General features: G+C 51.3%; 7 protein-coding genes and 1 long non-coding RNA gene across 25 annotated transcripts; 2 read left to right on the forward strand and 6 right to left on the reverse strand.

Moving 5' to 3' along the window:
• The first annotated feature begins 493 nt into the window (after positions 1-493).
• Positions 494-20,539, forward strand: ZNF558 (zinc finger protein 558). 8 transcript variants are annotated; one of them, XM_036032068.1, is made up of 9 exons: positions 494-895; positions 1,671-1,765; positions 5,073-5,153; positions 8,023-8,137; positions 8,613-8,701; positions 9,201-9,327; positions 14,772-14,867; positions 15,358-15,440; positions 15,946-20,539. In XM_036032068.1, exons 4-9 carry the CDS (start codon positions 8,110-8,112, stop codon positions 16,726-16,728), a joined length of 1,206 nt encoding a protein of 401 aa, XP_035887961.1. In that variant the 5' UTR covers positions 494-895; positions 1,671-1,765; positions 5,073-5,153; positions 8,023-8,109; the 3' UTR covers positions 16,729-20,539. The 8 variants fall into 8 exon arrangements, with proteins under 8 accessions (XP_035887961.1, XP_035887960.1, XP_035887962.1 ...); XM_036032067.1 differs by lacking the exon at positions 5,073-5,153; XM_036032069.1 differs by lacking the exon at positions 5,073-5,153 and having other exon boundaries at positions 494-822.
• A 12,662-nt stretch (positions 20,540-33,201) lies between these two features.
• PLPP2 (phospholipid phosphatase 2) lies at positions 33,202-42,765 on the reverse strand. 4 transcript variants are annotated; one of them, XR_004904638.1, is made up of 7 exons: positions 42,456-42,589; positions 39,537-39,688; positions 39,076-39,353; positions 36,923-36,980; positions 36,500-36,676; positions 33,798-36,237; positions 33,202-33,767 (listed from the first exon to the last, which is right to left on the reverse strand). XR_004904638.1 is itself a non-coding variant. In XM_036032072.1 (6 exons), exons 2-6 carry the CDS (start codon positions 39,570-39,572, stop codon positions 36,091-36,093), a joined length of 696 nt encoding a protein of 231 aa, XP_035887965.1. In that variant the 5' UTR covers positions 39,573-39,688; positions 42,456-42,589; the 3' UTR covers positions 33,202-36,090. The 4 variants fall into 4 exon arrangements, 3 of the variants coding, with proteins under 3 accessions (XP_035887965.1, XP_028375552.1, XP_035887966.1); XM_036032072.1 differs by having other exon boundaries at positions 33,202-36,237; XM_028519751.2 differs by having other exon boundaries at positions 33,202-36,237; positions 42,415-42,570.
• A 17-nt stretch (positions 42,766-42,782) lies between these two features.
• Positions 42,783-46,961, forward strand: LOC118501976. The gene is made up of 2 exons (XR_004904639.1): positions 42,783-45,054; positions 46,529-46,961. It is a non-coding gene; the product is annotated as an uncharacterized LOC118501976 (long non-coding RNA).
• A 765-nt stretch (positions 46,962-47,726) lies between these two features.
• Positions 47,727-77,942, reverse strand: MIER2 (MIER family member 2). 8 transcript variants are annotated; one of them, XM_036032076.1, is made up of 15 exons: positions 77,398-77,563; positions 67,292-67,382; positions 65,493-65,635; positions 61,243-61,368; positions 60,464-60,587; positions 59,838-59,971; positions 59,408-59,477; positions 53,638-53,789; positions 52,848-52,929; positions 52,669-52,763; positions 50,770-50,894; positions 50,522-50,649; positions 49,152-49,593; positions 48,953-48,985; positions 47,727-48,756 (listed from the first exon to the last, which is right to left on the reverse strand). In XM_036032076.1, exons 1-14 carry the CDS (start codon positions 77,524-77,526, stop codon positions 48,982-48,984), a joined length of 1,845 nt encoding a protein of 614 aa, XP_035887969.1. In that variant the 5' UTR covers positions 77,527-77,563; the 3' UTR covers positions 47,727-48,756; positions 48,953-48,981. The 8 variants fall into 8 exon arrangements, with proteins under 8 accessions (XP_035887969.1, XP_028376323.1, XP_035887973.1 ...); XM_028520522.1 differs by lacking the exons at positions 48,953-48,985; positions 77,398-77,563 and adding an exon at positions 77,880-77,942 and having other exon boundaries at positions 59,880-59,971; XM_036032080.1 differs by lacking the exons at positions 48,953-48,985; positions 77,398-77,563 and adding an exon at positions 77,880-77,942 and having other exon boundaries at positions 47,727-48,775; positions 59,880-59,971.
• A 1,345-nt stretch (positions 77,943-79,287) lies between these two features.
• Positions 79,288-91,745, reverse strand: THEG (theg spermatid protein). Its single transcript, XM_036034464.1, is given in 10 exon segments — positions 79,288-79,424; positions 79,459-79,605; positions 83,239-83,398; positions 84,297-84,414; positions 87,056-87,125; positions 89,392-89,453; positions 89,851-89,922; positions 90,168-90,345; positions 90,629-90,738; positions 91,438-91,745. Coding segments are annotated over 10 exon segments (1,362 nt in total).
• A 14,341-nt stretch (positions 91,746-106,086) lies between these two features.
• On the reverse strand, positions 106,087-109,772 carry C2CD4C (C2 calcium dependent domain containing 4C). The gene is made up of 2 exons (XM_028520964.2): positions 109,561-109,772; positions 106,087-108,992 (listed from the first exon to the last, which is right to left on the reverse strand). The coding sequence occupies exon 2, from the start codon at positions 108,943-108,945 to the stop codon at positions 107,686-107,688; it is 1,260 nt and encodes a 419-aa protein (XP_028376765.1). The 5' UTR covers positions 108,946-108,992; positions 109,561-109,772; the 3' UTR covers positions 106,087-107,685.
• A 4,314-nt stretch (positions 109,773-114,086) lies between these two features.
• SHC2 (SHC adaptor protein 2) lies at positions 114,087-128,179 on the reverse strand. The gene is made up of 13 exons (XM_036032081.1): positions 127,387-128,179; positions 124,796-124,866; positions 124,277-124,337; positions 123,998-124,117; positions 123,586-123,639; positions 123,404-123,455; positions 123,187-123,313; positions 121,613-121,775; positions 120,955-121,012; positions 120,319-120,462; positions 118,681-118,988; positions 116,603-116,736; positions 114,087-115,042 (listed from the first exon to the last, which is right to left on the reverse strand). The coding sequence occupies exons 1-12, from the start codon at positions 127,858-127,860 to the stop codon at positions 116,608-116,610; spliced, it is 1,761 nt and encodes a 586-aa protein (XP_035887974.1). The 5' UTR covers positions 127,861-128,179; the 3' UTR covers positions 114,087-115,042; positions 116,603-116,607.
• A 1,836-nt stretch (positions 128,180-130,015) lies between these two features.
• Positions 130,016-135,774, reverse strand: ODF3L2 (outer dense fiber of sperm tails 3 like 2). Its single transcript, XM_036032082.1, has 4 exons — positions 135,132-135,774; positions 134,263-134,370; positions 132,175-132,288; positions 130,016-131,056 (listed from the first exon to the last, which is right to left on the reverse strand). Exons 1-4 carry the CDS (start codon positions 135,256-135,258, stop codon positions 130,572-130,574), a joined length of 834 nt encoding a protein of 277 aa, XP_035887975.1. The 5' UTR covers positions 135,259-135,774; the 3' UTR covers positions 130,016-130,571.
• Between the last annotated feature and the right edge of the window lie 3,690 nt (positions 135,775-139,464).

Below are 139,464 nucleotides of genomic sequence, written 5' to 3' on the forward strand. Positions count from 1 at the left end.
TGTAGAGAAACGTGAATATATGGTCCGCATATATTTCTTTTTACAAAGAAATTAAGAATAAAACTCCGCACAAAAATTTAAAATCATAAACATGAGCTTGTCATCCTATTAGGCTTTGTGAGGCTGTGTGAACGTGGTGGAAAAAGTGAGGAAAGATTTGTGGTTACCCTTCCTGTTACCTGTACAGTCTAGGGATCCTGGTAAAGCCCCACCATCAGCCTCGCCCCTAGAGCTGATTTTTTTTCCCACTGTCCAGCCCGCCTACTGTATTCCAGCCCCGTCCCCGCCTCATCCCCATCTCTGGAATTGGTCTTTCCCACCGTTCGTACCTTCTACTCCAGCCTCGCCCCCAGGTCTGGTACCCACCCGCAATCTTAACCTCAAATCTGGTTCCGCGCCCAAAACCAGGTCCGCTGAGCCTGGTACCGCCTACATCCTGGTCCCCTCTACGGTACTGCGGGCAGAAAGGGTCTCCACCCACGACCACGCCCCCTGGACCTGGTGCCACCCACAGCCTGGTCCCTGCCCACCTGGCACTCCGAGAACTGGCCTTAGCCCACGACCGTGCGGTCTGTGTCTGGGGTCGCCAGAGCCTAGCTAGCCCCGGACGCCAGAAACTAGCGTCCGCTCACGAACCGCCCATGGGTCTCCTCCCGTCCCCGCTCTCTCCGATCACCGCCTCCGCCCCTAGACCCCGGCATTCTCGCTCTCCGCGGTGGCCAGCCCATGACCGGAAACTTCCGTGTGGAGCCGCCAGCCCGAGACCGGAAGTAGAAGCCCAGGGAGGCGCCGTGGACGCAGTCGTGGGTGGCTGGCTGCGCGGTACGTGTTCGGTCTTCTCTGGGTGGGACGCGTTCACGTGGTGCGTGTGGCTGCAGTGCGAGGGGCGGACTAGGTGAGCCGCGGGTAGTCCGGGGCGGTGCAGGGAGGGGCATGGGGTTAGGGCACCTCCATCGCGGCCCGGGGATTCTCCGCCCCTCCCGGGACCCAGTTTCCTCCTCTGGGCTGGTCCTTCTGGTCGGCCGGAAGCTGCTGTTACCTCCTTGCTCTGGATGGCGCTGTCGCTCCTGGAGAGCTTCCCCCCGACCATCATCACCCTCACTGGGTGTAATTCTGGCCCCCCAGGGGACTTTTAGCGGTGTCTAGTGGCATTGTTTGGGTTATTACAAATGGCTGGGGCGGGGGGGTCCGCTATTGGCATCTAGAGGGTGGAGGCCAGGGCTGCTGCTCAGTGACCACCAGTGCTCAGCCATCACAACAGTTAGTTATCCAGCCCCAAATGTCAGTAGGGCCGAGGCTGGGAAACCCTGCCCGAGGGCCTTGAAATCTCTGAGTCCCTGAATGAACTGTGAGAATTCCTTACAAGTCAGCTGAGTCACTTACAGGGGCCGCCAAGTGACAAGCCATATTTAAAGTGTCTGGAGTCACCAACAACTAACCATCCGGCCAAATGAGTTAAGCAAGCCAACTGCACACAGCACGAACCCGCTTTCTCCCACTCGGGGAGCAGATGGCTGGATGGGATCCGGAAAATCCAGTCACAGCCAACAATTACACGTTAATCAGTAAATACGGAAAAGAAAAATGAATGGGAATGCTTTTCCATTCAACAACCGAATTATGCCCTATAAAAGGACTCGAGAGCAATCTGCTGTTTCTTTGCGCCCCAGACAAAACAAGCATCGCCAGAGCTCAGGTCTGAGTTGAAACCAGCCTTGATCAAGGCCCACCTTTCCTCACTGGTGGAAGATTTCTCTGTGAGCAGGTGAGGGCTGTGTGAAACTTGAGACAACAGGTTCCAGCTGCCTCCGCTGTGCAGAAAACAGGTACTGGGCTCTCCCAAGCTCAGATTATAAACCCAGAGAGCCACTAACAGTGAGAGAATCTTAAGAAAAATGATTTATGTTTGGTGGATTATATTCAAGGAAACAGTAAGGTGTGTGTGACTGTGTGTGTATAAATCAGTAAATACAGTTATATGCAAAAAGTATGTATATATGTACTTATATATAGATAAGTACACACTAAAAACATAAATAAAATGTATAACTTTAGAAATGTGTATTTACTCACATTGCATAAGACTAAAAATGTTAGGATATATTGTATAAGTATAAATATTTAATTTTACCTGTATATGAAGGATGATAGGTCATCCAACTCAAGACCAGCAGGACTACTTAGCAGCATTCCTCAGGCCTATTGAATTTGACTTCTAAAGCTCTATAAATCCTCCACAAACATTCAAAATATGGGCACATTGGGAAAAAAATGATCTGAGCGTATATCAGTAACAGAAATTTATGGGGGGTTTTATTGAATGTATTGGGGTGACACTGGTTAATGAAATTATACAGGTTTCAGGTGCACAGTTCTACAACACAACATCTGTACATTGTATTGTGTGCTCACACCCTGAGTCAAGTCTGATCCATTACAATTTACCCCTCCTTTACCCTCCTCCCCCTCCCTCTTCCCCCTCCCTCCACCCCACAAACATGCCACTGTTGTCCATGCCCATGAGTTCTTCCTCTCTTTTATTGATCTCTCCCCTCCATCCAGCCCCATCCCCATAACAGACCTCTACACTAACTAGCAACCAGATGTATTTTGAGCAGGTGCATTTTTTTTTTCTTAATGAGATTTGAAATCATTTGGAGGATCAAGCAACAACTTACAGATTGAAGGACACCAGTTTCCAAGGACTGACCTCCACAATTACCTTCTAATGGAAATTAACTTTGTTTCTTAAAACTGTCCTGAAATAACAGTCTGGTGATTCATATTGCAGAGATGCATGTTAAGTAATTTTATATTCAATGGTTGGGCTTTACTAATATTGTGTGTGAGTGCACTCCCACGCATGCCTTCTCCATCAGCTTTCCTGTAGCATTCATTCTTGAGGGGAATATTTGCTTGTTATGCAGTGGATAGTATGACCAGCCATCCATCCTTATTTATTCGGTGCTGAGGGATTTGCCAGGGTACAGGACAGTCAGTGTTCAAACCAGTGCAGTCAAAGGCAAACTAGGACAGTTCATTATCTCCATGGGCCAGACCCTAGGCCAGATGCATGGGGAGAACCAAACGGACCTTGTCTTCCTCCATGGAGTTTGCATTCTAAATAATCAATCACACAACTGATGTGGGAGCTTGGCACAGAGGACTCAACCTCAAGGAATAGGGAAGACAGCCATCTTGAGAAGGACTGATATTTAGCTTGAGAGCTGAGGTTGGGACTGGGTTTAGCTGGTCCTAGGACTAGACTGGAGTGAAGGTGTGGGGGTACCTTCGAGAGAGTGCTGAGAACTGACTGAGAGCAATGCTGAAAGTGCACCTGGTCTGGTGCGCTCCCTGAACTGGGGAGACAGGATGGCTGGAGTCAAGACAGCGACATGGGGAAGGCACATGAGCCAAGCTGATCAGCTGGGCAGGCAGGACCAGACCAGGCATTGCCCTGGACTCTGTTCCAGGGCCCGTGAGCAGGCACCAAAGAGGCCGTGTGATTTTGGCTCTTGCACACAGGTTAAAATGGAATTCAGGGTTAAGACTAAGGACTTAAGAGGGAGGATAGGAGGTGTTAGGAAGAAGTTTAAAATTAAGATGGTTGTTCCCTAGCCCTGGATAACGGCTGTGGAGGAGGAAAGAAGTAGGGAAAAAGAGACCTTGGAGTTTAGAACTAAGAGAACGTAATGAATGCATGCATTTGTCAGAAGGCACAGGACACCCACTATGCTCCTAGTGCCCATCCACCTGAACCTGCAGGCCTCGCCCTCACCCAGGTCTATGTTTTCACCCTGTTCTGCCACTCACATGCCCCTCCTCCGCATCCTAAAGAAAACCATGCCTGAGAATGTCTACAGCTTCTCTGTCCACCATGGTGGCCACTGGCCACATGTAGCCATTGCAATTAAACCAATGAAAAATACTATTAAAAATTCATTTTCTCAGTCCCAGTGGCCACATTTCAAGTGCTCAGTAGCCTCCTGTGGCTAGTGGCTGCCATATTGAACACAGCAGAATTACAGAACATTTCTGTCATTACTGAAGGTTCTGTGGGGCACCAGTAGTATTGGGTAGCCCTTTCTCTGTTGTGACCCTCCCAGCACCAACATATCCAAGAGGGGACAGAAGTCTCTGAATCTGTAAACCAAACAGAGTCCCCTTCTGTCCTCATGTGAGACTTTAGCTGCCAAAACACCTTGAAGGGGTACTTGGGGTCTGAAAGTCCCAGGCACCTTGTCAGCCTCCTTTTCTCGTGGGGCTCTGTGAGCTGGCTGGATCCTGTCTCTTCCCTCTCCTCAGCTCAGTGACTGTGATGAGTCCTAACTGCAAACAGGGTCCCTGGTGGGGAGAAAGGAGCCATCCTCCACCTGCAGCAGGTAGGGAAATTCTGCCACAGCTGTGTGGGTCTGCTGGACTGGCACCGAGGCTCAGGGAGGGTTTGATGTGAGAAGCTGTATTAGTTTGCTATAGCTGCTGTAACAAATTATCATAAACTTTGTGGCTTAAAGCATTGCAGGCTTATTTTCCTGCGGTTCTGGGGTTCGGAAGTCCTAAATGGGTTGGCAGGGCTGCATTGCCTCTGGAGTCTAGGGGAGAATCCGTTCCCTTGCCTTGTCCTTCCTGTAGAGCCTCCTGCACTCATTCCTTGTCTCAGTGCCCCTCTTTTCAAATTCAGAGCTAGCAGCAGAACATTTCCCACCTCTCTCTCACCCTCTGAACTCTGCATTCATCATCACATCTCTTTTGCTGACCCTGACCCTCCTGCCACCCTTTTATTGGGGCCTTGTGATAACACTGGGCCCACCTGGATAATCCAGGATCATCTCCCCACCTCAGTATCTTTACCTTAATCACATCTGCAAAACTCTTTGCCGGGTAAGGTAGCACAGCCACAGCTTCTGAGCTGAATGCAGTGTCTTTGAAGTGGGAGCGTTATCTGGGGTCACAAGAGCCCAGGAGGCAGCGACTCCCTACAACTCTTTTGCACCTGGCCACACTCACTTATGGGTCTAGTGTTCCCCTCACACCTGCACACACTCACACCCCCTATCGCTTTCATCTTTTAGGTATCGGGAGGACACACACAGAGACCTCAAGAAGCTAACTTTATGGAATTACATTTTATTCTGTGACTACAGGGAGAGGAGGTAGGTGTTCCCTTCTCATAAAAAGGAAATATTCTGAATATGCCACTTGGTACCTTGATTTTTTCTTCACTTAAATTTATTGGACCTAAGACTCTATCAATACCTAAAAAGCATATTTTTCTTTGCTTTGGCTGCTTGTTTCTTCATGATGTGGGTATCCCATAGTTTATTGAGCTGACTCCCTATTGGTGACCATTTGTGTTGTTTCTAACCCTTTGATGTTGTCAATAAGGCCACAGTGAATACTCTCACTGTTTTGGACTGATCTCAGTCTATTAATAACTGACATGACTACACCAGCCCTTGTGGGTTTGATTATGATTGCAAGATGCCTTTCACCAGTAACCATCAGGAAACTGAAAAGATACAGGTTCATTGCTTACAAGACCTGGAAAGCACAGCTCGGGCCCCACAGGGAGGTCACAGGTAGAGAGAGCATGGGTCTGGGGTTCCGCTTTTATGGGTGTATAGGGTAGGGGCCTAAGGTTTCATGGCTTCCCTCTTTATTGGTGAATTTAAAACATAAAAACAGGAATTTAAAGTGCAGGAAGAGAAAACACACAGGCAGCCCAAAGGGTCAGTATTGAAATCCACCACAGTCTCTAAAATAGGAGGCTCGTGGTGTGGAGGCGGTCTGGACTCTTTCTCTAGTCCTGAGGCTGCCGGCTGTGTTTATGAGAGGTAGCTGTGTTTGAACCAGAGGCCTCTTTGAAAGGCCGTTGCCCAGGCAATCAGAGCTTAAGTCGGGTACTCACATTGCATGAAAGGAAAAATCAACAGATGTCAGGGCTCACCTGTTCGACTGACAGTGAAAAAGTAACTGTCTTTTGCATTTTGCTTGACATTGACAAATACCTGCCACATGAGTTGTACCCCAGCAGGGTATGAGAGTGCACTTCCATGCAGCTTTGCCAGTAAAAGAAGTGGCCCACCATGTCTGTGCTGATCCAACTGGTAAGAACTGGTATCAGTGTAGTTGCAGTCTGCATCCCTGAAGAAGATTATTGGCATTTCTACCAATGGAATTGGTAGTGGTGGGAACAAACTGTACTTTGTTGAGGAGTGAGTGGGACATGAAGAAATGGGACAGAGTGGAAATACTGGCTGTGGTGGGTGGGCAAGGCTGGGCAGTAACTGGAAAGACAACGACCATTAGGGTGGACTTACGTCACTACTGAGAATACTGCATTAGGTTTGAATGATGTGCAGTTGAGTTCAGTAGAGTGGGGGAGCTTCAAGGGGAGGGTAAACGAGAGACCATCAGTAGCGTACAGCTGCTGAAGGCAGGTGGCGTGGGACCCAGAACAAAGCTGTGGAATCTGGCCTTACAGAGAAGGGAAGACAGCTCCTGGTTTGTAACAGAAGACATGGAGGATGCCCTGTTCAGATTGTCATTTTGGTGGCAAGACAAGAAGGTAGATTCCTCTCGTGATGATCACTCTGAGAAGTAGGGTGCAGGGTCAGCCATCTGCTGAAAGTGAGGGTGTATTCCTTATCTGCTGCTGCTAACCTTAGTCGCTTAAAACAACAAACATTTCCTGTCTCTTACAGTTTTTGTTATTCAGGAATTCATCTTAGCTTCGAGGTTCTGGCTCAGGCACTTTTGTGATTTCTTAGCCAGATACCAGCTGGGACTGCAGTCATCTGAAGGCTGCACTGGTGCTGAAGGATTCACTTCCCACATGGCGCACTCACGTGCCAGCATCTCGTGCTGGCTGTCAGAGAGGGGCATGAGCTCCTCTCCAAGTAGCTGTCTCCACAGCACTGCTTGAGTGTCCTTGCAACATGGCTTCCCCAGAGCAAGCAGTGCCAGAGACCCAGGTGGAAGCTGCAGTGTCTATTATGACCCAACCTTGGAAGTCACCTCCACAGTATTTTATTTGTCACGCAGCTCAGCCCTAATGAAATGCAGGTGTGAATATTAGGAGGCTTGAATCATTGTCCATCTAGGAAGCTGATTACTATAAGGGGAAAAGGTGAGGATGTATGAAATTTAAAGAGATTAGAGAAGGTGTGATGTGTAGGAAGCTCCATCAACTTATAGGAGTGATTGTCCTACAGGATTGAGGGCCCTTTCCATGTTGCTGACCATGTTTATCTAGAGGTCACAGTAGCTCAGGTCTCCTGCAGGCTGGTCTGCCCCAGTGCTGCCACAGAGCAGCAGGTGACTGCAGTCACCTGGTTGGAGTGCTGCTAGAGCACTGGGAAGGGCGGGTGAGGGGTAAGGACATTTGTGGAAATGAGGGACATTGTAATCCAAGCTGGATACACAGGAAATGAGGAGAGAAAGCAACTGGTAAGTAGTAAGAAAGTAGGATAGTAGGTGGACTGTTCTTTATGTGGTAGAAGAGCACATGTGGGGAGAAAAAAAGACCGAACAGAGGAGAAATTTAGGAGGTTTTGTTCAAAGAGAGGGGACTTTCTGAACTGTTGTCCTGGACAGCGGGACAGTGTTGGGTGGAGACTAAGCCTGAGGCGGTGCCCGTGGAAGCGTGCGGCTCAGGTGGAGTGAGGCCTGACACCATCAGGATGAGGTGGGGCCGCAGTGTCGCGTGAATAGGGATTGAGGTTGGGAGCGTGATTGTGACCACCACGTGGATGGGAAGAACATGCCCTGAGACTTAGTAAGGCTGAGGTGTAAAATGGGATGGAGCAGTAATAGTACGTTGATCGTACCATGGTGGACAGAAGACCAGTTTTGCCCTCACATGGCTCTGGTTCTGTCATCTGCTAGGCCAAATAAAGGCCCAATAACAAAGACCCTGCATTTTGCAGGAGGACATGATGGGCAGGCTAAGCGAGAGTCGTCCTTGGTAATCCTGAGAGGGAGAGAGGCTATGAATCTTCATTATTTTCTCATTTATTCCAGAGAGCACTGTGGGAGTCCGCAGAGGAGCGCCCTGGTTCTCCCACTGCCCTGTGGTTCGGGAAAATTTACCATCTGAATCACAGGATCATGGCCATGGTTCTGTTCCCCACGTGTGGTAAGCTGTGGGGTCGTGGAGGCTCTCAGAGTCCAGGTGTTAAAAGCCCCTGTACCACAGAGCGGGGAGGGGGAGGGGGCTGAGCAGATGAGGCGGGAGTGGAGCCCAGAGGTCACTGGTACCTAATTTGGTTTTGGTATTTGGGACTTCAGTGGTGTGAGTGTCTGGGGAGATGTCACCTGTATAGTAAATGTGCCGGAGCTTTTGAATTTTACCTCTAATTCTTTTTACCAACTTGACAAAATAATGATGATATCCCTTGGATTTCCAGTTTCCTCATCTGTGAAATGGGAACAGTCTCTCCCTCAGTGCACTCTGACCCTTGAGCCCTGTGTTCTGACCCTGATGAGACAGGGCCCTGCACTGGTTTCTTAATGAAAGGGCAGGTGTGTTGGGGGATGTTCGCTCTCAAGGAGGAGGGGAGTTTGTGAGTGCCGGGTCCTTGTGACTCACCCGTGACTCATTTCTTCTCCAGTTCAGTCTCCCCTGTGCCCAGTGTCTCCTCAGAAAGGCTGCACAGAGGAGGGAGGGTTTGTTCATGGCTTCCTGACAGGCTGGTTACCGGTGAGTCAGGTTTTCCTTTTTCCAAATCATTCCTTTTTTTGGCCAAAAGCTGAACTTGTCACCTTCAGTGACCTGGAGCCTCACAGCCAGACCAGGTCTGAGGGGCTGCCCGAACAAGGTCAGCAGATGTCAGTACTTACTGCATTGCAAAGTTTCCTGCAGGGTCACTGTCTACATCACGTTCTGCTGATAGTTCTTAAGGGGATGCTAAGGAAAGACATGACTGCTTCCTAAACTCAAGCAATTGATGGTGGCCATTAGGAAATCATTTATACACTTACCAAGTATTTCCTGATTTCTGCAATGTCCCAGGCCTATGCTCAACCTTTGACGTTGAGGGCTGAACCCAGAAGCAAATGAGAGTGGAGCCCAGAACTCGGATGTACAAAGTACACCTGCTTTGGACTCCCTGCCACCACTCTGGTCACCCTTGGCCCTTTTCCTATGTGGCCTCATGGGGTGGTCCTCGGCTAGGCCTTAATGGTTTTGTTGGTTGTAGGACATGGTGACCTTTGAGGACGTGTGTGTAGAGTTTACCCAGGAAGAGTGGGCACTGCTGGACCCTTCTCAAAAAACACTGTACAAAGATGTGATGCTGGAGAACTGCAGGAACCTGGCGTCACTTGGTAAGCCCGACATCATTCCTGCACTTATTTACTGACTCTGGTAACAAGTCTTTCCTTCTTTTTCTTTTTCAAATTGAAGTAACGTTCATATAACATAAAATTTACTGTCTTAACCACTTCAGAGTATACAACTCAGTGGTTTTGGTATGTTCAGAGTGTTGTGCAACCATCAGTTTCAGAACCTTATTACCATTAAGTCGTCAATTCCCATTACATTCCCTGCTCCCTCCCAGTGGCTGGCAACCACTCCTTTGCTTCTGTCTCTGAATTTGCCTATTTAGAACAGTTCATATTATTGGATCATAAAATATGTGATCTTTTGTGTCTGACTTATTTCAGGCAGTATAATATATAAAGGTTTAGCTGTGTTATGGAATGTATTTCAGTTCTTTATTCCTTTTTACACTGAATATTTCCTTTTATGAATATATCACTTTTTGCTTACCCATTCAATGGTTGATAGACATTTGGGTTTGTTTCTACATCCAGACTGTTATAAATAATGCTGCTATGCATTTTCGTATACAAGTTTTACCTAACCCTGTACTTCTAGTTCTCTTGGGTATTTATTTAGGAATGGGATGCTGGGATCCATGTATTACCACGTTTAGCTTTTTAAGAAATGGCCAACTGTTTTGCCCAGCATCTTCGCCATTGTATGCAGGAGGGTTCAGGTTCCTCTGCAGCTTCCCCAACATTTGTTTTTTGAGTATAGCCATTCTTGTGGGTATAAGTGGTATCTCATTGTTTTGATTTGCATTTTCGTCATGACTAATGACCTTGAGCATTTTTCTGTGTACTTGTTGACTATTTGTATATCTTCTTTGGAGAAATGTCTGTTGAAGTCCTTTGTCAATTTTTTAATTCGGTGGTTTATCTTTTTGTTCCTGGGTTATAAAAGTTAATTATATATTCTGACTATACCTTTATTCAAAATATGATTCAGAAATAATTTCTTCCATTCTGTGGTGTCTTTCCATTTTCCTAATTTGTTAAATTTAAGTGCAGTTGGTATACAGTATTATGTTGGTTGTATTAATTTCAGGTGTACAACATAATGATTCAACATTTCTATAGCTTGCAGTGTGATCACCCCTCTAATTCTAGTAATCATCTGTCACCATGCAAACCTATCACAACATTATTGACTATGTTGCCCTTTTTTACCCAGCCCCCACTCCCTCCATTCTGGTAACCATCCCTTTGGTCTGTTTCTGTGAGTCTATTTTTGTTTTGTTTGTTCCTTTGTTTTGTTTTTTAGATTCCACATATAAGTGTAACCGTACAATATTTCTCTTTCTCTGCCTGATTTATTTAATATAGCATAATACCTCCTAGATCCACCCATGTTGTCACAAATGGCAAGGTTTCACTCTTTTTATTGCTGCATAACATTCCATTGTACATATGTACTTCATCTTCATTATTCATTCATTTATTGATGTATACCTAGGTTGCTTCCATATCTTGGCTATTGTAAATAATGCTGTAATAAACATAAGGGTGCATATATCTGTTCAAATTCATGTTTTTGTTTTCTTTGGCTAAATACCCAGAAGTGGAATTTCTGGGTTTTATGGTATATCATATTTAGTTTTTTGAGGAATCTCCATACTGTTGTCCATAGGAGCTACATCAGTTTGCAGTCCCACCAAGTGCACAAGGTTCCCTTTTATCCACATCCTCGCCAGCACTTGTTGATTTATTGATGATAGCCATTCTGACAGGTATGCCCTGATGTCTTATTGTGGTTTTAATTTGCATTTCTCTGATGATTCGTGACGTTGAGCATCTTTTCATATGTCTATTGGCCATTTGTATGTCCTAGGAGGAGAAGTGCCTATTTAGGTCCTTTGCCCATTTTTTAATTGGATTGTTTGGCCTTTTTGGTGTTGGGTTGTATGAGTTGTTTATGCATTTTGGGTACTAACCCCTCACCACATGTATCATTGACAAAGACATTCTCCCATTTGTTGGGTTGTGTATTCATCAGTTGATAGTTTCCTCTGCTGTGCAAACATTTTTTAGTTTGACATAGTCCTACTTATTTATTTTTCTTTTGTTTCCTTTTCCTGAGGAGATATATCAGAAAAAAAAATATTGCTATGAGAAATGTCTAAGATTTTACTGCCTATGTTTTCTCCTAAAATTTTTATGGTTTCATGGCTTCCATGTAAATCTTCAGTCCATTTTTTGAGTTTATCATTGTGTATAGTGTAAGAAGGTGGTCTAGTCTCATTTTTTTGCATGTATTTGTCCACTTTTCTCAACACCATTTATTGAATACACTGTCTTAACCCCATTGTATGTTTTTGTCTCCTTTGCCAAATATTAATTGACGATATAGGTGTTGACTTATTTCTGGGCTCTCTATTCTATTCCATTGATCTGTGTATCTGTTTTTATGCCAATACCATGCTGTTTTGACTACTATATAGCCTTGTAGTATAGTTTGATATCAGGTATCATGGTACCTTTAACTTTTTTCTTCTTTCTCAAGATTGCTGTGGCTATTTGAGGTCTTTCATGGTTCCATATACATTATTGGATTATTTGTTGTAGTTCTGTGAAATATGCCATTGGTATTTTGATAGGAATTATGTTTGATCTATGGATTGCTTTAGGTAACATAGACATTTTAACTATTCTTTCTATCCATGAGAACGGTGTATGCTTCCATTTATTTATATCTTCTTCAATTTCTCTCTTTAGTGTCTTACAGTTTTCTTGGCACAGGTCTTTTGCCTCCTCAGTTAAATTTATTCCTAAGTATTGTTTTGTGGTGCAATTGTAAATGAGACTGTTTTCTTAGTTTCCCTTTCTGATTGTCCGTTATTGGAGTATAAAAGTGCAACTGATTTCTGGATATTTATTTTGTATACTGCCACTTCAGTGAATTCATTTATCAGTTCTAGTGGTTTTTTTGATGGAATCTTTAGAGTTCTGTATATACAGTATTATGTCACTTTCAAATGATGACAGCTTTACTTCTTCCTTTACAATTTGCATGCCTTTTATTTCTTCTTATATGATTGCTATGTCTAGGACTTCCGGTACTATGTTAAATAAGGGTGGTTAAAGTGGACGTCCCTTTGTACATGGTTTCCTTTGGGTCTTTAACCATATTTAAAGTAATTTAAATTTTTTACCTAGTAAATTTAATATTTAGGTTTCCTCAGGGACTATTTCTAATTTTTTTCCTATAACGGGCCATACATTTGTATCTTTGCCTGCCTCATAATTTCATTTGCCCCAAACTGGACATTTGGAATAGTATAATATGGCAATTCTGGAATAATATTTTTCCATTCCCCAGAGTTTGTTGTTGTTGCTTGTTGTAGTTGATGTTGTATGTATGTTTAGTGATGTTTGTGAACTAATTTATAATGTCTGAATTTGTTGTGCATGGCCACAGAAGGCTCTGCTATGTTAAGAGATCTCCTTGAATGCCTGGAACAAAAACAAACAAGCGAACAAACAAAAAACTAGTCTCTGCAGATGGGCTCTGAATATATAAAAGGCGTTTCCACTCTGCCATAGCCTTCCCATCCTGCTTATGTAGAGCCTAAAGGTCAGCCAGAGTTGAAGACATGGTGTCTTTTCAGGTCTTTTCATGCCTTTTCAGGTTTTTTCTGAGCATGTGCCCAAACTTGGGAATGCATGACGCTATTATATTAAAATTGTCGCTGTAAAAAAAAGCCCAAAACCTATACAAAAATTTTATAAGAGTTCATTTAAGCAAAACTAAAGACAGTTGCCAGGAATCAAGACCTCAAATGCTCCAGAGAATGCCAGTTTTGTGGTTTCTTTTATGTATTTGAAATTAGGGAGGGAACACAAGGAAGATTACAGAAAGGTGTGAAAAAGCAAGGTGTGGAACAAATTACAGGATAGTTAAGATTGTGTTCTCTTGAGGATGGTTGTGCCTTCGAGGGGTATTACTTCTGGCATTTCAAAAGTGTGTGAACATATATGCCTAAGACCAATGGACAGGACTTGCTTTAAAAAACCTTTCCCTAAAGAAATTATGTTATGTGACTAACTACCATGACCTGCCCAGTTAGGAATTTATGATTTATTACAGCACCCCTTTTTTTTCCACAATATGAATGAGCTTTTCAAAAATTCCCCAGAATATGTTATTCCACACTTTTCCTTCCAAGTTTCTGGTCAGTCATTTGTTTTCTTCTGCTGTTTTCCCTTGCCTCAGGTGGTGGTGGTTGATAGATTTGCCTCTAAATGTGTTTAGTGCATACCTGCTGGGTAGCCAGCTCAGCCCTTGTCCAGCTTGGGATTGAATCAATGAAATCAAGCCCTTTGAGCTAGACCTTCAGAAAGGTCAAAACTATCACAGTTCCTTGAGGTAATGGTCCATTCTGCTCCTTCCAGCACTAGGATGTGGCATGTTGTCTTCAAGGTCACAGCCAAAGGAGGGAATACAGGGTGGATCAAGGATCAGTTAAAATGTCATTTGTTGTGTTTTTTTTTTCCCTTGATTAAGCATTCTCCTGGTTGTGGTAATCTTTTGATAAGTTTCCAGAGTTCTAATAAAGTTTATTCTGATAGTTTTTGCCAGTTTATTCACAGTTTTTGTGCAGGATGGGCTTTTAGAGTTTAATATTCCTCATTTTCGATGTCATTACTTCTCACAAGTCTTTCTTAAGCACTTCTGTGTTCCTGGGTCTGTGCTTGGTTTAGGAGTATGGTGATGAATGAGACAGACGTGTTCTCTACCCTTGCAGAGCTTTCTGACTGATGTCTCCACTCTGAACTGAATGTGTCTGTTTCCTACCCTGTTTTTATATCTCCATGGTTAAAGCTTTTAGAGCTTCTGAAGTGTGCACTTAAACTTTGTCAGAGGCTTTGGGACTAAATTGACCCTTGAATAACATAGGTTTGAACTGGGTGGGTCCATTTATATGTGGATTTTTTCAATAAATATACAGATGGCCCTTCATATTCCAGGCTTTGTATCTGAAGATTCAGCCAACCACAGATCAAAAGAAGTTTTCAATTCTTGGGTTGGGAATTTGTGAATGTAGAAGGCCAACTGTATGCGTTGTTCCATGCCATTTTATATAAAGGACTTGAGCATCTGTGGATTTTCATATCACAGGGTATCCTTGACCCAGCCCCCATGGATACCAAGGGACAACTAAAGTTTTAGGGGAGTCAAATTAAGTGTAGATTTTTCACTATGCAGGTGGTCAGCGCCACTAAACCCTCATCCCAGGGTCAACAGTATTTATGCCGTCATCTAGATGTGAGTGAAGATGCTTGTATTTTTGTTCCTTGAGAGTCATAATATTCAAAAGAATTTAGGTATAATTAGTCACTGTTCCAAAAGTCACTCTTGGTCATCTCTAGAATTGTTGGCTTCAGTTTCATGGAGTTGCTTGTCACCTACACAGTCCCCCTTCAACATGTCTTTTCTCCATGATTAGGGTATCATGTTGATAAACTCAACCTAATCTCGCCATTGGAGCAAGAAGACAAGGTGATGGCAGAGGGGAGAGGAGTTCTCCCTGACATTTGTCCAGGTGAGCACCACATGGATATGAGCTCTTGTGAGGAATAGCTGTGGCCAGTGATTGGGGATGTGGGATTATTATAGTAAGAAATATCAGAGAACATTAGAAAATGTCTTTTTTTTCCTGATGTAGATGGCCAAGAACATTTGGTTTTAACTTTCTTTTTTCCCTTTTAAACTTCTGTTCAATATCTCATACTTTAGTTTGTACTCAGAGGTTAAAAAAAAAAGACATCTCCTTTTTAAAATATAAGTCTCATATGAGCTTTTTGTCCTATTTCTTTATGCTTTGCATCCTTGATAATTCCTTCTTTTGTAAATCTCTGATAAATCTTAATCCTTCTAGAATCCTTTTTTAAAACCTGCAGTTTTCATACTCATATCCCTCTCACTGCAAACCTCCTCAAAAACCCTAATCCCTCTGAGTCTAGCTTCATTCATGTATGTACTTTACTGTTTCTTTTCTCTATCAATTTAAATTCCTTTTTAATCTGTTTCAGATTTGGAGACTATACTTAAAGCCAAATGGTTAACTCCTAAGAAGCATGTTTTTAGAAAAAAACGTTCTAGTGGTGTAAAAGCGGTAAGACTAACATGTGTGATTCTTGGATTTTCACAATAGGAGAATTCTAAAAGTTAGAAAAAACAAAAAATAAAAAGGAGAGTCATTAAAAGGAAGTATCATTTACACAAGAGAAAATAGTGTCTCTGGAGTGATGCTGTGAAAAAATGGTGAATTCAGAGAAAATTATGTTAGTTCCAAACTTTTTTCACTGAGTTTCCACAAGTAAATAATTTCCTTAAATGTGACTAAGATTTTTAAATGTGTCTCTGATACTGTCTGTTGAATCATAAAGTGGTCTTAAATTAGTAAAAATGCTCTGTGAGCATGGTAAGGACTTGAGGCAAAGCATGTATTGTTTTGAATTTCTAAGAGTTCACACCAGGCAGAAGTCATGTACAAGCACTAAAACAGTGAAAACATCAGTGATAATAATGTAATAAATTGCTAGGAGAGAGAATTTATGACAAAACCAAATATGAAAAATATTACAAATTATAGTTTTCATTCATCTCTTTATCAACAGGAAAGAAATCATGTTGGAGTGAAACTCAATGAATGTAATCAGTGTTTTAAAGTTTTCAGCACAAAATCTAACCTTACTCAGCACAAGAGAATTCATACAGGAGAAAAACCCTATGACTGTAACCAATGTGGAAAATCCTTCAGCAGTAGATCATATCTTACTATTCATAAGAGAATACATAATGGGGAGAAACCCTATGAATGCAATGACTGCGGGAAAGCCTTCAATGATCCCTCATCCCTCAGACTGCATGTAAGAATTCATACTGGAGAAAAACCTTACGAATGTAACCAGTGTTTTCATGTTTTCCGTACCAGCTGTAACCTCAAAAGCCACAAGAGAATTCATACAAGAGAGAATCATCATGAGTGTAATCAGTGTGGAAAGGCCTTCAGCACGAGGTCCTCCCTTACTGGGCACAACAGTATTCATACAGGGGAGAAACCTTACGAGTGCCACGATTGTGGGAAGACCTTTAGGAAGAGCTCCTATCTGACACAGCATATGAGAACTCATACTGGAGAAAAACCCTATATGTGCGCTCAGTGTGGCAAATCCTTCAGCAGTAGCTTTTCCCTCACTGTGCACAGAAGAATTCATACTGGGGAGAAACCCTATGAGTGCAGTAACTGTGGGAAAGCTTTTAATAATCTCTCAGCTGTTAAGAAACATGTGAGAACTCACACTGGAGAAAAACCCTATGAATGTAATCATTGTGGAAAATCTTTCACCACTAACTCTTACCTTTCTGTGCATAAGAAAATACATAATAGGTGGATTTGAATACAATAACTGAGGAAGCATTCATTGATTTCTTGTCCCTCAGACGACTTGTGGTAACTCATCCTAGGTGTATGAGTTACCTGTTGCTGCATAACAAATGTCCCTGTAAAACATAGTGGCTTCTAACAACAGACATTTATTATCTCTCAATTTCTGTAGGTCACAAGTTCATAAATGGCTTAACTTTGTAGTTCTGGCACAGGATCTGTTATGAGGGCTCAGTCAAGATTGTCAGCAGGAGCTACAGTTAATCTGCATTTTCACTACTGAGGAGCTTGTTTCCAGAATGGCTCACTCACATGCCTGGAAAGTTAGTGCTGGATGTTGGCAGGGAACTTTCATTTCCTCACCATCTAGGCATCTCCACAGGGTCTAAGTATTTTTATAAGATAGCAGCAGGTTCCCTCCAGAGCATTGGTCTAAGGGAGAGCTAGTGCTGAAGCCATGTTGTCTTTTATGGCTGACCTGTGGAAGGACGTAGTATTACTTCCGTATTGTGTTGGACATACAGACCAGTCCTGATACACTGTGGAAGGAGACTAACAGGAATGTATACCAGGAGAGAGATCATTGGGAACCATCTGAGAAGCTTGCCATGAAATCAATGGAGAAAGGCCTTCAGCCTTTCAGTCTGTTTGATGTGAAGGATTATTCAGAAACTCTCATGTTAATTCACTCTGGAGAAAAAACTCATGAGTGCAGTCTTTGTGGTAAGCTTTCAGCTCAAAATCACCTTAATGGGCACAAAACGTGTGCTGGGGAGAAACCTGAGGAATGTGATAGCTATAGGAAGGCTTTCAGTGATACCGCTACAGAGTCACATGACAATTCACACTAAGGGTAAAACTTTACAAGTATCAGAATGCAGAAAACTTGAGGAGCACTCATCCCTTAGGACACACATAAGAAATCACTGCAGCAAAACACTCATATAAAGGATGTGAAACCCTACAGCACAAGCATTCACATTACTGAGCAAAAGGTGAGATATTCTGAATGCAATGGGAAAGCCTTGATGTTCTCTCAATTTTTGAGAAATGTGAGGATTTATTCTGGAGAGAAAGACTGACTAAATGTTATCAGTACTGGAAAGTCTTCCATTTTTCCCATTCTTAGAAAACAACTCACTGCAAAGAAACCTATGAATATAAAGATTGAGGGAATGCCTTTAATAATAGCTTCTACATTAGAAAAAAACATGAAATTCTCCCTGGATGCAAAACCTGTCAGCGTATTAATTTTGGAAGATCTTTCTGTGATTCCAGTCTTTGTTGACCTGTGAGAACTCACACTGGAGGGAGACACTAGGAATGCAGTCAGTGCAACGATGCCTCAGCCTCACTGCTTCACCGAGCAGCCACAAAATAACTTCACTGGGAATGGAAAACATCAACCTTCTGAGTGTGGTATTGTCTTTAACAGTGTCTAATCCTTAGGTTGGTCCGTTAGCTCATGAATTTTCAGTTGTTTTGTTTTAGTATAAACATTTATGTCTATAGCTATGTCATAAACCTGAAGTTATGTTCCATAGTTTGGTATCTAACATGTTTATCATCATTTACACTTTTAAAATAGCAGCATGCTACAAATGTATTTCTGAATATCTGCTGAGTTATTTAGTTTATCATAATGAAACATTATATGGACTATACGCTTTTAATGTAACTGCATTTTTGTCAACTAAGTGGACTTTGTGATGTCGATTCATTTTTATCTTTATATCCTAGTATGGCAGTTACTTTTAGCTTCTTCCCCAATGCGCATTCTCCCCTACTTACTCACTTAAAGAAAAAAAACATTTTGTTCAAGTTCTCAAACAATATTGAAAATACTCAATATGTAAAGCTTCCCTAAAGCTCAGAGGTGTGTGGACCTGCCGTGCTGGCTATAAGAAGTAGGCAGAAGTCACTGGGGGTCCCCTAACTGCTTGTTCACCTTTCTTATATTCTATGCATCTTAACTAAGTTTTCCCTTGAAAGTGGGCTCAAGACCTGGAATTGGAAGAGCTATGTTTTGATTATGATGACAAAAAAAAATAATTTTAAAAAGTCACAATGATATGGGCTCCCCAGAAGCTTCCTTGCCTGTGTCAACTCTGAATGACTTATTCCTAGGCTTCATATGTGATTAAAAGTAACCTCAGAGACTGGAGCCAAAGTGATTTGGGGGGTTTGTTTTTGAGGAGGTGTTGTGCTAATGTCCAGCTGAATTCAACATCTAACTGGTAAAGCTATTATTGGTCAAATTTTATAAATGTGCCATGTTTGTTTGAAAACATTATGCATTCTATAAATTTTAAATACAGATTATATATACACCCATTAACTCACATTCATTGTTTTTTGATACAGTATACACATTCAGAGTATTTTTGCTCAAACTTGTTAATATTTAATGATAGATGTGTGTTCAGATCTTTCACTTTGGTTATAAATTAACATTCAGTTTTGTAATTCTGTCATTTTTATTTATATATTTTGATGTACTATAACTAAGCAACAGGATTAATTATTTTCTTGTGAATTGTTTCCTTTTATCATAGGGACTATATTTTTATAGCCAGGTATTTCAATACATTAATAAATGATCAAGCGTTTAAATAGCACTTTCCATATACTAGATACTCTCCTGAATGCCTTATGAATGTCGACTTACTGAGTATTCAATATAAGCTTCCAAAAGTATGTACCATTAATATCCCCCTTTTACATATGAGAAAACTGGTATGGGACACTTACATTACTTGCCCGAGTGCAGTGGCTAGTAAGCGGTAGAGCCCAGGTTTGAACCCACACAGTCTGTGCAGTTAACCACTGGCCTCTTTATTGAATGTATTCTATACGCCAAACTGTTAGAGGCACTGGTATCTGTAACAATGAATGAAATCCAAGTTTTGCCATTGAAATACACCCCAGTGGGAGAAAGACGGGTTATAGAAAAGTTGAGAACATATAATAACATTGTTACTATAAGTGTTATATGAGAAACTGAAGTACTGTAAGATAGTTAAGGGAGTTTTGGATCTTGCTATTTTATAGAGAATTAGAAAGGAAAGCTTCTTAGTTAAGGGGCCCTTGAACAGAGATTTTAATGAGTTGGGACAGTGAGTCATGTGAATTTGTGTGGCAAGAGCGGTGTTGATATGGAAAGGCCAACCACATGGAGGCCAGTGCGAACAGGGCAGGACAAGTGGGGGACGTTCAGAGACCAGTAGGAGGTAATGTGGTCAGACTTGGTGGATTCTTGTCTCACTGGGTTTTATGGGTCATTGTTAGGACTTTTCCTTACACTTTCAGTGAGTTGGCATATCAGTCAGAGTCCCAGCAGGAAACAAATGTCTGAGCAGAGTGTTCGTAAAGGGTCTGTTCATACTGTTGTGGATAGGGTAGAGGAGAACCACAAAAGGTGAGTGGTACGCAGTAGTTGGTAAGGGCAGGGCTCTGTTAATACCCCTAAACCTGAAGGGGCAAGGGGAGGGGACAATTTATTGAAATCTGGAGATGAGAGAGGTGCATACCGGGAGCTAAGAGGAAGTCAGGAATAGTACCCAGCCCCAATTCTGCAAGAAATAGCCAGAGCAAGACTTCATTTTCTTTCATTTTTTGATTTAATGCCTAAGCTCTCCATTGACCAAACCCAACCAGAAACTATAAGGTAAGAAAGCCCACGGATGTGGTTTATCTCGACTAACCCTGGGTACAGAAGATAGAGAAGGGGATCCTCTGGGGCTAATGGAAAATGTCCAGAAATGTTTATTCCTCTTGCTTCTTGGAATCTACTCATGTGAATCACCTGAGTGGGAATTTTAGACCCCTGCCCAGAAATTCCATCAGCTATTGTACTGTCCTGAGTGCTGCCAAAGTATTGCTGTTCCTACCTGCAGTCTACAGTGGTTGCCGCCTCCTTCACGTATGATGGGCCATGGGGCTTTTGGGAAGAAAGCATACAATATTAATATAAATACATAAATATATATAAATAAAGTTAACCACCAAATAGATATATATAATATAAATATATATAATTATAATATGTATGTAAATAAAATTAACCACCCTGGCCAGCGTGGCTAAGTTGGAGTGTCGTCTCATGGCCAAAGACTTGTGGGTTCATACCCAGTTGACTTGCATGCCTGGGTTGCAGGTTTGATTCCTGATGTGGGTATGTATGATCCCCAGCCCTGGCACAAACGATCCCCAGTCCAATGCCCATTCTGGGCGAGTATCCTTGGGTGAGGATAAAAATAAATAATTAACCTAAAGATCCTGGCTTCCAGAGGGGGACACTTCCACAAGCAGACAGATTGAGAGCCCCTGAACATTATGACTGCTGTGAGACAAGCACAGAAGGAAAGGAGTCACCAAGGCTTCTGCCACGGTGACTTAGCCCTGCCACCTGGAGGATGTGGGACTTATGTTAGACATTGAAGACAGACGAAACATCTGGCACTCTGGCAGTCCGCTGGGATAGCTCTTGATATCTTTCCCAAATTTGGATGATAAGCAAGTGTAGCAGCTGTGCCCTGAGACGGACAGGGTGACCAGGTGTTTTTGGATCATCCCTCCTAGTAAGCCACCTAGAGCAGCTGAGGTGCATCTGAAGTGGATAGCAGAGGACTGTGATGAGAGGTATCATTTGCAGCCCTGAGAAAAGTTGCTGTCAAGAGCTGTCAGTCTGTCCCAGTGATCCTCCTCTTGCAAGCTTCTCTGGGCAACCAGAGCAACCATAACGCGGTGTTCACTTATGTTAAAAAGCACGTGCATCTGAGCAAAGTAAGTGGTGGATCAAAATGGAGGAGGTGGTATATTTCTCAGATTCTTTTTTTCAGGACTAAGTCATTTACTGCCCCAGCTGCCAGAAGTGTTGGCTGCTGATAGCTCATGCTGCCATCCTCTGTGACTTCCCTGGGCCAAGGAAAGTGCCACACCTAAGATTGCAGCCCTTCCAGTGACTGGTTACAAAGGTCCAGTTCCTTTGCATCGACCTGAGACACTTCTGGAAAACCACCCCAGCTCTAGAGCTCCCTATGGAATCAAGTAAACTCTGTTTAACTTACTACAGTTCAGTCACTTACTCTTCCCAATCCTGGTTCCTCCTTTAGAGATACTCCTCAATAAAGTCCCTTAAGCAAAAATCTCCCCCAGACCAAAACTCGCACTATCAAGTAATGAATCCCATTCTGATGAGGATCCCGCAGAGACAAGGGGCACACGAAATGAGTGGGGAGGGGAGGCTGCCAGGCCAGGTGCAGAAGCAGCAACAGAAGGCAGCTACATTTTTAGCTAATTGTTCATTTTTCCCACTTATCCCCATGGGCCTTCTTTCCTCCTGTCTTACGTTAGAAACAAAAAATGTGTACCAAAAGCCTCAGGTATCTAGTGTGAGTGTGATCAAATTGATACTACCCTAAAATAACACAGTTGATAGGCTTCCTTTGTATCTTTTAGGAGAACACAGACTTATCACTAGGTGAAGGACACGAGTTGATGTCAAGAAGCTGAAGGGAGTAGACAGTGTTGAATGTCCTCTGTTCTTCCAGATCCACTCTTTGCCACTTTGCTCTGTGACTGAGAGGTTAGCCTGGGCGGCCTGCTTTAACAGGCCCATTGCCCTAGTGCTGCTATTTAAGTTGGTTAGTGGGTAGCCCAGGTGGGAGATTGGAGGGATGGAGCAGAGTGTGCTGTCCTTGCCCTGCAGCAGAACTGGAGTCCGGAAGCTACCCTCGGCCTCTTCTCAGCCCCTGGGGTGCAGTTATTTCTGTCTGTTGTGTCCTCAGATTTCAGTAATAGGTCCTTCGCCTCACCTGTTCTTCCTTGCACTTCTTCCAGTCACCAAATGCACAGCATTCCTATTTGTCTTTCCGACTCCCTGGTCCCAGCAACATGTGTCGTTCTGATTCAGTACACGTCAGTGCACTGAGAGTACAATGAGAAGTCCTCGCCATTTCCCAGAAGGCCCCACACAGTCAGGGTCTGCTGCACTGCTGACCTGGAATTCCAGCTCTCCTGTGTTCTTCCTCCACTGCACTCGCACCGGTCTCACTATAGTCCCATTACCCCAGCGCCACTCGGCATCAGGGTCCCTGTCCTGCCCAGGCTGATACTCTCCCCCCCGGCCCACAAAGCCACCAGGATCGCTCTCACAGCTCCCTTAAGTCTCTGCTCAAATGTCCTCTGAGCTGAGAGGCTTTCCCACCTTAATACATGAATGTCCCCAGTTCCCACATTTCTTGCCACGTTTATGGGGAATCATTTTCTCAATGGCACTTACTATATGATCAACTCTCTTTATTGTTTGACTAGTAGTCCCCGTCCCAAAGCACAAGGATGTGAACACCATGAGGGCAAGCACCGTCCGATCCGTCGCTGTGGACCTGCTGCTGCACACCGTGCCTGGCGCAGAGGCAGCACCTGTGGCACAGGGGTTGAGTGTTCATCTGGAGGGAGACTAGACTTTACCAGTCATCTCAGGCAAGTAACAAACTTTATGCCCAAGTTTCTTCATCTGTAAAATAGGCACAGTGAAAGTGCCTACTTCCTAGACTAGTATTGAGAGTCTAGTAAGTTAATCTGTGTAAAGCACTTATGAGACTTCCTGGTACATAGGAACATATTTCATCTTTTATCATGAATTACATAAATTTATTGTAGGATTATACCAAGAAATATAAAATACAAAGGAGTAAATATTGTATGATTCTATTTGTATGAACATCAAGGACAGGAAAAAAGTAATCTGTGATAGGCCCTGACTGGTGTGGCTCAGTTGGTTGGGCATCATCCCTCAAAGCAAAGGTCTCCTGTTCGATTCCTGGTCAGGGCACATGCCTGGGTTGTGGGTCTGGTTCCTGGTCGGGGTGCATTTAAGGGGCAACCAATCAATGTTTCTCTCTCACATCAGTGCTTTTCTCTCTCTGTCTCCCTTCCCCTCTCTCTAGAAATAAATAAAATCTTTTTTTTAAGTGATCTGTGATAGGAAAAAGAAAAATGAGAACAATGGTTCCAGCTGAGCCCAGGCTGGGGGAAGAAGTGAGGCAGGAGCAGCACTGGAGGAACTCTGTGGGGCGAGGAGAATGCTCTGTACTTTGAAAGGAGTGTAGGTCACATATGTGCGTGCATCAGAATATGCTAAGATCTGTACATTGAGCTGTGTGTACATTCTACTTCAGTTTAAATCAGACCCATTTTGATAAGGAAGCCAGAGACCAAAAGCCATTTATTTATTATATGATTCTGTTATATGATGTTCTGGAAAAGGCTAAAACTTCAGGAAGGATAACAAATTAGTGGCTTCCAGGGGTGAGGAGTGAGGGGGGGCCACTACAATGCAGAGCGGCAGCATGAAGGAATCTGGGGTGAAGGAATTGTGCATCGTGACTGTGTTGATGTTCACGTGTGTGTGTGTCACATTTGATTGTGACTGTGTTGATGGATATATAACCCTGTGCATTTGTCAAAACCTACAGAATTATACACCACAGAGTGGATATTAACGCAGGCTACACAACAGTGCGCCAGGCAGTGGAGGGAATGCAAAATGGAACACAAACCACAACAAACAAACCTAACCGTGTTACAAGTGAGTGACATAACCACGATGAGGGGGTGAGAAGGAAACCAAATTTACTTTAGAAAACTATACTTTGGCAAGATACTATAAGGCTGTATACAAAGAGAACTGTCCCAAAATCCTGTACTCTAGTTCAAAAATGTGTTTCTCATAATTGGCATGAGTTAACAACTCTGAAACGACAGGCATAGTGGGGTTCAGCAACTCAGTAAATACAACGTAGGTCATGAGCCAGTTTTTCACGGTCAGAGAAAAACATGACACACTAGGGGAGAAGGCCAGAACAAACGCTGTGGTGTTGGATGGACTCAGAGGTGTTGGGATACATTCATGCTTTTTGACAGACAGACTAGAGGACAGGTAGGTAGATCAATGGAGGTGTGTGAGTGAACAGGGCAATACACATTTTATATCTCCAAGGCCGGTCAGCTCCAAAAGCCTGGAAGTAATGAGAATACCTATCGTTCGTCCAGATCATGGTTTCTGATAAAATACCATCTGCAGAAACAACCAAACCAAACCAGGGCTCTTTGGAGAAAGAAGAGATTTCAGGTCTGGCACAGGGCAACTACAGTGTGAGCCTGAACTATCTCTGAAGGATCTTCTAATGGAAAATAAATATTTACCAAAAATAAGCCCCGAAAATCTGCCTAAAATTTTCCCTTAGGTTCTTGAATAACCTAAGCTGTGCATTTTCAGGGAAGAACTCTAGGAAGCATAGAAGTGGTCATGCACTCCAGGGCTTGCGGCTTGGTTGTTAGACTCATCTAGAGTGGGGTCACTTTGACAGGACGAAGCAAAACCTGGGCCCCCATCACAGCCCTAGAAATGTCACACCTAAGAGTAAGCGTCATGCAGGAAGAGTAAGGACCGCGTCTTGAAGTCTCTACAAAACAAATAGAGCCTTCCTCATGGAGAAAAGCCTAGCCTTGATGTCTCAAGGTGATCCGTCTGTACTATCACTGCGTGCCATGTAACAAAACCTGACCTGCAGCGTAAAGCAGCAGTTTTCAACCTGTGTGCCCCAAGAACGTTTAAACGCACAATACCTGACTGCTTAGTCAGGGGCACTGACCCCTTTTCCCTTAGATTGTCAAATTAAAAAAATAACAGCCAACACAGCAGTAGCCATCCAGTGTGAATGAATGAAATTTATACCTATTTTTTGTCAGTTTGGCAAAAAGTATAATTTTGTTGTTGTGCTACAGAATTGTAGTAATTAGTTTATGTGTGCTGTGAGAAGGAAAAGGTTGAAGATTGCTGGAGTAAAGTAACATAGTTAAGAGCCTCTACAAAGTGTTGTTCACAGGCTCCAGCACTCGAGAAAAGAGGGCTGGTAATGCAAAGCAGCAGGAAAATGTTCTTGATTATTAATGTGAAAGTCAACAGAAGCAGAACCAGAGGAAATCCAGATACTGGACTTAGCCGACAGGGCCTCAGAATAACTGAATAAACCCTGGTTGGTGTGGCTCAGTGGATTGAGTGCCAGCCTGTGAGCCAAAGGGTTGCCGGTTCAATTCCCAGTCAGGGCACGTGCCTGGGTTGCAGGCCAGGTCCCCAGGAAGGAGCACATGAGAGGCAACCACACACTGATGTTTCTCTCCCTCTCCCTCCCTGCCCCTCTCTAAAAATAAAGAAATAAAATCTTAAAAAGTAACTGAATAATATGTTATGGAAAATGAAGAAGACAAATTGTAGAAAATGAAAGATAAACTGAAAATCTTCACAGCAACCAAAGTAAAAGGATACATTGCTTTTAAACAAGTAAGATGAAAACTTTAAAAAAAAAAAAAAACCTGTGGAAATTAGAAGACAATGAATGACATCTGACTTCTAAAGGGGTGAATGAAATAAAAAACAACCACCTGAAATTCTATGACCTAAGAAAAATAGTCTTCAAAAATAAAAGCAAAGTTCTTTTCCAGTGCTTTTCTTTTAAGCTGAAAAAAATTAGCAGAGCTGCCGCTTGAGAAACACTAGACAGAGTTCCTGAGGTGAAGGAGAATGATACCATGTCCAGACACAATTTAGGAATGAGGATCAGCACGAAGTAAAATGTCAGTCACTATAAATAAAAACGGACCATATAGAACAGCCCTGTGTAGTTTTACAACTTCCATGTAAGTCGAAACTCTTTCCAAATAAAATACTTTTAGAAACACCCCAAAACCAGAGAGGATGGAAGTCACTACAAGGGCTTCCCCAGCCTCCCCCCAAGACAAGAGATCCCGGGAGCCCCAGCAAGTTGTGCTGGCACTCTGACCCCGCAGTAGGGCTGGCCGAAGGCCTGGCAAGGGACCGGCAGTCCCCTCAGTGTCAGAGAGCAGCTGTCATCCCAGACACAAGTGATGGGTCCGAGTGAGCAAGACCTCCATCCTGACACTAAAAATGGTGGAAATTAGTGTCGACAATAAAAATAAAGTTTAGAAAAATAAAAAGGGAAAATAATATTTAAAAACGATGGAATTTCCAGCAAGCAACCCCAGTCACTTCTGATTATGGAAATGACAGCAGCCGCAGGAGTGACACCCTCAGCTGCTTCTCGATGCTAGAACATGAGCCCCAGCCCAGTGACCCGCCTAGTAGAAGGGCAGACACAGAAAGGGACACTTTTAATCCCCCCAACACTAGTTGAAAGGAGCTATACAGAGGTCCCGCTAGTCCCCCTGACTAGCAATAAGTGGAACCCCATGCAATTACCACCCCCCACCCAGTCTTCTCCCCAAATTTGAGATAATAGGACTGCCCACAAGGATCCCTGCCCTGACACCACATCACTTGAAAAGTGGGAGCCCCAGGCAGGCAGTGGCCCTCCAGTTCCTCAGCACCAGAGACAACAGGAACCCCAGTCTCATACCCCCCCCACCTTCCCCCAACAGCATGAGGGCTCCATCACATGATGGAAGCTTCCAAGTGATCCCCCACATTCCTCCACTACTCAAGAAGACGAATACACCAAAAGTAATTTGCAAACCCCTATATACTGAAAGAAGCCGGCAAATGCTACAACATTCTCACCCAATGCAATTCTCAACTGGCTCCCATGACTAGAGGAGAGTCCAGGTGACCCTGGTGGCCCCCGTGTTCCTGGCAGACCCCTGGAGGGGATCCTGGTGATGCTGGTGGATTCAAGTTTCCCTGAAGAACGCTGGTGTTCCTTGTAGATTTTGGTGACCCTGGTGGGTCCAAGGGTCCCTGGTGTAACCTGGTGTCATTGGTGATACCTCCTGTCCCTCATGTACCCCATGTGCTGGTGGATTCAATGTCCCTGGAAGACACAAGTGTCCCTGGTAGACCCCAGTGTCCCTGACGATCCAAGTGTCCCTGGAATGCCCAGTTTTACTAAAGGATCATTGTGCTCCTGGTAGGTGCTGGTGTCCCTGGTGGGTCCCTGCATCTCTAGTGAATCCCCATGTCCATGGAGGGCCCTGGTGTCCCCGGGTAGTCCTCAGTGTATCTGGTGGGACCATCTGTCCCTGTTAGATCCAGGCGTCCCTGGCTGATCCTGATTTTCCAGGTATATTTAAATGTCCCTGGAGGCTACCAGTGTCACTGGTAGATCCAGGTGTTTGGGGAAGCCTGGTGGCCTTGGAAGACCCTAGTGTCCCTAAATAATACAAGTGTTCCTGGAGGGTTACTGTATCTCTTGGGGACCCTGGTGTCCCTTTTGGATACCAGGGTCTCTGGTGTTTCCAAATGCCCCTGGTGGGTCCCATTGTTCCCAGTGAATACAGACCCCAGGAGAACCCCAGTGTCCCTGGGGGATCCCAATTCCTCTGGTGGGTTAAGTGTCCCTGGAAGACCTCAATGTCCCTGGATAATGCATGTGTCCCTGGGTTTTCCCCATTGTCCGTGGAGGATCAGAGTGTCCCTTGTAAATCCTGGTGTCCCTGGTGGATCCGGGTGTCCCAGTAGAACCGCAGTGTCCCCAGTGGGTCACAGTGCCCCTGTTGGGTTCTGTGTCTTTTGTGCATCAAACTATCTATGGTGGAGCCCAGCATCTCTGGTTGACACTGTTGTCACTGATATATTCAGGTGTGTTCAGTGGATCCCAGTGTCATGGGTAGGTTATGGTGTTTCTGATGGACCCCAGTGTCCCTAGAGGACCACAGCAAGTTGTCGGACCCTCTTGTCCCTCATATATCCAAGTGTCCCTGGAGCACCAGGGTGATTCTGGTGAACCCTAGATTCCCTCATGGTCTCCAGTGCCCTTGTGGCCCTTGGTGTACCTGGTGATCCAGGTGTCCCTAGAACACTCTAGTGTCCCTAGTGGACCCCAGTGTCTCTCTTGAATCAAACTGTCCCTGGAAGACTCTATCCCTCACAGCATGGTGGCCCTGGATGATCCCAATGTCCCTGGAGAAACCTAATGTCCCTTGTGGATTATCATGTCCCTTGTTTATCCCAGTGTCTCTGGAAAACACTGACGTCCCTGGTGGATCCAAGTGTTACCCGAGAACCCCAGTGTCCCCGTAGCACCTCAATGTCCGTGGAGGAACGTGCGTTCCCTGGCACATTTTGGTGTCTCTGGTGAACCACAGTGTACTTTGAGGAACTGCCGCACGTGGTGTGGAGCCAACCCACTTTGCATATCTCTTCCTCCCACGTCTTGACCGGTTGTTCTTTATGTCCTTAGTTATAAAGACCGGTTGTTCTTTATGTCCTTAGTTATAGCACATAACTGCTTGGCTGGATTTCTGGTGCATCTAAGTGATGGATCCCAGTGTCCCAAGTGGGTCCCAGTAGCCTTCACAACCCTTTGAACCTGGAAGACCCTGTGTCCCTAGAGGATCCATATATGCTTGGAGGATCTCAATTTCCCTAAAGGACCCCAGGTTCTTTGGGATGGATCTAATGGATCCTGGTATCCCTTGAGGGTCTTGGTATCTGTGGTAGAATTAACTTTTCCTGGTGTATCCCGGTGTCTGGTATACCCAGGTGTTCTGGAAGGACACTGTGAAGGTTTACAAAGGTTATATCCTCTTGCTGGTAAGCAGTGCTCCATTCAGGCTAGTGTAGATTTAGATTTTGCCATGTTGGGGAAGGGCTCAGGAAAGATGGCACCTGCCTGGTGGCTGTGTGGGAAGACGGCTCAACTCAGGGACAACGGTGGCTGTCCCTCCAGCCCTCATCCTGAAGCCTGTTTCAGAGTCTGTTTCTCCCTGTATGTCTCTGGCACCCCCTGAGCTGCTGTCCTTTCCCTGGAGCCCAGGGTAAGTGCTTGGGAGTGAGTGTGTCTTCTGGGGTCACCTGGGTTTCCAACAACCTCTGTCTCACCTGCGTGAATGGAGTCCCTGCTGATCTTCACAGCCGGATGTTGGGGGAGTTCTTCTTCCTGGAACCGGTGCTCCAGGCTGGTGAGCACAGTGTGGGACCGGGGCCCCCGCTCCTCGGAGGGAGCTCTGCGGCTGAGGTACCCCAGTTCTCAACTGCTGCACGTGGTGTGGAGCCAACCCACTTTGCATATCTCTTCCTCCCACGTCTTGACCGGTTGTTCTTTATGTCCTTAGTTATAGCACATAACTGCTTGGCTGGTCCTTAGATGGTCCTCCAGGCTGGTTGTTTTATAATTCAGTCGCAACTTTGATGTGGTCATGCGAGAAGACGACCACAGCATTTACCTCCTCTGCCACCTTCACTGGAACCCCTACTCCTCATTAGCGATTGAGCATCTTCTCCTGCATCTGGCGGCCATCTGTAGGTCCTCTCTGGAGAAATGTCCATCCCAATATTCTGCCCATTTTTACATCAGATTGGTTAGGTGTTTTTTGATGTTGAGCTATATGAGTTCTTTATGTATTTTTGACATTAAACCCTTATAGAATATATCATTTGCAAATATATTCTTGGTTTAGTAGATGGCCTTTTTTTAAAACCCTTAGTATTTTTTTAAAGAATTTTATTTATTTTTTAGACAGAGGGGAAGGGAGGGAGACAGAGAGTGAAACAATGTGTGGTTGCCTCTTGAGTGTCCCCCACTGGGGACCTGACATGCAACCCAGGCATGTGCTCTGACTGGGAATCCAACTAGCGACCCTTTGGTTTGCAGGCCAGCGTTCAATCCACTGAGCCACACCAGCCAGGAATAAATGGCCTTTTTGTTTTGTTGATGGTTTCCCTCAAGGTGCACAAGCTTTTTAGTTTGATATAATCTCATTTGCTTATTTTTGCTTTTTTTTGTCTTTGCCCAGGAAGACATATCCAAAAAATAAATATTGCTAAGACCAATGTCAAAGAATTTTTGCCTCTGTTTAAATCTTTAATTCTTTAACCCATTTTGCTTATATTTTGTATATGATATAACAAAATGGTCTGATTTCTTTTTTTTTTTTTTGCATATATTTAACCAACAAGGTTTTTCCAACCTGTTATTGAAACAACTTTCTTTACACTATTGGATTTTCTTACCTCCTGTGTCATAGATTAATTGACTATATAAGCATGGGGTTTTTTTCTCTTCTCTTTATTCTGTTCCATTGATATACATGTCTGTTTTTATTCCAGTAGAATGCTGTGTTGATTACTATAGCCGTGTAATATAGTTTGATGTCAGGGAGTGTGATGCCTCCAACTTTGTTCTTTCTGAAGATTGCTTTGGCTATTCAGGGATTTTTGTGATTCATATAAATTTTTGGATTATTTGTTCTAGTTCTGTGGAAAAATGTCTTTGGTGTTTAATAGGTATTTCATTGAATCTGTGGACTGCTTTGGGAATTTTAATTGTTAATTCTTTCTACCCAAAAGCATGGTGTATCCTTTCATTTGTCTTCATTTCATATCCTCAATGTCTTATCATTCCTAAGTACCTGTATGTTACCTCATTGATTACATTTATTTCGAGGTATTTTATTCTTTTAAACAAATTTTTAAGATTTTACTTATTTTTAGAGAGAGGGAAGGGAGGAAGGGAACAAATGTGTGATTGCCTCTCATGCAACCCCCACCGGGGACCTGGCCCACAACCCAGGCATGTGCCCTGACTGGGAATCAAACCAGTGAATGTTTTGGTTCACAGGCCGGCACTCAACCCACTGAGCCATACCAGCCAGGGCTATTTTATTCTTTTGATGCACTTGTAAATGGAATTGTTTTAGTTTTTTTTTTCTGAGTTTATTTGTATATTAAATTGCAACTGATTCCTGAATATTAATTTTGTATTTTTACTTTACTGAATTTATTTACCAGTTACACTAGTTTTTGGTGAACTCTTTAGGGATATATATATATGTGTATATGTGTGTGTGTGTGTGTGTGTGTATATAATGTCGTCTGCAAATAAGTTTTATTTTTCCCATTCCAATTTGAATGCCTTTTCTTTTTCTCATGATTGCTGTGGCTTGGACTTCCATTATTATGGTAAATAAAAGTGGTTTATCACGTTAATTGATTTGCAGGTATTGAACCTACCTTGCATTCTAAGAAGAATCCCACTTGATCATGGTGTATGATCTTTTTAATGTATTGATAAATTTGGTTTGCTATTTATTAAAGATTTTTGCATCTATGTTCAGCAGGGATATTGGCCTATATTTTCTTCTTCTTCTTTTTTTTTTTTTTGGTAGTGTCTTTGTCTGGTTTTTCTATCAGAGTAATGCCAACTTTGCTTGGGTATTCTTAAGTGACTAAGCAACCTTGTGGGTCTGCCTGAGGAGGAATTTCCGGTGGGGTACGAAGCAGCTCTGTGGAGGCACCCACCAGCTAGCTCACCTGGAGACACACACACACACAGTGGCTGGTTTCCCCCACCCCCAGACGTTGACTACAGATCTCAAATACAGACAGGAAACCATGCCTCTGAGGCCAACGAGTCCCATGAAGAATCAGTCTCCCATTAACACTAAGATGGCCAAAATGAGGGTCTTTTGATACTTCTAGTTTTTGTGTGCACAATTAGAAAGAGCTGGCTATACAATTTGGCAGTATAAATAGAAAATATATTTAATTAGCCTCTTGAAGTTTCAAAGAGAATTTAAATAACTGGATCAACCTACAATGTTGTTTAGATATCAACCCAATTTCTGAGGTATTATAAATGGCAGCCTGTATTTTAAAAGAGAGGAGGTCATTTGGAACTTGACTTGTCAAGAACATAAATTATAAAAGGTTTTCCAAACAAAATTTGGATCCAACTGTTCCCTTTGTGTCTGTTTATATATGTATGTTGTCAGTGCAATAATTTTCTACCTCCAGATATTGCTAAAATTAATTTAAAGGCAAGCACTTGTAAGCATTAAGTATTCTAAAATATAGAAATTAACACAAATGCTTTTTCAAGTTTAAATGATCTAAAATTAATCTCTAGTAAATAAAAGTTGGTTTAAATTTTTGGTTTAAGTAGAACAGGTAATGAATGTCTTTTAAGTCATTGATATTAAATATAAATGTACATTTTACCCAGGTTTTACAAAAATAAGCCCATGTTAATCACTGACTTTGATGTCTCTGGAATGTTCCTAGAAGTTATGAAATGTCTTAAGTATATTTGCCAGTAAGAAACCTGCTTCTAGAGGTTATAAAATATCCAATATAAAGAATGCAACTGCTTCTTAGTTTGCATTAGAAATTGAGGTTTTTAGGGTTAAAGTATCAATATATGTAGAAATAAGTTTGCAGTATTCCAGAAGGACCTCTGGAACCTCTCAAAAGATGTCTTTTATGTTGCACTTTATGGGGAGCACTGTAAAGTAAGTGATGGAGCACTTTGGGGACACTGTGTGGGCAACGACTTAGGCAGCCAGGACTGGGAAACCCAAGACAGCTGCCTGGTTCTTCCAAGGATCCCTGGCTCACCAAACCTCAGTTTTTGCATTCCTTCCTGCATCACAGTGCATTTAAGTTGCCCTAAATCAGATGAAGGAACTTATGAGCTGAGATTATTGAAAGAAGACATCTTATACCATTGGCAAGGGTTGATAGAGTTGCTTTAAGAAAATGCCAAGTTGGTAATTAATCACTTCCTTTCACAAAATGCTCCCGGGAGACAAGGACTTTAGGTACTGGTTTTTGGAAAGGAAACCAGACTCTCCAACCTCATCGGACGGGACCTTATCAGATGTCTCACTGCAACTGAACACCTACCCTGGTCTCTGGCACTCCAGGAGGCACATCAGACTTTTTCAGGAGAGATGCCCCCGACGTCAGAGGCAGACAGCTGTACCTATGGACCAGTGCTGAACTCAAAATCAGTTTTGTCTGATTGTCTTTACCAGTGAAGCCAGGCCAAGTCCTAATCTCAAAACCAATCCTAACCCAAAGATATAATTTCATTCTTAAACTTAATTTAGCACTAATCTTAACATCAAACCTAACCTTAACCCTGTACCTAACCCTAAACCTAATCATAACCATAATCCTAAAATTTATACCAGCTGTAACACTGTTGTAACCTTCTATATGCCTAGTGTATGACCTCAAACCTAACTCTAACCATAAACCCAACCTAAATACTAATCTTAAATGCTATACCTAACCTCAACCCAAACCCTAAACCTTTAGTTAACCTCAACCCTAAACTTAACCTTAAGCCTAAACCTAAGGGTCTCCCTCTGCACCTGGAAGAGATTGACAATCTCAAGGCTCATCACCGAAGGCCTTGACTTAAAACCTACTAGTGCCTTTGTCTGCTGTTTTGCTGGATAATTGGCCTTAACTGGCTTCCCCCTCCCCCAACATCTTCATTTTGTTTTTGGCTCAAGATGATCCCTAAGGTGATGACTTGGGCTATTACAGGGAGCTACTCAGTTCCCCCTCTCATGTTTCTGTACGAGATATGCATGTTATTAAACTTGTTTTCCTCCCGTTCATCTGTCTTGATTACAGGGGAGCCTTGGCCAAAACCCTAGAAGAATACAGGGGAATCATTTTCCTCCCCTGCACGAGCAATGGAGCCCAAGTCAGCAGCAGAAAGGAATGCACCGTCGACCTGTGGGAGCGAAACAGGCCCTGCCTAGTCACCTCCCAGGGAAATCTGAGCACACATGCCTATCTATGAAGGTCATGGTGGGCGGTTAGGCCTCAGGCACACAAGTTTTTTATTTTTATTATTTCTTAATCCTTACCTGAGGATATATTTACTGATTTGAGAAAGGGAAAAACCAGCCACTGAGGCATGTGCCCTGACCAGGAATTGAACCTGCAACCTTTTGTTGTACAGGACAATGCTCCAGCCAACTGAGCCACCCAGCCAGGGCACACGTTTTTAATAAGAGGTTTTCATCTTTGCCTGAAGCAAGCCCTGCCCATTGTTTTTGTGCACCCAGGTTAATACACTAAATACACCTTTGAAATAAGCATAACTGCCCTCGGCAGAGCATGTAATCGTGTTAACTCTCCTGTAATCCAACCCCTGCCTTGCTCTCTCTCACCCTTCACTTCATCTTCCTTACATTCCCTCTTCATTCCAAATGCAGAAGAGAAGCTGCAAAACGGCTGTTCCCAGGTACACTCGAGATCTTAAGTAAACAAACCCACACGAGGCCGTGGATGAATCTTACTGGTATAGTTAGTGCTAAGTAAAAGAATCCTGTACAAAGAGGCTACATACCGTATGGCCTCATTTTCGGCCTTCTGGAAAAGGCAGAAGAACTAGAGACGGTGAATCACGGTGCGGGCTGAAGTGCTGTTCCGCAGGGTACTTGAGGGCCAGCATCCGCTGTTGTGCATTTGTGAAACCCAGTTAGTTCTTCACAGCCCAAGGGGCAAATCATAATCCATTCATATTGTTATTTAGGATGTGAGAATATCACAGAATGGAATACAGAACGTGTCAAAGAATGTGACTATATTAGAAATGCGTAGAAAAAACCTCACTGTAGGTGGTAGAGGCTAAAGTTACTGACCTGTGTGACGGGAAACGAGCAAAATCTCAGACTAAATCAACGTGTACTGTGCGTACACTGCGGGCTCTATTTTATAAAGTTATTTCCCTCGAGGGTCATGTACAGCTCTGAAACCACTGGACAAAATCCGGAGCGGAGCAACGAATGAAATCCGCGGCTGGTGGGAGGAGCCAGGTTTCCCAGCTGTGGGAGGGGCAGGGTACAGAGGAAGAGCACCGGGGCAGGTCCCAGGGCCCGACAGACCGCCGAGCTGGAGACAGTGGCATAAGTCCTTCTTTAGCTGAATGTGGACACAGCTCCCCATAGAAACCTTTAACTAGGCGTGCACACAGAGGCTGGAACACACGCTACATTTCCCTGCCTGGTCAGCTGAGCACACTGAGCCCACATGATGTTAAGTTTTTAATACCATTCTGTAGTAAAAGGAACCAGAGCCCTTTGAAGAAACGGCCAATTAAAGGCGTGGCTGTTACTTTCATTTGGCTTGTTGGCTTCACCAACTACTCCAACACCTGAGCTCAGCTGAGCGTCCGACCAGGGAAGGTCACCCCTTTGCTGTCCTCAGAATGGCCAGAAGAACAGAGAGGTGCTGATAACATTCTTCGAGCAAATGCCCTATTTTACTAAGAATCCACATATACATTTTACAAGACAGTATTTATCTAGATCTCTTGATCCCTTCCCTAACCCAACAAAAGAAGGGGTACGGAGGGAGCTCTATTTATAATGGAGGGCATAAGGGCCCCCAGCCAAAGGGCTGCCCTGGCCAATCCCAGACCCCTTGTCCAATGCAAAGGAGGTTGGCTTCATAGAACCCCTCTGTGAACCAACCCGTGGCACCTGGAGCCTGTCCAGACCATCCCAGGTGAGGGCCCTGCCAGGGACCTACCGACCCACACACAGCCTGAGGCCCAGCTGCAGGCACGCATGGGCCCAGCCTGGGCGGCTTCCAGCCTCAGGAGTTGGAGGCTGGGTACCCATAGTGGTTGCGGTCAGCCTCGCCCAGGGTCAGTGTCAGAGACAGGCTGGGCTTCCGTTCCAGCTCCTCTTCCAGGCAGCGCTGTGGGGGCCGGGTTTTGAAGAAGTCAGAGATGTAGCGAACCTGGGTGAGGAAAGGAGGCAAAAGCTGGCTGGGCAGCAGTAGGGATGGGACCCAGGTGGGGGTGGGGAATGGGAACCCTGGGAAGGAGGTGGGGGGTGAGGGGTGGTAGAACCCAAGAGGGGGTGGGCATCGTGGGAGGGGGCATTGAGAAAAGCAGAACCTAGGATGGGAACACTGGGTTCTTAGGGGGGAAACAGGAGTAGGGAGGACTAGGGACCTGGAAAAGGAAGAAAGAAAGGGTAAGAGGGTCCCAGGAGCTCACAGTGAGGCCGGCCACCAGGGCGCCCTGCAGGAGGCCCACGAGAACATCACTCCAGTGGTGCTTGTGGTCAGACACACGGGTGTAGCCCACATAGAGGGCGAAGGCCACCAGGAAGAACTGCACTGTGGGCCGCAGCAGCCGCGCCCACTTCCAGCAGAGCCGCGCCTGCACATAGAGCTGAGGGCCAGAGGGCGGCCATGAGCCCAGGAGCCTGCCAGGTTCCCCCCACGGCCAATGCACAGCCGGTAGCTCTGAGGCCGACAGCACAGAACCAAGAGACCTACGGCCTCTAGCTTTTATGGACAAACCACAGAGTCTGACCAATCACCACCTCCACCCACCCAGCTTTACAGATGCAGAAACTGAGGCCTGGAGAAGGGGCCACGGTTTCACACCAAGCGAGGAACAGAAAAACCAACTCACCGCCAAGAACATCATGCAGTACATCCCAAAGGAGGAGTGTCCGGAGTAGAAAGACAGTCTAAGGAAGGAGAGGGCAGAAGCATCAGGAGGGCTGCGCAGAGGACAGAGCCCCGGAGCCCAGACCAGGTGGCTCACTCAGCCTCTCTACCTTCACCACCCCCGGTCCCCAGTCCCCTTCCGCTGAGCTTCCCATAACCTGAGGGAGAATTTCACATGGAAACATGGCTGGTGTTAGACATAAGGAGAGCCCCAAAAGGAGAGGACAGAGAGAAGGGGACAGGTGTGAAGGAGAAACTAACACATTCCCAGAGAAAGAAAGATCCAGATAACTCGACGCATGTACACCTGCCCTACGTGAAATGCTGACGGGCGTCTCTCAGGAGAAATGAAGGATACGGGACAGAAACTCCAATTCACACAAAGACATAAAAAACACCAGTGAAGGTGGTCACAAAATATAAACGTCAGTATCAATGTACTTTTGGTTTATAGTTCCTGTTTTTCCTGTACGGTTAAAAAGAAACAACTGCACGTATGCGAACAGTGTAAACTAGACTCCCTGCGCGGACCATTTATTCCCCAGCGAACACAACTGTCAGTGAATTCACCGCACAGTGCACCTGGAACCAGTACACAGTCACTGCAGGGCAACTTAAAGAACTGCGTCCGACAGTAAATAGAAATCTACGCTGATAGCACACGATGTATAAAGATACAATGTATGCTAATAACCTCAAAGGGGGTGTGCGATATAGTATATACACATGTATACATACGGTGATATACCACTATATATCTGCAAACATTCTGCATAAGAAATACCTATTTAACAGAAAAGAAGGAAGTAATGGAGAAACGTAAAAACAATGTAAAACAAAAAATATATATATGTGAATAACAAATTATAGAAGTCTTTCCTTATCAGCAATCACATTAATGTGAATGTATTAAATTCTCTAAAAGGCAGAGATCAGAGAATGAATTTTTTAAATATTCAATTTTATGATGTACCTAACAGACTCACTTTAGATTCTAAGACACAAATAGGTTGAAAGTACAAAAATGAAAAAAAAATCCATGCAAACAGTAATCAAAAGTCAGCCGGAGTGGCTATGCTATACTACTATCGGGCAAAACAGACATCAAGACAAAAAAATATGTTAGGAGAGCCCTGGCTGGTGTGGCTCAGTGGCTTGAGCGCTAGCCTGAAAACCACAGGGTGACCAGTTCAATTCTCAGTCAGAACACATGTGAGGCAGCCACATGTTGATGTTTCTCTCCCTCTCTTCCTCCCTTCCCCTCTAAAAATAAATAAGTAAAATCTTTTTTTAAAATGTTAGGAGAAAGAAAGGACATTCATTACATAGTGATAAAAAGGTCAATCAGTCAAGAAGATACGATCACAAAGATATATGCACCTAACAACAGAACCCCAATACATGAAGCAAAAATTAACAGAAGCTACAGTATGGGTGACCTTTAAGACATTAAAGAAGTCAAGCAAGAAAGGCCACAGAGCATATGATTCCATGTATATGAAATGTCCAAAACAGGTACATCCATAGGGACAGAAAGTGGGTTAGTGGTGGCGAGGGCTGGGCGGGGGGAAGAGCGCTGGTGGACAGGGAGTTCCTTTCTGGTGTGATGAACATGTTCTGGGATAAGGCTGTGGAGGGGGCTGCATGGCATCGTGAGTGTGCTAAAAATTAATGAATTGTCTGCATTAAAATGGTTCATTAGTGAATTTATGCTACGTGAATTTTATTTCAAGTTTTTAAAAAGAAAAATAAGGAAGTCAATTAAGTGAAAAGTGTATCAGTAGAGATGGTGAGAGGGCGGAAGAAAAGCATGAGAGCGGGGCGCGAAATTCAGGGGAGGTGGGACCCCCTCCTCACATGACTGCTCTGTTCCAGGGCCTGACACCCCCAGCCCCACCTTGCCGCCATCTGTGGGACCCAGGGCCACAGGCACTGCCCAGCCAACTCCCACCCTGTCCTCTGCCAATTGAGGTACCTCTCTACCCTTCTCCACCTGGCAATTCATTCATCAATATTTAGCTTCTCCAGCCCCCACTTTCCCCCAGGAGTGGGAGTGTCTATGGCTTAGGATCCCCCAGGATCCCCCAGAGTGAGGGCTGCTAATCCAACACCCACCTGGACTCGGTAACATTGGCAGGGCTTCCCCTGCACACTTTCTCCACCTGCACATAGACGGAGCAGTTCACGCGGCTCCAATCCGGGTCACACACTGCCAGGAAGTTGGGCCGCAGCCGGCCGATCATGTACTTGGCCAGGTCTGTCAGGGACTGGCTCACTGCAGCCCCGAACAGGAATGTCCCCAGGACCTTGTAGACAGCAGCCACATAGTTGTTGAAGTCGGAGCGGGAATAGAGGCGGTCCGTGTATACCAAGTAGGCCTCTCCAGCTGAGACCTGCAAAGTGATCAGCCAAGAAGCTTCAGGGCGATGCTGGAGCAGCACAGGTAGGGTCTCCACTGGGCACCGGCTTCCCTGAGGCCACTGGGAAACTGGGAACACCGAAGGGGGCCTCTTCCCCGCAAATACCACCCAGGGCAGATCCCTGACCCCCAGCCCTACAGGCCCCTCCTGCCTTACAAGGATGACGGTGGCGGTGATGGTGACCCCGGCCATGAGCCCATGGGTGATGGTGTCTGGACGGTAGGGGTACCGGATGGAGTCATCACCACAGTAGAACCCTCGCTTGTACGGGGCGTTCACGAGCGTCAGTATGGTGAAAGGCAAAGCGGCTGGGGGAGGGGGTGAGGAGCCATGTAACTGCAAGTTTCTTCCAGGCCATACAGACCAGCCTTCCTCTGGAGCTTGCACACCTGCCTCAGTTTCCCCCAACACCCACCATTAAAACCCTCTCGGGGTTCCCCACCACCCTCAGATGAACACCGAAGTCCCCGCCAGGCCCGCTGTCTCACCCCCACCCCACATCTCCTACCCTCTCCCCTCACTCACTCCCCCCCCCCTTCTGCACCTTGAACAAACCCAGAAAGCACCCACTCCAGGACCTGTGAGTGTGTTCTCTCTACCCAAAACACCTTTACCTCCCCCCCAGCCTCAGCTTCACTCCCCCGACTGTGCCACCCAAGTAATCCCTCTCCTAGAAGGAGGTTTCAACTCTTCCTGTCTCTTATCCGTGTAACTCTATAATCACTGATACTGGATTGGATCCCCTCCTCCACTACTTGTGAGCACCTGGAGGGCACTGAGGTGCTCAGGGCTGAGCCCCAGGAGCTTAGATGGCATTAATAAGCATCTGTTAAAAGAGAGGGCTTCCTGTTTTTAAGCTGAAATGTTTGCATTCTCATTTGGCCCTGAGCTGGCCACACGGTGACCCAGGCAGACCAGACCGGGGAGCTCAGTGTGAAGAAGACACATTCAGAAGCCAAATTAAGAAAGGTTAAGTCACCCAGGCACTGGGGCCCTGCTGAACCAAAACCCTTCCCCCCGCCCCCCCCACAGAGGACTCCCAGCTCAATGAGGTAAGTGCAGAGACAAACTCCAGCAGGATGTCCTTTGCCCCAGGCACAGCAGGTGACAAGAGTAAAAGAGGGCGTGGCTTTTCTGTGGCCTGAATGCCAGAGGAGGGGGACAGTGCAGCCAACTCCTTTGAAAGCCAAATTCAAGGGCCCCAGGGACCCTTTACTGATGGTGTTGGGCACCTTCAGATGCTGAGTCTGGGGAAAGACTTAGTGAAGAAAACAGGTTGGCCTCAGGCAGTGGGGAGGAGTTAGAATAAAGAACAAGTGAATGAAGACTGGAGTGGGGGCGGGGCCGCTGCAGCATTAACAGGGACAGTAGAGTAGGCCACAGAGAAGGTGACCTAGAAGGGATGAGGAAGTCCAGGGGAGATCTGGGGAAGAGTGCCAGGCACCCGGGCCAGCCAGTGCAAAGGTCTGGAGGTGTGACGGAGTCTGGGCAGTAGGAGCACTGGGAAGAAGAGCTGGGTTGGGGGGTGGAGGGCATCATAAGAATGGGGATCTTGCTGGGAGTGAGACAGCAGGCATGGGAGGATTGGAAGCAGAGGAATGGAGCATGTGTTCACAGGATCCCTCCTGCTGCTGTGAGTGAGGGCTGGGGTGGAGGCAGAGAGACCGAAAAGGAGACCCCCAAAGCTGTGTGTGCATGAGTGGGGGTCAGGGCTAGAAGGTGCTGGGAAGTCAAGTCATGCGGGATGCCTGGAAGGGGAGGTCAGCCTCCCTACTCCTGTCCCCGTCCCTTCCACTGGAGCCGCAGGCACCCCAGCCTCAGCGGGCTTTCCTGGGATTTGGGAAGGAGAACTCAAGGCATTGAAGTCAAGGCCTCACATCATCCCTCAGGGTCCTTGTCACCATTTAAAACCGAGCTGTTGTGTTGAATCTTCTAGAACAGGGAGTGTGATTTGCTTGAGCCACCAACTCCTGGCACACAGCCAGCCAGCAGCAACATACAACTTAATCTCGGTTCTGCCTCCCCGGTGACCTCTCTAGGATGAAACGGGATTATTAACAGCTCACCCCTCACAGGCTGTTTGGAGGAAAAGGTCCAGTTATTTGCATGTTGCTTAGAGTCTAGCATACGATAAATACCACACAAATATTTAAATAAATAAAAACACGGATGCTCAGAATATGGTGCCCAGGGGTCTTCTTCCTGCAACCACCTAGCCCATCCTATTAGGGGTCTTATCTGGGACATGGGAGGAGGGCCTGGCCTCTGCCAACGCTCAGCACAGAACCCTCCATCCCTCAGTCTCTCAGGCCCCTCCGCGCTGGTCTGCTCTGAAGGACAAGAACCAGATGGGGGGCGGGGGAATTTTTGCTGGAGGGGCCCCTCCCCCTGCCCGGGCTAGAATTCCGAGGCCATCGCCCTCACAGCCCCAGAGCAAACACTCAGCCATTGTTCCTGGGACCCTGGGAGAGGGGAGGGGAGGGGCCTCGGGCTGCCCCCTCTTCCAACCTGGCCCAAAAAGTCGCCCAACAGGTTTAGTCGCGCCGCCCGGCAGTCCGCGGTTCACCCGCAGCCTGGGGCCCACCTTTCCCTAGGTGTTTACCCGCTTGCGCGAGTTCAAATCCCACCGACCAGCTGTGCGCCCCAGGCCAGGCCTCAGCTCTCCCCAAACCCACTCGGAAAGCCGACCCTGGGCCCGGGGCGTGAAGGTCCTCCCGGCGGGGACCGCACTGCAGCCCCTGCCCCGGCCCGCCCTGCCTCGGCCGCCGCCCGTGTGAATCACGGCCCCGGCAGGGCGCGGCGGGAAAGGGGGACGCGGCAGGAGTGGGGACGCCCGCGGCCCTGGCGGCGACTTCCTGCTGCCCCGGGCGTGGGTGCCAACTCGGGCGCCGTTTATGACCCACTCCTGAACCCGGCACGAGTGGGGTAAACTGAGGCTAGAGGGGCGCACGCCCGGGAAGGTGCGCCGAGGGTCCTCCCCTGGGACACCTGAGAAGGGCCCTCCCCCACCATCCCGGCTTCCCGCGGCTCTTACCGACCAGCACGCAGAGCATGTCGAGCAGCACGAAGACCCACCTCCGCTCCATGCCGCCTCCGCCCCGGGCAGCGCCCGCGACCCCCGACGCCCGTCCAAGCGCGTCCCGTCGCGTCCAGGCCCGGCCACAGAGTCACATGGCCGCCAAGCCAGGCCTAACGAAGGAGGGGAGGGGAGCGACGGGAGGGGCGGGGCAGCCCCAGGGGAGGGGGCGGACTCTGCCCCCGCCCCGCCCGCGGCGCGCAGGAAGAAGCCTGGTAGCGAGTGCGAGCGAGTGGCGGCTGGGGACTCGGGGAGTGGAGGAGGGGGTGGGGTCTCCGAGCTGGTAGGGATCATCAGCGCCCAGTCCCCCCACCCCCACTACCAGGCCTGGAGGCCACAGCTCAGGGACAGTGAGTCCTGGGTCACCCAGAGCGTCTGTGCCTCGGCGAATGCCCCGGTCTCACGGATCCCGCCGGCAGAGTCGGGGGCATGGGGTAGGGAGAGGTGACAAGGAAAGAACGAGTGAGTGAGGGGTGAATGGGCAGCCCCAGCAGAACTGCGGCGTGTAGAGGAGTTCGGGCTGCGCAGGCCACTCTCTGAGTCTAGGTCTCCCCACTGGAGACTGGTATTCATGCCGTGTGTATCTCAATATTCTGAATCAGTAAATGTCTAAAAGTTGACGGAACGGTTACTGAGGCTTAACTGCAGAGGTTTTTATGAGGTCCTGCCTGCCCTGGCAGCTTAGAAGATCGGATTCCTCAACACTCACCCTGGAGGCTGTGCCCGGCACTGTTGCTATGTGGCATTTATTGTCTCCGTTGGACAGCTGACGAGCCAAGAGGTAGGAACTAGCTCAACACCTGGAAATGGTTAAGAGTTTGGTTCTGTGCCCTGCACCCAGATCCCAGGGAGCCCTGAGCTGGGAGGCCCCTGGGGGTCAAGAGCACCCAAGCCTGGGAAACTGAGGCAGGGAGAGTTACATCCATTTTCAGTGTCCACACACCCACACTGGATCCTTTTGGCTGGAACCCCCTGAGAGGCTTTGGGGAGTGTGACCACCTCCTGGAGAGCCTGCCTTGATCTGGCCAAAACACTTGACAGGCCAGAGGTTCTGTCACCCTCAAGGTCACACAATGGGAAGGGGGCTGGGATTGGAACCCAGGTGGTATGGCTCCAAGGTCCTATGCCCCTGACCTCCAAACCACATTCACCACCCCATCACCTTCAATGATCTGGCAGAGGGTGTTCTGGGCCCTTTTCACACCTGAAGGGAGCCAGGTTCACAGACAGCCCCTGGCCCAAAGTCAGGCAGCTGGGACTTGAACTCAGAGCCCCCTCGACCCTGCTTCCTGGAAGGATGAACAGACTTCTGCATCGTGGCCACTGTCCAGAAGGCTAGGTTGGGGGGCCAAATGTCTCTGGGTCAAGTCCCCTGCGCACCGGTCAACTTCCTGAAGCAGGCTGAGACACTCCTCCACTACCCCCACACACACTCACAGAACTCAGCCCATCCCCAGGGCATGACAAGGTCCTGCTTGGAAACTTCTGCACTGCATTTTCCATCTGTGGTGTGGCAGAGACAGTGTGGGAAGTATGTCACCAGCAACCAACCCCCCCTTTGCAACCGCACTCCCCGAAAAGTTTAAGTCGCCCCCAGACTTCCTCTAAGGCAGCCCGGATTATCAGATGTAATTGCCCGGAGGGTATTCCTAGCGTTTGGATAGAGGTGCCGTGGCAGGGTCATTTCAGGCTCAGCTGGTTCCAGCGCGTACTCCTCTCCTCCTACCGTGACCCCGCCCTGCGTTTGCTCGGGCTCTGCTTATTGGCTACTCCTGCTGCCACTCACAGGGGGGGTGGGCCCCAGGGAAAGGACGCCGGAGGCTCTAATTCCTGTCGTTCATTCATTCATTCATGGAACAGAAACTGAATTAGGCGTGTTGTGAGAATTACCTGACAAAATACTGAAGCCTGGCAAAAAATGTTACACAAATGTTAGCTGGTACCATTATTATTACCGCAGTTTTTCTTAAAAACTTTAATCTCACTTTAATGGGGTGACTGACTACTGCACTCTGGGTGTTGACAGCCCAACACTTTCAGGTAATGTAGAGATTCAGCACTGCATTGGATCAAGAAAATTCAAGGTTCTTTACTGAATACCTACTGTGTGCTGCGAGGATGGGGGTAAGCTGCGGGTGGGGCACCTACCCAAGCAGGGCATGCTGGTGGAGACAACCTGGGTGGGTGCTGCAAGGTCAGACCCAGGCAAGCCTCCAGGGCAAGGCTCCTGCAGGCAGAGGCCTTGGGTGGGAGAGTGTAGCCTGATCCATTGAGCCACGAGAGTGGCTGGACAGAGGGCATGAGGCTGGAGCTGCTGTGCCTATTGGCCCCTCCCCACTGACCTCAATCTCATCCTATTCTTAAAATATCCAGGCAGGGTCAGGATTAAAATACAGGAATTAGGATTAGTGTTAGGATTGGGGTCAGGGCTTCTATACTTGCTAGCTGGGGTCTCCCACACTTCAAGTTTTCACACCTGGTCCTTCACAGAGAAACTGAACCAGCGAGGCCTGCTCAGGGGACAGAGCCTGGGCTGGGAGCCAGGGCTGGATGGCTTCTCCCTCACCTGCAGATGGCAGAGCTGGAAGGAGACTGAAAGTACTGGGCCTTACCCGTCTACCCTAGAGATCCCACCAACTCTGTGGCGCCTCACCACTCCCAGGCAAGTGACATTCTGGGCTCAGGTTATCAGTTCTCATGACTCCACTGTCTCGGCAGAACCTGAGAGATTCCAGGTTTGCTTCCAAAAGGAATATTGCGAAGAAAAAAGCTTGCCAGGTTGGCGGGTTGCCTGGCACACAGTGGGTGCCATCTGAGGGCAGCCAATACTCCCACCTTTCTATACTTCTCTCGGGGCTCAGAAAGACCACACTGGGAGCTGTCTCACAGACGGAGGGCTTTACCTCTGGGTGGCCGAGAAGAGGTCCAGAAGGAGGAGAGAGAAGGGGGTAGCAGCAGACACATCTGAAGAAATGATAGCCAAGATGCCCTGACACCAATGCAAGGCCACCCTCAAGCCCAAGAAGCTCCATGTGGAAATCTACACCTTGCACATCACACTCAGTTGCTGGTGTCCAGACAGAAAGGAAATCACAGAGAAAAAGGAGAGGCCTCATCTAGGAAAACACAAGAATGACCGATTTCTCATTAGAAACCAGGAGTCTAATGGAACATCTTAAAATGCTGATCCCGCCCTGACCAGTGGGGCTCAGTTGTTTGGGCATTGTTCCACAGGGTAAGTGGCCATCGGTTCAATTCCCAGTCAGGGAACAGGCCTGGGTTGCGGGCCAGGTCCTCAGTTGAGGCACGTGAGAGAGGCAACCACACATTGATGTTTTTCTCCCTTTCTTCCTCCCTCCCTCTAAAAATAAATAAAACCTTAAAATGCTGATCCTAGCTCCCTGGCTGGCGTAGCTCAGTGGATTGAGCTCGGGCTGGGAACCAAAGTGTCCCAGGTTTGATTCCCAGCCAGGATACATTCCTGGGTTGCAGGCCAGAACCCTCAGCAACCGCACATTGAATCTCTCTCTCTCTCTCTCTCTCTCTCTCTCTCTCTCTCTCTGTCTCCCCCTCCCTCCCTTCCCTCTCTAAAAATAATAAAATCTTTAAAAAAAAGGATTAAAAAAATAATAAATAAATAAAAAATGCTGATCCTGCCCAAAAAAGGAAAAAGTGTTTCAAAAATAAAGGAGGAATCCTCAAGGATCTCCTTGGTCAGGGAGAGGGAGTGAAGAACATTTGTGAGAAGAAATGAGGGCCCATCTCTGAAGGTACCACCACACGCCTGTCAGAACAGGCAACACCCAAAGCAAGCATGACATACAGTGCCGGTGAGGACGGGAGCCGAGGGGACCCTCCGCTACCACCAGTGGGAATCCCAACGGTGCAGCTCTTTGGAAGACAGTTTGGTGGTTTCTGACGAAACTAAAAACTCTTACTGTAAGATTCAGCTCCTGGGTATTTACCCAAATGAGCTGAGAACTTGTGTCCAAACAAAAACCTGCGTAAGTGTTCACAGCAGCTTCATCTGTAAGTGCCCAAACCTGAAAGCAGCCGAGAATTCCTCCGGCAGGTGAGTCCATCTGGTGGAATGCTGCTCAGCGATACAAAGAATGAGCAGTGGGGCCACGAGATGTGGAGGGGCCTTAGGTGCACATCACCAAGTGAAGGGAGCCCACCTGGAAAGGCTACGCGCCAAATGGTTCAAAACCAGGGAGAAAAACCGTTATACTACACACCTGAAACTAATACAGTGAACGTGAACTGACAAACTAAATTTTAAAAACCAGGGAGAAAGGCACAAATCTTAGCAGTCTGAGTAAACACACACAGATAAGGACAATGGCAGCTTTCTTGGAAGCAGAGCAAACCAGAATGCAGTAGAGCAAGAGCTCTAAAAATGCTTCAGGAAAATAAAAATAGACTAGAAACTCCCGGAGAAGTCATTGTACAGTCCCTGGCATCCCACCCCCAAGGGCCCCGGCTCCCAGTGCTGGCACACCAGCTCTGAAGGACTAAGCCCCAAATTCCAGGAGACACCTGACTTCCCCACACACCTGGGCACAACCAGCCCGACCCACCTGCCCTTGGCCTCCACTCCCTGGGCCCAGGCCCCTCCCTTCCAGGCGTGCCCTGTGCCCCTGTCCAGCCTGTCCGCACAACCACTAAAGGAGCTTTGAAAATTTCACATCTTGGCCCAGCCCCTGCTCACTCCCTGAAGGGCTTCAGGACTAAACCTGCTGGCTTGCCCACCTAGCCCCTCTGCTACTTCCCCTCCCGCCCTCCACCTCTTTCCTGGGACTCAGGCCCCTGCCTTCCTCTGTGTTGGCGGTAACCTTGGCCTGACTCACACGGCCCTCACTGAAACAGGGTGATTCACCTTCAGGTTCCATATTAAATGTTCCCTCCATTTAACTCACCACCTCCCTCCTATCGGCAACTATGTGACTGGGGTGACCTGTGGTTTCCCTGAACCTCCTCGCATCCTGCCCAATCCACTACAAGGCTTCAAATCAAGTTTAATTAATAAATCAAATCAGGCCTGGCTGGTGTGGCTCAGTGGATTAAGCACCAGCCTGTGAACCAAAGGGTCACTAGTTCGATTCCCAGTCAGGGCACAAGCCTGGGTTGCAAGCCAGGTCCCCGGTGTGGGGCGCATGAGAGGCAACCGCACACTGATGTTTTTCTCTCCCACTCTTTCTCCCTCCCTTCCCCTCTCTCTAAAAATAAATGAATAAAATCTTTAAAATCAATCAATCAATCAAATCAAATCAAGGGTTTCAAATCAAGTTTAATAAATAAAACAGCAAGGGGTTCAAGGCAGTTGTCACTTCACAGTGTGGTCCTTGTTGGGGTGACAGGAAAGGCTGAGTCCAACTCTGCAGAGGGGCTCAAGCCAAAACTCTCCTGGTGACACCCAGGGCCTAGGGAGAGCTGCCCTGTCCCCCTGAGGACCCCACTCCAATTTGTAAACAGAAACATAAATAAAACAAGGGTGGTGGGTGAAGAGAAGGACCAGGACCCCAAACCATCTTGCTGGGGAGCTTCAACAGAAACACGACCTGCACGGTCAGGAGAACAGGCTGGAACCCGGCCCCTCGGCATTGCAGGCAACAGGGGGGATGTCAGCCACCTGTCTCTTGGAACCCATGCCCGCACAAGGCTGCTGAGAGGCCCTGGGGCGGATAGAGAGAGGAGGCAGATGGGCATAAAGTGCGGCTTTTCCTGAAGTGGACAGAGTGGGTGAGGTCAAGGGAGGGGCGGGGCCAACGTCGAGGTATATGGCTCTGTGCCCCGTGGGGTTTGGCACCGAGTAGCAGCTGCCCACCGACCCCCGGGCTGGGGCAGCCCATGGCCCTGCTAGGTGCGGGGAGACAGAGCCAAGCAGAGTGCTGGGGGCTCCCTGGGTGGAGACTGCTGGTGGGGGGAGGGCATCACCCTGCCCTGTCTCCCCCTGACAGGCAGGGATGCCTTTCCTGGCCTCCGCTGGCTAGAGGGGACCTGGCCCTCTGCACCCAGCTGCCCAACGGGTCCCACGGTGAGTGGCAGCCTAGAGCCAGGCGGTGGTGCCCAGCCCTGAGGGTGCCGGTCTGCGTGTGGGGAGGGGCAGGGCTGGTAGCCCTGCCACTGCTCACCCCAGTCCTTGAAGTGTTCTGAAGCAGAGAAGGCGTTACCCGAGGCCCACGAGGAAAAGGGTCGGGAAGACTGACGGGCAGAGGCAGGCCCCACAGTGGCCTCAAGTCCAGTCTAGGCCACGCACGCCCGCCTGTGGCCAGGAATCAACAGGTCATCACGTTACAGCTGCAGTGAGGGGAGAGACCGAGAGAGAGACCAAGAGAGGGTCAGACCGGTCCCATGGGCCGCATGGCTCGAGCACTGAGGGCCGAACACGTGGCCCCCAGCCGCGCCCCCCCAGCAGACCGTGTTTTCACGTGAGCCTGGGAGGGCTGCTGGTTGGGGTGGGGTGAGAGGAGACTCGCACTGGCCCCACTGGTACCTTTTTGGATTTTGAACCATATGAATGTATTACCTAGTCAAAAAATAAATAAGCCAAATTAAAAGTAGAAAATAAAACTAGAGAAACAAACAGAGCCTTCTCCACAGGGCCGTGCCACCCACAGGCCCTCAAGCCAGACCCCTCCCGCCCTCCTCAGTTCAGCCCGAGGCTGGGGCCCCAGGGTGGGGGCTGCACTCACTGTGACAGGGGCTCCGAGTGCAGCCCAGGGCCCGGGCACGCTGGGTGGGCAGCCAGGAAAGGATTCACGTCCCCAATGCCAATGAGTCCAAACTCAGTGACCGACAAGGCCACCTGTGCAGGGGCCACAGCCTCCTCAGGCTCTCCGTCCATATCCACGTGGCTGGAGACCAGGGGCAGCTCTTCAGGGAGGGCCTCAGGGAGGGCCGTGGGCAGGGCCAAGTCCACAGGCAGTCTCGAGCTGGCACCGGGCTCTGGAGCCGCTGCAGCGGAGGGGCAGAAGGCTGGCTCGTCCAGGGCCGGGGGCTGCTGGGGCAGGGGCACGGTGGGGGAAGTGTCCAGCTGTTGGAACAGACAGGGCCCCGGCTCCGAGGACGGGAGGCCGTTGGAGCCCTCCTCAGGCTCACCAAGACTGCCAGCCATGCTGTCCACACTCAGTGGCTCTGCAGGAGAGAGAACACAGCTGCGGCCAGGCCCCCAGCGACACCTGGTGCCCAGCCCTCCCCTCCCAGGACACACAACAAGGCGCACTCGCTTAAAGCCACACTTGTGCCTGGACACCGCAACCTATGCAGGCTCTGGCCAAATCTGTCAGGGATGGCAAAGCTTACAGACCCCTCTTCACAAATGTTTTCACACCAATGCAGAAAATGCACATGAACACAAGGAAACTACTTATACTCAACTGTGCAACCAGTCTAAGGCTCTGCCTCAAAAGGCTGTGACTCCTGCTTCTCAGGACAGAACACCCCAGATTCAAAATGACAAAATGATGCTTAAGTGCACTGCACAGTCGGGGCAAGCGTGGGACCTCTGGGGCTCTGCACACAGGGGCACGGCAGGCAACTAACTTCGGACGGTTAGCTGTGGGTGTCCTTCTAGGCAAACCGCAAAGCCAACCACATTCTGGAACTGGGGGTAATATAAACCAGAGTCCCGCCGACCTAGAGAACGAAGAACCTTGTCCTTCCTTCTGTGGTCACCTTCAGAAACTGAAATCACGAACCAGGCCTGCTTTGCTCTGGCGTGGCCCTGGGCTGGGTCACCGGGAGGGCTCAGGCACTCCCAGTTCTCCCGCATGGTGGCTGGGGCTAAGCAGTCACCATCGGGGCCCAGAAAGAAGCCCCCTGACCTGGGGCCAAAAGGGGGCCCCCAGACACCTGGCACCCAGAGAGGAGCCCCTACTTTGGGCTGCAGGGCACACACGGTTCCCTCCACGTGGAAAGCCCCTATGGCATCTCGTGTGTGTGACACCTCATGGGGTGGAGTGACAGTGGCTCCCAAACACCTGCTCCTTAGTATCCACTGGCACAGGTCAGGGTGCTAGTTACGAGGGGGCCCCCAAGGGTAGGGCCTACTCTACATTCTTACCCATGTGCATCCGTGCCACGGGGTCCTGCTCAGGGCCTAGGCTGTCAGCAGCAGGGGGCAGGGGTGGTGAGGAGCGAGGACGGGCGAGGCCATCAGGGTCACTGCTATCTAGGTCCTGGTCTGTGTCCCTGAGAAAAGAGGGTGACATGGAGGGCTGCAGGAAGACAGGCACCTCAGGTAGGAGGTGCTCCCTGGGACTCCCGGTACTCCCCTGCCCCCGGGGCCTGCTGGAAGCTCGTTGCACGTACGTGGTTCCCGATGGGCCATACTTCCTCCGTCCCAGCCGTGTCTGCTGGGAAAAGTAGTCGTAGCGCTCTGACTTCTTCCACAGGTAGTAGTACTCCACACACTCGCCCACAGACCTCGTACGCACCTGAGGGGCAGCGCGGTGTTATCTGGGCCCCACATGCCCAGCCACCTCCACTTCCCAGGATAGTGGCAACAGGTCACGGCAACTGTGGCTCTCAAAGACCCTGCCCGTACCCCCCATGTACTCTGCATCCACCTCCAGCCTCCATCTAAGGCCCACAGGCCACTTCCATGTCTAGGGTTCATCCCTTTGACCTAAACATGATGGCACCCCAATCTCAGAGAGACCCCCCACCTGCTGGCAATGGGACCCCCATTCTTCTTCACTCTGGGTCCACGTGTCCAGTGCCCACCGCCCTCACTCCAGACCTCTCCAGGCTCCCAAGGACTGCAGTGTCCACCTCATTCCCCGTTCATGCCAGGCCCAGCAGAGGGGAATGAGCAGTGCTGACACCAGGCACAGAGCCCCCACTCAGAGAGCGAGGACTGCAACCTGGCTAAGGCTGCTTTCCCCGGGGAACATCATTAGCACCCCAAGGGGGAGCCATTCCTGAGCACAGGAGATGCCATCACGAACCCCAGACTCAGATCGCACACACAAGCGCCCCCAAAATAAGGGCAACACAGTGTGAACAAAGGTCCAGCATGGGCCTAGATGCCCCCAGCAACACCTCTTGGGGCATCTTCATTTGGAGAAGCCCCCACAGCAAGGCCGCAGCTGCGCTGCAGCTACAGCATGTGAGGACCACTGCTGCTCCCCAGGATGAGGGACAGACACCAGAGCCCTGTGAGGCTGGGGAACCAGGGGGACAGGCCCAGCAAACACAAGCTGTCTCCTCTTCCCAGTGACCCCTTCTGCATCAGGGGTCCGACTGGGAATGAAGGGCAGCGTGTGGAAGACAACAAACGAAGTTCTGCTCACAGAAGCAGCCTCGGCTGCAGTGGAAACGTGGCGAACAGCGTGCCGCATCAGGCCAGCAGGAGCTGATCCACCTGGAGGAGCTCGTGCTGCCTGGAACAACACTGGGAAGGTCAGCTGAGCACAGGCCTGTCCCTATGGCGGCCCAGCAGAGGCATCTCATTGAGTCCAACCTCCAAAGAGAGGACAGAGGCCCCAAACGTGAGTTAGGTTTCACCAGGCCCTGCTTTTCCACATGCTGTGTTACCATGAGTAGCTGGAAGGGGCAAGGGCTGCTTCCCCAGATGGGCAGAAAAAGCACTGGGAGAAGGGGGGAGGCAGGGGAGGTGTGATGAGAAAGACAAAGGGAAGTTTGGGCTCTGAGACGGAGTCATGGAGCACATCCAGCCAGACGTCCGGGGAGAGTGACCGAGGTCTAGGAAAGACAGGGGACTCAGGTCCAGGGGAAGAAAGATGGACTCAAGCCTAGGGCAGGGCAGGGACCTGGCACCAGCAGCCCCTCCGGTCATGAGCAATTGCCACAGGTGGCAGGGGAGATCTATTTCCTCAATTTGATCAACCTAGGAGACCCTTGACCCCCATGGCTATGGGCTGAGGGTGGATGGTGAATACAGGCACGACTCCTACAATTCACCTTTAGGCCAACTGTTTCCCATGTTGGAGCCTTCTTTGGGGGAAGAAAGTGGCCTGGCACAGGAGGCCAGAGTAAGACAACAGGCACGTGAGGGTAAAAGGCAGAAAACAGAGCTTTAGCTCTAGGCTCGGAGGAGCCACAGGAACCTGGTGAGGGGAGCTGTGACCTCATGCTGTGGGGTATAGGGTGCCATGTGCTCAGGCTCCTAAGACCTTCCCAGCTGCAAGGAGGCCATGGTGCAGCCCAGTGGAGGGGGCGGGGGGAGCGCGAGCGCCGTGTCCTCACCTTGTTGGCCTGGATCAGGTGGAAGTTCTTCCCGTGCACGCGGAAGCCGTGCTCGAAGTTCCTGCACTCCTCCTCACTCCAAGCACAGAGCCCGTCTGCAGACAGGAGAAGCCAGCCGCATCAGCAGTGCCCAGACCAGGACAGCCAGCAAGGGTGGGGCGGGCCGGTGGGGAGCTCACCTCGGATCACCTTCACATTGAACCGTAGTCTCCGCAGAGCCTCCTCCACATTAAAACTGCATTTCACCAGCTCATACAGCGCCTGGGGGAGCAAAAGCCTCTTCCCACCTACTCACCAGCAGCAACAGCAGGATTCACTTCACTCTCAGGGCAGGGAGATGGGGGGCATGTACCTCACCATCAGTCGGGGGGTACGGGTGGTGTTTAACCCTGCCATCGGGGCAGGGATATGGAGCCAGTCACACCGCCATCAGGACAAGGGTATTGGGGGTGTTTGCCCGGCCATCAGAGAGGGGATGTGGGGGCATCATACCGCCATCGGGGTACGGATGTGGGGAGTATTTACAACACCGCTGTTCACACCACCATCGGGGTGGGGACATCAGAGGCATTTACCCCATCTCGGTGGGACTGTCGGGGGCGTCTGCGTCACTGTCGGGGCAGGGCTATCGAGAGCATTCACACCATCGGAGTGAGGACAGCAGGGGGCGTTTACCTCACCATCGGGGTGGAGACATGGGAGGCATGTTCGCCGCCTTCGAGACAGGGATATGGGGGTGTTCACAGGACCGCAGGGGTGTGAACACGAGTGTGTTCACACCACCATCAGGATGGGACATCAGGGTGCACTTACTCCACCGTCAGGGCTGGGATGTGAGGGTGCTCCTGCCACCATCGGGGCAGGGATATAGGGGTGTTCGCACCACCACGGGGGGTGAGATGGGGGGTTGTGTACACCACCACCAGAGTAGGGATTTGGGGGTATCGCACCACCCAGCACACTGCCTACCTGCTCGCTATCTTTCACTGCTTCTCCCTCCGGGAGCTGAGACCCAGCCATCTCGTGCCATCTCCGCTTGATTGCCCGGTACAAGAACTCCTCCACCTCCCTCTCAGGGAGGATGTTGGGGTCCCACAGCAGCTGGTCTTCGTTCTCATAGACTGTTCAGAAGGGCGGCCAGCGTCAGCTGTGGGCACATGGCCCACACCCACACCTCGAAGAGCACATGCTCCCACCCACAGGCACCCACCAGGCTGGCCACCACAGCACCTCCAAAGAACAGCTACCACCTGGAGGAGGTGGCAACTGGCCTGGCTGAGGAAAGAGGGACTTCTGAACATGGCCTTTGGGGAGGGAGTTGTGTGCAATGAGTTCAGGGAGGATGAACCAGTTTGCACAGTTTACAAGCCTTGAAAAAAAGTCCTGAGGAAGCAGAGCGAAGAGCCTGGACCTGTTACCAGCAGTGAGACCTGGGTCCCAGTGGTCTGGCTTAGGCCACAGTCACTCTAACCAGAGCACTGCGCCAGCCACATACAAATGTACTTTGCTCAGGGAAGGGGAGTCCTGCCCCACAGCTGCAGGGGACGGCAGCCTCCAGCCGGGGAGGCACGTGATGAGGAAGAGACTGAAGGGAGCCTCAGGGCCAGGTCCGGGAAGCCCCCAGAGCCAGAACCTCTTAATTATCGCGGGAAGAGGCACAAGGACTGAAAAGCAAACAATACAAACAAACAACCCAATGCAATGGCCAGAAAGAGAAAAACACACTTGGGAAAACAGCTCCTACACTGGAATCCTTCTGGCTGGAAAACTGCATGGGAACAAACAACTCTTGGGTTGGTGCCAAAAACCATAGGGGCAGTGGCCTCGCCTGGTGCGAAAGCCCCTGTGGGCCTGGAGCTACCCCTCCACACTGATGCAAGTCCAGCCTGGACCAGAGTGGCCAGCCTGAGAGGACAAGAGGCCCCTCTCTGGGGAAAAACATCATCCCATAACCTTAACCTTCCATCTACCGAGTGTGTGAATGTGACAGAAAAACTGTGGAACAACAGAAGTAAATCCACTAATGGCTAAAAATCAGAATTAACAGACAGGACTTCAAAGAATCACATGAATTTTCCAGGACTGGAAAATACAAATTGTGAATTTATGAACCCACTGAACAACCCTATAGCAGCCTGGACACAGAGAAGACATGATTAGTAAAATAAAAAAGAATTCAATAAAAATCAAAGAGAAGGAACCAAACTGAATTTAGCGAGAACACAGGGGAGGCAGAAAACAGTCACGTGTGTAACTGAGAGACAGAAGAAACGAACGAAAAATGGGCAGGAGGAAATCTGACGAGACAACAGCCAGGAAGTCTCCAAACTGACACATGGTACAAAACTACACACCCAAGAAACTCGGGACAGACACAACGAAAACCTGGGCAAATCTGGGCAAAATGCTAGAAGACAAAAGAAAAATGTAATCAGCCTGCAGGGAAACAGTGAACAAGAATTTCAACAGAAACAGTAAGACAGACATCTGACTTTTTTGCAGAAACAACACAACAGATGCCAAAGACAATGGAATGAAATGGTTTACATGTAAGAAGAAAACAGCTGGCAAATCTAGAATCCAGACCCATAAAAATACTCTTCAAAAGTGAAATCAGGGTTAGGACTTTCCAGGCAACCAAAAGCTGAAAGAATTCATCAACATCACCAGACACTGTAAAGAGCAAGTTCTTCAGGCAGAAGGAAGCGATCCTAAATGGAAGCTGGAGGGAGGGGCAGCACCGTCCAGGCGGCTGTGCCTGAACTGGGGACCGTCCGCCCACAGCACAGCACCGCCACCGTGGCACCCGCAGACCCTGCGGCCCAGGAGGCAGCAGCAGCGCGGTGGACAGGAGGTGCGGAGACTAGGACGCGCTTATCTAAAGCGGTGATTTCCAACCTTTTTCATCTCTCAGCACACACAAACTAATTACCAAAATTCTGTGGCACACCAAAAAACGTATTTCTTTGTCAATCTGACAAAAAAAATAGGTATAATCTTGATTCACTCACACTAGATGGCTATTATTGTGTTGGCTGTCTTTTTTACAATCCTCACTTGAGAATATGTATTTATTGATTTTAAAGAGAGAAAAAGGGAGAGAGAAAGAGAAAAACATCAATGTGAGAGAGAAACATCAATCGATTGCTTCCCATACGCACCCAGCCCTGGGGTCAAACACAACACGTATAAGCCCTGACCGGAGATCAAGCCCGTACACGTTCGGTGCACGGCACAACATTCCAACCAACTGAGCCACCCAGCCAGGACAACTGTCATTTTTTCACTTGACAATCTAAGGGAAAAGAGGTCAGTGTCCCTGATTAACCAGTCAGGTACTGCATGCTGTAAAACTCCTTGTGGCACATGGGTGGAACTGAAAATCACTGATCTAAACTAGGATAATCACTGAGAAGGTAATATGAAAATTAAAACTTATCTCAAAGAGGAGGAAAAAATAGAATAAAACTACTTAATTAATCAAAAAGAAGACAAGCTCTGGCCAGCATGGCTCAGTTGGTTGGAGCATCGTTCCATAAAATGAAAGGTCATGGGTTCGGTCCCCATTTGGGACGCACATAAGAAACCACCAATGGATATTTCTCCCTCACACCAGTATTTCCCTCTCTTTCTCCTTCCTGTCCCCTCTCTCTAACCTCAACCAGTATGTCGCTGGGTGAGGATAAAAAAAATGTCTTAAGTAGACAAGAGAAAACAAAGGAAAAAAGAATGCATGAAACAAGGAGAAAACAAAACATGGTGACCTATCCCAACTATTTTCACAATTACAAGAAAAACAGCCCAAAATGGAACGGGGCTACGTACTCTCTATTAAAAGGCAAAGGAGTATGAGACTGGATAAAAAGTCAGGTAGAAAAATACACTATTTACAGAAAACACAACCTGAAATATGAAAACACAGAAAGCAGCATTTACAAAATACACTAAACACTGGTCATAAAACAAGGCTAATTTCAAAGGACTAAAACCACAGAGTATGTTCTCTGGAATTCAACTAGAAATCAGTAACAGTTAGGATAACAAGGAACTCCCCAACACCTGGAAATTAAACAGAATGCTTCTAAGTCAGAGAAGTTATCACAATGTGAACGAAAGAATGCCAAACCAAAATGAAATAAACTAGGAGGAAAGAAATGAAGATAAAAGTAAAAATCAATTAAATAGCAATCAGACAACAGACAAAAATCAGTAAGCCAAAAGTTAGTTCCTTATAAAGGGTAATAAAAGTAACAAACCCCTAACAAGACTGATCAATGAGGACTAAAAAGGAGAAAATGCAAAACATCAATATCGGGACTCAAAGTGGGACATCACTCAAAGATCACTCTAATATCTAGACCCTACAGATATTAGGAATTAAGGGACATTATGATCTTTTTTACAATAAAGTTAGCAACTTATTAATGTGATAAACACCTCAAAAATGCAACTTAAAACTCTATTATTAAATATACTGAATTTATAATTAAAAATCTTCCAAAAACATGAAGCCAAAGTAAACCCCAGGCCCAGAGAGCTTCACTGAGGAACTCTTCCAAACATGTAAACAAGAAACGGTAACAATCTCACACAAATTCTCCCAGATGTTAGTAAAAGGCACTTGCCATACATGACCCCAAAGCAACACACATGACCCCAAAGCCTGGCAAGGACAAACACAAAGTAGACATGACAGGCAGGGTCATGGCAACAAACAAGGTAATCTACAAGCTTACATGGATGTGCTGTGATACTTCAAGGCTGGAGGCCCTGCACCCGACCAGACGCTGTGAAAGCAGAAGCCCAGAAACAGTGCACGCACCACCAGGGGCGGGCTTGCCACACAGGCACCACCTCGCTTCAGTGGAGGAAGGATGCCTTTTCAGTATGTGGTGCCAGAGCAAGTGAACACACGCGGGGCAAAAACGGACCCACACCCCAACCCCCAACCACAATACAAAAACCAAATTAAGTCACACCACAGCCTTAAATGAAATAGGGAAAACAAAGGAGTTTATCTCCAGACCTGTAGGCTCCTTCGACAGCCTCCACAGTGGGTTAAAATGCAGACCGGTAAGCTGGACTTCGGGAGGAAGTGGGTAGTGCATGGTGCCCACACAGGACTTGTATCCAGAACACAGGTAGAACCCCACAAGTAAGAAAGACCACCCAATTTAAAAATGGGGAGCCCTGACTGGGTGGCTCAGTTGACTGGAGCATCATCATCCTGTACACCAAAAGGTTGTGAGTTCAATTCCCCGTCAGGGCACATACCTAGGTTATGGACTCTGTCCCCCGTCAGGGTGTGTACAGGAGGTAACTGCCTGATGTTTCTCTCTCACATCAGCACCTGTCTGTCTCTCTCCTTCTAAAAGCCATGAAAAAATGTCCTCCGGTGAGGATGGGGGGTGGGGCATTGAGCAGGCACTTCACAAGAGACAGCTGAGTAGAGATATCCGCCAGTAGACATATTATTACTCATCAGAGAAATGCAAATAAAAGCCACCATGAGACACCACTCAACCCAATCGAAGGGCTAAAATCAGTCAGACAGACCATATCCAGTGTTGCTGAGGATACAGAGCACTGGGGCCCTGCATGCTGCTGGCAGGACCCCCTAAGCAATACCCACAGACCTAACATAGGCCACCAGATGCCTCCCAGCCATCTATCCACTAAGACACACCTGAGGACGTGCATAACCACAATTGCAAACGACCGCAATATTGCCCAATAGAAGGGATGACCAATGTAGCAATAGCACATTCATACAGGGAACGTGACACCACAGTATACAAGATGCACCCGCCACACGGGGGATCTAATCTCACAGTGTGACATGAGTGAGAGGCCAACTCCCACCCCTACAGTACCAAAGAGCTGCTCCATGCAGGGCTGACTTGGGGGAGAGGACAGAAGGACAGACCTCACGGCTGGGCTCCAGACCAAGACTGGTACAGGCTCCAGCCCCTCTGGGGGTGTAGCTAAGGTGTGTGCACAGATGCCTCTCTCTGAGAGAGGGTTCCAGGACTGTCCCTTGGGACCCAGCCCAGCTAGGACTTTCCTATGTCTTACCCTTTGTCCAAACTGCTCACAACAGAACAACTACATCCCATCACACCCATGTCCTAGCCTCTGGCCCTAGGAGGCCTTACTCTTTACTCAGGGTCCCTGTCTTCCTTGTCTGCCCTGCCCCACCCCCAATCCGGCTGCAGAGTCATCTGGGAAAAGCCTCCTGGGCCAAGAGCGCCAGCCCAGGGCCTGCGCAAGTTTTCGGGCAACAAAAACAAGACTCAGTAGGCACATGACTTCATACTGTTTTCTTCACCTCTAAATGGAGGCAACAATTCCTATCTCAAAGAACAGGGGCCAGTACACATGGTAGGGGGTCAGCACACAAATCAAGTCCAGGTCAGGGAGTACCCTGAAGGACGGAGCATGGAGAACGTAAGGAAGAGGTCTGTGGGCTAAGCAGAGAAGAACATGAATGCCCAGAGGACAGGTACAGTGCCCTGGGCAAGAGGCAAGTCTCCCTGCTTCCTCCCACCCACAGAGTGCCCTGCAAACCTGCTGCCCATAGCTGGTGCAGGGTGGCACCCGACACAGGCTGGGTCCCTCAGATTCCCTTGAGGATCTGGGAAGTGGCTCTGGCTGGATGTGCAACAAGTTCCTTCTTGGCTGGAGTGGAGTTTTCATATCTTCTCCCCCCTGTCCCCACCATGATCCAGGCCCCACTTACTCTTCTCACCAAGGCGGTTCAAGTGCAGGTTGCTGAGGTCAGCTTGGAACTGAGGCCCAACCATGATCTCCTGCAAACGCAAAGGCCCAGGAAAGTCAGGGCAAATGTGAGGCCCAGCCATGCCCCAGAGCCCAGAGCGGCGTCAATCTGTGCAATCTTCCTGCAGGTACCAAGTCCTATGGTCTGAGAATGGGAGACAGAAACCTGGGGCTATGTGGGCATGTGAGTAACTGCATGTCTCCACCTACTTGCCTGTCTGTTCAGTCTAGCCAGTCATGTGACAAGGGGGCGAGGCCTGAGGACCTGGTGTCCTGATGGCTAGCCCTGAACACCAGGACAGGGCCTTGGGGCCACATCCCTGGGTCAGCCGATGCCGCAGCAGCGCAGGCTCGAGGTCCTGACACCACAGTCAAGTCCCAGTGGAGCCCACCTCTCGGATGCCACGCACTTGTCTCTGCAGAGAGACACGCACCTTCTTACACTTGTTGGAAGGAAGAGGGTCCTCCTCATTGTCAGACGAGGTGGAAGAGCCCAGCTCCTTGTCTGTGCCAGTCAGGAAGTGGGCTTTGGGAAAAGGGGAGCAGGTAAGACACATCTGTGGCACTGGGTGGCCCCCCAGGCTAGTGGATCCCAGGGTCTTCACTGCTGCAGCCCCCTCTACACCCACGTGACCACCCCCCACCCCCTACTATGCCACTCCTGACAAGAAGCGTGTCCTAGGCCCTGGCCAGATGATAGGTTTGCAATGGACAAAGGAGAGGAAACGTGCTGATCATGGGCCCTGGGGCCCCAACCACCTCACGCTGCCAGGACACTCCCCATATCTGATGGCTGCGGGAACCAACACATTCCCTCCTCGTGTAAGCCAAAGCCACTCAGTCTCAGCTCACAGGCCAGAGAGACAGGAGCCCCAAAGAGGCTCAGATGGAGAACAGGACACCCCTGAGGCATTAATGCCTGAGTTCTTTGCCTCCCAAACAGCCCAGGGCCCCTCCGTCTGCATCATTAGAGCCTTGCTCAACCCAGCCCAAGCCGAGGAGCAGGCAGAACACCTACGTCCATTCTGGCTAGGGAAAAGGTCGGAGGTCTCGTGGGAGGTCACGGAGGGGGTGAGGTCATCAGCAGAGGATTGTGTCTCTTCTTCTTCTTCCCCTGAAAGCAAATCCTTCGCTATTTGTTCCTTTTAACAAAAAGTAAAGAACATTTTTGCAGTCTGTTTGACAAGCTTAAGATAACACTAACAATAACAGTGACACTAACTTGATGGACCTCCCTCTGGGAGCTGCAAGGGCTCCAGTTCTTCCCACTTTGCAGATGAGGAGACCACGCACCAGAGCAGGGCAGCCAGGGCGCCAGCATGGATACGTGTAGTCCCCGAGCCCACACCCCTGCAGCCTGGAAAGCGACATCACCTATACCTGGCTGGGGACAGTCAGAGCCCCCAGTCACTGCTCTCTCTTCTTTTGCATTTGGTTTTCAACTTTGGCAATAAAGCCCTCCTCCTGGCACTACCCCTGACCCAGGCAGGACCCCAGGGGTCAGGACCTCCCTGGTTCTCCTCCTTCCCAGCCGTGTTTCTCCAGGACAGGTTCCACTCTGCCCCTCCTTCGGCCAGTAGTCAGGTCTCTCTGTCTCAGCCCCTCCCCGTGGCCATGCTAATGCTGGGTGGGTGGCCACAGCCGGCTACATCAGCTATGACTCAGGAACAAGAGAGTAGGGCCCTCTATGAAGTTGTCCAGGTCTTACACTTACTGAAAGCACATCTGCTTCTCCAAGGCCTTCATGCCTGTCCTCCCTAAATCCTCCCACCACTTCCAGGGACAGACCCCTCTCACCTTGTCCAGAGTCATGTCCGGGAGGTTGGTTGTGGCATCGCTGCCCTCACTGTCCCGCTCTGAGATGGGGTCTGATGTCTCATAGCCATAGAGGGCCAGCAGCTCGTCAAGGGGCATGTCACTGCTCTGAGAGGGGACAGGGCTCTGTCAGGAGGGACTGTTTTAGGGGTTCTGTTCCCCCCTCCTTCTGTCTGAGCCCCATCTGCCACCACAACCAGGGCCAGTTTGTCACATTCACAGCAACTCACCCCAGCCTGACCCCAAGCCCAGTCCTTGACCCAATGACTCCCTTATGAGCCCCAGGAGAGGCACAGATGAGATACCAGAGCCCAGAGAGGTCAGGTATGTGCCCAGAGTCTCCAGCCTTGAGGGGTGGAGCCAGGACTGGCTCTCAGGCCACGCTGCACTGCCCAGAATAGCTTCCCTGCTCAAACTGGTACAGGCTTGATTCCAGGAAAGCAAGGATGGTGTGCTATCTGGAAATCTACCACAACTCATGACATCACTATATCAGGAGAGCAAAGACCCATGACCGGATAAATGTGGAAAAAGGCATCTGGTAAAATCCAGTGCCCACCTGATTTCACAAAGCCCTTAGTTCACTGAATAAAGAGAGGGTGCTCTGTCGTTGTAGCAGAGGTGCTGTGAACAGAAAGGCAGGACTGGGAACACCAGAGCTGCTCACATTGTTTTGACACTTCGAACCCATCCAACAGACCAGAAATGGAAATAAGGTATTTCATTACTGGGAAGGATGAGACAGAAACTACCACTGCCTTCCTCTGCAACACTGCTTTCAAATCACTGTTTCTCACCCTCCTGTGAGCCTCCGCTCCTCTGAGACCAGTGCCTTCTGACCATACTCTGTCGTAACCCCAGGGTCACCTTCATCCTCTAGCCTCTTAAGCACTCTCTCAGGAGCCGGCATCTGCCACCCCTCCCCCAACTCCTGCCCTCATGCGGGGACTTCCATTGCTGTAGAAGACTGAACAGCCTCCTCCCAGCCCTTCCTCTCAAGGGGCATCCTCCCTCCTCCCAACCAAGTTCTCACAGGACACAGGACTGAAAACATTCATTTTGTCCATCACGGTTTCTAATCATGCATTTGTTGGAGGGGTTCACACAGTGGCCCAAAGATGCCCGGGTTCCCTGGGACCTTCACAACACTGATGCCATATAGTCTTCCACAACACTGGCACTTGCACTAATGGAGCAGTCAGTGGTCCATGGACAGCGCCCTCTGTTGGAGGCAGGAGCACAAAGTGCGTGAGTCCCCAATGCACATTCCTTGCAGACACACTGTTTGGGGTTTTTTTTTAGATTTTATTTATTTATTTTTAGAGAGGGGAAGGGAGGGAGAAAGAGAGGGAGCGATACATCAGTGTGTGGCTGCCTTTCATGCGCCCTCCACTGGGGAGCTGGCCTGAAACCCAGGCATGTGCCCCAATGGGGAATCCAACAGGCGACCCTTTGGTTCACAGGCCGGCACTCAATCCCCTGAGCCACACCAGGCAGGGCCAACACTCAGTTTTAAAAAAATGCCTGTTTCACTTAAGAATATCCTGCATAAGATGATGGATTTTAACTTACATCCTGTGCAGATGTCATTTTAATTTTCTGTGTGAGGAAATGGGAAGCATGTAGGAAGTGCTAGCCACATCCCAAAGTGAGGTGGTGACTGTGAAGAAGCGCACTGGTAACTGTGAAGTTGTGAGGTGAGCAAGCCACCTCGGTCACGCAGCACCATCTTTACTTAAATAAAATGGCGGGCAACCCTGGCCAAGTGGCTCAGCTGATGCGAGTGTTGTCCCCATATGCCAAAGTTGCAGGTTCGATCCCTAGTCAGGGCACACACCAAAAACAACCAATGAATGAATGACTAAGTGGAACAGCAAAAATCGACATTTCCCTCTCTCCTGCTGCCCCACCTGAAATGAATCAATACATTTTTTTTAAAAATGATGGGCAGAAAACCAGTGTCAGCAGGTAACCAGGCAGACATTGTCTCAGACATGAAATAAGTGGCTGGTTACTTTCAAAGACATGACTGACTGTGGTTGCTGTGAGGGTAAAACAAGCTTTTAAGCAAACAATTCTAATTTGGGGAAACAGGAATCTGACAATGTGAACTTGCTAAGATTTCACAGCCTCTGGTAAGGTAACACAAAATGGATGGCTTGCTGCTTTACATAGGATATTACAGTTTTTTTTCTTGTTTTTTAAAGAAAATACAGACCTAAGTATTAATTAGCTGATTTATGTTTGAGAGTTTTAAGAAGTTATAAATTCATGTTGAACTTTCTTACATTGCTTTTTTTTTTTAAGATTTTATTTATTTATTTTTAGAGAGGGAAGGGAGAGAGATAGAGAGAGAGAGAAACATCAATGTGCAGTTGCTGGGGGTCATGGCCTGCAACCCAGGCATGTACCCTGACTGGGAATCGAACCTGGGGCACTTTGGTTCCCAGCCCACGCTCAATCCACTGAGCTACACCAGCCAGGGCGCTTTTTCTTTTTTGAAGACATTTGTTTTGGTCATAAGACCAAATTGGCACCAAGTGATCCATCACACAGAGCTAAACAAATGCCCTGTGGTTAGTCCCTAAAATCAATCAATCAATCAATTAATCCCAATACTTAAAAGGCATCTGGTAAGATCAGGGTTGATGTTGTCTGTTATAGACTAAATGTTTATATGCCCCTCCAAATTCATATGGTGGGTCCCTAATCCCCAACCTGACTGCCTGTATTTGGAAATGGGCGTTTAATGGGTTATGAGGGTAGAGACCCGATCTCTGATTCGATAAGGCAGCTCTCTCCCCTCCATGTAAAGACCCCATAAAAAGGCAGCATCTGCACACCAGGAAGGGAGCTCTCCACAAACAGTCCTAAAAGACCTTGATCTGGGACTTCCGGCCTCCAGAACTGTGACAAAATAAATGCCTGGTGGGTAAGTGCCCCCAGTCTATGAGATTGACAAATGTGTGTTTTTAGATTTTATATTGTGAACTCTGTCAACATGTGGAAGATCTACATGTTGGGGAACCAGGGTTTTTGAGAACATGTCACCAGTGTAGAGGTGACAAGCTCACACCTGGGTTAAGATCCACACCAAGTTCAAGACCATTAGACTGCAATGTAACCAAGTACAGGAAGCTCACTAGATGTGGCTAAAGAACCCACTCTGCAATCACCCTTTATAAAATGACTAGTTGCTGAATTTTGGTCTAGAATGAAAGAATAATAGCAACTCTCTGAAAAGGTTGTTAAATACGCCACCCTTTTTTCCACAATAGATCTGTATGAGGCCAGATTCACACTTCAATCAGAAGAACACATTACAATGCCAGCTAGATTCTCTTAGCTGTTCCTGTATTCAGAGATTTACAAAACTGTAAAACTACTCCACTCTTGCCCTGACCTGGGTGTGGTTCAGTTGGTTGGGCGCTGTCCTACAAAGTGAAAGGTCGCCAGTTTGATCCCCAGTCAGGGCACAGGCAACCAATTGATGCTTCTTTCCCTCTCGTTTCTTTCCCTCTCTTTCTCCCACCCTTCCCTTCTCTCTAAAGATTAAAAAAAAAAAAAAAAAAAAAAACCCTATTCCACTCTTCTCTAATTTTTTTGTTTTGTTTTAGAAGTTATTTTTTTCATTTTCATAAAATTTCCAGCCCCAGCTGGTGTGGCTCAGTGGATTGAGTGCTGGCCTGTGAACCAAAGCGTTGCCAGTTCGATTCCCAGTCAGGGTACATGCCTCCCAGTTGCAGGCCAGGTCCCCAGTTGGGGGCATGAAAGAGGCAGCCGGTCACTGTTTCTCTTGTACATCATGTTTCTCTCCCTCTCTTTCTACCTCCTTTCCTCTCTAAAAATAAATAAATAAAATCCTTTAAAATATCTATTATTTCCATTAATAATTAACTTACTGTATATACACTGCATCAATAAAGCTGCTTGAAATCCTCAATAACTTTTAGGAGGATAAGGGGGTTCTGAGGCCAAAAGTCTGAGAATGGTAAGTCTAGCCACTGTTCTGGTCTGCAGCCCTAGAGCCCCTTGAAGGCAAGTCCGGGTCTGACCTCTCCCCGTGACCTCAGCTCCTAGCAGAGGACCTGCAGCTTTGCGAGCAGATGTGCAAGCAGAACTTACTGTAGAATCTGAGCAGCCTGCAGACCAATTTAACTGAAAAAGAAACCGTGAGCTTGCCCAGCAGGGCTCCACCCACATGGAGTGAAGGGCTCAGCTCAGCCAAGTACCTGGGAGATGAAGTCCTTGTCCAGCTCCTCCTCAGGTGGCTCTGGACGTCTCGAGGTCCCTTCACACTCCTCCCGGATGCCGTAGTTCTGTGACAGGATCTCTGCGAGGTTGAACTGCTGGTCTGCAGAGCCCATGGACACACCTACGGAGGGGACACCAGCTGGGTGAGCTCCTCACCCCACCCATCCCCCTCACTGCACTGCGACTGAACACAGCTAGGGTAGAGAAAGGAACAGTGGCCCAACTGCCACCAGGGACAGAGCCCACAGCATGTAGCCACGTGTGCATGTGCATACATGAAAGGCCATGTGTGTGCGTGTATGTGTGTGCATATGTGTGGGGGTGGCCACATATGGGTGTGTGTGCGTGTGCACAGAACTATACATATACGCATGTGTGTGCATGCAGCTGTGTTGTTTATGTAATGTGCATACATACATGCATGCATGCACGTGCACAGCGGTGTGTGCTTACATACACTTTTTCACCTAAATTAAGTGTGCAGCTGTGTGTATATTATGAGGCTGTGTGTGTGTGAGGCTGTATGTCAGTACACGCTGGTGGTCAGCAATGTCAGTCTACTGTGTGAGAACTCCCAATAGAAGGATTCCTGACAGAAGAGCACACCTGGCTAACTGCACACGAATTCTGGGCATTTTAGGGATGTGTTTTCCTGGGGGACTGTTTGGTCTCCCTGACCACAGACGCCTACACAGAAGGGTCTGGAGAGACAGCAAGTGGACAAGGAAGAGATGAGCCCCAGGTGAGTCTGTGTGATCACAGCACTGGGACTCAATGGAGCTGGCTACACACCTGGTCCCCAGTACCTGCATGGTTTGAGCAAGGTCCTTGGCTCCAGAAACACAGGGGTGATGCTGTACACCCACCTCCATAAGTGACTGCAGGCACAGTGCAGGGAGTAGGCCAAGGAACAGCACACAGTAGGCCCAACAAATGCCAGTCCCTTCTTCTCCCTCAGCAGGGCCACGGCAGTGTCCCATGCACAGCCCAATGGGTAGTAAATGTTACCAGATTGGGGGTTTTTCCAAAAGAGCCAGGAGAGAGCTCACTGCTCTCTCCATGACTGGTCTTTGTAAGTTGAAAACTTTTTAAAGATTTTACTTATTTTTAGAGAGAAGGGAAGGGAGGGAGAAAGAGGGGGACAGAAACACCGATGTGAGAGAGAAACATCGATCAGTTGCCTCTCACATGCACCATGGCTGGGGACCAGGCCTACAACCCAGGCATGTGCCCCAACCAGGAATCAAAATGGCAACCTTTTGCTTTGTAGAATGATGCCCAACCAAATGAGCCATGCCAGCCAAGGCAGTAAGTTGAATTTTAAAAGAAACAAACAAACAAAAAATAGCTCAGTCTCAATCAACCCAAGCTAAGAAGCCATGAAGGAGAAGGCTGGCCCTCCACGTGGGTCCAAAGCACCTCAGCAGCAGGAGGAACTGCAGAGGCCAAGTGGAAAGAGGCAAGTGACCAGCTCAGGGAAGGTGCAGGCACCTAGGAAGGGTGCCCACATAGCACCCATTCCACCTCCACAGCCCCCATTTTTCCTTCAGCCTCAGCACAGACACCAGCAGGAACCCCAGCCTCACCCCCGGCCAAGGCACTCCGGTCCTCCCCTGGAACAAGGAACAAGGCCCTGACCACTCTGTCTACACGCCTGTCCCTGGACTCGGAGGCCCGCATGCCATCTCTGTCTCACCAGGCAGAGCAAGGTTCTATCTCTTACAACTGCAGTGGCCCTGACAGCTCTGGGCAGGAGGGAGGTAGGGCAAGGAGGCACCTGCTGTTGTCGGCAATCCAGGCTCCCCGGTGCACAGGCTATGAGTGAGGCAGGAGACCACTTGAGGGCTCTGCCTCTCCAGTGAGGAGGCCTGCAAAGGAGGAGAAGCAGGGTTAGGTCAGCCAGCCCAGAACCCACCGAGAGCAAGCACAGTCAGAGCCTGGTTCCCCAGGTGGCTTCAGGAATTAGACTCATCTAAACTCCAGGGATGATGCACGTGAGCTGTCTCCAAGGTTTGAGGAGGGAGCACCAGACATGCAGTGGCTAGAAAAGTTACTCCCCTGCTCCTAGGTCAAGCACCCAGAGGATGCACAGATGCAGGTTTACACATCAGCTCCAACAACCTTGGAACCTCAATGTCCTCATCTCCAAGTGGAAAAACAACACCCACAGGGACTGTGACAAGCCTGGCACAGCCAGGAGCCGATGGCAATTATTACCCACCCAGGACACAGGGACCAGGTAACCCGGGCCCACACACAGCCCTGCTCCACACACCCAACAGGTGTTCACTAACAGCCATGCCCAACACGACAGCCCATTTCACTAGGGTCCCAGCCTTCAAAAGACAAAATAGCCACTTTAGAGAAATCTGGTAAGTCCTCCAAAAGTAAATATAGAGTCATCAAATAAGCCAGCATTTCATCTACTCCTAGGTACATACCCAGGAGAACTACAAATATACATCCACACTAAACACACATGTGCACAGCAGCAGGATTCACAAAGGCCAAAAGGTGAAACCACCAAGGAGTCCTTCAGCAGACGGCTGAATAAATAAGAGGTTGCCCATTCTCACACTGGAATATTACTCAGCCATGAAAAGAAGTGAACACTGACATGTGGATAAACCTTGAAAACCATGACTGTCCAACACAGCCCTGGAAGTTCTAGTCAGGGTAAGAAAATGGAATAAAAGGAATCCAAAATGCAAAGGAAAAAGTGAAACTATTCTTTTTTGCAGATGAAGTAATCTTTGCACAAACGATACTAAAAAATCTCCTAAAAAAAATACTGGAATTAGCCTTGGCCAGTGTGGTTCAGTTGGTTGGAGTGTCAGCCAGTAACCATACAGGTTGCAGGTTCAATTCCTGCTCTCTCTCCTAGAATGGTCCTCATAAGTTAAAAATTTTTAAAGGTTTTATTTACTTATTTTTAGAGAGAAGGGAAGGGAGGGAGGAAGGGGGAGAGAAACATTGATGTGAGAGAGAAAAACATCGATCAGTTGCCTCTCATATGCACAACTGGGAATCAGGAGTACAACCCAGGCATGTACCCCAACCAGGAATCAAAATGGCAACCTTTTGCTTTGCAGAATGATGCCCAACCAAATGAGCCATGTGGGGTTCAATTTCTGGTCTGGGCACATGTGATCACTGGTATGAGTCATACAATCCCCAGTCCACATGTACGCATGGGAGGCAACCAATCAATGCTTCTCTCTCACATCGATGTTTCTCTTTCCCTTCCTCTCTCTCTAAATAGCAATAAAAAAATGTCTTCAGGTAAGGGGGAAAATATATATATATGTATATATACATATCTGAACTCATAAGTGAGTTCAGCCAGGTAGCAGAATACAAAGTCAACATATAAAAATCAACTTTATTCCCATATACTAGCAATTAACAACCCCCACACCCCCAAAATTAAGAGAACAATTACAGAGGAATGAAGATGGAAGCAAAGGTAAACATGCCTCACCTCCTTGCACAACTATAGCAAAAATTACTACCAGACTACAAAACAAGTATCACCCACAAACGTCAGAAAATCAAGCTGTGTGGAGGTCCGACAACCAAGGATTTAAAGAAGCCACATTCCTCCAGGCACAGAGGGGCAGAGAGGTGCAGAGAGGCACGGAGAGGTGCAGAGACCGAACAGGCAGTACCACATACATGTGTGGTATGTAAATACCAGCAGGGATACCTCGGGAGTGAGAGACCCCAGCCTCAGAGCAGATCACTCAGCCCAGGGTTCCAGCGCCAAAAAGATAAGTCCCCATAACTTCTGGCTGTAAAAACCAGTGGGGATAGAGGCAGCAGAAAAAACTGCAAGATTCTTAAGAGATTCCTCTTAAAGGGCCCACAGTGGACTTAAGACTCACACAGATCCACCCCTCTGGGATTCAGCACCAGGGCACCAGGATGCAGCTGGTAGGGCACCAGTGGCACATGGGGAGAAAGTGAAGAGACTGGCAAGGCAAGTGCTGGGAGATAGCTTCCCCCCAGGCAAAACTCCAGAGACTAGGCAGCAGCACTGTCCCCTCTGCAGGCCCTCCCCCACACAGAGCCACAGAAAGGTGACATGGGTGGCCTCACCCTGGCAATTACCTAAGGTATGGCTCTGCCCCATAGAACTTACAGGTGTGCTCTTCTACAATAGGCCATGCTACTAAGACAGAGAGTCAAAGCAGCTCTACCTAATACACAGAAAACAAATACAGGGAGGCTGCCAAAATGAGGAGGCAAAGAAGCGTGGCCCAAATGAAAGAAGAGATCAAAACTCCAGAAAATGAGCCCTGGCTGGTGTGGATCAACGGACTACATGGTAGCCTGCAAACCGAAAGGGCTGCCCGTTCAATTGGCAGTCAGGGCACATGCCTGGGTTGCAGGCCAGGTATCCAGCGGGGGGTGCACAAGAGGCAACCACACACTGATGTTTCTCTCCCACTCTTTCTCCCTTCCTTCCCCCTCTCTAAAAATGAATAAATACTTTTTTAAAGAAAAACAAAAAAAAACCCTCCAGAAAACAAACTAAATGAAGTAGAGACAAACAACCTATCAGATGCAGAGTTCAAAACACTGGTTATCAGGATGCTCCAGGAATTCATTGGGTACTTCAACAGCACAAAAAAAGACCCAGGCAGAAATAAAGATTACATTAAGTGAAATTTTAAAAAGCTACAGGTAGGGGATGAAGCTCAGAATCAAATTAATGATTTGGAACACAAGGAAGAAGCAGCATTCAAAAAGAAAAAAGAATTTTAAAAAAATTAGTAGAGGCTAAGGAGTCTCTGTGACATCTCCAAATGTGCCAACATCTGAATCATAGGGGTGCCAGAAGGAGAAGGGGAAGAATAAGAAACTGAAAACTTATTTGAAAAAATAATGAAAGAAAACTTCCCTAATTTTGTGAAGGAAATAGCCACATGAGTCCAGGAAGCACAGAGAGTCCCAAACAAGATGAACCCAAAGAAGCCCACACCAAGACACATCATAATTAAAATGCCAAAGGTTAAAGATAAACAGAATCTTAAAAGCAGCAAGAGAAAAGCAGATAGTTACCTACAAAGAAGTTCCCATAAGACTGTCAGCTGATTTCTTAAAAGAAACTTTTCAGGCTAGAAGGGACTGGCAAGAAGTATTCAAAGTGATGAAAAGCAAGGACCTACAACCTAGATTATTCTATCCAGCAAAGCTATCATTTAGAATTGAAGACACATAAAGTGCTTCCCAGACAAGTAAACTAAAGGAGTTCATCACCACCAAGCCATTATATGAAATGCTAAAGGAAATTATTTAAGAAAAAGATCCAAATGATGAACATTAAAATGGCAATAAAATCACAACTATCAATAACTGAATCTGAATAACAAACTAAATAAACAAGCAGAATAGGAACAGAATCATAGATATGGAGATCATTTGGAGGGTTATCAGTGGGTAGGGGGAGGAGGGAGAAAAGGGGGAAATGTGCAGGGATTAAGAAGCACAGATGGGTGCGTACAAAATAGACAGGGGAATGTTAAGAACAGCATAGGAAATGGAGTAGCCAAAGAACTTATATGCATAACCCATGGACATGAACTAAGGAGGGTACTGCTGGAGGAAATGGGGGTCCTGGGCAGAAAGGAGGAAAGGAGGAAAAACTAGGATAACTGTAATAGCATAATCAATAAAACATATTCTTTTAAAAAAATAAAACCAAATCCATTTATAATAGCATCAAAAAGAATAAAATACTCAGGAATAAATTTAGCAAAAGAAGTTCAAAACTTATATTCTAAAAGGTGTAAAACAGGATAAAAATAATTAATTAAAAAAATAACAAGTGCAAAACATGTTGAAAGGAATTAAAGACCTAAATAAGTGGAAAGACATCCTACATTCATGGCTTAGAAGAATTAATACTGTTAAGATGTTAATACTCTTCAGCTCAGGAGTATTAACATCAGTGCAGTGCCTATCAGAATCTCAGCTGGCTTCTATGCACACACTGACAAACAGATTCCAAAGACATCAATATGAAAACTCAAGGGGCCCAGAACAGCCAAAATAATCTTGAACGAGAACACTTCCTGGTTTCAAAAATCACTACAAAGCTACAGTAATCAAAACAGTGTGGTACTGGCATAAGGCTAGGCATTTAAATCAAAGAAATAGAATTGGAAATCCAAAAATAAGCCCACACATTTACAATCAATTGAATTTTGGCAAAGGTGAGGAAAAAAATTCAATGGGGAATAAATAGTCTTTTCAACAATGATGCTAGGACAACTGGATATTCACATGAAAAAAAATAAAGTTGAATATCTATCTCATGCCATATACAAAAATTAACTTAAAAATTATCAAAGACCTTAAGTATAAGAGCTAAAGCTATAAAACTTAGAAGGAAATTAGGGATAAACCTTTGTTACACTGGACTAGGTGATGGCTTCTGAGATGAGACACCAAAAGAAAAACCAGACAAACTGGACTTCGTCAAAATAAAAAAGAACAACATCAAGAAAGTGAAAAGACAACTCACAGAATGGGAAAAGATATTTTCAAATCATATAGCAGAAAAAGGGCTTGCACCTAGAATATATAAAGAATTCTTACAATGCATTAATAATAAGATAACCTAATTTCAAAACAGGCAAAGGATCTAAACAGACGTTTTTCCAGAGATGCACGAATGGCCAGCCAATAAGCACATGAAAAAATGCTCAACATCAAGTGAAATCTAATCAAAAACACAAACAACAGTTTGTAAGCACAGAACGACTATGACCAAAAAGACCTAACAAGTGTGTCAGGACGAACACGGACGACCCAGATGGGAATGTAAGACGGCGCAGCCACTTTGGGATGGAGCAGTTCCTCCAAAAGTTAGCGCAGCATTACCATGTGACCTGGGAATTTCACTCCTAGGTATACACTGAAGGGGTTCAGAGTACGCCACCCCAAAATACACCACTGTGGTAAGAATTATTTTAAGCTGAAGGTAACTGAGAAAACCCGACACAGGTTGAGCTCTCTGTCCCTATTTGCCTGAAAGCAAAGCATAAACTCCTGTGAGGGTGCCCCCAAACCCGGAAGGAAGCCCCCTTTATCACTGGAGGCAAGAAGGCACCAAGACTCTGTGCACACACAGACCTTACTAACTCACCCAGTCTTTCACCAATTTCCCCATGTTTACCTTCCCACAATTTGATGCCCTTAGGAACTTGGTCCCTTTCCTTTGTCACTCCTCTAAGATTTATTGTTCTTTTGTTTCAGATGCTACTTAAGGCCAAATCCTCACCACCCAGCTACTCTTCACCTAGTTACCCCTGCCTTTCATTATTCTAAATCACAGGGCCGCAGCAGAGAACCTAGGAGAGCAGAGGGAGAAAGATAGGCTCCTCCTTCCCTGTGATCTCCAGGAGAAAAGAAAATGCACATCTACACTGAAACTTGCACAGGAGTGTTCACAGCAGGATTGTTCACAACAGCCAAAAGTGAAAAGAACCCTAATGTCCATCAGCTGATGGACAAACTAAAACAAACCAATAAAATATTACTCAGCCATGAAAGAGAACAAGGCACTGACACTCGCCCCAACGTGGATGGACTTTGAACACGTGATGGTCAGTGAGAGAAGCCAGATGCAAAAGGCCACAAAATGCCTCATTCCATTTATGTGAAATGCTCAGAACAGGGAAATCCACAGAGACAGACAATGGGTTCAAAGGTGCCGAGGAATGGGGAAGGAGGACAGGGAGTGGCAACCAATGGGGTTTCTTTAGGGGTAATGAAAATATTCTAAAATTGACTGGTAACAATTGCACAACTCTGTGAGTACAAGTATAGGTACTGGAACTGTACACATTAAAACAAATGCATCATATACCAGTAAAGCACTTTGCAAAAAAAAAAAAATAATAAAATATTTACCAAAATAAAGTTTAAAAATTTAGGAAAAAAAGTTTAGCAAGAACTTCCATGCTGATTTCCTCACGGGGTCCTCAAGAAAATGTCAAGAGGTTGTGTAATCATTCTCTTCATAAGAGAAAGAGGGAATCAAAGCTCAGAGAAGTCAAGTCACTTACCCAAACTCACACAGCAAGTAAGGGGTACAACTAGAAACTCACACTCAGGCTCTGTGACTCAAAAACCCTTTACAGATTCACAGGGGCAGGGCCTCTCACCTGGTGCTCTGGCTCGAGTCTGTGGCCTACCAGAAGCAGCCTCACCAGGTGGCCATCAGCCTGCAGGCCACCCTGCAGGGCCAGCCCCCTAAGTGTCCTCTGAAACCACCACAGCCCTCCCTAGAACACACCTAACTGCTCAGGTACACAAGCCTCCCTGGGCTCCCCTCCCACCTTGGCCAGGACTGGCTTTCTGTGTCCTGCCACCAAGAGCCTTGATTGGGGGAGGAAACCAGAAGAGGACAGAGTATGGATGGCTCTTTTCCCAGAAACAGTGAGGGAGAACAGCTCTATCCCAAGGCTACCTTAAGTGCACGGCCCCCAGGAAGTGGCTGAGGAGAACTTGGCCCATGTCTGACTTGGGAGCTCCCATCTGACATGGGAGCTCAGGCAGGGGAGCAGTGACAGCAGCTGGAGTGACAGTGGAGCAACAAGGAGGCAGCCTCTCCCAGGAGGCACTGAGCAGCATGCTCCCAAGAGGCTTCAGGGGCCTTGGATCCCCAAGGTCATTTCCAAGTGACTCCAAGTTCCTCAAAACTTACCAAGGAATACAGACTTCATGGATTTCTTCCTTCTCCCTGCCCTGATTTCCAGTTCAAGCCCACCCTCAAGGGTGGGATTCCCACAGGCTGTATCCCCTAGTTGACAAGAGTCCAAGTGCCAGCAGTCCCTGCTCCATTTGTCAAGATGGAAAAAAGAGAATGGGGAGCTGGTTAAGAGAATTCTGGGTAAAAACAGTGAGGGGAGGAAAACAAGGAAGACAGCATTGTAGAGACCTGATCCCAAACAAAAGTGGGCCGCAGGACCTGGTGTCCAGACCAGGTCTTTTACGCACAAAGGAGGTATGAGCTTATCAGCAGGAAGACTGCCCCGTCCAGTCTCACCAGGAGGAGAAGGGCCTTGATCTCTCAGGAACAGAATAACCCTTCTTCCAGGGCTGCATCTAATTGTTACCTTACCCCCCTCCAGGTTTAACCCCAGTGACACTCCAGGGACACTGTGGCAGATCCAGTTCTCCAAGATGGTGCATCCATATGCTCTTCTCCATGTGACACTGATATGCCTGCCCCCCTTCAAGAGGTAGGGCTCTTCCACCCTGCCTGTCCATCTGGCTGGGCCTGTAACTTGGGTGGGAGGGATTCTATGTGACTTATAGACTAAACCATAAAACGCAATTCAGATTCCAGCTGGGATCTTCTGAGACAGTCACTGTTATATCCAGCTGCCATGTTGTGAGGAAGCCCAAGCCACACAGACAAGCCACATTCAGGTGCCCCAGCCAGCAGCTAGCACCAGCAGCCACACCTGAGCAAGGAAGCTTTCCTCCAGCCCCGGCTGCAACCTAATTGCAACTGCATGACTGACCCTGAGTGAAAACTGCCTGGCTGAGCTCAGTCAACCCTCAGAACTATGAAAGACAAAAATAAACTAATTGTTGTTTTAAAAAACTGAGTTTCCAGGTGACACTGGAACACCCTTCGCCCACTCCAGTGGAGGTGGTCAGTCCCACTGGGCTGCTCCAGCACTGCACTACTCCATTTGACCAGCGTGTACTGAGTGCTTCCCCTGGGCCAGATGAGGCAGTAGGCACTGCGTGCAGAGCAGTCAATCCAGAAACAGGTTCCTCCCATCTCCACCCACAAGTCACCAGTCCAGCTGGTGACACAGGTCTCAAACAAGTGGATATGTACAGGGCTGAGGGAGAGAACGGGGCGGGGGGGGGGAACCTGTACAAATGGGCTTGGGAAAAACCCTTGAGGGCTTCTCTAGGCAGGGAGTACTGGAACAGCACGTGGCACTGAGTCCCTCCAGGATACAGAGCACAAAGAAAAGGAAGGAGCCCAGGGGGCTGGTGAGGTGACAGGCAGATGTGTGGGGGGCCACACCAACAGTCAAAGAGATCGCAGGGAGGAGGTGCACCACACCCAAGGACAAGAGCCACTGAGGGCTGTAAGCACAAGGCAGAGCCCATGCACGTCGGTATCGGTGAGGAAAATACTATAAAGCACCCCCTCTCCTCTCACAGTACTGACCTGGTGCTGATGGCTACTCTGGTGATGACAAAAAACAGTCAACTAATCCTCATCAACCACTTATGCTAGGTAACAAATCACTGTTTTCGTTGGGCAGACAGCTGGTTACCAGTGATTTTGCCAGGTTCCATTTCTCTCTGCAAAGCCCTGAACCCAGATCTCATGTGACCTCTTGCTCCCATCTCTTCCCATTTCAGAGATGGGAGCAAGAGGTCACAGAGCCTTGTGGCTCTGAGACATTCAGCAACCTGCCCGAAGTCACACAAAACTAGAGGGTCCAGAGCCACAAGTCTCCTGGGCAGAGGCTGGCCATGGCTCATTATATGTGACATTTGCACACCTGTTGGTCCTTTACTGACAAACAGCTGCTAAAGGCCCTTTAGTTTACTGTTGGATTCCTACTCACGGCCAGACCCTCAGGGCCTCGCACGGAGCCAGGCACACAGGGGACCTCGCATGAAGACTTTCTCAAGAAACCAACTCAAATTCACTCAAAAGGGCACCACCCCAAACTGTCAGTAGGGGTAACAGGAGCACCCAGGACAAATGGCTGCTGTGCGGTTCCAGAGGCTCAGCATTGGGCAAGGCAAAGTCAGCAGCAATCAAGGGAGGCTGGCTAGGGAGTCTGGCCCTTCCATCTACAATACATAACTACCTTCCAGGCCAATAGTGCTGCCCAAACAACACCTGGTGCCCAGGAAGAACACCACACACGACCCTGGGCCATCAGGAGACCTGGCTTCTGCCTCCAACCTATAAGGCCAGCCACTGCCCCCATGATGCCTCAGTTTCCCTAAATGCTCTGTTAAAAAAAAGAGAGAGAGACAGAGTTAACTCTCTAAGAACCCTCTGGATCCAGGCACCCAGCAAAAGGTCAGGCCCAAATTGGCTGGTGAGTTCTAGTTTTGCACCCAGATGCCCACACCCTCTTTGGCACAAATGCAGAGCCTGTTGCTACCTCTGAGAAAGCCACTGGTGGGAGAGAATGGCCAGTCCTGCCCTCCACAACACCTACCCAGGTCCTGCTAAGGGAAAGACTCAACGTGAAGCCAAGACCAGGCCAAGACTCGCCCTCACTGGGTGAGTACCTTCTGCCCTGGTGGCCTCAGTGGCACCACCGACCCATTTGATGAGGACCACTTGCAGAATCTATGGACTGGTTTCACGGTGGTCTTAGGTCCTGCGTCCCCAGACTGAATCCTCATGCAATAAGCGTCACATATACTGAGCCCCTAGCAGATGCACTACCTCATTTCACCCTCACTAGAGCCCTAGAAGGTGAGAGCAGGTCCTACTCAATATTCCAAAGTCAAGAAACCCCAAAAGTGAAAGTTTTTCATCCCAGGTTTGACCTGACAAGAAGCTATTAAGCGTCTTTCTTTACTCCAGATGGTCCTAGAGTTTGATCAAGCATCACAGTTCCAAACCCCACAATTACTCAAATCGAAAAAACTTTGAATCCCAAAATATATCAGGCCTCACGGATATCGGGTAAGGGGTCTTAGGCCTGCTTTACCGACAGAAGAGAAGAGTCTCCAAGAAGTAACTTCGAGGCCCCGGTTAAGGCTAGTGGAACTCTGCCTACCCTGAGGAAACCCCAATGCACCCCACACCTCGTGCCGAGTTCAAATCCCGCCCGGCATCTGGCGGGAGGGCTAATCTGCGGTGCCCGGCACCTGAAGGCTAGAGAGCGGGATGCGGCGCTGGGTCCCACGCTGGATCTGGGCGGTGTGAGCGCGCGGCGCTGCGACCAGAGGACCAGAGAGCGCTCTGCAAAGTTGGTCAAGGATGAGGAGGGGCAGCATGAGCACCGCCGGGCTGGTGACTGGCGAGGAGCCACCGGAGCGCCCCTAACCCAGCGTCTGCCCGCCCCCTGGCCCCTCCCCACTCCGCGGCCCCCGCCAAGCCCCCGCCCCCGCACATGCGCACTGTAGCCCGCGATGTGGCAGCCGGGGAGCCGGGGGGGCCAGGGCCGGGGGCGGCCGCCGACGGAACCCCGCGCCCCTCAGGTTCCCACGGGCGCGGCTTTCCGGGCACTGCCTCGGATTCTCGGGGCGGAGGAGTCTCGTTCCCAGAGCCCTGACGTGGCCGAGGCCGGGCGGCGGGTAACGCGGGTGCGCGGGGGTGGGGGGCCGGCTCCCCCAGCCCGCTCACTCACCTCCGCCATGGCCGTGTGTGTGCGCGGGAGGCGGTGGCCGCGCCGGGATCCCCGGATGCGAGGCCGCGGGCTCATTGGCTGCGGAGCCCTGAAAGGCGGGGCCTGTGGAGGGCGTGGCCTTTGAGGGCGGGGCGCGGGCGGGGCATAGTAGGTGCGCCGACTGGGATGCGCGGGATGAGTGAGGGGGCGGGGCGGGCTCGAGAAGCAAGGGTTCGAGGGTCTTCGCAGGACCATGGCCTTGGTCTTGGTCTTAGCTTGGGAGATGAAGGATGCTGCTAATAAAAATACTGATTCTTGATAACCACACCTGGGTAGGGAACTTTTGTCCCATTTCCTCCTTCCAATAGGTTGGCTAAATGTTATTAGTACCCCGGTATTAACTGATAAGGAAACTAAAGCCTGGAATGAATGGCCACCCAATGCATAAGTGGTAGAGCCAGGACTGAAGTCTGGGCAGCGTGGTTCTTGAACTTTAGTTTTGCACTAGTAGTGATCCATCCAGTGTGCCAAAGTACCAACTGGGATGCTTGCGCGATGCAACTTACAAGCTTCGAGCAGCGTGGTGACCCTGTACCAAGGAGCCAGAGTGCTGTCTGGGTGACTGGAGAGGTTAATTCAAACCCCCCAGCGTTTGGCTCTGAGTTCATTAAATATTTATGGACCACTTGCACATTGTAAGCAGGTGGTGGGTGCTGGGGGAGAGTTTGAACAGGACAGTCCTAACGGGTTCGCTACATTTTAAATTTCAGACTGACAAGTGTGAGCTTCAGAGAAGAGGTTTATAGAGAGCAAGTAAGGAAGCTAGGAGACAGTAAGCAGGCACAGATACCCAGCAGGACTCAAGTAGTAGCAGGGAACAGAGAAGTGGAGAGAGCTGGGAAGGTAGCACTCACAAAATCCCTGATGGAGTGAAGGGGGGGAGGGTGTGAAGGCCAGCTCCCACACTTGCACAATGAGTGGATGGTGGTTCCTACTGAGACTGGGACAAATGGAATTGGGGAGGTGGGGGACTCAAGAACCCCATTCTTTTTCCAGCTGTCAGCCAGCAGAATACTGCTGGGGTCATGGTGACAAGGTGCTCCTCTTAGACCAGCAGGAGGGAAAGGAGGCCACAGAGTTGGAGAGGGGGGCTGGTTTAATTGTGGAGATCACACTGAGTCTGCGGTCTTTGTGGGCACCCAGCATATAGTTAGATAAACAAGTCTGGACCTAAGACATTCTGGGGGGAAATTGTGAGGTTGTGGGAGGCTGAAGTGTGACATCAGAGAAACTCAAGACAGTGGAGGAAAGTGATTTGGGAAATAAAGGGCTGTACAAATCACAGGTGGATATGAACATAAATATTATTATTTTCTTCCTATAATCCTTTGGCCTTCCAGCTTGCCCTCCCTCCTACAGGCCAAAATTCTTAGAGCCAGCCACACACAAGGTTAGATGCACTTGGGTGTTTACTGGGAACGGGGCCTTGGAGGCCAGGCCTGGGTCACTCAAACTTTCTTGGTGATGCTTTTGGGGGTGGCAAGCTCATACAAGCGAGGGGATGCCCGAGCAGCCAGGGAAGCCGGGGAAATGTAATAGGGGTCGTAGCCCTCGTTGAGGTCCTTGCGCACTTTGGGCTTGGCCAGGGAGATGATCCGGGGACTGGCCACCGCCTTCTTGGTGACTTCCAGCACCTCCCAGCGTGGATTTCGGTCAGGAATACACTTCTCTGACTGGACCTTGGGCACTAGAGAGAGCAGGAGAGAGTGACAGCATAAGGCACCAGAGCCTTAGACATGCAGCCACTCCCCTTACAGAGATCAACCTGCTAGGTCAAAGTTCCCAAGTTCAGTGGCCTCTCTGTTAACAAAGGAATAAAAAAAAACATGTCCCATCCACACACTGGAATATTACTGAGCTATAAAAAGGAGTGAAGCAATGACAAAGGTCACGATATAGATGAACCTTGAACACATGAAGCTCAATGAGAGGAGCCAGACACAAAAGGCCACAGTGTGTGATTCCATTCATGTGAAACACCCAGAACAGGCAAATCCATAAAGGCAGGAAGTGGGTTAGTGGGTGCCAGGGACTGGTAGCAAGATGGCTGGTAGCAAGATGACCACTGCCAGTGGTCGTTAGGTTTCTCTTTGTGGTGACGAAAGTGTTCTAAAATCCATTGTGATGATGGGTACACAACTCTGTGAGTATACTAAAAAGCAATGAATGTACACTTTATTTTTTAGGGGAGTATAATGAATTGTACATTTCTCTTAAAGGGTGAATTGTAAAAAAATAAAAAAACAAAAAAAAAGTAAGATAGTGAATTGTAAAGAAAAAAAGTACTTCAAATGCCCACATCCCAGACAGGGAGACTCAGAGGGCTGGCCAAAGTGTCCTTGTGGCTAGGGTTAGGTGGGGGTTCAGCAGGCCCTTTCACACTCTCCTCCCTGCTCTGATGTCATGATGGCGAGAAGGGGTGAGCAATGGCTGTGGGAAGCATCTCCCCTTGGCGGGCCCTGCAGGCCTGCTGAGTGGACCCAAGGGCAGCTCCCTGGATGTACAGGCACTTGCAGGACTCAGCCTTCCACTGAGTTCTTCTGGGCTCCTGCCCTCACTGTCCAACACGACTGTAGCCTCAGCCAGGCCCTCTCAGAAGTGCTGGAGATGGGGCTCCTACCAGCCGCATGTGAGAGCACCTGATATGGGCTGGAGTTCTCTTCTACTTAATTTTAATGAAATCAATTTATTTAGATCAACTGATTGATTGGTTCTAATTTCACTGAAGCAGCCATACATGGCCTGTGGCTGCTGTCAGGGACAGACAGACCTTAGGAGCAGAGACCCGTGGCTCAGCCAGGCTCCCTCCTTGCCACCACTCTGCCACCCCTTCCTTTACAGCGAGCTGCAGTGCGTGGCTTAGGGACTGGAAGGGAGGGGGGATCACCTCTGATCACTGCCTTAGGCTTCGTTGTCTGGGAGCCTCAGGATCCTCAGCTTTGAGGGGTGCTGCAGCCTCCTTTCTAAACCCCTTTGTTTAGAGCCTCTGTGCAAATGGAAAAGGCCACCCCAGCCCTCTTCTCAGGAGACAGGCCGTGGCTCAGGGGAGAGGCCCTTGATGACAGAGACTGTGGTCCCTTCCTCCAGGCGGGCACAAGCCCACACAGGCCCACTGCTGGACAAGGCCATAGAGCCTATTCCAGAGATTTGCCAGGCAGATGGCCATTCCTTCCAAAAGGGAAGAGGGCCTCAGTGGTCCCCTGGGGGGCTGGGAAGACCCTGCCCAGAACTCAGCCTTCTCTGAACTCTTCTGTGAGAATTCTGGAACATTTCCACCATTGTAATAAGTCTGGGCTTTTAAACTCTGTTGACTGAGTCCACAGCAACACAGCACACATGTGGACACGCAGAGAAACATGGACTCACACCCTCCTACACAGTTCATGCTCTTCATGTGTCATCATTTCATTTTTTAAAATGATGGTCACACCCATTAGCAGGTAGGAGTTTGCTGTTTGAAAAGCACACCCTGACACCATTCTTATAAACACACGAACGTGTATTTATAGGTACATCTGAGACATGGACGCACATATACACAAGTGTGTCTGCACAAATGTGTGTATGTTTACGTCCCAGGTACGTGTGAGAGAGAAACAGAATGGTCTAATGCAGCAGTGCATATGTGCGCATATGTTTTCATTCATTTAACCAATCATCTAATAAGTATTAAGGAAATGGATACGTGAATAAATTAAACAAACAAAAGATCCTGTAAACACAGTTAAAAGAAAAGAGATGGACTGCGGAGAAGTTATTTTGCAATGTTCTCAACAAAGGATTAGTGATCATCTTATATATATAAAAAAAATTGCTCCAGCCCGGGACTGAGCACCAGCCTGCGAACCAAAGGGTCACCGGTTCAGTTCCCGTTGGGGGCCCATGCCTAGGTTGTGGGCCAGGTCCTCAATGGGGGACGCTCAAGAGGCAACCACACACTGATATTTCTCTTTCTCCCTCCCTTCCCCTCTCTAAAAAAATAAGTAAAATCTTTTTTTTAGTGCTCCAAATAAATAACCAAAAACACAGAAAGTAGGAAACTGGGAAAATGATAGAGCAGAGTAAACCAGAACGGCCAGTTACGCTCTCTGGTGGCTATGGTTACTCTCTCCAGCAGCTGTGTGCCAGGAGCGGGGACACACAGGATCTCCAAAGCCTCCGACATCACAGGCCTCGCATATAACAGACCACGAAGGATAAATAGACACATAAACATATGGTAAGCACATATGTTCGAACTCGACAGGCGCTACAGACAAAGAGCACAGAGAGCAACCCAGGTACACACGGGTGTCCAGAGGCGGGCACAGCTCGTGGGTTAAGTGGGAAACTCAGGCCCTGCCAAGAGGACAGATTGGAGCACCACCATACAGGAGGCAGAGGAGTGAGCCTGCAGGTGTCTGTGGTCAGGGTTCCAGGAAGCAGGAGTGGACCCAGGTCAGGGAGGCAAAGGGGCAGAGGGGTGCAGATCCCAAGGGCCCATGAGCCTCACAGAGTGAGATGGGGGCCCTGGGAGAGTCATGAGCAGGGAAGGGTGGCACCCAACTTAAATTCAGCAAGACCTCTGTGGCTGTCACATGGGAAATGGACAAGGGTGGCACCAGGGACAAGGGTGGAGGCAACTGCTCTGGCCCAGGAGCAGATGAGCTTGGATGAGCACGAGTTCCTGATATGCTCAGAAGGCCAAGCCCACAGGAGTTCTCAGGGCACTGGACGTGGGGCGTGACGGGAGGGGGCTAGCAGGGAGAGCACTTGGAAGGTGCACACTCACAGGCATATGCGGCTGCATGCATTCATGGCTCTACATGTAACCCTGTGTTACACCCAGAATGCAACACGCCGAACTGCGTTATCTTTGGGTGGGATCCTTTGCTCTTTTAGGCTCTCCCGCATTTTCCCAGTTCCCCACAGTTAGTGCATCACTGTTGTCATGAGGGGACCAGGAATTTCATTTGTTTTAAAGGACAGAGAAGAATCAGGCCAATGCCAGTTCCAAGCTGCCCTTCACCTCAGCTTGGCTCCCTTGTCCCTGGCCCTGTCCCACAACTATCTCTTCTGCACCCACTTGTCCTTCTGGTAGACCCACTCCAACAGTACTCAGCTGCATGGCCACAGTCCCCTCTAACTTCTGCCTCTTTTCCCCCAGGAACCTGCACAGTAGGACTTGTCCACAGTAATCTGACAGCTGGTCTGCAGCTAAGGGAGGAGATGAAGGAAGAGGGAAGCATATATCTGGCAGAAGTGAGCCTAAAGTCCATGTCTTCTGACTGCTCCCCTCCCTGCCTCTGTCCAGTGGGGACAAACATGAGGACCTACTTACTGGCCAAGTAAAGGAGCCGGTTATAGTCTGACACACGCGGCTTGGGCTTTGGCACAGGGTCCCATTCGTCCAGCAGGGTGGCTGGAGCCCTGGGCTTTGCCAACTGGAGGATCCTCGAACTGGGGGTGGCAACCTGGGCTGCCCTGGACACTTGGGACACCTGGAAACAGAATGAGCGGGGAAAGAGTAAAACAGCCCATGATTCCTCAGAGTCCCTGGATCAAAGAGACCTCATAAGCATCACCAACAGACAGATGAGTGAATGGAAAGAAGTTAGTTTGCAATGTGTTCAGCAAAAGGCTTGGTAGCTATCACATGTAAAGAGCACCTCTAAATCAATGACCCAAAAATCTATAGGGGGCTAGGCTAATCATACAGGACAGTAAACCTAAATGGTCAACAATCCTCTCTGTTGACCAGGGAGACATAAATTAAAACAACAAAATATCACTGCAGGCAAACGAATGTGGCAAAAATTAAAGAGTCTGACAGTGTCAAGCCCTGGGGGTGGGGGTAGAGACATCCTCATGCATGGCTGATGGTAGAGTAAATGAGTACAAGCACTTTGGAGAGCAGTTTGTCCATCTCAGGTGAGGCTGAGCACATGCACACGTGATGACCGCCATACAGAGAAATGCTAGGGGAGGGGCATGGGGGTTTGATCGTACTCGTGCGCACTGCAGCTGGAGACAACCTAGTGTCCCTCAGGAGGGACTGGGAAAGCTAACTGCGGTGTATTCATGGGACAGAATGAGACCCCGCAGTTAAAGTGTTGCTTCTATATAAATCAGCATGAAATGCTCTAGAAAACAAATATTGAGAGGGAAAACAAGAATTAAGATGCCACATATATATGTTAAAAATACGAAGGCTGTGGTTTATGGGTCCATGTACATGATAAAGTATAAAATGAAACTAACACAGCTGGTCAAAGTCACACACCTATTGCTCTGGAGTCTGTTCCTGCTTGTCCGTCCAAGGCCCCTGATCCCAGCCCACTGACTGGGGTCAGTGCCCTGACCGTTGAGGCAAGGGTCTCAGGAGTGTGAAGCACCTACCTCCGACATGTTTATGCTCCAAATGTTATTCCGGATCCTCGGGGTGGCCAGTTCTATCAGGCGACTAGATGATCGGTAGTCCAAGGTAGACCGAGGAATGGGATGCATGGGGGTAATCCTAGGGGACATCCACATTTGAGACACTAGTTCAGCCAAAGGGGGACATGTCTGCACATTTCTGGGTATGTCATCTCTTTCTCAGCTCCTCTCTGATTCTTGGGAGAAGGGAGAACCTGGGAAAGTGGAGGGTTTGGAAGACACCTCCAAGAAGGGATTCATAAAAGAATCCCTAACAGGAGTCCCTGTGTGTTCTCAAAACCAGGCAACACTGTCCCGAGGTCATCCATCCCCTCAGGGCTTTCTCCCCACACCCTGTCACCAGGGCATGGGTTCAGATGTGAACATGAGGGATAATAGTTTGTGTCTAGCAGCTGTCACAGAAAGCTGGGACAGTGGACTTCCTCTGGGTTTGCTGAGCCCACGCCTCCTAAAATCAGGTCTCAGCTAGGCCTCTGCTCCAGAAATAAAGCTGTGTCTCCTAGATCTAAGGCAAACTTCTCATATTATCACATCTCCAAGGTCGGGATGCAGCTTAGACTTGCTGCCCGCTGGACATCAGAAGATCCGCAGTCTCCTGGTCTGTGTGTGGATGTAGCTGTTCTCACCGAAGTAACCTCGGTCAAGCTACGTGCGTTCTTGGCTTTAGAGATGTTAGGTCTAATTGCAGTGTAAATTGCCTTCAGATTACACTATGATTCAGCATTAAAGCGAAAAGTTATTTTCACAAAACAGGCTAAAAAACAGTGTGTGGAACATGCCAGCATCTCTGAATCAAAAAATGATTCAGACATCCGGTCAAGGTGATGGCATCAGTAAAAGTGGGACTCGCCTCCTCCCACAGCATCATTAAAATTACAACTAAATGACAGAAACACCATCATTCAGAACCACCTGAAATCTGCTGAATGGAAGTCCTACAACGAGGGAATTAAAGGAGCCAAACTGAGATTGGTAGGAGGGGCAGAGACGAGGAACAGGCTGGCCCCACACCCACTTGTGGCAGATAAAAATTGGGAAGGATATCTTGGCTGCAGAGGTCCCTCCTGAGTAGTAAAAGGTCCCAGCTCCACCCCAAGTCCCCCAGCCATGGGTTCCAATGCCAGGAAGAGAAATTCCCATAACTTCTGGCTGCAGAAACCAGCAGGGATTGAGATTGAGAGAGATGGAGGGCTTCCAGAGTCTCGGGAATTCCTCTTAAAGGGCCCATGCACGGACTTACTGAGACTCACTCCCTTCTGAGCTCCTGCTCTGGGGCAGCAGCTTGAAGGACACCAGAGACATACGGGGAGGACCTGAATTGTCTGGCATCAGGATGAGAACAAAGAGAAGGGCAGCTTTCTCCCAGACAGAGGTGCTGGCAGAGGTCATTGTTCCTTTCATGAGCCCTCTTCGCACAGAACCAGCAGGTGGCACCTTATCTGAGATTCTACCAACCTGGCTCACACTATTTGCCCCATGCTGGTGATTCCTTGAGACCCCACCCAACCCAACTTGTGGGCCCACCCAAGCTGTTTCCAGTGGACTTTTCATGCAAATGACCTATCTTGGTTCCTGCTTCAGATTTTCCTAAAATCTCTCAAACAACCAGCATCTGGCTTCAGCGAGCCCCATACCTCACCCTAAGCATCCCCAGGCCTGACACTAGCAGCAGCCAGCCTTGGTTCACAGCTTGGCCTCACCTAGGCACCTTCAAGCCCAGCACAAGCAGCAGCCATCTGCAAAACACAGATGGTGACTGACTTGGCCCAGAGCACCCAGTGGGTAGTGTCAGACCACACTGAAGGACCACTGCCCAACATTGTTCACAAGTGGGCCCCTGCACAGTAAGTCCTCGTGGTGGCCAGAAACTGACAGGCCGGGGGATGAATTCCTCCCATAGATGTGCCAACAGCAATCAAGGCACCATGACAAGAGGAGGGAGACACAGCCCATATGGGGCAGAGGGCGCACCTCCAGGGCCCAGTTTAGTAACCAGAGAGGCTGTGCCGCTGGCCCCTACAGGACACCTATGACATTAGGCCATGCATCAAGATAAGTAATTAAAAGTTATGTCCAAATAATGCTAAAGATCACTTTTCCTTTTTATTGAATTTATTGGGATAACACTGGTTAACAAAATTCTACAGGTTTCAGGTGCACAATTCTATAACACATCATCTGTACTGTATGGTGTGTTCACACCCCAAGCCTTTGTCCATCACCATTTATCCCCCCACTTATCCCCCACTCCTCCTGGCAATCACCACACTGTTGTCCGTGTCCATGAGTTTTCTCTCTATTTTTTCTTTTTTGTTCAGGCCCTCCACACTCCAACCAACCCCTTTCACCATGTGACAAGCATGAAAGTTCTAATTAATAACAAAGAATTAATTCATTAGTTGTACATAAACTAACAATCTCTTACAATTACTAGCTTTCAGAGTCAACAAAACCCACGAAGGTGATAAGTGACGTTACTCAGCACTTTCTCCAGCAGGCACTGTGCTAAGTATCTTTTGTGTGTTCTCCACGGCCATCTGTTCTGCAGGTGGAGAACAAAGACCCGAGGGTCAAGGGCCTGTCTGCAGGCATCCAGCATGGACTTGGGTTATCTAGTCCCAGGAGCTGAACACTCCCCTTGCTGTACCCTTTCAATTAAAGGGAAAGGTTTTCTGCCAAACTCTGTCCTCAGCGTGCTCACCCAACCCTCCCCTCCTCACCTTTCGTTGCTGTAATAATCCAAGCAGAACCTTCTAGGTTGAGCCAGCTCCTCCAATCGGCGGGACACTGCTACACAAATGGGAAACAGCCCCAACTTGAAACACATCCACCCCTGTTGGGAACCATGCTGCCTGGTTTCAGAAGCTGTAATCCCCCCATGGCTAAGGCTGAGTGACAGACCTTGGGACCCTAAGCCACTGAGGAGATGAAGCTTATGTCCCTGGCAGGAGCACCACCTCTTCCCACTTTACTCCACCCTGCCTGGTCCCCAGTGCATGATCAGTTAGCCATTGATGGGTAAGATTTCTCAAGGGAGGGACAACCTAAGACAGACATGGCCACGAGGGGTCCCTCACAGAAGGACTTGGAGGGCTATAGAAAAAGGGGGTGATGGGCCCTTGCCCCTCGGCTTTGACATAGCCTGAGTCCTCTTTCTGTCTGCAAGAAGTCTCCTAATCACTTGGCTGCCTTACTTCCCCTGCCTGACTTAAGCCTGAAACAATGTCGAAGGTGAGTGCAGCCCTGTGCTGGAAAGAGCAGGTTCCCTGGGGTGATCAGGCCTAAGAAAGTAATACATAAAATCCCATGAAACCTGCTTTGCTAATACCCTCAGTTTAAATGATAAGGGTCCAAGCCTGAAATGAGTTTGTTTCCCCAAAATTTTATGGCCCTTTAGCTATCTGACCCTGACTCTAAATAAGCCCTCATAGTTCTTTGAATGTTATATATTATTTGATCATTACTGCCTGACAATGATTGATGGGCTTAATCTGAGAATGTGGGTCTTTAGAGCCACTGGTTGCTTACTGATTACAATAATGCTCTGTGTACTTTGATGCATTTGCAAATTATTTTCCCAGGGTCATGTGAGAGACCAGCAAGTAGCAAGCTTTGTGGGATCTATAGCAGTCCTAACTAAAAACAAGGGGGGAAATATAGGAGACCCTACTGCATGGCGTGGGCCCAGCTCCCACTCAGAAAGGTCAGTGGAAAGCGAGGTCCAGCACACAGGCGTCACATCCATGGATAGGTTCTCCCATGAGGAATCAGGCCTGCATTGTACCTAGACTGCTATGAGATTTGTTTTTGCTAAAACTCCCTCACCCTGAATTGAGGCAGCAAACATTTACCGCATATCTTTAAAGTAACTTCCTAAAAACTATGCTACACCTCCCAAGGATGAGTATAACCAGTTCAACCACTTTTCCCTTTGTATTTGCAAATATCCTGCTTCTGTGATGTAATTAGCAACATCCTCTGCTTTGTTTTCTGTAAAAGGTAACCACCTAAAGCGAACCTGTGCATAGTAAATGAGGACCATCTTCAATGTAATGTGCCCAGAAAAGCAATAAAAGCTTGTCAAGGCAAGGGTCAGCTCACTCTCCTCTTGAGAGAGTGGCTGTGCCGTCCCTTTTCCTCCACGGGACTCGGTAGTCCGTGTGAATTTGTCTCATCTCAGCCACAATGTTGCAATGTCCGAATCACACCCCCAGGAGTTTTCTTCCTACTGAATTCAGCTTTCCCTGGGCTAGAGCAACAGGCATGATGTGAGGAACTATGGGCCCAGACAGCTCAGCACCAGACACTTTGCACAGGAGTGACCTTTGCTGTCCCTGCTCTGGAAACAACAGCCCCAGAGGCCTGAAGTCCCTTACTCAAGCTCATAGGATGGGAGCGACGGGGCTGGAACAGGAGCTCAGGCCCATCGGTTCCTGGACAGGCTCCCATAACCCCCCAGGTTGGGAAAGTGGATTTCGGTCTGAGGTTTGTTCAGGCCTAGGGTTTCCAGGGCCTTAGTGTTCACTGCATCCTTTACTTCTCCACAGTAATAATGTTTCTTGAAGTGTTTTATTTGAAGGAGTCCAGTACTCTCAAAAAGGGTAGAAACCATTGTGAGAGTGAAGAAAGAAGACTTTGTAGAGTTAATACTAACCCCCTTTTGACTGTGGTGCAAACTGGGATTTCCCCTGGAGGATTTGCCCCATGCCCCTCACCCCTAGGACCAGCTGCCAGCTGGCTCTGGCTCTTCCAGGGGTACAGTCCAGAGATGAGCCCCCTGAACATGGTGAGGGACAGACACTCCTGGGAGACAGAAAAAGGGGAGGAGCCACAAGGACTCTCAGGGGCGTTAGGGCCAGGGGAGTCCCTGAGGTCTCCCCATTCGGAGCAGGGCACTGGTTGGGTGAGGTGGGGATAACCCGGCACCAGGAGGCCAGGAGCAGCATATCAGACAGACTGGCCAGGTGCCATGGCTGGGACAAGGGCCACCTCTGGCCAACCCCTGAGCCAAGCAGCCACTAACACAGAGTGGAGGTGGAGGATGGGCTCAACCTACCAGGCATCGTGACAGTGAGAGTAGTGTCTTCCAGAAACTTCTCTGTCCAGTACACGGATGGCCTGGAAGGCACCCAGGCGTGGCTCAGGGTGAGGGAAGCCTGGGCAGAGGCTTCCTGCGCCCCTCTCTGAAACAGAACTCAGGGCACCCCATAAACACAGACACATGCGCAAACAGAAAGACAGTGAAGCAGAGGCAGGGCAGCAGGAGGAAGACGGGGTAGAGTGGCCAGCGGGAAGGAAGCAGAGAACGAGGAGGCTCAAGAGAGGAGCAGGTCGGAGAGGGGCACGGGGAGACAATTGGAGAGTCGTGGGGAAATGCAGATTATTTTGAGTGAGGCTGATGTGCAGAGAAGTGGGAAGCTGGGAAAGAAGGCGTAACTAAGGAAAGGGTCCTGGGGCCTGGATGTTCCCCCCAACATGGGCAGGAGACAGTGAGAGGAGACGCCCTGGGACTTACCAGTAGACACAGAACTGCAAGGTCCTCATGCATGGGGAGATCCAGGCATAGCCCTTACAGCAGCACCCCATCCTGCGGTGAGACAGCCCAGCCCCTGCCTTGCTCTGCAGCTCCCATGTGCTCAAATGCCTCTCTCTCCTGGGCCAGCACCCAGAGGCCACCACCGGCCACTGCATCCCCCCCAAGTCCCCACTGTTGGCACCCTGGCTTTTCACCCCAAGTTTACTATGCACATAAATAGATGGGACCCCCAGGGGCTGCTCTCCTCTTTGCGGACCCCCATCCCTGCCTCCAGCAAGACTGCCCAAACCCCTCACCTGTCTTTCAGAACTTGCCAGTTGGTCTTGGGTTTTGCCAATTCAAAAAGTCTCCTCCTCTTCTTCCTCCTTCTTACCATAGAGGTGCCAGGGAACCTCTGGGTGATGGATAGCCGGCTTTGGGAAGAGTTGAGTGGTAAGGCTGGATTTGCTGGTTTTTCTGCACCCCCTGAATCTCCTCACCCTACAAAGTGGCCTCTCTGGGGCCGAATTCTGGCTTCAAAAGGTGTGGACTGCAATCTTCACTCCATCAGCAGCCAGATGTGTGACTCTGGCCGGGTGGCCCTGCCCCCTCCTCTGCGAGAGGGAATAGAGACCTGCCCCCACCTCACAGGATGGTCGCAGTAATTACACAAGAGGTTTTCTCATCTCATGTGTATCCAGGCCCGCAAGCAGGACTGAACTACAGAGAGGCCCCAGGCAGCCGTCAGACTACGGGAGGGACAGGGCCTTCTCCTCACTCCCTGCAGCCATGAACTCACACGTCCTCCCTGGGCCCCTGTCCCCGCCCTGCACCATTTCCTCCACAACACCGCCCGACATGTCACAGGCCATGCCAGCAGATGTCCACCTGCAGCGTGGGAGACGCCGCTCACAAAGGGGGCTGCTGAAGGAGGGGGGCAGCGGCCAGCTCCTGCTGACCCACTGGGCCCCTTCCTGCCTGGACAGTCACGGCCCAGAAGAGCCAGGAACGTGGCCCAGGGGAGGAGGGAGGGAGGGACGCACACGCTGAATCTGCCAGGGGATACCTGGCTGTTTCCAGGGTGCCACTCATTTCCAAAAATCACTCCCACAAAGGCTCAATTCACCAACTTTCAGTCCACCCGGAGCATGCTCTCCCAGCCAGCTTAAACATTTCTGCAATTTGAGGTAGTTGGAATACTTGCAGCTTCTGAGCTGGTGATTTTCCCCATTTCTCTTTCTCTCTAAGTGAGGACCACCCTTCCTGACCTCTCGACTCTGGCATCTGAACTTTTTCCCACTCCAAAATTCTCGCTTTTATAGGGTTTTCCACTATAATCCACTTGCAACCTGGACATGTTTGAAGACTTGGCCTCAGAGGCCAGTGAGGCGCCACCTGACCCATCTGACACCCTCACCCTAGAATGACTACCTGGACCCCGGGGAGACCCGTGCCAGCAGCAACAACACCAAGGCTACAGGAGCATGGGGTGGGCATGGGGATACTACTCTCTCCCCAGTGTGTGGGCCCCACCCCAGCCTGTGTGGGCCCCACCCCAGCCTGTGTAAGCCCCACCCCCATGCCTACCTCATCTCAGGTACATCATCCTCCTCGACTTCCTTCAGAATAGTCTTCAATTCTGGAGGGGCCTCTCCTGGGTCCTGGGCATCCAGGAATTCTTCCTCGGACACCTCCTCAGGGGGAATTTCCTCTTCTTGGTCTTCAGACCCCAGCTCCCCATTATTTAAGTCCTGGTCTATGGGATCCTTGGACCCTAGGGTCTCATATCCCACACTCTGGAGGTTCAGGGCGTCGTCATATCCCTCCCCTTCTGACTTGCCCTCAGTCTCCGAGGTACGGCGTCTGTCCACCAAACTTTGCCGATGGTCCCCCATGAATGAGGCCCTTCCCCAGCCTCTCAGCCTTGCTCCCAACACACCCAGTGAGTCTGTGGTCACCGAGCAACAGGAGAATGGCCCACCCACATTCTCAGCATCCACATTCCACTCTACAGGTGCCCATCACCTGGATACAGTGGAAGCTCCGCTCTCGGCCCCTCCACGAGGTCCTGTGGGGCCGGTTCGCTCCTGCAGCCCCTCATTTGTCCTCTCCTGTCACTCTGCCCTCCCGGTCCATGAACATGCCAGGTGTGTTCCCCTCTGCAGGGCCTTTGAACTTGCTGGTCCTTCCGCCTGAACCCTTTGCCCACACACATCCCAGGCCAGCTCCTGCTCAGGAAGGCAGCTGAGATCCTGGGTCTCTCTGCACCCCAACATCTTGTTTGACTCCTCTGTGGCATTCAGTAGCAGCTAAAATGACGTTGTTGACTTACCTGTTTTCTACTCTGCTTTGTAGAAAGTCACCTCTCCAGACCAGGGCCTGAGACCGTCCCACTCTGCATGTCCTGGCACCCAGAACGGCAGCCACCCACAGAAGGCTCCCAGGAAGAACTGTTGAATGAACCGTCAAGTTAGGAGCAGCGCTCAGAGCTAGAGCAGACCCGACTTCCTCCTTCATTGCATCTTAGTAAGAGGCCCCTTCTGTGCTCAGATCAATGAGGCAATGCTGGTTGGTGGTCCTAGGTCACCAGGGTTTCTGTCACTTTCTCAGGACTGACTGATGTAGGGAGACCTGAGGGGGAAACCACAAGGACACAAAAGGAAGAAGCCTGTCTCTTCTTGTTTTGTTTTGAGACTGTCTGTAATGTCTGGAGCTCAGGCAACTATATCATGACCATGATACCTGCTAGTCTGAGGATGACAAGCTGAAGATGGGTCTTTGGTGGCATTGCCAAACTTGTGAACTTGGCAACCCTGGAGATTTCTCTGGGGGGGGGGGGGGCTTCCCAGACAATGAGGGAAGAGGCCACTCCAGTGTTCCAGCCTCAGCAGATACCACATTCAGCGAGAGCTAGCTTGCTGAGCCCAGCCCAGGATGCAGGATCAGGGGGAGTAATGCATCTTCATGATTTTAAGCCACTAATTAGGGGCTGTCTGTTATACAACAATCCTGCCCTGTGTGTTTGTCAAAGCGTCCCGGCCATCCCGCAGGGTCCTCCGAGGGAGAACGCCTCACGTCCACTCCACTGGCCTCCTGCTGGCCTCTTCAGACCCCGCGTCTCCACCAGGCTCATCTCTCGTCACTTTGCAGTGAGTCCACCTCTCGATTTTCTTGTGGCTGAGTCCTCCAAGATTCACCTTAATCATCACCTCCTCCAAAAAACCCTCCCCTGTCTAGGGTATGCGTTTTCCTACCTGAATCTATGGGGACTTTCTGGTGGTGCTTCACAGCTATCTTACTCTATTTTGCATTTGTAACTGTCTTTTTACCGCATTAGAGTATGGGCTTTAGTTGGGCGGGAACCGTGCTTGTCTTGCTTCTGCCTGGGATCCCTGCATCCAGAACAGGTCCGCCCCTCGCAGTTTCAATAAACGCCTCCAATGATTTTTTCTTTGGCTGGCTCCAGGGAGGAACAGCAGTACTGCCGCGCGGCCGAAAGAGGTCGCCCCTCTCAAGGGCATGTAGGCGCCTTTGCTGATGCTTTGCCAGGTCGACTTGAAGCCTCCCAAAAGGCCGTCCTTTGAGATGGATTTCGGTATTGCCATCCCTATGGCGCCCAGAGAGGCCAAGTCACTGCCCAAGATTGCACAGCATGGAGCGTCTGGCTGCCTCTGGCGAGGCCCCCAGCATTTGCAAATTTCAACATTTGCAAAATTCGGTAATGATGGGAAAGGCCCTTGATCAGAGGGCATTTTTGTGTGTGTGGCAAAAGCTGAGCGATCCATTGCCCTCCCTACCTCCGGGAAAAAGATGTTTCAGTGGAGGCAGAAACAAGGACTCAGTACCAGACCCTCCAGGGCTGAATTCCAAGCTCAGTCCTGTTCATATGGAAATACAAAGAGTGAAAACCACGCATAAAGCTTCCCTGCCCTGATCTCTGCCTGAGACCAAAGTAGTTCTCCCAAAATGCAAGAGGTGCCCTGGCCAGTGTGGCTCAGTTGGTTGAAGCCTCATCTCATAGCCCAAAGGCTGAGGTTTGATCCTTGGTCAGGGCACATACCCAGGTTGCAGGTTCGATCCCCAGTCCCCTGGTCTGGGCACATGCCACCCCAGTCCTGGTGAGTGCAATCCCCGGTTTGGGTGCCTACAGGAGGCAACCAACAGATGGTTCTCTCTTGCATCATACTTCTCTCTCTCCCTCTACAAGCAATGAGAAAAATGTCCTCAGGTGGGGAAAAAACAGTGCAAGGGGTGAGGGAGCTGAGAGTGAGTGCACATGGGGGTCCTGGGAAAGGGGCCTGGGGACCCATCACCTACCCCCCACGCAGGTGGTAGAGACACAGAGGGGCCCAGCAAGGCCTGTGGGGTCTGAGAAGGGGGTGGATGGCGTCTTGCTTCTCAGAAGAGCCCTGGAGGTGGCGTGGGGCCTCTCCATCTGCTGCGTGTTCTTTGATGTATAGCAGGGTTTCTTTCTCCATGTAGGCACTGTGGGCAGCTGGATGGTTCTCTGTGGAGGGCCATACTGGGCACTGGGGAGAGCCCAGCAACATCCCTGACCCCACCCACTTGGTCCCAGGAGCATCCCCAGGGGTGACAACCACAGATGCCCTGGACATTGCCCAGTGTCTCTGAGTGAGAACGACTTACAGAGGTAAGGCCCAGCGTGGTACGTCCAATTAGTAACAGTGGGATGAGATGCACACCATCTGCTCTTGTCTAAAATAGCACATCCCTCTCACTCATTTTTAAGAAACTTCAGCTCTGAAAAGGGCACTATGCTCATGATTGATTTCTCAGGCCCTGATGAGGAAACTGTTTTTCTCCCACAAAGGCAAGTGGTTTCATGGCTGCAGTGAAGACCCAGGAGAATTTCGTCCTCACAGAAGTCTGGGTACCTGCAGCCCACCCCTGGCCAGTGCGAGACAGAAGGGAGGAGAGGCTGCTCCCCGTCCTCTTAGGAGGTTTTTCCTTTTTGGCGTGGACCCCAAGGACCCCAAGTGCAGGACTTTCCACAATAGACCACAGCCACGTGACAGCCCCAAAGCCCCCAGCCCCTCTGCCACCCCTCCCCACTCCCCACGGGGGTGACCACTGTCCTGAACTCGCAGAGCATTGTTTACTTTGAGTGACTTTGACTTTATATAAATAGAATCTTTTGGTATCGACATTTGTTCTGTGTGGTTTCTTTAGTTCAAAACTATGTGAGCTTCCTCCATGCTCATTGTCACCATTGGGCAGCATTCCGCTGAGAGCATACACCACGATTGTTTTAGCCATTCCACTGTCCATTGAATGTGGGTAGTTTCCAGGTTTTGTGCACTTCTCACTTTTGAAGGCACAGCCACTCTTGCCCACATCCCACTGGCTGGAACAGGGTTATGGGGCCATGCTTGGTTGCAAGGCAGCTGGGAAATGTAGTCTACACACACACACACACACACACACACACAGAGTGAGAGATAAAGATTGTCATTCTACCTCCAGGGCATCTGAGAGGCAGCTGGCATTCTGCTCTGTAGGTGCCTTTGCAGCAGGCAACTGAAAATCCTGCCTGTAACGGGCTTAAGCAGAGAGGCAATATGTTATGACCTCCAAAAAGAGGCTCCTGGGCTCCATTCTGCTGCTCTGTGATTATTTTGGCTCTGCCTACTTTTGCACTGTTCATCCTCAGATGGGTACCAATATGGCTGCCACTGCTCCAGACATCTCATCAAGAAGCTGCAATGGCCACGGGCAGAAAGGGACCATTTTCCCAGGCCTCCCTTTTAGGAATAAAGGAAACTTCTGTGGTCAGCAGAATAACAACGCCCAAAGATGTCCACATCCAAATCCCCTGGACCTATGAATATGTTCTGTTGTGTACCAAGAGGGAACCAAAGTTCCAGATGAAATTAAGGTTGCTGATCGGCTGACTTTGAGATGGGACATAAGCCTGGATTATCTAAATGGTCTCAATATAGCATGAGGGCCTTTATAAGTGGGAGCAGGAGGCAGAAGAGAGAGAACAAGGGATGACAACATGAGGAATGAGTCCACGTTGTGGAAAGGATCATGAGCCACCGAATGCAGAGGTCTCTAGAAGCTGCCTCCACGACTCTCCCTCACATCTCATTGGCCAGGAGGGAGTCACATGTCCACGCATAAACCAATCTCCTGCAAAGGGGTGGGATACCAATAAGGATTTTCAGCACTCAGGTGGGATAGACTTCCCAAAAGGCACACACTGTGGGGAGTAGATGCCCAAACAGTAGCCAGGCTTAGTCCTTAAGCAAAGAGGAGGCTGGTGGGCAGGCAATGACCCTGGAAGCATGAGGGATGGAGCAAAAGGAGGTGTCATCATGTGCATGGAGCAGTCATGGAGGGCCTGCAGGACAAGGGGCAGCTTGGAGATGGCTGACACAGACTTACTGTAACTGCAGATCAGATGCCCACTGCCTTGCCCAGTGCTGATGCGGCTACTATCCAAACCCTATAGCCCCAGGAATTTAGACGCTGCTGGGACTGGGTTAAATTGCATCTCCTCAAAAAGACATATTTTAAGTCCTAATCCTCCCCCCACCTCACCGTTGATCTAAGAGGAGCAGAAGGAACTTCACTCTCTGTGGTTCCCAAAGTGCTCTTAACCCTGACCTCCCCCAAGCTTGGTTGGGGTGGCCTCCCCCTCCCCACTGGGCCCCCTTCTCTGAGCAGTTGCCTGCTGATCTGGCTGCCTGCATCTGTTGTCATGGCAACCTGCTGGGGTACCAAGGTCCCCCTAGTCACTGGGTCAGATATGAGTATTGTTTCAATGCGAAATTTCCCGACCTTGATAACTGTACCAGCTTATTGAAGAAAATCTTTTTTTTTTTCAGAAAATATGTGATTCTGTGTTTGTGGATGAAGAGGCATTGAACCTCCAGTGTCATCCTTTATGGCTGACATGGAGGGAAATGCATATCAGTATACGTAGTGCACGCAGCTAACCGGCGGAGGGAGGTCCAGGCACAGGCAGATGTAGACGCAGAATATGACAAAGCAAATGAAGCAAAATGAATGCAGCCAACTGGGGAACCCGGGCAGGGGTGACAGGAGTTTCTGGTACTTATCTTGAAATTTTCTGTGAGTTTGAAATTATATCAAAAGTTAAAGTTGAGAAGACAACATCCAAGACCCCCAAAGACTTGACTCTGCCGGTCTAAATATGTCTAGGACCCGACTCAACCAGAGGCTGAGGATAAGGAGGGTGTTGTGGGTTGAATCGTCCCCCAGACAGATACGTTCAAGTCCCAATTCTTGGCACCTGTGACTGTGACCTTATTTGAAAACAGGGAGCTTGCAAATGTAATTAAATCAAGATGAGGTCATACTGGAATAGGGTGGCCCCTAAATCCAATAACTAGTGTCCTTATAAGAAGAGGGAACTATGGCCCTGGCTGGTGTGGCTCAGCGGATTGAGTGCTGGCCCGAAAACCAGAAAGGTCACTGATTTGATTCCCAGTCAGGGCACATGCCTGGGCGGTGGGCCTGGTACCAGCGGGGGGTGCGCGAGAAGCAGCCGATTGATGTATCTCTCACACATTGATATGTCTCACCCTCTCTTTCTCCCTCCCTTTCCCTCTCTCTGAAAATAAATAAATAAAATATTTTTAAGAGTAAAAAAATAGAAGAGGGAAATATGGACACAGACACGTGGAAGAGAAGGCCGTGGAAGACAGAGGTGGCGATTGGATACGAGGGACACCAGAAGCCAGGAAAGGGGCCTGGAACGAATTGCCCCCAAGATAGCCCAGAAGGAACAGCCCTATGGACACCTTGATCTTGAACTTCTGGCCTCCAGAGCTGTGAGAAAGTCAGTTGCTGTTGGTGAAGCCACCCAGTGCACCGTCATTCAATACAGCCACCCAGGAGCTGAGTGCAGTGGTCATCTCCGGCAGGGGGAGGCAGTGGTGGGGCCCCCTTATCCCCTTGGGTCCCACTCAGCCCACTGCTGGCCAGGAAGAGCTCACCGTAAACCTGGACAGACATTCATTCACATATACTTCAAGCATATGTTTTGTATCTGCTCTGTGCTCACTGGCAGAGGGTAAACCCAGAAGTGAACAAAACCAATAAAAAATCTCTGCGCTAGAGCTGGTTTCTTAGCAGGGAGATGACCACACACATGAGGGAAGTGTGTCAGGAGGGGAGAAAGCCAGCAGGGATGCAAGGTGTCATGGGTGCTGCTTGAGTAAGGCAGCCATGGGGGCCCTATCATGAAAGGGACTTTGCACAAAGATGGGAGGGAGGAAGTCTTGGGGCCTGGGGGACAACACTGGCAGGGGGCACAGACGGAGTAAAGGCCCTGAGGTGAGGGCTGTTGGAGCCCGGAGGGACCCCATGAAAACACTGAGGTCAGAGAAGAGTGAGGGGGTGGGGAGGAGGACACAGGAGACCCCATTACGTCGGTGCTGTGACTTCAGGACCTGCCTGCCACCCTGTGTGTCATCTACCAGGCTACACCTGCACGGGAAGGCTTCTCCAGCCTGCAGAGAGGGGGTGTGAGTGTTATGAAATTTAGGGGATTTGTCGCTTAGGGTGCTCCATTCAAGAATGAAACATGGGCCTTGGCTGGGTGACTTGGTTGGAGCATCATTCCATGGACCAAAGGATTGCAGGTTCGATTCCCAGTCAGGAACGTGCCTAGATTGCAGGTTTGACCCACAGTCAGGGTGTGTACTGAAGGCAACTGATTGATGTTTCTCTGTCACATCAATGTCTTCCTCCTCTCCCCACCCCCCGCCTTTCTCTCTCTCTAAACTCAATAAAACATATGCTCAAGTGAAGATTAAAAGAAAAAGAAAAAAGAATGAGCCGTGGTTATTGTAAAGTAGTTTAATTTACTTCCAGCAAGTAAAAGACACGGGTACATATTCAAAGCTATGTCCTAAAAGGGAAGCTTAGCAAATTTCTTAAATACACTATTTGGTCAATTACACGTTGATTTCTTTTTGTGGTTGTGTGTGACTTTCATCCCAGTGAGTTCTGTCAGCTCTCTCTGTTTACAGCTCTCTCTGGTCTGCAAAATACTGTGCTCCACTTTAACATTTAGCAAGAATAACATTTAGTAATAACAGTTAGAACTGTCCTGACCCTGAGGACCCTTGTCCTACCTAACAGGAGGGCAGACATGTGAAGGACCATCAGGGCTGAGCAGGCACCCACAGATCTGTTGCTTGTGCCAGTATAATTTTATGTTGGCTCACCCATCAGCTCACCCTTATTATTATTGTGTAGTTAAAACACTCAGGTGGAGGATCAGGCAGTAAAAATGAGCCCCTCCCAACCAGCCAGAGAGAGAGCCTGGGAGTGAGAGTTCAGGGTCTGCAACTGCCTCTGGAGGTGGAAGGAGGCCGGCCTTGGCCCCTCTCCCCACCCCTTGCCCACTTCTCAGGAAGATGCGGGACCTTAGCTTCTTGATCGTCGTTCACTGGGTCGTCCTTTCAGCAGATATTTGTCAAGCACCTATCATGTGCCAAGCACTGTTCTAGAGCTGGAAAGACAAGGGCGGAGGTGGCCCTCCGAGAGTGCTAGAAAGAAAATAAAGAAGGCTAGGAAGAAAGGGCGTGGGATGGGCATTTTGGATGGATGCCTGGGGAAGGCCGTTCTGTGGTGAGGGTGCTGTGGAAATGTGGGGAAAGGGAACACCAGGAGGAGAACACAGCCAGTGGGAAGGCCGTGAGGCTGGATGGGGCTGGCATGTTGGGGGAACAGCAGGGAGGTCCGTGTGGCTAGAGCGGGACGAGTGAGGAGGAGAGAGGGAGGAGGTGAGGGCAAGGAGGTGACAGGGTAGGTCGTGCAAGGCCCTGTGGGCTCGGGAAGACTTGTGCTTTTACACCAAGGGACATGGGAGCCAGGGAGAACGGTGGGCAGAGCAGGACTGTGCCCTCTCAGCACTCACTGTCTCCTTCCAGGAGGACAAGCAGGCTGTGGGGTCCAAAAGCCAAACCTTACTCAGCTGCTCATAGGCGCCCTCTGGTGGTTGTGAGGGAGCACAGCCTGCAGGCAGACCCAAGACAGCCAGGATTGAGGGGACTGCGCTGGTCCAGGAGGGATGGTGGGAGCAGAGTTAAGCCCAGTCACAGCAGGGACAGAAAAGAGGGGGAAGCGGGCAGGTGGGACATTTTTATATCCTTTCTATTGAAATATAATTTACAGTAAAATGCATAAACTATAAGTGTATCAAACACAGTAGCCTTTTTAAAAAATTGAAGTCACATAAAATAAAAATTTAAAGTGATTGATTCAGTGTCATTTACCACATTCACAAAGGGCAACCAGCACCCTATCTAATTCCAAGACACTCTTCATCATCCCCAAAAGAAGCCCGGTCCTCATCAGCAGTCGCTCCCCCTCCCCCTTCCCGGCACCCACTAACCCACTTCCTGCCTCTGAGGACTTGCCTGTTCTGGGCATTTCACATGAATGGAATCACACACGGTGTGTGTGGTCTCTTGTGTCTGGCACCTCTCACTGAACATCATGTGTTCGAGGTCCATCCATGTTGAAGCGAGTGTCAGTGCTTCACTCCTTTTCATGGCCGAGTAATATTCCATTACATGACTGTACTGTTTATCCATTCAGCCATTGATGGACATTTGGACTATTGTCCACCTTTTGGCTATTGTGAATAATGCCGTTGTGAACATTAATGTACAAGTTTTTGTTTGAGGAACAGTTTTTCATTCTTTTGGGTGTCCTAGGAGTAGAATTGCTGGGTGGTGTGGTAATTCCACGTGGAACTTTTTGAGGAAGGGTCCATCTGTTTTCCACAGCAGCTGCACCATTTTACATTCCCACCAGCTGTACGTAAGCTCGTGGGAATTTTTTCCCCATCCTCACTAACGCTTGTTATTTTTCGGTCTCTTGCTCCCAGCCTCCTGTTGGTGTGAAGTGGCATCTCCTCATGATTTGCATTTCCTTGATGACTGAGGACATGGGGCACCTTTTCATGGGCCTGGTGGCCAGTTCTCTGTGGAGAAGTGTCTATTCAGGTTCTTTGCCCATTTTATAAAAGACTTTATTTACTTTTAGAGAGAGAGGAAGGGAAGGAGAAAGAGAAGGAGAGCAACATCAATGTGCGAGAGATACATCGATCAATTGCCTCTCACAAGCCCCCTACTGGGGACCAGGCGTGTGCCCTGACTGAGAATCAAACCAGTGACCTTTCAGCTCACAGGCCAGTGCTCAGTTGACAGAGCCACACCAGCCAGGGCAGCCTTGCCCATTTTTTAATTGGGCCGTTTGGAGATTTTGTTGCTGTTGTTGTTGTTGTTGTTGTTGTTACTGAGTTGTAAGAACTTTTAAAAACATATTCCAGGTACTTGACCCTAATGAGCTCAGTGAACATTATAAGTAGACTCACCACAGGGACCACCACCCAGATGGAAATTTTGACAGTGACAGCTTCTCAGAGGCCGTCCTCATGGCTCTCTGGCCGCCACTCCCCAGGTGGCCATCTGATTTCCATCATCATAGATTCGAGTTGCCTGTTCTTGAACTTCTCATAAATGGAATTGCATAATGTGTCCTTTGTGTCCCGCTTCCTCACCCAACATCAGTGCTGAGGCCCGTCCAGCCCGTCGTGCACAGCAGCCGCTCTTTGCAAGGGCAGTTCAGTGCATGAGTGACAGGCAGAGCCTTCTGGGCTCACTGAGGGAGTGAGACTGAGCAGGGCTGACATAGAGGAGTGGACGGGCTCCCCCACACCCCACCCTTACTCGTCATGCCCCAGCCCTCATCTCCCTTACCCAAACCCAGCACACCCCCGAGATTCTATCTCCTTAGTCCATGGGCAAGGCTGCATTCTCTACCAGTCAGGGAGTGTAAGGCAGAGCCTCGCCGCACAGCCCTCCGTCAGGCCTGCCGTTCTCCCAGCACCAGGTTTGGGCGCCACACCAGCGCCAAGTCAGCCCTCACCCCCGGTACGGAGTGGGATACAGGGTGCTGGAGAGGAAACTGAGTCACAGAAAAGAGCAGAATTCAAACCCAGGTGTGCCACCCAGGCAGAGTGTAGAGGGCAGGGCGTCTCAGGGAAGGAGGGGCCTGCAGGGTTATGGGAAGGGAGTGTGAGTGGCTTGAGGGCTTGGGGTCTGCACCAGCCCTGGTTCACATTGTCATCTTGCCACCTGCCAGCTGGGTGGTTTTGGGCGTGTCACTTTGCCTCACTGTGCCTCAGTCTCCCCATGTGTCAATGGGGTCTACAGGGTCCTAGCGAAGTTTCGGTGGGTCATCCTCTCACCAGCACAGCCCTGCAGTGTGGATGCATACCTTATCTAACCCTGGAGGGAAGTGATCATTGACCAGGGGAGGGTAAACTGAGGCCCAGAGAGCCACGCAGCCTGGAGTGGAGCCAGGACTTGCGCTTTTGCAACTGGTGTCGACCCATGGTCGCTCGTACCAATTCAACACCGGCAGGAGCCTCCAATTTTGGATACAGTGAAGGTAAATTTATTCCGTGCAAACAAGCAGCTCAACAGTAGGACCGCACCAAAATAAGGTGGCCATCCTGCAAGGTCACTGTCCAGCTAGACAGCTCTACTCCACCAGCACTGCTTCGGCGTTTCAGCCCCAGCCAGGGAAACACAGACCTCCATGGAAATGGAAAACCTGATGCCCAGCTAGAATAAGGGGAGCTGACTTATGTAGACAGAAGTCCCCGCCACTGATCCCCGATTGGTCCATCCTCATGCAAATAGGGACCTTAAACTTCACAGTTTGATTGGTCCTAAAAGCACTATCCTGATTGGTTGGAATGGAGCTGCCCTGATTGGTCAGTAAAGATGCTACTTTAGAGCTACTTCAGAGATAATATAGTCTTTAGGCACCAATTGGACAGGAAAAACCTCAATCCTATTGGCCAAAATACACCTCTAGGAACTCCTGTATAAAAGAGTCGGTACCGCTGGCAGGCAGGCCGGTGCAGGTTTCTCCCTGAAGTGCAGTCTATGTGAGAGGCCCAGTTTAGAAATGTTTAGAAATGGCGGCTAAGCTCTGTTTTTCCATCTGAACCCAGTTAGCCACCAGGAACCTTTCTTGGTACAGTATCTTCTTTCTGTGAGTCAACACTGGACACCTGCCCTGCGCTCCTGACCTCCTTGGGGGTTTACTTCTCTTGGGGAGGGAGGGTGCGCCCATGCAGGTTTCCCTCTGCAACCAGCTCCTTTTTTATTGAAGTCATTTTTCTCCTCCTGTCAGCAGAACCGGCTGCAAGCAGCCCCTCCCTCCCACTCTCAAAAGAGCTGAGAAGAAAACAAAAGCTTAATTGAATCCCACACTGAGGGGAGGGGGTGCAAGCAGCTGGACAGAGGGGCAGGTGCTGGGGAAGAGGCTCTCAGCACAGGGAAGCCAAGAAAGCCCCAGGCCTCAGTGGGTCTGATGGTAGCTTGTAATTATCACCCTAATGTGATTATACCATCATTGCCATATTGTGCCTGCTTCCATGGAACACGCCTGTACATAAGCTCTGTCCACACGTGAGTTTGGGCCTCATCTCCAGGGCTGAAGTGTTTTTCGTGGGGAGCCGGAGACCCACACAAGCTACGTGGCTTGCCCAAGGCCACCCTACATTTCGGGGTGGTAAGTCCCAGGCTGGAATTTATCATGGAACACTCCCCAGGCCTGTCAGGGTTCAGATTTGCAGGCCCCTCACTGCTCCAGGGAGGCGGCACCACACAAGCAAGGGCTGCGGGAAGGGGGCGTGGGCCTCAGTGTGGGGCATTCACAGTGTGTGAGGCTGTGATGAGCCATGGAAGGCTTCTAAGCAGGGCAGCAGGAGAAGGCAGTGGACAGACAGGGTGGGCAGTGCGGCTGAGGCTGGGGTGGGTGGGATGGAGGCCTCAGCAGGCTGGGTTCCCAAGCCCCTTCCCTCCACCTCTGGAGTGTGCCTGCTGCCTTAACACTTCCTCCCTCTTTCAGTTTCTGCTCCTCCTGCAAAGCCCTCCTTGATTAATGTTCACTCCCTCACCCCACGGCCGCATTCTCCAGCCCTCTAGGACGTACAAACCCCTGCCTTCAGGATGCTGCCTTCCTTCCTGTCAGATCAGGGCCCCTAACTCAGTGCTCTTCCTCCTTCCTCATACTGGAGTTTCACTACATCAGTGTTCCTTGGCTACACATTTTGTTTTTAAGTTAAACTGGCTTGATCTAAGAAAGGATTTTATTAGTCCCTCTGAACCGAAATGGTGTGCTGTTACAAACTTCAGGCACAGCTAGATCCAGGTGCCCACAAGGTGTCCAGGCATCTAACCCCTCATCTCTTGGCTCTGTTGTCCACTGTGCTGGATCCACTCTGAGAAAGGGACACCATTTTGTGATTTGCACCAAATGGGGTGCTTACTGCTAGGTGTGGCCCTGGGTGCTCACGGCTCTTCCAAAGGTAGGAAGACTCAGGATGGCAGCTGGGCTGGAAGGAGAATGCCAATGCTATCTTGTTTGCACCACGGGCTGAGCGCTGGGTGCTGCAGGTGCAAACAACAGATCATTCTGAATGGAGTGATAGGACAAGACAGTGCATTACACTAACAAGGAGTATAAGCCCTGGCTGGCATAGCTCAGTGGATTGAGCGCAGGCTGCAAACCAAAGTGTCGAAGGTTCGATTCCCAGTCAGGGCACATGCCTGGGTTGCAGGCCATGACCCCCAGCAACCGCACATTGATGTTTCTCTTTCTCTATCTCCCTCCCTTCCCTCTCTAAAAATAAATAAATAAAATATTTAAAAAAAAAACAAGGAGTATAAAAGGGGTCTGACCTGGCCGGGGTGGGGGCTGCCCAGAGGAAAAGCAGTGGGTCGAGACCCAAAGGCAGAGTGAGAGGACGGCGAGCGAGGGTGTTCCCAGTGAGGAGCCGGCATGGCCAGAGGAGGGAGGGGGCTTCTTAAGCCACTTGTCCCATTATGTCCTTTTGGGCATTCCGAGGCACTGGGCAGCCACAGCACACACACACACGCGCATGCGCACGCGGTGACACATATGTGCACAGATACGTAGCAACACTCACATACACATCCACACGGTTACACTTGTATGTACAAGGATGCACACACAGAAAAACACATACACATGCAAGCACACCGGCATGCAAGCCCACACACACACACTTGCTGACACACACACAGCTACACCTGTATGCATGCATGCACTCACATGGCTTCGCCCACACTGACACCTGTGCACAAACACTACTGTGCTCTCACACACACATCACTACACTGGCACGCAAACACATGCACATAAGGCAGACACACAGTTACACATTTGCAGAAGCACACGTTACATGGTTCACACGTGCGCACACACATAGACACACAATCCCACAAGCGCACACACAGGCTGCCCAGTGATGAGTGGCTGGTGGAGAAGAGGCGAGAAGGCACCCGGTTGCCCTGGCAACACATCCTGGGTCCTGACCAGGCCTTGTTAGCGCAGCTCATCTGGCAGCTGGCAGCAGGTGGAGGGCTGTTCAGGACCCCAACCCTCCCCCCACAAAGGTTCCTGGTGGCTTTGCGACAGCCCTGCCAGTCTGGGCCCCAGGGGGATAAAGACCGAGGAAGGAGAAGGCCTGAGGTCAGGGCAGAAAACGGGTCCCTGAACTGGGTGCTCTGGGGAGAGACAGCCTGCCCTGGGGGGTGTGAGGGGGACAAAGGGGTGGGGGCTGGCCGCCCAGCTGAAACACTTGCTTTCTGATTCCCGTTGGATCTCGGGGGCTGGGGCAGGCCAGATGAGCGGTCACTGCAGGGGAAGGGGGCACTCCTGTGTTGGCAGCTGATGGGATCCAAGGGGAGGGTCCCATTAGTGATGTCCCCACATGTCCAGCCTTTGTCCCCAAGAGCCAGGAAGGGACAGATCCCGTCAACCCTCTCCTTGGTGGCTGCAGTGAGGGCACGGGTTCAAGTCCTGGCTGCCATCAACTAGTGAGACGAGGATGTGGGCGGCCTTCTGAGAGGCTGCTGTGAAGGCTGCCCACGTAGCAGAGGGTAAGAGCAGCGCCCACAGACACCTGCTGCGTGAATGTCTGCTGTTGCTGCACCAGGGCCTGGGGGCCGCTGCCGCATCACCCTGTGCGAGCCTGCGTCCTTGCCTCCACCCCAAGCACAGGGCCTGAAAGGTCTGAGGGCTTCACTGACCTTGAAGGCTCCTGCCGCCTTCCTTGGAATTCAAGACAAAATTCCTCTCTTGTTACTAAACAGTAAAGAAGGCAGATATCCACCCCCGCATTCCCGAAACACCTTTATTGCACTAAAAACAGCATTTATAAACAAACACACTTGGGAGGTTCACCCACAGTCAACTTCGAACACAAAGGTATGAAACAGTGCAGGGGCATATAAAAGTGGGGGCCCCAGAGGGAAAGCAGGGGAAGGGCAAGGTCAGGGTCAGAGAGGTGGGGAGGGGTGTGAGCTCTGAGCATCTATGCAGGACCCTCTGTCGCCCCTTTGACCCACAAGCCTGGCCCTGGTTGTCCCGGGGTTCTAGAGTGAAGGGGGAGCCCCTATGAAGGCAGGAGCAGGAGCATGAAGGAGCAGGCACAGGATGGAGGCCATAGGGGGCACAAAAAGGGACCCCAGTTCTGACATCCCCTCCAGCTCAGTCTGCAGGGTGCACTAAGGGGAAATCTTTCTTCACCTCTCCCTTTGTGGGATTGGAAACCTGGAATCAGGGGGGACAATGTTTGAGCAGGGAGGGACATCCCAGGATCCCAGTGGGCTGCCCTGGTCCACCCATGCACAGCAGGCAGCCCAGGAGAGGTGAAGGGGCAGAGCTGGTCTGGCCTCGCTGGCCCCTGCTTCCAACAGTGCTGTTTCTGTTTCGTTGAACTGGAAAACCTCCACGGAAATCATTCAAGAACCCACATGCTGACACGACAAGCAGACCCATGCAGCCACCCAGCAGCATGAAAAGCCATAACCAGGGACCCCCTTTGCTTGCCCCTTTGTCCCACCCACCCTAACCAAAACCTATTTACACGTGCGGAGTAAAAGCCACGGCCATCAGTCACTGGGCATCACTCCCTGGTATCCAGCTGGCGAGGGTGCTGGGTAGGAGGGGGCAGGGTGGCAGCCTAGGAGCGATGGGGGGCTGCCCTCTGAGCATCCCCTCCAGGGGAGGGAGGCTCTGCCGGAGGTCCCAAGCAGGTGCAAGCCAGGCAGGTCTGTGCCCGAAAAGCAAGCAGGGAAGGTGGAGGAAAACAGCCCGTGGGAGGGCTGTCTGGCTCCAGGGACAGAAGAGGAACTATTACTCCCATTTTCATCTTTGGGGACTTCCTGCACCAGGAGCTTCACAGCACTGCTGCCTCCCAGAGCCCCACGGGGCAGAACCCTGGGCCTGGCACTGCTTTTCTGGGGTCTGGCTGGCTGGCCTGGGGGAGGAGGACACTCGTGTAACACAGCAAAAGATTCAGCTCAGCCTCAGGACTGGAGACCTCTAGGCCTGTGATCCACCTTGGCCGCCTCCTGGCAGATTCCCAGCCACCTGAGAGCCCCTTTCCAGAGCTCTGAAGGGGATGAGACCACATCGAGGGGCATGGAACTTGGGGCACAGAGGGGATGCTCAGCCCTGAAAATGGCCTTCTCTTACCTGGCAGCCCCCTCTCTTTCTCCTTCAAAAAACCTAGTCCATGAAAAATAGCATCCGGGTCACCATCCAGCAACCCAGGAGAGCCTCAGCTGCAACATCAGGGCCCAGCCAGGCTTTAGTTTAAACCCACCTCCCCCTCCAGGGTTCCTGCCCAGCCAACTGGCCTTCTGCCTCTCAGAATCTGGGTGCAGAGGGGAGGTGGGATCTCTCCTCCGCACCTGCGAGAGGGTGGGCAGCAAGAGGCCTTTACAAAAAGGGGAGCAGGGAGGTCAGGGGCAGCTCCTTCTCCCCCAGCAGCGTGTCCCGCTTGAGGCTGCTACCCTTGTTGACCACCTTGATCCTGAGGGCCAGTTTGCGGACACTGGCCGGCCCGAGGCCATCGAAAAAGAAGTCCTCATTGAAGACGGGGTGGCGGCTGTTCTTAATGATGGTGCTGCGCTGCTTCTGGAGCTTTCCAGGGACCAGGCACAGGCCAACGCAGCAGTTGATGCTTCGGGCATCGCAAAGGTGGTCGTATAGGCCCTCGGCGGCCAGCAGCCGCACGCGCAGGCGCGCCTGTGCCGCCTCGTACTCGGCCAGCAGCCGCACACTGCCCCGCGTGCCCATGCGCACGGCGTGCTCCGCGCGGGGCACCTGGCCTGGCTCCGAGCCTGGCTCTGGGGCGGCCCTGCGAGTCAGGCGGCGCCGAGCCCCAGGGCTGGTGTCCGGAGTGCTGTCATCGGCCGACAGGGAGCCATGGCGGACCACGGAGTGCTTGAGCTGGCTCACCTTGGCCTGGCTGTCCTGGGCGAAGCCTTTGAGCAGCGACACAGAGCGCGAGAGCAGAGGGGACCCAAAAGGGGAGGACTCAGCCGAGGACCCCGTATCACTCTCCCCACCACTGAAGTAGCGGCTGGGGCTCATGAGGGCCCCGCCAGCCTCCCTGGACACCCCGTCGCCCCCATTAGCCTTGACACCCCCACGGCGGCGCCGGGCTCCAGGGGAGCCCACCTGGGACAGGGCCCCATGCTCGCTGTGGAACAGAGACTCCTTGCGCCGCGTGTGGGGGCTCTCGGCCAGCGTGGTGAAGCCATAGGACGTCTGGGCCTTGGGCACCGAGGGCAGGGACATGGCACCCTGGGCCTGGGGGTCGGAGTTGGTGGCGGCCTCCTCAGCCGGCCAGTCCTCGGCGCTCTCAATCTGGATCACATGCCGGGTGGCCGCCTTCAGCAGGCTCTTGCTCTCGGCTGCCAGCTTGGCGGGCAGCCGAGGGCTGCGGGGGGCTCGGCGGGGCGAGGCGGAGGCTGGGTTCTGCTCCGCAGCCGGGCCCAGCTCGCCCTGCCCCTCAGGCTCCGCGGGGCTGGCAGGAAGCTTGGGGGGGATGAAGAAGTCAGGAATCTTGTCGGGCGTGAGCACGTTGCTGTACAGGGGCCCCTTGGAGGCCTTGTCCCCGGCCTCGCCCCCAGCAGCACCGTTCTCCCCGGACCCCCGGAGCCGCTCCAGAAACCACATGTTGGTTTTCTTCATAGGGGCAGCAGGCAGCAGGCAGCAGGCTAGGAGGAGCTCTGCAGAGTCTAGGAGAGAGGCAGGGGCCAGGAGCTGCAGGCCCGCATGCACTAGGGGACTGAAAGAGGGGTTCCTGGCACCTGTCTGGGGAGCCAGAAGGGTGTGGGGTGGGCTCGCTTCTCCCCTCCTTCTCCCTCCCCTCCCCAGAGGGATCGCGCTTAACTTCCAAACACCCAAGCGAAGCCAAAGAGGTGGGTAGGGGGTGCTGTTCCGACTCTAGGGTAGCTCCCAAGGGAGAGTGGCCCCTCTCCCGCCCCCACCCCCGCTTTGAGGATCTCAAAGCGCTTTTTAAAGGGTTTCACGCTCTGTCTACAGAACGACACCTCAGGGTGTGGGTGGACCCCCAGGTGTCCCAGCTCCGCCCCCCCCCCTCGGGCTCCCACCCACCTGTGGCTTCTCCCTAGGCTGAGGGTCCAGGCAAGCGGGTTGGAAGAAAGGAGAGGACTGGAGTCTGGGGACGCCTGGCACAGCCCCCTGGCCCTCCCCTCCGTCTCCCCCACCCCCTGTTAACTCCGCTTGGGGTGGGGGTGGGGTCCTAGCAGCCCCCGCGGTACGCGGCAAGGTCCCTGTACTCACCTGCCCCGGGGTGGTGGCCCGAGGCTGAGACTGTTCCGCGGACTCGCCGGGGTCTGGGCGCGAAGCTCCGGGGCTACGGGTGGGGGGGATGCAGCCGCAGCTTCCACAAGGGCGGCGGCAGCAGCGCAGTCGGACTCATTCACCGGCCGCGGCGGGAAACCGCCCAGCCCGGCTGCTGCGCCGCCGTATTCTCCCTAGTACCGCCGCCGCTCGCGCCCCCGCCCCCGGGCCTCGCGGCACACCCCCACGCCACCCCGGGGTCGGTCGCAGCCAGGATCCTCGCCGGGACCCGAGGGGCTGACACGGGTAGGTGGGAGGGAGCCGGTGGTCGCGGTTTGCTGATGGCCACCCCTAGCGCTCGTGCCTGGGGATGGGAGGGCAGGGGGAGCAGAAACCCCAAACCCTTGCCTCTGTTCACTTGGGATAGGGCGCACACCCATGCTTGCTGCCAGCAGCTTTCCCGACCTACGATGATGAATAAACGCATAGTAATAATAATAGCTGCAGCTAAATTTACTATTGAGGTTTTCTTGGTGCCAGGCCCTAACGTCCTCCCCTCAACTCTCCCCCGTTTATATATGACAAAGGCAGAAAGGCGAGGGGTTCCTCCTAGAAATAAGGACCCAGCCCCTAAACCCGCTCCTCCTGTTGAATGCACATTACTCAGTGTAGCTACCCCAGCAGCCAAGAGGGGCCTGCTCCTCCATTTTATAGACAGCTGTTTATTGAGCGCCTACTGGATGCTGGACAATGACCCAGACGCCGGGAACACAGCTGTGACCAAGGATGTGGCACCCACTTTGTGAAGCACCCCAAGGCATTGATGCCAGCAGACAGGTGAATAAGAATTGCGACAGGAAGATGTGATTGGAGGAGAGAGGGAGAGCACCAGCATGCTGTCCACACAGATGGAGAGACCAAGGCAGCCAATCCCATGCCCTGCAGCTCCTAAGATTTCGGGGGTCCCTCTAGGATCCCACCCCCCTACCTTGTGATCTGCCAGCACCAACCTTCCTGTTCCTCACTCTTTACCTTTCCTCTCAGCCTCAGTTTCCCCTTCTGTGAACTAAGGCTGACCAGTCCCAAGTCCTATCTCTGTTTGTGAGGAGCCAGCAAGATAATGTGGCCAGATGGAGGGAGCCCCTCCAACACATCCGCTGGACCTTGGAGTGAGGTGGGAGTCCCACCGTCTCCGTGGGGATAGCAAGGCTCAGAGGGGACCATGACTCTAAGAGGCCTGCCCCAGCTTTGCTCACCCAGCAAACCCAGAGGTCCCCTTTGTGTTGGGGCAACTCCACTGTGGCCACGCAGCTTGCACGAGGGGGCAGATTCAATGAACGCACCACCTCGCCACTGCCTGGGCCAGCCCCCGAGGCACAGCCTGGCAGAGCCCCGTGAAAACTGCCCCAGAGCAAGTATCGGGTGATTCCATTGGCCCTGTAGGGCCTGGAGCTGCAGTAGGAAGCGAGTGTGGGCTTAGCCCTTCAGTGTCCGCAAGACACTGGGGTCTTCAATGAAAACTGGGAGGACGAATGAACAGAGTATAGGGAGGATGACTCCCGGAACAGCGCTCTTTCCCACAGCAGGGGCCTCAGCCACCTTCCTCCATTGTCCCACCAAGGACAGTGGGACCCAGGAAAGGGAAGTGACCGGCTAGAATCTGCAAGGAAGGGCAATGCCAGACTGACCTGAGAATTGGGGGTTTCAATCCCCACTCACCCTTGCCCAGCTGGGGGCAAGGTTTCTCCTCCCAGCTGGGTTGGGAGAGGAGGCAGTGAGTTTATTCTCTGCTGGTTCCTCCTGCACTAAGCAATTCGGACACAGATCTGGAGCCTCTCAGTCAGGGTTCCAAATCCTGGTACCAACACTTCCTGCTTTGTGACTTCTGGCAAGCGTCCAAACCTCTCTGCCTTGGTCTCCCCAGTGGTCCGTGGGCATCACAGCATCAGTGTTACTATTTGCAAAATGCTTAGAACAGGTCCTAAACACGCGTGATGTAAGCATCCGTCATCAGGAAGGCTGCTACTGGTCAGGAAGGAGACTCAGCCAGGGGAGGCCTTGCCGGGCCTCAAAGTGAATCCCAGCACCTGGACCCCACAGCAGCCTAGCTCGGCCATAAGCCCCGCCCCTATTCCCCACCCCATCACATTTGGGGGGCTGGGGAAACTGAGTACTAGGGGATAGATACCAGAAATCTGCCCTGTGGGCTGCCACAGAGCCCACCCGGGAGAGGGCGTGGAGGCAGGGCCACAGGCTTTGGCTACAAACAGGAACCTCTCCATGTCAATAAAACCTTCTGCCTCCTCTGCAGAGCCCTAGGGCTGATAGGTGTGGCAGCCCCACAGGACTCCCCCAAACCCTGAGCTGTAGCCTCCCTGGAACCAGAAATAAGGAGGCTGCAGGCTGTAGGCCCAAGCTGGGGAGGGGGCCCAGACAGCACCCATCAGCCCCACCCCCTAAGTCGTGCCACTTCAAGCTAGGTGGCCTCGGTCCTCATTCCCCCGCCTCACAAGTCCTCACCCTCTCCCCCACCCCCAGGGATGCGCTACATGGAAAGGACAAAGTGGCATGTCTCAGAGAAGACACAGGAAGGTGGTGCTTCCTGGGATCCAGGCCTGAGTCATAGGCTGCTCCCCGCGGCATCCGGCAGACGGGCGTGGAGGACACGCAGGGAGGCGGCACAAAGACAAAGAGAAGCCTGAAGGCCCAGCGCCAGGCCTGAGGCGCCACCTCGGGCCGTGCGGCTCTGGGCTCTGCACTGTCTTCTCCTTTGGGAAAGAGGAGGGAAGGCGCGTCTGCACGCTCTCAAGAAGGGCCCAGACCCAACAACATTGGAGGGGCATCATCTCCATTTTCTAGATCAGGAAACTGAGGCATGGGGGAATAGCCTGACTCTGCACAGTGCCCAGTTCCGGGAAGGGAAACCACTGGTCTAAGGACGCACAGCAGAATCTGAACCAGCATCTCTATGACCTCCCACCCCAGGGCCCTCCGAGGGTGGGAATGGGGCCGGGAGCACCTGCTAACTGGAAAACTGCAGGTAGAGCAGGCTGGAGACAATGCGGGAACCCATCTAGAGCCAGGCTCCCAGCCCTGGCTTTCCTGGGTCAGGGAGTAAGAAGGGGAGGTGATGAGGGTCAAACCCCAGCTCTGCTTCCTCCCAGTGGCGTGGCCTTGGGAAGCCCTGTGACCCCTCTGAGCCTCTATTTCCTCACCTTTAAAGTGGAGAGAATCTGAGCACCCTGAGTTTGTGCGGTTCTTAGCACATGCCTACAGGGAGTGCTAGGTGAGACTTTGAAGGTGGTGTACTGGCCCTTGGAGGACCCAGGGCTATGAATGAATGAGTGAATGAATGAATGAATGAAGTGCATTTGGACCCCTCTCTCTGGAATCTGATACTTCTTGACACTCCTTGGCCCAGCCTCCGAGCCTCCTCTCAGCCATGCCCATTTCTACCCTGTCCCCACAGCATGTTTCCCGTTTGCTTAAAAAGTCCCTAGCGGCTCTCCCTGTTACCCAGCTTTGCCTCACAGTGTCCACTCCACCACCCCTGACTTCACCTCCAGCCACTGGCCATCCTTCCGCCCCCAAGCGGCTGTGCTCCACACATCACAGGGCCTTTGCAAATGTTGCTCCGCAGCCCAGGACTCTGTCCTACTCAACCTCCAGATCAAAGTCCCTGCGTCATTCCCACACAGAAGCCTCCAGGGTGTCCTGGGATCTCTAAGCTCCAAGACTCCCTCCTTCCCACAGTCGTCATTAGACACTCTGTGGTGATTTGCTAATTAAGATCATTTGACTGTTAATTCCGTGAGGACAGGTCTGTCTTGCTCACTGTTGCATCCTCCTTACCCACCAGAGCTTCCGGCAAATAAGAGAAGTTCGACAAAGGCAATTAAAGGATCTCAGGATGCAGGTGGAGGGGTGTTTGGGTAGACTGATCAATGGAATGAATAATAGATGAATGGGGGATGGGTGAGTGAGTGGATGCGTGGATGGACAGACAGACAAATAGACAGATGGATGGACTGGTGGCTCAATCTCCATGTCTTTGAAGAGACGTGGCATCAGAGTCCCCTTCTGACTCTAGCTTCTGACGCTTTCGCCCCTAGTTGGGGTCAGAGCAGAGCGGCTTTTACTCTCCACACCCTTATTGGGTCCCCCAGGCCAGCTGGCTGCAGGGAGAGCACAACCCCTCCCAGAGACCCAGGCCCTGGACAGGGACGTGGCCCTGGCGGGGTGTGGGGAGGGCAGGGGAAATCTTTGGAAGAGACGCCTCGGTGTTTTGGGGAGGAATTAGAGGACAGTCCTGGGAGAATGGAGGTGTCTCTGGGAGGGAGTCTCAGAGTCCACGTGCAGGAAGTTCTGGAGGACAGGTGTCGGGTGCTAGAGGAGGGCGCCGGGCATTTGGGTAAGGAGGGGCTTTGAGAGCAACAGAGGCAGCTCAAGGAAACAGGGAGGAAAGAAGCTGGGATCCCTGAGAGGTCAGGTCATGTTTAGGGGCAACTTGAAAAAAACAAGGAGCTTTTCATCAGCTGTATCGGGATATCTCAAGAGAGAGGTTTGTAGCATTTGGAAACTAGATGTTTCCAAAGAAAACTTAGGTGTCTTTAATGGAGGAGTTATGGGATACTTCATCTCTAAAAACAGAGGTTCTGAGAGATGTTGGTGGGTTCTGGGAGAGCAGAACCCTCCTACAAACACTCCCCCCACTAGGGGCACACCCACAGCCAGCTCCCTTCTCTCCATCTCCAGGCCCCTGCGCCCCCACCTCCTCCAGCCCGCAGGAGGCCAACTCTGGTGCCACCTGGCTTTCCACTGGGGAAACCGAGTTCAGCCCCCCCACCCCCGCCAACACCGAAGAGGGCCCTTTAATGTGCAGTGGGCTCGTGCTCCTTGTGGTCATTCCCAGATTTAATTACAAACAGATTCCAAATGTCCAGTCCAGGTCAGTACTGCCAAGGCTGCCCCACATTTCCTCATCAGCATGTGTCCTGGCCGGAGGACCCAAAGCACCTCAATTCTCCCTCAAAAACTAGGCACCAATTCTTTTTAGGTGGGAACACTGAGACCCGCCAGGACAGGACTCCAGCTCCGTGCCGGCAACCTGGGAACCTCCCCCTTCCCGAGAGATGAGCTGAAATCCGGCCCACCAGGCCCTCGCCGGGGCACCAAGGGCTGCTTTTTGATATATTTTCATTAAAGGCGAGAAACGGTTCTGTCTTTGGTACGTACAGCCTCACTTCAAGCAGAAGGGAGGAGGCAGGGGGCTTGGTGGGAGAGAGGGGTCTTGGGCCCCCATTTCCTGGCACGATTGACCTGGCCCAGCCAACAGGGGGGCTGGAGAAGGGAGATTTGAGGCCCATGTGGAGGAAGGAGAGGCAGCGGCGGTTAGGTCTGACCAGGGTCCTGAGAAAGGCTGTAAGGCCACAACAAGGACGTCTGGGGAGCAGGGACAGGAGCCGGGAGTGAGAACCATCACCTAGAGGAGAAAGCAGAGAAGTCAAGGTCAGCTGAGACAGCAATCAGAGACCTGGGTTCAAGTGTCAGGTGCTCCAACTTCAGTAATACTACAGTAAAGTGACTCAGCAAGGAGACTCAGGCTCAGGGTCCCGGGCTCGAGTCCCGGCTCCTCCATGTTCTTGCTGAGTGACCTAGAGTATTGACTTAACCTCTCTGTGCTATTTCATCTGCAAAATGAGAATGCCGATAACAGTGCCTGTCTCAGAACCTCATGGGAGTCAGTGGAGATGTGGGGGAGGGAGAGCACAGTCCTTGGACACAGCTGTATTAGCAGCTATTATAAATGCCACCATGGTTATTTCTCAGGCTACCAACAACTTTAGGGTCAGAAGGAAAGCAGGTCATGCCCTGGCACACGCAAACACACAGCCCCAGAGCACGGCAGATCACCTCAGGCATTCCACAGGACCACCCCCAACCCCTGAAACCCTTTCCAGACCGGGAACCCCACCTCTGCCAGCACCCAGGCCTGTCTGGGGCCCCAGGGAAGCCTGTGCTGAGTAGGGGAGAGGCAGGAAGGAGACCACTGTGATGGTGAGAAGCCCAACCAGGCCCAGAAGCTCCTCTTGCTCAGCTCTTGGGGAAATCCGACAGGCCCCTTCCCCCGAGGTCCCTCCCTCCCTGAGCCCAGGCCCCAGCTCCCAAATCCTGGAATCCCATGTCCTCTCCTGCCTGGACCGCCCCCCACTTCACCCCGGGGCCCTCCTCTCTCACCAGAGAGGTCCTACACCTGCCTGTCCCTCCCCCACTCAAAACCCTCCCGTGGCTCCCCAGCACCAAAATCAAAAGGCCAAGAGTGCACCTTCTCATCTCACCCACCCCACCTGACACACCCGCCCCGCCGGACCCAGGCCACACTGGCCCCTCTTGCAGTGTAGCCAAATGCTGCCTCCTTCTGGAGATTTCTATGACCGATTAAACAGAGTCACCATAATAACGCAGCCATTCCACTCCTGGCTACAGACTCACCCGGGGGCAATGAAAACACACATCCACACAAAAACTTGTTCACACATGTTCACAGGGGCCAAAGGATGGAAACACCCAAGTGCTCATCAGCAGATGAACAGATAAATACAACGTGGCCCATCCGCACAACGGGATGTCACTCAGCCATGAAAAGGAGTGGAGTGCTGACACTCGCTACAACATGCATGAACTTGGAAAGCATGATGCTCAGTGAGAAGCCAGACACAAAAGGCCACAGAGTGTGTGGTTCCATTTATGTGACATGTTCAGAACAGGCACATCCACAGACACAGGAAGTGGTTGTCAGGGGCTAGGGAGCAGATGGAGAATGACTGCTAAGGGGGACAGGGCTTTTTCAGGAGTGATGGAATGTTCTGGAATTAGACAGGGGGATGCTGCACAATTCTGTGAAGATACTAAAAACTACTGATGTGTCCACTGTAACGGGTGAATTGTGTGGTATGAATTGTGTGTCAATTCTTTCTTAGTTTTTAAAATGAGAAGCATGGCAAATGGCACTTGCTGGAAGTCAGCAGGGCCAACTACACACCTGGCTCAGGGCTCCCGCTTGACCACGCCGCGCAAGTGCAGCTCACTCTCCGCAGCCACAATGGGCTGCCCGTTCTGCAGGTGATAGTCGATCAGGTGGCTGATGCTCTCGAACAGCACGTCCTTCGTCCGCACCTGCAGGGCCAGAGGCCTCAGCATCAGCACCACCAGCAGCTCGTCAGAGAGCAAACTCGGGCCAGTCCCAGACCTGCTGGATCGGGACCTACATTTCCACAAGCCTCCTGGTGGCTCTGATGCACACCCAAAGTGTAAGAATCGCTGGCTCCAAGACTTACAAAGTTGGCCTCAGAATTCCACAACTAGGTATGGACACGGGCTCCAAGACACCAGGATTCTGGCGCTATACTCCCTAGCAAGTTGAATAGTGGCCCCCAAAAGTCATCTCCATGTCCTAACCCCTAGAACCTGTGAATGGGAACATATTTGGAAAAAGCATCTTTGCAGACGTGATTAAGTGAAGGTTCCAGAGATGAGCTCTTCCTGGATTACCCAGGTGTCCCAGAATCCAGTGACTCGTGTCCTCAAGAGATGTGAACAAACTGGACACAGAGACACAAGAGAATCTATGAGGAGATGGGGCAGCGATCGGAGTGATGTGTAACAGGCCGGGGAACAGCGAGAACTGCTGGCGACCACGGGAAGCAGCGATCGGGTCTGAAGCAGACTCTCTACCCTCAGAGCCTCGGGAGGAACTGGCCCCGCCAGCACCTCGCTTTCAGACTGGCCTCCAGAGCTGAGAGAGGATGAATCTCTGTTGTTTTAAGACGCCCACTTTGTGGTCATTGGGTAGGGCAGCCCTAGGGAACGAACACCCTCCTGGAATATCGGAGACATGGATCCGAAAATTAGAATCACCAGATCCCAAAGCCATTCGCACCTCAGAGTGAGAAAATCTTAGCATCCCTGGGTGCTGACATGGGTACAGCACAGAGACCCTCTGGTCCCCGCGCTGCCAGACATTTCACGTGTGATGCTGGGCTCAAGGGGCACATGTCCCCTGGGCGGCAGGCTTAATGCACATTTCTGGGCTCAGCCACACAACCGCCTTCCACCTGAGCATGCCCCGTACAAAAAGACATGGAGTCCACCGAGGACAGCTGTAAGGGCCAGACGGGTAAGAGCAGTTGGTAAACTTGAAGGCTTTTAACACTCCCAAACACCTTCTCACCTGGGAAATAACCTGGAAAGCCCAAGGCCCTTGGACACTGGAAAATACTTCACAAACCCCAGAACTGCTTGTAAATTGGAAAATATTTTGTAAAGTCTAAAACACTTTAGGAACTGTCAAACACCAAATCTCACCGCCTCCAAGCAGCTGTGAGATGCAGCACCATTATTCACGATGGTTGGGGGCAGGGGGAGCTTCCCAATCAAATAATGGTGCTGTTCAAAGATGTGATTGATGGGTACAAAAAAAAAAAAAAAAATCCAGGCCTCAGAGATGAGAGGAAAGCAAAGTGTGTGTCAGAGGGCTGAAGCATTCCGTAGCCTGAAGACCCTAAGACTCTTATCAACTGAAACCTGCGTTGGGAACCCTAAAATACATGGGAAACAGAAAAAGCCATATTTATCTCACATCTCTGTGAGATGCATTAGTGATAACAGAATGTGAAGAAAGTGCGTCTTACAATTGTTGAAATATGGTACTTTGTAAACCCTGAAAGATCTTGAAATTGGAAAAGGTTTGGTAACCCCATAGTGCCTTATAAACTGGGAAATACTTTGTAAACCCCAAAGTTCTTAAACTAGAAAACAGTCTGTAATTCTAAAGTGCCTGGTAAACGGAATAGAATCTGTAAACATAAAGAGCTTTGTAGTCGGGAAAATACTTCATTAAAACTAAAGGGCACTAAGATGGGCACACTGGGCGGAGTGGGGATGCCCACCCCACCCCGGTATTACTTCAGGCCCACCCACGGCCAGCTCCCAAACCCGGCTCAGTCGCGCTCCTCCTAGTCCCCACCCCTGCAGCCCCACCCCGCCACCACCCAGCCCCTTTGGTCCCGCCCCTGTCCCCGCCCCACACCCAGGCCCCGCCCCACCCCACGGCCACCTTACCACGCCCTCAGGGTCCACAAGCAGCAGGTGCTTGGGCTGCCCAGCGTGCATGCCTGTGAGGACGTACTGCCCGGGGTTGGTGACGCTATCGCGCACGAGGAAGTCCCCGTCAGCTCGCAGCAGTTTCTCCGCCGCCCGACGGCTCATCTGGCCGTGATACCAAGGCTCCTGCCGCAGCTGCTCCTCTGTGGGGGCGATGGGGGCCCTCCGGGTAGGGGGACTGGGCCACTGGTCCTCCAAAGGAAGGGGGGCCGCCGCGCCCGCTGCCATAGAGCACTCGTGCAGCTTCAGAGCATCCTCGAAGGGTCCTGAAGGGGAGGACAGGGTGCGGGAGGCAGGAAGTGGGCAGCTGCCTCCTACTGGGAAGGCAAGGGTGGGTCGAATGGGAGGAAGGACCCACCCTGGGATCCTGGGCAACTCTGACTGAGCACCTACCCGACACCCACCTGCACTAGCCCACCACAGTGGGTCGCTGTCTGTGCGCTGTGTGCAGGCCAGGTGTGAGCATGCTGTGTACTCGGTGTGTACTGTGTGCTGTGTATGTGCTGTGTATGTTGTGTGTGAGGTATGCTCATGTGTGCTGGTGCTAACGGAAGCCTGGCAGGCAGAAGCTCTGTCCACAGGGGTTCCTCTGGTCACCAAGGGGGTCAGCTGACCTCAGGAGGCACTCACGCCCATCACCTTTCCCCCAGAGGACTGCTGCGGAAGCCAGTGGGGCCGGCTCTCAGTCCAGGGCCTGGAGCACAGCCGGAGCTCGGTAAGTACTAGCTCGTGGCATCATTGCAATGGTGAGCTATCCAGTTGTCCAGCTGCAGGGAACCAGGCTTTGCAAATGTTGTAAAGGAAGAAATTCCCAGCTGGCTCTGGAGGCTCTCAGGGACCTCCAACCAGAGAGATGTCCTGAGGGAGGGGGACCACCTTGCCTGGCCAGGACGGAGCCAACACTCACACAGTGCTGTGGAAGCGGGCGGGGTTGGCGTGAGAAAGAGAAGGCATTTTGGACACAAACCTCCTCCACTACACTGAGCCCTCCCTCAGGCCCAGAGAGAGGGAAGGAAGGAGCTCTACCATCAGCTAGTCACTCTGTCAGGAGCTGGATTAGGGCACCCTCATCGGACTAGGAGTTCCCCCAGGGAGAAGAGAGAGCCTCCCCCATCAGGCTGGGGTTCCTTAGGAAGGGTTTCGGGCCTCCTCCCTCAGACCATGGAGTCAAGTGAGGATGGAGTTCCAATTCCCTCCTCAGACCGGGGAGGAGGGAGTGAGGCCTTCCCCGACAGACAGAGGAGCCCCGCGGGGAAGAAGGGCCTGAGCCTCCCCCATGACACTAGCCACTCTTTCAAGATATGAGCTAGGCCCCTCCCATCAGACTGGGGACCCCCATAGAGAGAAGGTGGGTTACCCCCAGACTGAGGACTCCCACGGAGGGGGACACCGAGCCTCCCCTACCGGACCAGGGAGTTCCATAGAAAACAGACTTCCTACCCCACCCACATCAACTTGGGAAGTCCCAAGGGGACGAGTCCCCAGGGGAGGAGGCTGGACCTCCCCTATCAGGACCACAGGTGGCCTCCCCCCTCAGACTGACTTGTCCCCACATACAGGTGGCCTCCCCCCTCAGACTGACTTGTCCCCACATACGCATGTCGAACAGGTCCTTCTTGGGGCTGTCCTCGGGCTGCAGAAGCTCCAGTGCGTCCAGACCCTGTGTGTTGACGTACAAGTGGTCCTCGTAATCTCGGGGCCCCTGGGCATCCGCCTGCACGTAGCCGTCCCCTGGTGGGGCTGGGGAGGGCAGGAAAGTAGTGAAGTCAGCTAGGGGAGCCAGGGGAACCCTGAGGCCCTAGGGTGCAGAGAAGGGCAGTGCAGGACCCCACCTGGAAGCCCCACCCACACCTGTCTCCCTCCAGGAAGGAAGCCTTGTGCCCACGTGAGCAGCACCATTGAGAATGACAAACACCACAAAAGCCCAGCCAATGGTGGTAGGACACCAGAGGTCCATACCTAGGGTGGGGACAGCCACCCACCCAGCCTGTCCCCATCTGCCAGGCAGGAAGGTGGCTCAGGGGGCCAAAGCTTTCCAGTTTCAAAAGAAGCAAAAACTCTCAGAAAAAGAAAAAAGAAAGAAACTGATGTTGTCACATTTCTGAAGAGCTCTGAATACAGTCTTGCAGGCGAACGTGAAAGGGTGCAGGAAGAGAACCTGTGAGGGGGGACCCAGGCACCCAGTGGGGGAGGGCTGGGGCACCCCTGTGGCCCCAGGGCATCTGACCCTACCTGAGGGGCCCAGCTCCCAGTGCAGGCCTCTGGTGTCTCTTCGAGGAGGAGATGCTCCCTGAAAAAGAGATTAAGGGTCCCTCCTGCGATGTGCAAGCCCCTTGCCAGTATTCCTACCCAAACGCCTAAATCGCTGCAGATGTAAGTCAGACGGGAGGCTCAGCTCACACCCCCGACAGCTTCCCCAAGCCCTGGCTCTCTATCTGCCAGGTGCCCACCAGGCCCAGCCTTGCACCTACCGCCCACCTCTGCTATAGCTTCATAGGCCGTCTCCTGCACCCGACACCTCGTACTGTTCCCTCCTTCCCTGCACTGCTCTCCTGGGCAACTCCTATTCACCGGTCAGCGCCCAGCCCAAACTTGCTTCCTCAGGAAAGCCCTCCTGACCGCTGACAAGTGGTCTCCCTTCTGCACACTCTTGTTCCCTGCCTTGTCAGCCCTTTTCACCGCATGGATGTGGTCATTTCCCCAGTGTCTGAGGGTAGGACAGGGTGGACCAGATCTGTGCAGTGTGCGGAAGGAAGGAAGAGAAGGGGGTGCAAGAGTCCCTCCTCTAGGATGGAGAACAGGAGCAGAAGGAAAAGCTAGGGACACGCCCAAGGAATCAGCACCGGGGACAGCTGCTACCGTCCCTCCCCTGAGAGTCCCAGGGGCTGACCTGGCTGAGGGCTCCCAGGGCCCCAAGGGCGCAGGGTTGTGTCAAGGTGAGCCTGGAGTCCACCAGCCCGCCCAGGGGCGGCTCCTTCCCTGGGATGCTGTTGTAGTAATTGTGTTCCGCGTCCTCCTCGTCCCCCCAGGCCGACTCCTCCAACCCGGTCAGCCTGGCAACAGACATCAAGCGGAAGCACCAGCGGCACATGGCCCCAGCACACAGGGCAGAAGGAACGGGGGCACCCAAGGGACGCCAAGGCCTTGGGGCTTGAGCTTTGAAGGGTGGGTGGGAAAAGCCAGGCCCACAGGGACTCAGACCCCACCTCCTATCAGCTGAGCTTTTGCCCAGGAAATGCTTACTGAGCGCTGTGCTTCCCTTCCCTGGTCTGTCAAATGGGACACGGCATAGCTGCCGCAGGTCCTCAGAGAAGCTGGTCCCCACTCCTTGCCACCCACTTCTGGCCTGGCCAGGCAGCCAGAACACACCAGACCTGCACCCAGGACTAGATGCCTTAGGGCAGAACACCCTCTGCATTTAAAATGCCCTCGCACCCTGGCTGGCACGGCTCAGTGGATTGAGTGCTGGCCTGTGAACCAGAAGGTCTTCAGTTCGATTCCCAGTCAGGGCACATGCCTGGGCTGTGGGTCAGGTCCCCAGCTGAGGGCATGGGAGAGGCAACCTATAGATGTATCTCTTGCACATCAGTGTTTCTCTCCCTCTCTTCCTCCCTCCCTTCTTCTCTTTAAAAATAAATAAAAATCTAAAAAAAATGCCCTTGCCATTTGCCCTTTGGTTGCACCTGTAGCAATTCATCCCACAGGTGATCATTCAGGTGAGCATGGTTCCTAAGAGCAAAATGGTATAGGCCATTGCCTGCCCCTCAGTCAGGGACAAACCGCAGGTTCAGGTTTGGGCAGCAGAGCAGGACCTTGCGGCCGTGGAGGCAGGGGCAGCTCCAGGTGCCCGGCAGCAGCAAGTGAAACCCACCATGTGTAGGCGACAGGCGTGCAAACCCGTGAGGAAGGCGACAAAGGCCACCTCACCCTGGGGAAGGGCCTCCTGCTGCACTGTGAATTCCTCTTCCTTATCATGCGTTTATTGAACGTCTAACAATTAACTTAAGTGGCTGAGGTCAGGGGTCAGCCCAGGAGCCATACAACTTTTAAATGGTTAAGAAAACATCCAAAGAACATTTGGCAACATGGGGAAAGTTAATGCAATGCAGATTTCGGTGTCTATAAATACAGCTTTGCTGGCACGGGGGCCGCCCACAGCTTCAGCGCCCTCCGCAGCTGCTTCCACAGATGACGGCCACGACAGGCAGTCCGGCCACAATGCTGCCACACACTGACCGTGTGGCCCTGTGCAGCAGCGTTGACCCGAGCTAGTGATGGTAATGGCAGCGTTGACTGGCTCCTGGATCCTCACCTCGACCCAGAGAGTCTCGGCTGTCTTTATCTGGGTTTCATAGCCCAGGGAACGGGAGGATCCTGGCAGCTGTGATCTGCTAGCTCATGGGGAGCACGGGCAGCAGGGGCAGAGTGGACCCAAGCCCAGGAGGAGCGGGTGAGAGCTGGTACCTTTCAGGGGGGACGACAACCTTGGGGGGGCTGTGCAGGTACTGTTTGAAGCGCAGCTCAAAGGCTTGGCCCACAGTGCTGATGACGCTCTGGGCGAGGCCCTCGCAGCACTCCAGGATGTGGCAGGCTGGGGGTCGTTCGGTGACACAGCATCAGTGTGGCCTGGCAGCGGGCACGCTCTACACAGGGCCCCCCTACCCCACCCACTGGGCCTCACCTCTCTGGTTGATGGGGTCCTTGGCAACATAGGCCACATAATCCGTCATGTCCTGGGGAGAGAGGGGGCAGGTAGAAGGGGCCAGCTGGACCTGCCTGGGCCCACTGGCCCGGATTCCTGGCTGCCCACCACCCGAAAGGCAGGCGACAGAGGAGGCCACGCCCACCCACCCATCCCCTTACCGTGTCACCGCCCGACGCGAAGGAGATGGACTGCATGTGGTGGTTGGCGATGACCTGTCAGAGAGACACACCGGGTCACAACTGTCCTGGGGCCAGGGTCCCAAGGCTCAGGCAGGCACTAGGCCAGGGCCACAGGGAGGGGACTGAGGGGGTGGGGAAGCAGGGACGCACAGACACACAGACACACACTGGATGCCAGGAGCACCCCCAGGGACAGCTGTGGGTGCTGTGAGGGCAGCGGCCGCGTCCCCCCTTGGCTCCAGGGTGGGCCCTCAGTTCGTCTCCAAGCGAACACAACACATGGAGCCCCGCACCCCCATCCCTCCAGGCTTCACCTGTGTGAGCCCACAGAGCCTGCCCTTCGGGGGCTGAGGACAGGCCACACTGCCCTCGCCTATTGCGCAGCCCTCACCTGGCGCGTGGCGGGCACGGAGAGGTTGAGGCCGTCGGTGGAGATGCTGACAGCAATGCTCATGCCGGCGAAGCGCAGGTTGCTCTTGCCCAGGATGGAGGCCAGCGCCTTGTTGGGGGCCTGAGGGGCAGAGGGCCGTGGGGTGGGGTCTTGGAGGGCCAGCAAAGGGTGGGGGCCTGGTGGGGGTGGGACTGCAGAGGGGCCCCAGCTGGGCAGGGTCTGAGGGAGGCCAAGGCATCCCCACCAGCCCCACTTGAGGACCACAAGCCCCTCACCAACCTTCTTCTTCCAGGAGCCCCGGACCCCAGGCACAGCCTCATGGAGCCGGTTGATGGCCTCCCTGTGGGGGGATGGGGAGGGGGCTTAGAGAGCTTGGAGAGGAGGGGCTTGGGGAGGGGCAGGAGCTCAGAGAAGGGTGGCGTGTCAGCCACCCTTCTGTGGAAGGGTGGTGGGCTGACCCACAGAGGGGATAGGATGCAGTGGACCAAGATGGGGAGAGGCTCAGAGGAGGGGAGGGATGAGAGGAGGAGGGGTTCTGGGGGACCTGGGGAGAAGAGGAGGAGACGGGGGCATAGAAGGGGGTGCTCCCAGCCATGTGGCAGATCCCCCCATCACTGGTCTCCCTCTGTGGGTTCAGATTCGGTGAGGCCAACACAGCCCCTAAACTTAGACCCAACTTCTGGGTGGCCACAGGCGTTGAGAGGAAGACCTCTACTCGGGGCAGAGCCCATGAGACCAGCTTCCCGGACCCCTCGTCCCGTCCCATCCCGCCTTCCACACCCGGTCTGGGAGGCTCACCTGGTGACCTGGGTGCGAGTGTTGAAGTCCAGGGAGCGCATGGAGCGTAGGACCTCAATGCAGCCCATGTACTGCGGGAAGAAAGGAGGGGTGAGTGGGTGGGGTCCAGCTGGACTGGCAGATGAGCTCTTCACCCTTCTCTCCGGCACCCACTGGGTTCGAGTCCTTCCCTCTGTCCTCAGCAATGTCCAGCCAGCAACCTGGGGGCCTTCGCACCTGCTGTCCACCCCCCCATCTATTTTTGAACTGATTCCTCCTCATCTTCAGACCCAGAGTCACCTCCCCAGAGCCGGCTTCCCTGACTCTACATAAGCTGTTCCACAGAAGTCCACTGATTCCTCCAGGCTCATTTCACTATCTGCTCATTCTCTCTTTCTACCCCACTGGGACGCAAGTCCTAGAGAACCGGGATGGCACCCACTTCTGCATCCCAGAGCCCAGCACACGGCCTGCAAACAGGTAGGACGGAGACCGCCTGGCCTGTGAAGCCCAAAATGCTGACTATCTGTGATCCTTTTCAGGAAAAGCACGTGGACTCCTGCCTAGACCACCATGTCCACGGAAGAGTAACTCAGAATCTCCAAGGGACAATGCCGAGTGTTAGAGGAGGTGGCAGCAGCCCGCAGAGTTCCTGGGCAGCCTCTGCAGCTGCCAAGGGAGGGGGCATGAGGACCAAACGATGGCCAGAACCACCCTTCCAAATTCTAGGCTGCTGAGAAGTGAACGGTACGATGGGAGGGCCACGTGGCGGCATCTGTCACACAGTCCCACCGGCACAAAATGTCCAGAACAGGCCAATCCACAGAGACGAAAGAGGGGGTTTGTGGTTGCCAGGGGCTGGGAGTGGGGGTGGCTGATGGGGAGACTGCTCACGGGGACAGGGCTCCCCATCGGGGAGATGGACCGTTCTGGGACCAGAGAGTGGTGATGGCTCACGACCTTGTGAATGTACTAAATGCCACTGAGTGGTTCACTTTAGGATGATTGATGATTAAATGTGTCATGTGAATTATACCGCAATTTTTAAGGTGAACTATGGTGATGGAAGCTGGGGTAGTGGGAGTGCTGTGGGGGCGCCAGCCAGGAGGGTGCCAGGCCCCTGAGGCCTGCTTACACACTGCGCTGTATGTGTGTTGTCCCTCAATTTTACAGTCTGACCAAGAAAAACAGCACGTCCCACAGACACGTATTAATTATAAAGGAACTAAATGGTGACTTTACTAGAGACAAATCTCGTTTTAACCAATGCGTTGCTTTCCCGGGGCGGCTGTAACAACACACTATAAACTGGGCAGCTTAAAACAACAGGGATGTAGTCTCTCCAGTTCTGGAGGCCAGATGTCCAAAGTCAAGGTGTTAGCCAGGCCGCACTCCAACTGACGGCTTCCTGGAGGGCCACTCCTTGTCTCATGCAGCTCCCAGCGGTGGTGGCCCGCAACCCTTGGCTGGCAGACACATCAGTCCGGTGTCTGCCCCATCTTCACACGGCCTTCTCCCTAAATGTCTGTGTCCAGATGTCCCTCCTCTTATAAGGGCACCTGTCATTGAATTAGGGCCCCCCTCTCACTCCAGGATGACCTCATTTTAACTTGACTACATCTACAAAGACCCTGTTTCCAAAGAAGGCTACGTTCACAGGTTCAACAGACATGAATTTGAGGGGAAGTATTCAGCACAGCACCGGAGGAGCGGACTGTGGCAAAGCAGCGAAGACAAACTAATCACAAACATTCAACTTCCAGGGTGCTGGTAACCCAAAGGCCAGCAGAGATATGAATTCCGCCATACGGTCAATGACACCCTGGGATACCTGGTAATTTTCGGACATGAAAGGGCGGACTGTGGGTGTGCAGGACCACTAGCTCGCGAGACCTTGCGCACGCTTCTAACAGCGAAGGTCACGCTCGGGCAACCTCCTAGTGGTTCACCAAACCCTGCACAGGGATAAATTGCCTCCAGACATTTTAACAGTCACGGTTGCAGGCGCACAGGCGATCCATTCGTCCAGCTTTTCCGAGTGTTTGAAAAGTTTATAATAAAAAAACTAGGATAAAGACCCATCCTTTTACACAATGTTCTAGGACCCCAGTCTCACATCTCGAATCCTGAGGTCCGGCTGGGCGCCGCCCATTTGCAGATACCCCTTCCCGGGAGCCCCCGCCCCCACCTCAAGCCAAAATCTCGGTAGATTCCGATTCTGTCTTCTACGAAGGAGCTTTTAATGGGGGTCTGGGTGGCAGGATGCCCCCACCCTCCTTCCCACTGTCTAAACTCTCCTGCGCTACCGGGATAGGGAGGGGAAATGCTTAACCTGCGCATGCGTGTCCCCCACCCACCTGCAGCCCTCTCCCCGCCTCTAGTCACATGACGCCTTGGGAACCCAGACCCCAGCGCTTCCCGGCTGGGGGCGCCCAGCGAAGCTTTGGTTGGAGGTGGGGGTCCAGAGTGGTGGGGGGAGATGGAAGGATGGAAAGGAGATAGATACCTGGTTCTCAGGGTCCGGGACTCAGGGAAGTGAGGGAAGGAAGCCCCAGTCCCCAGGTTGGAGGGTACGAGGATGGCATCCCAGCGGTCCTGGCCAGCGCACTCACCCGAACGATGTAGGAGACCCCGGGCCCCAGGACCCTGGCGTCTGGGTGTAGCCAGCCGTGAGCCGGCTTGTGGATGAAGCTGCCTTTGCGAATCCACTCGTCGGCGACGGAGTCAGGGGGCCCGGCAGCCCCCCGCGTGCCCCGAGACCCCCGCGTCCCGGCAGTTCGGCAGCGGCTGAGAGCCGGTAGGGGGCAGGGTGCGGCGCAGCGCGGCTCGCAGGCACCCAGGACCGCGGCCGCCAGAGCAGGGACGCTAGCCGGGCCGGCCTGCTCCGGCTGGGGATCGGCGCCTCCCGCGGCCCCCGCGCCCCCGGCCGCCCGCGACGAAGCCGAGCCGCGGCCCAGGAAGCCGGCCGGAGCCGCAAACTTCCATTGCGGCATGCGCGGCAGCAGCGCGCAGAAGGTGGTGGGCGCCTCCGGCTCCGGGGGCGCAGGAGGTGCGGGGGGCGCGCGCCCGCCCGGACCCTGCGTCATGGCCGCGGCCGCCGGACCGAGCCCGACCGGGCGCTGAGCCTGGCGCGGAGGAGGCCCTCTGTCTCCCTCTCGTTCCCTCCCCGCCCCCGGCCCGGTGATGTCATCCGCCCGGCCCAGCGCGCAGCCGCGGGGGGCTGCGCCCCTGGGACCCCGGCCCTCGGCATCCCGGCGCCTGGCGGGGTGGCGGGGGAAACTGAGGCCCGCCGAGGGCACGGAGCTGACTCGGAGCGGACAGCTCGGGAGGGAGGTGTTTCCAACCCAGGACCTGGACAGGGATCCCCACTTCGCCCCCCACGCATCGACCAAGTTCCTCGAATGACAGAGGTGGGAGAGACTTAGAAATGACCTCCCTTCCTTCCTCCCTGACTAATGGAGAAACTGAGGCCTGAAGAGGAGTGGAGGCTCCGTCAGGGAAGAGAGCCTTAACCCCAAAATCAGCCACCTCCATTCCCATTGTTTCAGCCGGAAGATACTTGAAAATCAGGCCCCGATGGGGAAACTGAGGCCCAGAGAGGGGCACACTGCGGAGACTTGGACCCGGGAGTGCCGGGTTGGGCTGACTGGGTCTGGGAGGTGGGGAGCCTCAGAGCGAAGCCTAGTTCCTACTCTGCTGCCCTTCCCTAGGCCTCAGTTTCCCAGGCTGTAAGCCAGGGACAGGGGCTAGAAGGTCATGGGCTGCTCCGTTCCAGGGGAGCCCTGCCCGGCAACAACCCCACTGAGCCCTTGAGCCTCAGCCTCCCAGGCGGCCCCACCGGTCCCAGCGTCTTCGTCCCCACCCAAGCCTCAAGGCTTGATTCCTTCTCTGTGGGGGAGCTGGATGTCACCGTCACCCCAGGACCGAGCTTCCTAGTCCGTCTGGACCAATCACCCTCCCCCTCCGGCCCCACCCCAGGCAGGGCTGACTGCTGGAAAACAAAAGGAGGGGGCCGGGGCGCGCAGGCAGGTGAGGAAAGAGGGGCGAGGCCCTTGGAGCCGGATCAATAAATCAGAGGGATGAGATCACAGTCCAGCCGGCCGCCGCAAGCCGGTAGGAGGTGGCCCTGGGCTATGGGGGGTGTGGTGGGGGGGTTGGGCCGGGCCGCGATTGGCCTGCAAGCCGGAGGAGTGGCGGGGGAGCGAAGGAGTCTGCGCTGCTGCTAGACGCCTTGGGTGCCACGCTGTAGTCACTTGTTCCTCGGGCCGCGGGGTCTGGGGTGTGTGAGTGCAGAGGATCGGCCTTTGGGTCTGTGCTGGGGGAGAGGCATGTCGGGGTTGGGAGCCCCGATCTGGACTGTGTGTGCTGTGTGTCTTTTGTGATTTACATATATGTGACCTGTATGAGGGTTGGCTTTGTATGTGTATTGTGTGCAGATGTGAACATGTGTGTGCATGTGAGGAGGGGTTCTGGTTCTCCCAGTATATGATTAGGGGGTCCGTGTGCATTTCAAGGTGGGTGTGTAGGGGCCTGGTGTGTGTCCGTGCATGTGTCCGTGCATGTGTGTGGAGATCTTGACGTGTGTCCAAAGGGTGTGTGTGTGACTTTGGCATGCCCAGGCTGGGCAAGGGACAGTTAGAAAAGAGCTAACACCCCCCCCCAGGCCCTGTGTGCTGCCCCTGCGGCCACCTTCTCCAGGGAAATAAGTAATGGCCATCTCTCCCTCACAAGTTCCTGAGTTAGGGTCTTTCTGGGTGGCAGTTTTTAAGGCCTGGGCTTAGGTGTCATCACACACAGGGCTTGGTCACATGACACCGTCTCTAGGAAAGAATGGCAGGAGCAGAGCCCAGAGGCCAGAATTCAGATCCTGGCATTAGGCAACACTAGGGCTTATAGTGTGCCCTCAGACCAGCACCTGGTCCCTGCAGCCCAACTTCCTCTCAGCAAGCATCACCTACCTTCTGACTTGCTGTGAAGCTTAAATGGCCTTTATTGAAATCTGATGGATATTAGAATATATCAAACTCCTATACATCCTTCAAAACCCAGCTTCAATGTCCCCTCTTCCAAGAAGCCTACCTGACTGCCCCACTCAAAGCTCTGGCTCCACCTCTGCCTTCCCCCAGCTCTGGATGCCTCCTCTGGTCCCATCCAGACCCCAGGCGGCTACAGATGGGGAGGCTGGCTGTTGAGAGCAGTGTTTCCCATCTTCTGTGATGTAAGCAGACCTGGATTAAATGAGTCCCACGTGTGCTGCTGACAGCTCTTGGTGCCACAGAGATTTATTGGCAAGCAGCTAGTGTGTGGGGTGGGGAGAAGAGGGCATCAGGGCTGCTTCCAGCCTGGTTTTGGGCTGGGACCAGGTCAGGAAGCTGTGCTTCCATGAGAAACAGGTTAGAGCCCAAGTTTGGCAGAAACCTGAGCTGTTTGGGGGACCCAGGCCCTAGCAGGGCGGACGCCAAGTTCTAGTACACAGGAAGCTCCGTCTCCGGCCAGCCACTGGGGAGGGCCAGGGGTGTCCCTTTCTCCACCTGGCCTCGCTTAGGCTGGCATGACCAGGAGAGAAGAAACTGGGGCACTGGAAGGAGGCTCACCCTGCACAGGGCCATGGGGTCACAGCCCCCAGGGACTGGAGGAAGCAGGTGGCCTAGAAGGACCTCAGACAGTTCAGCTTCTCTGAGTTGTCCCACCCCAGCGAAAGCCAGGCCCAGGAGGGGACTGCCCACACTCTACTCCAGGGTGCAGGAAAACTGAGGCTCAACCCGGGTGCTGGCCTGCATCCTGTCCCCCACAGGCGTCAGGGTGTTATGTCTGGGGTCATGGTGGAGGCCCGTTTGGAGTGTCGGATGCCCATGGTGAACGCCGGGGCCCTGGCCTTGGTAATGGTGACCTGTTCAGGGCTGTGGGTGCCAGGGCCAGGCGTCTCATCCGGGGGGCGTGGGGCACGGGGCCGCCCCAGCATGGTGAAGGCAGGCCGGCGCTGACGGTAGGCGTTGGGATCTGGACTTTCATACTGGCCCGGGCCGGGGATCTCAGCGGGGTCTTGTGCAGGGCGGGCAGGGGGTGTGCGGCCCACCACTGTGTAGCTGGGGCTACTGGGCTTGACGAAGATCTGAGCACCCCAGAGAGAGGGCAAGGTGTAGGCATTGGGGGCGGGGGCTGAGGTGTCCAGAGGCTGTGGACGCAGGCGGGAGCCCAGGGTGAAAGCTGGAGGGGTCCGCTGGCGCACAGGGGCCACCTTCTCTGGGCTGTAGGCCCCAGGCCCGGGTGTCACCTCCAGACCTGTGGAAGCGGGGCAGGAAGGCTGGCAGTGGACAGAGCGTCCACCTGATCAAGGACAGTGCATGGCGCCCCACTGCCCACATGCGTCCTGGAGCTCACAGCACTTCTGAGAACACCCCGGGTTAGCTCTCCCCCTTCCCTACCCTGCCACACGGTCTATTCTCTTTCAGGCCTCCGCATCTTTGCCCAAGCTCCACCCTCTGCCAGGCAAGCCTTCGGTTTCCCATTCCCACCTCCCGGGAGCTGCTTCGTGTGCTCCCAGAGAGCCCCAGCGACCCTCCTCCCTGTTGCCCCCCACCCCACAGCCCTTCCAGGATGAGTCTACGTCTTCCCCTGTCTCCAGACACGGCCACTCGGAAGTGGGATGGGCCCCACCTGGGTCTAACCCCACCGTCCTGGGGCCTCGTGCAAAGCAAGGCATATCAAATCTTCTTTGACTCCCATCTGCTGGTCTGTACACGTTTGGGAGGATGAGTGAGTAGAGGATGGGTGGCAAGTGGTGGGGGAGAAGTGCATGTGGAGATGAGCAGCTCCAGGGGTATGCAGCAGGTGGATCCTGGGTGGGTGGCTGGGTGGATGCAGCAGTGGCTGGATAAATGGACTAATGGGTGGGTTGGATGATGAACCGGTGGATGGGTTGATAGGCTGATGAGTAGACAGATGGGTGGATGGATGGATGGGTCAGTGGGTGAGTGAGTAGCAGGTAGAGTAGAGGGGTGAGAGATGAAAAGATGCATGGTGAGTGGATGGGAGACTGGAGTCCGATGATTAAATCAGGCACTTTAGGTGAAAGGAAGCTGTTCACAGCCTGTGAAGGGGATTTCCACATTTGCTACAGTCCCCACTACTCCCTGTTGTCTCCTGGTGCTGAGGATGAGCCCCAGCTGTCCTCTCGGCCCCGTGTGTGCACAGAGTTGCCATCACCTTGGCCCACTTCACTCATTCAGGTCTTCTTAGGGCCCCCAGCCCCTCTTCGGAGGCCTTGGGTTTTGTCATTCCAGCGACACTGACATTCTAAGAACTTGGGGATAGGAGCGGAAGGAGAGGACAGAGGCAGGAGAGTCACTGAGACCCTGAAGGGACAGGGTCCTCATGGGGTAGCACAGTCACATACTCACCCCGAGGCTTGCCCCGGCCCTGTATGGAGTAGGCAGGGGTGCAGCTTCGACCAAACCGGGTGACTTTGGGGTCCAGGAAGTAGACTGGCCCAGGGCTGGTGTCCTGTGGAGATGCTGGGAAGAGGGGCCCAGGGTCCTGAGTGCACCTCTGGTGGCCCCACCACCCCGCTCGGTGCTGCTGAGTCGTTCCAGGCTCCAGGCAGCCCTCGGCCCCATGCGGGGGAGCAGGGGCCCCAGCCTGCGGAGGTCTGATGGCCCCGACCTGGGACCTGGACCTCTACTTCGACTTTGTCTTAATGAGTGTTTTTGTGCCCCACCCCCGATAGAAGCTGTGCCACCCCCCAACCTCTCCTCTGCCACAGGCTGGGGCACCAGCTCTGGAGAAACCAGCTCGAGTGCTGGTTAGAATTGCACAGAAAATGAGAGTGACGAGGCTCCGACGGGGGGTCTGTGGAGGGCCCTTTTAGTGCCTGGGCTTGTGGGCATGGGCACGCTGAAGGGAGGGGCTTTGAGTCACGGTGAAGTCCCAGCAGGGCCTCTGTGAGCATGTCCTTGGACCCGTCCATGCCTCCTTTTCTTCAGTAGTGAGATGCGAAGCTTGAAAAATGAGGCCATCCAGGGAAGGGGTGGTCCCGTGCCTGGCACTTAGTCATTGGGACCAAGGACTGTGAAGGCCATTGCTACGAGTTATAAGCACATTCAGGTACAAATGTACAGTAGGTTTGACAAGTGTTAATTGATTGACATATGAACATGTATGTGCACACACATGACACCAGCACACACATGACACATGTTCCTGGTAAATGAGCACATCCCGACTCAGCCCATTTCCCACCTCCAGGCCTTTGTCTATGCTGTAGGCTCTCCTGGAGCCCCTTCTTCTCCTGGGGGCTCCAGTGAACTCCTACTCATCCTACAAAGCCCAGACCCCATGCCTCCACCTCCAGGAAGTCCCTGAGCATTCAGAAAAGCCTACAGCAACCATGCCCACCCTGATTCCTGGTTCCCCACGTGTGTCCTGTGACTAGAATTAGACTTGGGAACCCAGGTTGCTCTGAGCTATAGGCTAAGTTCCTAACCTTCCTGGTGCCAGGTGCGACGTGGATTCCCTCACTTGTCTTCTGGGGTCTCTTGACACTCTCCGAGTTCTCTTTCAGTTGGTTCGGGATTTTTGCTGCTTCTGAAAGCGCCTCTAGCATCCACTCCCTCCCAACCTCTAACCACGAGAATCAAACTCCACACGCGGGACCCTCGTGGTCCCTGTTCTGGCCTCATTGGGACCTCAGAGCAGCTCTGGAAACGGGCTGAGGGAGCATGTGGGCATCGATATGAGAAGCACAGGCTTGCGGATGGGGAGGCCACCCACTCATGGGGATAACTCCACTCATAGCCGTGGGGAGCTGACCGTGGCTAGCGGCCACCTGCATCCCTGCGCCCGGTACCCTCTCACACACATTCTGGCCAGGAGAAAAGCGGACATCACAGAGGTCAGGTCACCCACTGACCAGGCGAGGCCCACAGCCTGTGGTCTCTCCACCCCTGCCTGCCTAAACAACAAGGAGTTTTCGTTCTACCCTCACCTCATGCTGTGAGGTTGCTGAGGCCTGGGGAGCCACCTGGCTTGTTCATGGAGACACTGGGGCTGGCACTCACTCTCCAAGCCCAGTTTTCTGAGCCCTGACAAGATACCCAGCATTGCAGCTACTTTTAAGGCACTTAACTCTCATTTAACCCTGACAACTGAGCAAGGAGTGTATTGCCATTGTTTACAGAGGAGGAAACAGAGGCACCGAGCAGTCAAGCAGCAAGAAATGTGCAAAATGCAGGAGGCAAATGCAGGTCCTGACCCCACACTACTCCTTCCACTCTCCCTGGATAAGGAAGCAGAGGACCAGAGGGGCACCGTGGCTTCCTGAGGTCACAGAGCAAGCCAGGGGCCCAATGATCCAGCCGGATTCCTGACTCACTCAGTGGAGCCTGGATCTATCAAGTGAGAAAATGCTCCCTGGGAGGAGGTTGGAGGTCCAGGAGGCCTCACAGAACCCCCTATCCCTCCCCCACGTTTCTGCCCCCGTCCAGCCTTACCCTCACTGGGTCTCCGGAGCAGCGAGTAGGCGGGACCGGCCGCCCTGGTGCGGTCATGGTCGATGTAACCCACAGTGGACGGCAGGGCATACAAGCCCGGCCCAGAGCCTGCAACCAAAGCCCTCTGGTCACAGCCTGGGCCTGGGTCCCCTGAAATGTGATGGGGAGCTCAGGGCCCAGTCCCTGAGCCCCCACCCTGGCCACCAACCATCCTCCATGGCAGGGGTTGGGGGAGCAGGAGCTGCCCGCTGCCAACAAGCATTGTGTGTCGGACGTGAATCACAGCGAGAGGGGCTGCGGGGCCAGCCTCCTCCTCCCGCTTTGAGGCACATGAGATGGGATGACTGAGGCCCAGACGCAGACACAGCTGTCACAGGTGGGGAAACTGAGGCCCAGACACCAAGACAGTGTCACAGCCGCAATGTTTGGTGGCCTCTGCAGGAATGGCAGTGCCACAAGAGGCAGGAAATACTGCCGTGGGGCCCGACTCCAGGTGTCCTGTTACAGACGGGGAAACTGAGGCTCGGGCCAGGACCATAACTGGGATCCTCCAGTGCATGTCACAGTTGGGATATTCGGCCCACTGGCTAATACACCACAAACTCTTCCCCCTGGTTCGCCTGGCACCCATCCCCCACAGGCCCTGGGCTGCTTGGGTCTTGGCACCCAGAAGGGCACATGGCCCACAAAATGTTCAGTTCCCACTGGGTGGAGGCACATTCAGGGGCCACAGAAACGCTGTGATCACCCTGTCCCACTGGACAGGACACTGAAAGGCGGACACTCTCCACAGAGGCTCCCACCTTCCCGCTGGGCTCCCAGAAAGGGCCCCACCGCCGTGGCCCCCCTCCTCCATGGTCTGCATGTACCGTTCTCCAAGGTGGCCATCCTGCAGGTCTTCCTCAGGCCGGTCTCTGGAATCTGGCACTCCGTGGCCCGCCGGCCCAGGGGCGCTGTGGTCAGCCGGGAAGCGGGGTCACAGCTGAGGGTCCCCATGGCGGGCAGGAGTGGGTTGCAGCAGGGAGCACGGGGCTGCTCAGCACCCGCACTGGATGCTGCCTCTTCGACCGCAGTGGCTCTGGGCGGCAAGTTCCGGCACCGTCCCCAGTCCTCGAGGCTCCTGCCTGTGTTGGCAGAGCCCTGGGCTCACCACACCCTCCCAGGGACCTCACAGACGGCCCCTTGTCCTTCAGCAGGGAGTCTTGGGGCCCTGGCCCAAGCAGGCCGGTCGGCAGACGCTGGCCTGGAAGTGGGGCTGGGATCGAGTGTCGGCCAGATGGCTGGACAGTCCAGGGAAGAATCCGGTGTCAGCAGAGCGGGTCCCCTGGGAGACGGTGGAGCTGGGCAGCTGGGGCCAGAGCAGGCCCCGGGGGAGCTGGAGCCACAAACACAACACCCTCAGCCTTATAGCAGGAGGGACTGGTGAGGTCACGGGCGGCATGGCCCCATTTCTGCAGCCGGGGAAACTGAGGTGCGGCCCCGGGTCCACAGCAAATTTGCCGCTGGGCCAGGAAGCCTGTCTTTCTCTTCTCTTCTCTTCTTTCATTTCTTTTTCTTCCTTCCTCCCTCCCTCCCTCCCTCCCTTCCTTCCCTCCTTCCTCCCTTCCTTCCTTTGTCCAGTAAGCATTCATGGAGCACCAACTGTGTACTAAGTTGTTTGGGTTGGTGGGGTCACAACATGGCAGATAGGGAGCTGATGTTCTCGGGAGGAGAAAGAGAAAATAAACAAAAAGCAATAAGTGAGCACAGTGTACTACAAGGTGTTAAATGTGCCGTGAAACACAGAGCAGGGTCAGGAGTTCAAGGCAGCAGTGAGAGGAAGGCCGAGTGCCAGCGAGGGCATGATGAGAGGGCGCCGAGCGGCTGCGCTGAGAAGGGACCAGAAGAGCAGAAGGGAACGGCTGCGCGAAGGCTCTGGGGCAGGAGCAAGGGTGGCGAGGAGGCAGCACGGTCCTCCAGCGCAGCCACCGCCTCCCAGAAGCCAACAGGAATTTGCTCCTGTCCAATTTAGAGTTAATCTAGAGTAACATCCCTGCCTGCACCAAAGGCTACCCCTGGTCAGGCTGCAAAGCCGGGCTCGGAAACCTGGCTGAACAGAATTCAGTCCAGTCCCTTCCATGGTGTCCTTGTTTACAGCTGTATTGTTGGGCCCTTTGGCACTGTAATTTTTTAACAACTATTGAATTATAATGCACATGCTGTACCATTCACTCCCCAATCTAATTGTAATTAATTGATTAAATTTAATAAGTTACATTCAGTAACTTTTTTTTAGATTTTTTTATTTATTTATTTTTAGAGAGGGAAGGGAGGGAGATAGAGAGAGAGAGAGAGAGGGAGAGAGAAACATCAATGTGTGGTTGCTGGGGGTTATGGCCTGCAACCCAGGAATGTACCCTGGCTGGGAATCGAACCTGGGACACTTTGGTTCCCAGCCCGCGCTCAATCCACTGAGCTACGCCAGCCAGGGCACATTCAGTAACTCTTAAACTTTTTAGTCAAAATGTTAGTCTATATGAAAGATCATAAAATGAGCCTTAAATGCTTGTATTAGAAAAGAAGGAAGATCAGCCCTGGCTGGTGCGGCTCAGTGGATTGAGCACCAGCCTGTGAACCAAAGGGTTGCTGATTCAATTCCCACTCAGGGCACATGCCTGGGTTGCGGGCCAGGTCCCCAGTAGGGGGCATGCAATAGGCAACCACACACTGATGTTTCTCTCCCTCTTTTTCTCCCTCCCTTCCCCTCTGTCTAATAATCAATAAATAAAAATCTTTAAAGAAAAAGAAAAAAGGAAGATCAAAGTTGAGGGTTGAGGGTCAAAGGTTTCTTCCAGGTTCTAACCCCAACTCAGCTTTCTGGGGACACTGAAAATCCATGGTGGATGCCCGCAGCCCTAAGAATAAAAGCCAAGTCCCCACTGTCACACACAGCTCTCTTGAGCCCTCTGCCCTTGCCCCCACCCTCAGGCCTTGCTCACTCTGCTCTGGCCACATCAGCCAACTTGTTATTGCTTGAGCCACCTAGACAGCTCCCGCCTCAGGGCCTGCACCTGCCCTCTCTCCACCCGGATGCCTCTACTTGTCTTCCCTCCACACGGGTGCCTTGGCCAACAAATGAGCCCACAGCCAGCTCCACCCTCAGTCACCCGTGAGCCCCCAAATTAGACAAGCCATTTGGTTTTTTTCTAGAAGCAGCAGAAACCCCAGAGCTGTGGATAGAACTGGGCACTGAGGAGGGAGATGACCAGGCAGAGCTTCCCATTGACCAAGACTGGCCAGAAAAGGGCAGGTGCCCAGGGGCCCCAACACTGAGGTCAGCCAGGCACAGGAAAGACAAATGTCCCTCTGGAGGTGGCTGCCCGAACCCAGCCCACCACATGCCCAGGCCACATCAGCCAGCTGTGGGGTGCAGACCACTGGAGACACTGGTTCCAGCCCAGACCTGGTCCCAGCCACCTGCTCCCCCACTGGGGCCTGGGAAGGAAACGGGAGCTAACACAGAGAAGAGCCAGAGTGGATCGGCCACCTGAGCCGGTGACGGGCAGCTCTGAGGACCCCAGGGCCAGCCGCCTCACCAGACAGAGATCAGCCCCCCTCCGCAGGTCCCCCACTGGTGGCACCGCTTCTCTGTGTGACTCACATTCAACTCAGAGCTCTTCCCCAGATGCCAAGTAAATGACATGTAAATGAGCTCCTATTTCATTTAAAGCATATGCAAATAGGCTACGCTTTTAATCCAGCCTGACTCACTGACAGAAGAGAGCGAATCAGAAAAGGGGGGGAGGGGGCTGGATTTGGAGTGACAGTGTGAGGCTCCAGGGGAGGAACGCCACCTCCCTGGGCCTCAGGATCCTGAAGAATCAATACTGTTGGTGTTCCCTAAATTATAGCCTTCTCCTAGTCACTCGCTCAGCCAGTATTTATCTGTTTTCGCTCTGTGCGCCAGGCACTGACTGGCAGGTGCTGGGTAAACAGGTATGATCAAAACACATAAACTCCCTTCTTCACGTCTCTGTCCAGAGAGCAAATAAATGAGTTTCACATTACTTTAGAAGGCAAATAGTGCCAAGAAAAAAAGATGGAGGGCAAGGAGGAGTTGGAGGTGCAGGGAGTTTGCAGTTTGCAATGGGGTGGTCAGGGGAAGCCTTGCTGAGAAGGTGACAGTGGAGCAGAGACCTAAAGGGGGTGAGAAGGGAGCCAGGGTGAGGTCTGGGGCAAGGACACGCTAAGCAGAAGTCACAGCACCAGCACCTGCAGAGGCTCAGAGGCTGGACAGTGCCTGGCATGTTGGGGAAGCAGCAGGAAGGTGGATGTGACCTGGGAGGGATGAGTGAGGGGGTGAGACGGAGGAGATGAGGGCAAGGAACTATCAGAGGAGGTCGTGCAGGGTCCTGTGGGAGGACTTGGGCTGTTTACCCTAAGGGACGTGAGAGCCATGGAGGGCAGTGGGCAGAGCAGGACCAGGCCCACTTGGTGCTCTCTGGCGCCGTCTGGTGGCTACCGCTGGGAGGACAGGCTGTGAGGTCCGAGGGCCAAATCTGATTCAAGGGCTCACGAGCTCCTTTTATTAGCTGCAGGGGGAACAGGCCGTGGGCGGTGCTGGGAGGCCCGGGTGGAGGGGACTGAGCTAGTCCAGAAAGAATAGTGGGTAAGGCTGCGGGGAGGGATGAGGGGACAGGGAGTGGGGGGCTGGGGGAGAATAATGTGGAGAGATGGTGGGCTCCACCCAGGTGGAGCTGGAGGATGGGGTTGATAAACAGGTTGGTTCTGGGAGTATTTTTAAAACGGACTCCACAAGTTTGGAGTAGATTTAGTACGGAGATTGAGGGAACTAGACGTGTTGAGGCCGCCTCCAGGATTTGGGCCAGAGAACCTGGAGGATGGAGCTTCTGTAAGGAGGAGGGGGAAGATGCAGGAGGGGCAGGTTTTAGGAGAAGATCAGGAGCTTAGCTTTGGCCCCGGCTGGTGTGGTCCAGTGGATTAGAGTGCTGACCTGTGAATCACAAGATCACGGGTTCCATTCCCAATCAGGGTGCATGCCAGAGTTGCAGGCCAGGCTCCCAGCTGGGGCGTGTGAGAAGCAACAGACTGATGATGTATCTCTCAACACATTGAAGTTTCTCTCCCTCTTCTCTCTCTCCCTTCCCCTCTCTCTAAAAATAAAGAATTTTTTAAATAGTTTATTTTTGGCATTGTGAGTGT

The sequence above is a fragment of the Phyllostomus discolor genome, chromosome 8 (genome assembly GCF_004126475.2).
Source record: "Phyllostomus discolor isolate MPI-MPIP mPhyDis1 chromosome 8, mPhyDis1.pri.v3, whole genome shotgun sequence".
In the NCBI taxonomy this organism is placed as follows: Eukaryota; Metazoa; Chordata; class Mammalia; order Chiroptera; family Phyllostomidae; genus Phyllostomus; species Phyllostomus discolor.

Coding starts and splice junctions, on each gene's coding strand:
- C2CD4C (XM_028520964.2), bottom strand. CDS start 108,945: ATGAAGAAAACCAACATGTGGTTTCTGGAGCGGCTCCGGGGGTCCGGG.
- ZNF558 (XM_036032065.1), top strand. CDS start 6,087: ATGTCTGTGCTGATCCAACTG. Junction 6,108..8,022: donor TGTCTGTGCTGATCCAACTG/GTAAGAACTGGT, acceptor CATTTATTCCAG/AGAGCACTGTGGGAGTCCGC. Junction 15,441..15,945: donor GTTCTAGTGGTGTAAAAGCG/GTAAGACTAACA, acceptor CTTTATCAACAG/GAAAGAAATCATGTTGGAGT.
- ODF3L2 (XM_036032082.1), bottom strand. CDS start 135,258: ATGGGGACCCTCAGCTGTGACCCCGCTTCCCGGCTGACCACAGCGCCC. Junction 132,289..134,262: donor GCTCCGGAGACCCAGTGAGG/GTAAGGCTGGAC, acceptor CCCTCTTCCCAG/CATCTCCACAGGACACCAGC. Junction 131,057..132,174: donor GGGCCGGGGCAAGCCTCGGG/GTGAGTATGTGA, acceptor CCGCTTCCACAG/GTCTGGAGGTGACACCCGGG.
- PLPP2 (XM_036032073.1), bottom strand. CDS start 42,750: ATGATCCCTACCAGCTCGGAGACCCCACCCCCTCCTCCACTCCCCGAG. Junction 39,354..42,414: donor CATGCTCTGCGTGCTGGTCG/GTAAGAGCCGCG, acceptor ATCACTTTGCAG/GTCTCAGCTGGAGAGGCCTA. Junction 36,677..36,922: donor ACTGCATGATGTTCTTGGCG/GTGAGTTGGTTT, acceptor TCTGGCCCTCAG/CTCTATGTGCAGGCGCGGCT.
- SHC2 (XM_036032081.1), bottom strand. CDS start 127,860: ATGACGCAGGGTCCGGGCGGGCGCGCGCCCCCCGCACCTCCTGCGCCC. Junction 123,456..123,585: donor TCGCGTCGGGCGGTGACACG/GTAAGGGGATGG, acceptor CTCTCTCCCCAG/GACATGACGGATTATGTGGC. Junction 118,989..120,318: donor GAAGGACCTGTTCGACATGC/GTATGTGGGGAC, acceptor CCTCCCCTTCAG/GACCCTTCGAGGATGCTCTG.
- MIER2 (XM_036032074.1), bottom strand. CDS start 77,526: ATGCTGCCCCTCCTCATCCTTGACCAACTTTGCAGAGCGCTCTCTGGT. Junction 65,636..67,291: donor TGGATTGCCGACAACAGCAG/GTGCCTCCTTGC, acceptor TCCCCTCCGTAG/GTGTGTCCATGGGCTCTGCA. Junction 50,650..50,769: donor TATGGCCCATCGGGAACCAC/GTACGTGCAACG, acceptor CTCTTTTCTCAG/GGACACAGACCAGGACCTAG.